The 108,524-nt window shown below is 46.5% G+C and overlaps 2 protein-coding genes across 3 annotated transcripts; one reads left to right on the top strand and one right to left on the bottom strand.

Moving 5' to 3' along the window:
• The first annotated feature begins 3,635 nt into the window (after positions 1 to 3,635).
• On the top strand, positions 3,636 to 23,770 carry LOC121271104 (myelin-associated glycoprotein-like). 2 transcript variants are annotated; one of them, XM_041176857.1, is made up of 8 exons: positions 3,636 to 3,907; positions 4,281 to 4,637; positions 6,440 to 6,760; positions 10,225 to 10,512; positions 13,832 to 14,119; positions 18,096 to 18,174; positions 20,592 to 20,679; positions 23,306 to 23,770. In XM_041176857.1, exons 1-8 carry the CDS (start codon positions 3,862 to 3,864, stop codon positions 23,468 to 23,470), a joined length of 1,632 nt encoding a protein of 543 aa, XP_041032791.1. In that variant the 5' UTR covers positions 3,636 to 3,861; the 3' UTR covers positions 23,471 to 23,770. The 2 variants fall into 2 exon arrangements, with proteins under 2 accessions (XP_041032791.1, XP_041032792.1); XM_041176858.1 differs by lacking the exon at positions 4,281 to 4,637.
• A 21,871-nt stretch (positions 23,771 to 45,641) lies between these two features.
• LOC121271015 lies at positions 45,642 to 61,304 on the bottom strand. Its single transcript, XM_041176699.1, has 8 exons — positions 61,213 to 61,304; positions 60,734 to 61,051; positions 59,556 to 59,870; positions 58,401 to 58,715; positions 56,224 to 56,352; positions 54,937 to 55,065; positions 50,131 to 50,189; positions 45,642 to 46,283 (listed from the first exon to the last, which is right to left on the bottom strand). Exons 1-7 carry the CDS (start codon positions 61,262 to 61,264, stop codon positions 50,167 to 50,169), a joined length of 1,281 nt encoding a protein of 426 aa, XP_041032633.1. The 5' UTR covers positions 61,265 to 61,304; the 3' UTR covers positions 45,642 to 46,283; positions 50,131 to 50,166.
• Positions 61,305 to 108,524: the final 47,220 nt, after the last annotated feature.

The following is a 108,524-nucleotide window of genomic DNA, read 5'->3' as shown; positions in this document are numbered from 1 at the left end:
TTCACAACAACATACATAAGGTGTGCGCCTGGCAGACTGCACTTCACTCGGGGCCTCGAGGTTTGTTTGCCTACCTTGCTTCAGGCAGCACTCTCAGTCATCAGCGCCAGGCTTCATAGGCAGCACCACATCACTTTTAGGGAGGCTCGGGGTAGGTCTCTACCTAGCAGATCAGCCACATGTGGGTGGCTTTTCAATGACTACAGGGCTGTGGGTTTCCTTGGGGAAGGGGGAGAAGTGGCCTCAGGCAAGGGAGGAGGCTGCAGGACGAGGGCTTTACTGGGGAAGGAGGGTATCCAACGGTGCATGTGTGGGGGGCACATGTTGATCTGTGCGAGTGGCCTCAAGATGGTGAGGGCTGAGGGGGCAGCCTCCAGAGGAGATGAAGCCAGGTGGAGATGTGAGGGTATGTGTGTGAGAGAATGAGTGGTGATGTCCCTTGAGCTGGCAGTGAGTGAAATGCCAGTGAATGTGAGATGAGCTTGTGAGTGTGTGAGGTTAGAGCGATGAGATGGTTGGCAACCACCCTCACGCCTTCTCCTCCCTCCCAGAAACATGATAGGGTCCCCCTTGTCCTCACTTATCACCCCACCAGCCTCCGCATTCAAAGGATCATCCTCTGCCATTTCCGCCAACTCCAGCATGATGCCACCACCAAACACACCTTCCCTTCACCCCCCCTGTCGGCATTCCGTAGGGATCATTCCCTCCGGGACACCCTGGTCCACTCCTCCATCACCCCCTATTCCTCAGCCCCCTCCAATGGCACCATCCCATGCCCACGCAAAAGGTGTAATACCTGCCCCTTCACTTCCTCTCTCCTCACCGTTCAAGGGCCCAAACACTCCTTTCAAGTGAAGCAGCGTTTCACTTGCATTTCCCCCAACTTAGTCTACTGCATTCGTTGCTCCCTACGTGGTCTCCTCTACATTGGAGAGACCAAACGTAAACTGGGCGACCACTTTGCAGAACACCTGCGGTCTGTCCGCAAGAATGACCCAAACCTCCCTGTCACTTGCCATTTTAACACTCCACCCTGCTCTCTTGCCCACATGTCTGTCCTTGGCTTGCTGCATTGTTCCAGTGAAGCCCAACGCAAACTGGAGGAACAACACCTCATCTTCCGACTAGGCACTTTACAGCCTTCTGGACTGAATATTGAATTCAACAACTTTAGGTCTTGACCTCCCTCCTCCATCCCCACCCCCTTTCTGTTTCTTCCCCCTTATTTTTGTTTTTTCCAATAAATTATATAGATTTTTCTTTTCCCACCCATTTCTATTATTTTTAAATATTTTTAAATCTTTTTTGCTCCCCCCTACCCCCACTAGAGCTATACCTTGAGTGCCCTACCATCCATTCTTAATTAGCACATTCGTTTAGATAACATCACCAACTTCGACACCTATGTGTTCTTTTGTTCTGTTGTCTGTGACGTCTTTTGATGATCTGCTTCTATCACTGCTTGTTTGTCCCTACAACCACACCACCCCCTCCACTTCTCTCCTTCCACCCAAACCCACCCCCCCCCCTCCCCACACACCTTAAACCAGCTTATATTTCACCCCTTCCTTGGATTCACCTAGTTCTGTCGAAGGGTCATGAGGACTCAAAACGTCAACTCTTTTCTTCTCCGCCAATGCTGCCAGACCTGCTGAGTTTTTCCAGGTAATTCTGTTTTTGTTGTAGATGGTTGTCATACCCTGGCTGCATGGATGAGATCATTCACCCTCTATCTTCATTGGATATCCAACCTCTCTTGTGCAGCACTGACACTGACCACCACTGGCATCGCCTACCAAGCTGGAGTGGTGATGTTGCTGCCCCTCCTGCGGCCAGAGTGGGGGTAGGGGAAATCACAGCGGGGCCTCCACAGTGTCCAAAAGGTGCTGGCGGTCTGCAGCCTTCTTGCCTTTTAGGCCCATGTCTTCTTTGCTACAGTCCTGGGCCTTGGAACTGAATATCTTGCTAGGCTAGGCCTCAAAGGGCAGTTAAGTAACAGCCACATTGCTGTGGGTCTGGAGTCACATGTGGGCCAGACCAGGCAGAGCTTCCCTAAAGGGGCATTAGTGAATCAGATGGGTTTTTAATGACACTCAGTAGTACTTATCATCATTATTGAGACTAGCCTTACAAATCCCAGGTTTATTCATTGAATTTAAATACCACCAATTGCCATGGTGGGGTCTGAGCCCATGTCCCTTCCCTCACCTTCCCTTCCCTCCCCTTCCCTTCCCTCCCCTTCCATTCCCATCTGTCCCCTTCCCTCCCCTCCCCTCCCCTCCCCCCGAGTTTTAGGCTGGGCAGGTTCAGCCTCTGCTTTACTGCTCCAGTGACATTACCACTACACCACCCCCCCCACCAACCCCCCCACCCCCATCATCTCAATAAATGGTGGAACAACCTTGAAGGGCTGAATGGCCTCCTCGTGTTCCTGTGCCCCCTGATGCTGGATTGGAAGCGATGGATGGTCACTCTGTAAGGCGCATCTCGTTTCGAAACGAAGCTCCTTTTATCTCACTTGGTCATTCCTGATTTTCCACTTTCACTTCTAATGGGAAAAACTCGGGAGGTGAGGGGGGTGGGGGGTTGGTGCGCTGGGTGGGAATCCTCGTTTAAAAAGTCCAAGAAGTAGGAATAGAACGTACAGGAATACGATAATACGAGAGAGCACCTGAAGAGGACGAAGTTTCCTCATGAAAATCAGGTATCAGGTTAAAACAATGTGAAACAGTTTGACAAACTGTGCTTTATTGTGATTCACAAGAAAAGGAATAGATGTATCACTAACACAAAAACAGAATTACCTGGAAAAACTCAGCAGGTCTGGCAGCATCGGCGGAGAAGAAAAGAGTTGACGTTTCGAGTCCTCATGACACTTCAACAGAACTCACTAACCCAGCTCCCCGGCAGCAGTGAGCACTGGCTTCCCACAGCCTAACGGGTTTCACTCATTTCAACTGTTGGCCTAATCCGAAATGCGCCCAGCTTGCAAGGTGCACAGTGCCTGAGTCAGACTCCCGGTTGAAATCAGGATTGGCTCACACTAATCATTTGGGAATGATTTGTTCCTGGGCACATGTTTCATGTAGCGCTGACATCGAGTATCCCCAAAGCGCCAGTCACTGCTCCCAGGTCTAACAATGGAACCCCAAAGACTCTTAAAAGGGCAGTCAGGATGCCAATGGGTTAATTTGACCCAACCTCATATCGTGAAAATGTGACTGTAAACACTTCAGGTCATATCGAAAAATAACAGCTTGACTACGTACAAGTATTTCCAGCAAACAATGCCTACGGCCCATTGACATTTAAGATAGACGTTTCAACTCGGACGATTGAAGGTGTGAAAGCCACATATCTGCAGACAGCGGTTACAGGAGTAACAGCGGTGACAGAACTAACCACTACATCAGATCAATGGCGCATTGACAGGCAAATAGAGATAGATGTGAGAGATAGCAAGCTGAAGCTTGCCTGGAAGGCTATTTTTGGCACTCGAGTCTGAAACGAGTAACTGTAACTATAGTTGATGACATTGAAGGGGAGTGGATTCTCCGTTGGAGAGTCTTTGTCACTTGTTTGGCACCACTAAGGACACACTGCGGCAGTTTCGTGCTGTAGCTGCTGGAGAGTGCGAGCTGGGATGCGCACGAACAGTGAATGCGTTTCACAAACTACTGGAGGTTAAAATGATTCCCAGTGACCATCGGGTGCCACGCAGCTGATCTCGCGACCCTCTGGTTCGATTATAATCGATAAGCAATCGATTCCCAGCCAGCGGAATCCAGAAGCAGGTTTAGACTTTAAACCGACCGAGATAATTATCTTTCCTTTCGAGATGGTGAGCGATCTGCAGTGATGGAAGCGGTGCAGACTGTTTCCCTCATGCTGCTGTTTAGCCAAGGTGCAATATTCTTTTATTAAGAGCCGATCGAGGCTTGTGGAAAAAAAGATATTCGTTATCTATAGAGATTGTTTGCTAATTCGAGATTTGTAAGTTCCTGAAGAGGCTGCAGTGCAGATCATACTGGAACATTCATTCTGTATTTTAAGGGATTTTACTGAATTCTGAATATGGATTTTAAGGTGGTTGATGAAATATTTACCGGGATTTGAAGAATTTCAATGGGGACTTGCTGAGTTTTTATTGTTATCGATGTACAATTGTGGATGTTTACAGAATAAATTAACAGAATTTAGCTGGAATTTTAGGGGATATTTTAATTGGTTTATTATTGGAGACCTCACTGGCTATGTCATCCATATTTCTCTGTCAGTTATCCAGAGTTCCCGGTGGTCTCTGAAGATTCCCTGGACTGTTTGGGCAGTGAGAGGTTCATGTGGAGAGATCCCGTGTATATTTGACCATCCTGCCAAAAGCAGCAACCCACAGATTCGGTTGTTAAAGGGGGATTCTGTTATCTACGATTCTGCACATCCAGGCGGTGCAGGCACTGAATTCGAAGGGAGAACTGAATTAAAAGGCAACTTGACCGAGGGACAATGCTGCTTATTAATAAAGAACATCAGCAGCAGGGATGAAGGGGAGTATCACATCAGGGTGAGGATCACCACTGAGGGGGGTTCTTCAGTGGAATACTCTCACCAAATTGCTGTCTCTCTCTGTATTCGAGGTAGGTTTTTCATTCATTTCTGACTAGTTTGTATTCTACCTTCTCGGTGACCAATGTAGCAATGTGTACTGTTACTGTTACTGAATCATTGCTGCAGCGACAGGGCTGGCGCAGTGGGTCATTATCCAGGCGTGTGTTAAGCATTGGCCTGAACACAGATAAATGACTGACATTGTAAACTGGCAGCAACTCCCTGAGCTGCTCTGTTACCAAGTGTCAATCTAGAAATGGTCTTTGAGCAGGTCCGATCAATCCTGACTGGGGGCTGAACGTCGTGCGAAGATTTACGCTCCTAATGGATAGGGAGGTGGACAAGGTCAGTGCATAGGGGGAATTTCGGCCCTAATAACCCATCGAGCCTCCGTTTAATAAAGCTGAAGAAATTCCCTGGATTTGTATAGCGCCTTTCTTGACCTCCGGACTTTCCAAACCGCTTCGTCACTGATGAAGTGTCACTGCCTTTATCTGCTCAATATCTCTGGAGTGGGATTTGAACCCACCTTTGAGTCAGAGATGACAGTCCTACAATCTGAGCCATAACATAAGAACATAAGAACTAGCAGCAGGAGTAGGCAATTCAGCCCCTCGAGCCTGCCCCACCATTCAATACGATCATGGCTGATCCCATTTTGGCCTCAACACCAATTTCCCGCCGTCTCCCCATAACCTTCCAACTCGTTACTAATTAAAAATCTTTCTATCTCCTCCTTAAATTTATTCAGCGACCCGGCATCCAATGCACTCTGAGCTAGTGAATTCCACAGATTCACGACCCTTTGAGAAAAGTAATTCCTCCTCATCTCTGATTTAAATCTACCAGCCTTTAGCCTAAAACTATGGCCTCTCATTCTAGAATGCCCCACAAGGGGAAACATCCACTCCACGTCTACTTTGTCCATCCCCTTTAGCATCTTATATACCTCAAGTAGATCTCCTCTCATCCTCCTAAAGCCGAACGCTTATAGGCCTAAACTGCTCGATCTCTCCTCACAACATCCTTCCTCAAGTAAGGGGACCAAAACTGTGCACAGTACTCCGGGTGCGGTCTCACCGATGCCTTGTACAGTTGCAACAATCTGTCTTTCAGACTTGTTACATTCGTGATCTAATTGACTGTTAATGTCTGCGATACAGATGTAGAAAGCGTTACCATTCAGTGCAAAATGAAACATTAATTTAAAATATCAACATTTGATGGCATAACTTTGTTTTAAAGACTCGTTACCCAAGAGATCCTATTTATTGTTAATGTCTGGGAGACCAACCTGGAAAATGTCATTATCTAAAGCAAAGTGAAGAATAAATTGAAAATATCAAAAGCTCCCTCAGAAGGTATAATTCAAGTTTAATATTGTGCTTCCAGAGGAAGATTAGCAAGCTGAGTGAGGGAGAAAACAGCTCGCAGGCAGGGGAAGCAGTCTGGTGTACAACAAATTATATCCAAAGGAGGAATTGACCTACCTCCTTCCACATTTTTGGCCGGTTAATTGTCAAACTTTGCTAGTCAGGAAAAGAGCATCAATACCCAATCCTGGCTACTAAACCAAATAATTCATTGGCCGATAGTGTGAATAATTCAACAGTAAAAAAAGGGAAGATTTTTAACAGACCAACACAGACATGTTGATTCTGATTGATTCGGTTACTCTGGGAAACGTAGGGACTTTAGTCTGGAGGAGAGAACAGAGAGAATAATAAGGGAATTCATTCATGAATGTGATTTTCTTCTCACACTTTCTTCTTCTCTGATTAATTTGTAAACTGAAATGTTGTCTAATGCAAATCCCCTTTGCACCCGACAGAGAAATTGTGGACCTCAGCACCTGGGCGACTTATCGTCGGAAAACCAGCCCGTCTGACCTGCTCGCTCAAGTTGTTCAGCCTGAATTGTTCAGCTTCCAATCTGAAACTGAATTGGGCTCAAGACGCGGGTTCGCCTCCGATTCTGTCAGACGCTAAACCTACGCAAAAAATCAGGAAAAACTTCATGGGTTCCTGGACGGTTTCATCAACTTTCACCCTCACCCCGTCACTGGATCACCACGAGAAAACGCTGACCTGTGAATTTATTGGTGCTGATGGCTGGAGAATAGCTCAGGAAGCTGTTCGACTGGAGGTTCAGGGTAGGTATCTGCTCTAGGCTTTATTTAAACCCCCCTGTCAGCAAATAGACTCAGAATCAGCCTGTGCGTTCGCCTGGAAATTTAAACACTTGAGATTGAGAGATTTCATTTTTAAATAAGGGATTGAAGGATTATGATGACCTGATTAGATCCAGAATTGGCTGAGTGGCAGGAAGCAGAGGGTGTGATGGTCGAGGGGTGATTTTGTGTCTGTGTCCAGTGGAGTTCCACAGGGATCGATGTTGGGTCCCTTGCAGTTTGTGTTATATATAAACGATTTACACCTGAAAGTAGGAGAGTTGATCATTAAGTTCCTGAATGACACGAAAATTGGTGGGGTGGTAAGTAGTGAAGAAGATAGCCTTAGATTACAGGAGGATATAGACGGGCTGGTCAGATGGGCTGATCAGTGGCAAATGGAATTTAATCTGGATAAGTGTGAGGTGATGCACTTAGGCAGGACAAACAAGGCATGGGAATACACAATGAATGATAGCACCCTGGGAAGCACTGAGGATCAGAGGGACATTGGTGTGCATGTAGCGGGACAGGTAGATAAGGTGGTTAAGAAGGTATTTAGGATACTTGATTCCATTAGCCGAGGCATAGTATATAAGAGCATCGATGTTATGCTGGAACTGTATAAAATGTTGGTAAGGTCACAGATGGAGTATTGTGTGTAGTTTTGTAATCCGCATTATAGGAAGGATGAGATTGCACTAGAGAGAGTGCAGAGGAGATTTACCAGGATGTTGCCTGGGCTGGAGAGTTTTAGTTATGAGGAGAGATTGGATAGAATGGGGTTATTTTCCTTGGAGCAGAGGAGGTTGAGGGGGGACGTGATTGAGGTGTATAAAATTATGAGGGGCATAGATAGGGTAGACAGGAAGGAACTTTTCCCCTTGGCGGAGGGATCAATAACCAGGGGGCATAGATTTAAGGTAAGAGGCAGGAAGTTTAGAGGAGATGTGAAGAAGATTTTTTTTTCACCCAGTGATGGGAATCTGGAACTCTCTGCCTGAAAGTGTGGTAAAGGCAGAAACCCTCATAACAGTTAAAAAGTATTTGGATGTGCATTTGAAATGCTATAGCATACAAGGCCTTGGGCCTAGTGCTGGAAAATGGGATTAGAATAGTTAGGTACTTGTTTGACCTGTGCAGACTCGATGGGCCGAACGGCCTTTTTCTGTGATGTAGACCTCTAAGACTCCATGACGGATCTGGTTAAAATACTGATCATCCATGATCTGTTTCACTCGCGGGAGAGACTCTAAGGGTTGTCTCCCTTCTGCCCATAATCAATAAACCAGCTATTTCTTGTCAATTCTATTATTTAACAATGACGCTGGCCCATGAAATGGAGTTGGTGGCTCCGTGAGTCGGGAGAGAGAGCTGACATTGGCTCCTGACCTAATTGTGTGTTCACACTGGAGAACATAACACCGATTTCAGTTCCTGTCACTGGGGTTGTTGAAGTACCCCCGTGTGTATCTGTTCCGTTTACATTGCACAGAACTGTGTGTGGAACTCTCGGCGGTGCCCAGACTATTTCCAGCCAATATTATCTACCGAATATTATCCCACTGGCTACTCACCCATGAGATGGTGTAAATCAGAGAGTAATTTGATATTGTGTCTGTGTGGAGCTAGCTGGGATGTTCGCCTTGAAACTGCAACTGAGCTCAACACCACTGTGCGAATGATGGGAAATGTAACACTCTTGATCTGGGAAGGATGGGGTCTTGATTGGTGGATGAATTGAGTAGAAGTTTGGCAAGACAGATAGACAACTCTTTGACCCCAAGAAGAGAAATATGCCGAGTTATGTTAGAGTTTAAAATATGCTCAAGCGATTGGACACCAGGAACCACGAACTATTTATTTTTTCAGACCAGTTAACAAAATAAGCCGCCTATTTAGAAAATATTCTCCTTTTCTTGTTATCCGAATTGTGCTTTTTTTTAAACTCTTCACATTCTCATAGCACCAACGACCTCGTGTGTTTCAGGTACGTTCGGGAACCCAGTCCCCAATTCTTCTATAGTAACAGTGGAAGGAAGTTCATTCTTACAGTGTTGCACGGCTTCGGGGACCTCACAGGTCAATTTAACATTGAGCCGACAGGGGGCAGCGATCAGCAGTTCTTGGACCGGGGAACTGAAGCGGTTCATTCATCACGTTCGTTCCGAAGATGAGGGGGAATATTGGTGTGTGGCACCGCAGGGAATTCCACACCCATTTCTGTGCAATGTAAACGAAACAGATACACACGGGGAGGGGGACTCCAACAACCCCAGTGACAGGAACTGAAATCAGTGTTATGTTCTCCAGTGGGAACACACAATTAGGTCAGGGGCTAATGTCAGCTCTCTCCCCAGAAAGGTCAGTAAAACTGGAGAAGGATTGGCCCAATCGAGGAAATAAACCAAGCAGAGAAGGCCGAGCCCCGGGGAATGGATTTCAGCTTGGTGTTAACCAAATGGCGGGATGGGATGGGATGGGATGGAATGGGTGGCAAGTGAAGAAGCAACAATTTATTCTGTAGGACGGGGAGTGGCGAGTGATCCTGGTGCTGATTGTGGAGGGATTTGGATGGAATCAGCCAATCCCTCCATTCAATACACGACGCTCTTCGAGTTGCTGGCTGAGCCCTGACAAGGTATTTTCCAATGAGAAATGATCCATTTTACGACGTGAAACAGGGAACACACTGATGGGATGTCAGTGAGGTGTTCATCAGATCTGACAGATTCCCTGAGAGATTGTTCAGAATTTGTATCTGAGGGATAGGCCATAACCTCTAGGACAGTTTAACTGGCTGCTCATTGGCTCGATGTAAACTGGGGTTAGTGCTTTACTAGAAATTGGGGAAATGGTCACTGATGAACGATCAACCGAACGTAATATGACTGATTCACTTGGAACACATGCGGCTCCCGGTCCAGCGATGGCCCGATTTTATATTTAAAAAGGTGTCTCGAATTCCAATCTCTCCATGTTACCTCCCCTCCTTATCCCTTTAACTCTCCCACGGCCCCAGAAGCGTCCGAAATCTCTGCCCCCCATGAATTCTGGGCCTCTTGCCCATCCCAGATTTCAAAGACTGAATCATTGGTGGTCATGCCTTCAGTCACCTGGAGCAAAATGTTTAAAATTCCCATGCTCAAATTCTCTCGAGCTACTCTCCTCCTTTGAGACGCTGCTTAAAATCAGGCCCCCACCGAGCATTGTGGCTTTCCATAATATATCTACTTATGTGATTGGTCTCAAATTCTGTTTGCTAGCACGTCTCTGGAGCGATTTGGGAGGTGTAATTATTTCAATCTCATCAAATAAATTGTTGTTAGTGACAAGCCTTTCGCTAGCTCCTCCAGTTGGCCAAATAGCACAGGGTTTGGTTTGATTTACGCACGATAACTACATGAGTCAAAGGATCTTAAGTGTAACCCTCTTTTTTTTTTCAGAAAAGACCACAATAGTATCAGGTCCGACCTGCACCAGTTTCAAGAATGGGGTTGTTTGTACCTGCAGTGTCAGAGCCAATCCCCCAGCAAACATCACATGGAACCTCAGCGGGAGAAACATCACTGGGAACAGTTCAGAGGTTGGAGTCCACTCCTGGACGGTGGATGGTGGCTTGGTGAATAGTTCCCTCGTACTGATTCACCCAACTGGATCTGAAAAGCTGATATCGTGCATTACAGAGAACGAACACGGTGTCAGTGTGAGCAAATACTGGCTCCACATACCAGGTACATCCTTAAATATCCTGCCCTTTAATTACTGTCCTCAGTTTGCCCCCTGCCTTGGTATTGGCAAATAGCTGCTCCTCTGTGGCAGAGATGCCAACAATAATCTGTAACATTATGCCGGATCCATTGTTCATTTCAGGGGTGCCTGCGTCCAGTTTCTGACTGGTCACCAACTCACTGAAATTACAGATGGTCATCATGTATGTTTAATGTATTCTCTGCATTTACCTGTGTTTATTATTACTTTTATTCATCAAAATTGCAACGAATCAGTAGAATAAAGCAATAGAAACACCTTTCAACCTTTAATGCAACTGAATTTTCTGGATTAATCACACCCAGTATGAAGTCAGGCTATCTGCCACTGATAGAGGAGAGGTTTTGTTGAATGTTATTGAATTGCTGCATCCTCAGTGCTCCCAGTTCCATAGCGGTGAAGGGAGATGAGTTTCAGATTGTTGTTTCCCTGGTGATATTCAGAACAGCATGAGGAATAGAGAGAGGAGTGGGCCATTTGAAGAATGAGAGGCGACACTACTGAAACATATAAGATTCTTAGGGGGTTTGACAGGGTAGATGCTGAGAGGTTGTTTCCCCTTCTGGGACAGTCTAGGACCAGAGGTCATAATCTGTGAGTATGAGGGTGCCCATTTAAAACAGAGATGAGGAGGAATTTCTTCTCTCAGCGGGTAGTGAACCTATGGAATTCTTTACCACAGAGGCTGTAGAGGCTGGGTCGCTAAGTATATTGAAGGCGGAGAAAGACAGATTTGTACTCAGTAAGGGAATCAACGGTTATGGGGAAAAGGCAGGAATTGAGGATTATCGGATCAGCCATGATCTCATTGAATGATGGAGCAGACTCGATGCGCCAAATAGTCTACTCCTGCTCCCATGTCTTATGGTCTTATGGTCTTATTTGGCCGCTAGAGATTTTTCTGTCATTCACTAGGATCATGGCTGCTCTTTGAGTTGAATTACACAGTCTCGCCCGATTCTCCATTTCCCTTGACTCCCCCCTTAATTCCAAAAATCTATCAATCTCTGTCTTGAAAACTCTCACTGACTGAGCCTCTACAACTCTGGGGGCTAGAGAACCCCAAACTTCAGCACCCTGTGGGTGAAGAAATTTCTCATCTCAGGCCTAACTGCTCAACCTCCTGTCCTGAGACTGTGTCTCCTAGTCCTAGGCTCTTTGGGAACACCGAGAAACAAGTTAATCCTAAAAATAGAACTGGATTATCAGGGATATTGAAAAAGTTGGTTCAGAAATGGGATTGCCATAAAGAGTAGGAAGCAAATCATCGTGAATATAATATAGATGTCTACTTGATGTGTGGGTTATACCTGGAGATATAATCCACATTAGATTGCAAATCCCATGCTGTGGTGTTAGATATCACCCCAGTGAAAGACGCTCTTTGGTCTGCCCGAGACTTGCTGGTCTTCCAGTACAAAGAGTTGTCCCTGACCAAGTGTTGCAGACTGGCACATTCCAAGGTCCAGGACTATGTGTTGAGGGACGCACTAAAACTTGGGGCAGCCACTGCACAGGCACAATGGGGGAAGGTCGCTGTCTAAGACCTTCCTGCCATAGTGCACTGAGGGGTTGGGAATTGTACAGACCCCTCGGGCTGGATAACTCACATTGAATGTGTGTAATTAATATGCAATATATCATAATTGTATTGAAGCACCTCAGAGTGCAACATGATTTATGTTGATAACTTGAATCCCATTGCACTGTTGGACTGTAATGACCATATTGAAATGTTTGTAATATTCACTCATTGTATTGGAGCACTTCATGATCTATGTGGAAAACTGCAATCTGATTGCACTTTTTGTGATGGCCATTTTGAAATCTTTTGTAATGATTTTTCAGATATTTGTTTATGAATAAAGAATATTTTTCAAAATAAAAAATCACCCCGGTAGTGTAAACAGTGCAGTGTAGGGACTGCCCTGGGTAGTTGTGTGAGGATCAGGTGTTACTGTTCTGCAAAGCAGTTCAGTTGCACTGAAAGGCTGCAAACTGTTACTGAGACTGAGACTGAGAGGTGCAGATAATATTGTGTCCGTCCATTTCATTAGTTTAAATATCAGTTGAGATTATCGTAAGTGAAACCAAACTTAAAATATTTGTTGTAGCTTCACACAGGACACAAAACAATGCCGAAAATACACAGGTGACACCCAGTTTCAGTTCTCAGCAAGATGATTGAGTTCAAATGCTGACCTGTCCTTGTTCAGTGAAGATTCCTCAATTAAACCACATCAGGGATTAGTATAGAGATACATGCAAACGTCCATATGAGTTAGGAGTGGGAGGAGGCCACTCGGCCCCTCGATTCTGCTCCGCCATTCAATAAAATCATGGCTGAGCTCATTGTAACCTCAACCCCACATTCCTGCCTACCCCTGATAACTTTTCACCCCCTTGTTGATCAAGAATCTATCTCTCTCTGTCTTAAAATGATGCAAAGACTCTGTTTCCACCTCCTTTTGATAAAGAGAGTTCCAAAGACTCAGGACCCTCTGAAAGAAAAAAAATCTCATTTGCGTCTTAAATGAGTGACCCCTTAGTTTTTAACAGTGACCCCTAGTTCTTGATTCTCCCACAAGAAGAAACATCATCTCCACATCCACCCTGTCACGACCCCTCAGAATCATAAAGGTGCTCATTGGCTCGATGTAAACTGGGGTTAGTGCTTTACTAGAAATTGGGAAAATGGTCACTGACATAAGATCAACTGAATGTAATATGACTGATTCACATTGAATACATGAAGCCCCCAGCAATGGCCCAATTTTATATTTAAAAATATGTCTTGATTTCAAATCCCTACATGTTACCTCCCCTCCTTATCCCTGTAACTCTCCTTCAGCCCCAGAAACCTCCAAAATCTCTGACCCCCTCAACCTCTGGGCCTCTTGCCCATCCCAGATTTCAAAGGCTGAATCATTGGTGGTCATGCCTTCAGCCGACTGGACCAAAATGTTTAAAATTCCCATGCTCAAACATTCTCTCGAGCTACTCTCCTCCTTTCAGACACTGCTTAAAATCAGGCCTCTACCGAGCTTTGTGCCTTTCTATAAAACATCTACTTACATGGCTGGTCTCAAATTCTGTTTGCTAACTTGCCTCCAGAGTGATTTGGGAGGTGTAATTATTTCAATGTCATCATATAAATTGTTGTTAGTGACAGGCCTTTCACTAGCTCCTCCAGTTGGCCAAATAGCACATGGTTTGGTTTGATTTACACACAATAACTACATGAGTCAAAGGATCTTAAGTGTAACCCTCTGTTTTTTTCAGAAAAGCCCACAATAGTATCAGGTCCGACCTGCACCAGTTTCAAGAATGGGGTTGTTTGTACCTGCAGTGTCAGAGCCAATCCCCCAGCAAACATCACATGGAACCTCAGCGGGAGAAACATCACTGGGAACAGTTCAGAGGTTGGGCTCAACTCCTGGATGGTGGATGGTGGCTTGGTGAATAGTTCCCTTGTACTGTTTCACCCAACTGGATCTGAAAAGCTGATATCGTGCATTACAGAGAACGAACATGGTGTCAGTGTGAGCGAACACTGGCTCCATTTACCAGGTACATCCTTAAATATCCTGCCCTTTAATTACTGTCCTCAGTTTGCCCCCTGCCTTGGTATTGGCAAATAGCTGCTCCTCTGTGGCAGAGATGCGAACAATAATCTGTAACATTATGCCGGATCCATTGTTCATTTCAGGGGTGCCTGTGTCCAGTTTCTGACTGGTCACCAACTCACTGAAATTTGAGATGGACATCAGTATGGTTAATGTATTCTCTGCATTTACCTGTGTTTATTATCACTTTTATTCATCAAAATTGCAACGAATCAGTAGAATAAAACAATAGATACACCTTGCGACCTTTAATTCAACAGAAGTTTCTAGATTAATCACACCCAGTATGAAGTCAGGCCATCTGCCACTGATAGAGGAGAGGTTTTCCTGAATGTTATTGAGTTGCTGCATCCTCAGTGCTCCCAGTTCCATAGCGGTGTAGGGAGAGCTGTTTCAGATTGTGGTTTCCCTGGTGATATTCAGAACAGCATGAGGAATAGAGAGAGGAGTGGGCCATTTGAAGAATGAGAGGTGACATTACTGAAACATATAAGATTTTTAGGGGACTTGACAGGATTGATGCTGAGAGGTTGTTTCCCCTTGTGGGAGAGTCTAGGACCAGAGGGCATAACCTCAGAGTAAGGGGTCACCCATTTAAAACAGAGATGAGGAGGAATTTCTTCTCTCAGCGGGTAGTTAATCTGTGGAATTCTTTACTGCAGAGGCTGTAGAGGCTGGGTCGTTAAGTATATTGAAGGCTGCGATAGACAGATTTTTAATCAGGATGGGGATCAATGGTTATGGGGAAAAGGCAGGAAAGTGGAGTTGAGGATTATCAGATCAGCCATGATCTCATTGAATGGCGGAGCAGACTCGAAGGGCCGAATAGCCTACTTCTGCTCCCAAGTCTTATGGTTTTATCATCTTATTTGGCCGCTAGAGCCTCTTCTGCCATTCACTAGGATCATGGCTGGTCTTTGAGTTCAGTCTCCCCTGATTTTCCGTATCCCTTGACCCCCCTTAAATTCAAAAATCTATCATTCTCCATCTTGAACACACTCACTGACTGAGCCTCTATAACTCTGGGGGCAAGGGAACCCCAAACATTCAGCACCCTCTGAGTAAAGAAATTTCTCACCTGAGCCCTAACTGCTCAACCTCCTGTCCTGAGACTGTGCCTCCTATTTCTAGGCTCCTTGGGAACACCGAGAAGCAAATTAATCCTGAGAATAGAACTGGATTATCAGGGTTATTGAAAAAGTTGGTTCAGGAATGGATTGCCATAAAGAGTAGGAAGCAAATCACCATGAGTATAATGTGGATGTGTACTTGCTGTGTGGGTTGTACCTGGAGATATTAACCCAATTGGATTGCAAATCCCATGCTGTGGTGTTAGATATCACCCCGGTGGTCACTCGGTGAATGACGCCCTTTGGTCTGCCCGAAACTTGTTGGTCTTCCAGCGCAAAGAGTTGTCCCCGACCGAGTATTTTTAAGGCAGAGAGAGATAGATTCTTGATCAACAAGGGGGTGGAAGGTTATTGGGGGTAGGCAGGAATGTGGGGTTGAGGTTCCAATTCGATCAGCCATGATTTTATTGAATGGTGGAGCAGGCTTGAGGGGCCGAGTAGCCTCCTCCTGCTCCTAACTCGTATGTACGTTTGCATGTATCTCTATACTAATCCCTGATGTGGTTTAATTGAGGAATCTTCACTGAACAAGAACAGTTCAGCACTTGAACTCAATCATCTTGCTGAGAACTGAAACTGGGTGTCACCTGTGTATTTTTAGCGTTGTTTTGCATCCTGTGTGAAGCTACAACAAAAATTTTAAGTTTGGTTTCACTTACAATAATCTCAACTGATATTTGAACCAATGAAATGGACGGACACAATATTATCTGCACCTCTCAGTCTCACTGACAGGTTACAGCCTCTCAGTGCAACTGAACTGCTTTGCAGAACAGTAACACCTGATCCTCACACAACAGCCCAGGACAGACTGGCACAATCCAAGGTCCAGGACTATGTGCTGAGGGACGCACTAAAGCTTGGGGCAGCAGCTGCAAAGGCTCAATGAGGAAAGGTCTCTGTCTAAGGCCTTTCAGCCATAGTGCACCAAGGGGCTGGGAATTGTATAGACCCTTCGGGCTGTACGACTCACATTGAATGTATGTAGTGAATGTTAAATATATCATAATTGTATTGAAGCATCTAAGAGTGCAACATGATTGATGTCGCTAACTTGAGTATCATTGCACTGTCTGACTGTCTGTAATAACCATGTTGAAATGTCTGTAATGTTCATTGATTGTATTGGAGCATCTCATGATCTATGTGGAAAACTGGAATCTGATTGCACTTTTTGTGATGGCCATTTTGAAATCTTTTGCAATGTTCTTTCAGATATTTGTTTATGAATTAAGTATATTTATCAACAAAAAAAAAATCACCCCGGTAGTGTAAACAGTGCAGTGTAGGGACTGCCCTGGGTAGTTGTGTGAGGATCAGGTGTTACTGTTCTGCAAAGCAGTTCAGCTGCACTGAGAGGCTGTAACCTGTCACTGAGACTGAGAGGTGCAGATAATATTGTGTCCGTCCATTTCATTAGTTTAAATATCAGTTGAGATTATTGTAAGTGAAACCAAACTTAAAATTTTTGTTGTAGCTTCACACAGGACGCAAAACAACGCCAAAAATACACAGGTGAAATGCAGTTTCAGTTCTTAGCAAGATGATTGAGTTCAAATGCTGACCTGTCCTTGTTCAGTGAAGACTCCTCAGTTAAACCACATCAGGGATTAGTACAGAGATACATGCAAACGTACATACGAGTTAGGAGCAGGAGGAGGCCACTCGGCCCCTCAAGCCTGCTCTGCCATTCAATAAAATCATGGCTGATCGAATTGGAACCTCAACCCCACATTCCTGCCTACCCCCAATAACCTTCCACCCCCTTGTTAATCAAGAATCTATCTCTCTCTGTCTTAAAAATATGCAAAGACTCTGTTTCCACCTCCTTTTGATAAAGAGAGTTCCAAAGACTCACTACCTTCAGAGAGAAATAAATTTCTCCTTCTCTCTGTCTTAAATGAGCGACCCCTTATTTTTAAAGTGACCCCTAGCTCCAGATTCTCCTACAAGAGGAAATATCCTCTCTACATCCACCCTGTCACAACCCCTCAATCAACTCGCCTCTTACTCTTCTAAATATTAGTGGTTACAGGCCTAACCTGTCCGGCCTTACCTCATAAGACACCCCGGCCATTCCAGGTATTAGTCTAGTCAACCCTCTCTGAACTGTTTCTAACACATTTACATTTTTCTTTAAATAAGGAGACCAGTACTGTACACAAAACTCCAGATGTGGTCTCACCAATGCTCTGTAGAACTGAAGCATACCCTCCCTACTTTTGTATTCAATTCCCCTCACAATCAATGCTAACATTCTATCAGTTTTCCTAATTACCTGCTGTACCTGCAAACTAATCTTTTGTGATTCATGCACTAGGACACCCAGATCCCTCTGAATCTCAGAGCTCTGCAATCTCTCACCATTTAGATAATAAGCTTCTTTTTTATTCTTCTTGCCAAAATGGGCAATTTCACATTTGCCCACATCATACTCCATTTGCCAGATGTTTGCCTACTCACCTAACCTATCCATGTCACCTTGTATCCTCCACGTGTCCTTTCCTACCCATCTTTGTGTCATCAGCAAATTTAGTGACCGTCCGTTCAGCCCCTTCACCCAAGTCATTTATATGAACTGTACAAAGCTGAGGCCCCAGCACCGATCCCTGCGGCAGACTAGATTAAAGTCCCGAGTTTGAGGAAAGGGTGGGATAATTCAGATTCATGCTTTTTTTTAATGTCAATATAGAGGAAAGTGCCAACATTACATGCAGGTATATTTTATCTTATTATCACTTAGTAACCTTGGAGCAATAATGGAGCAAGATCATGTTTTGAATATTTTAGGGACCTTCCCCTGGATGATTGTCATTCTAGTTGGAGCAGCCGCTGCAGTTATCATCCTGATCACAGTGAAGGTACAAAGGTATGTGTGCAGTTGGTAAATACTGAAACTCATAGCTTAACCATATGGGGTATCATAAAGGGTATTTGAAGCATCAGGATTTCTGCATATATGGAGCTATTGCTTAAAACGATTTACCCTGAGAATCCTAATCCTGAAAATGAGCTAAGAGTTGTGAAGGGGAGAGTTAATGGAGGCCAGGTTTCTTATGTGGGAAAATAGGGGAATGGACACTGGTCATTCTGTCACTCATCCATGTCTGGTCTATCGCTGGCAACAGATCGGAATAATCATGTTCTAGGCTTCATGTTGTAAAATTGCAGGTTCTTATTTGTTTTTTTAATTAAGCCAGCACTTGTTGCCCATACTAATTTGCCCTTGAACTGAGTGGCTTGCTCCACCATTTCAGGTGGTTAAGAGTCAACTACATTGCCATGGGTCTGGAGTCACATGTAGGCCAGACTGAGTAAGTACAGCAGATTTCCTTACTTGAAGGGGTATCAGTGAACCAAAGATGTTTTTGTGACAATCAATGATAGCTTCATGGTTGCCATCACTGAGATGAGTGCTTAATTCCCGGTTATATTTATTGAATTTAAATCCTACCAGCTACCATGGGTGGGATTTGAGCCCATGACCCCCACCCAGAGAATTCACCTAGGTGTCTGGATTACTAGTCGAGCTTTATTGGCACTACACCACTACACCCCACATCTTCCTGGACCTTCAAGTCCTGGGGTGGGACTTGAACCTGGATCCCTTGGTTCAGAAGCAGAGACACTACATGCCATGCCAGAAGACCACCACTTGGGGCCAATGGAGAAATCTATTTTAAAAAGCATTTACCTGACTCACTGTAGCAGGAATGTTCTTATTAATATGACTGAGTCTGTTGTCGAAAATCATTATAGGAAGACTTGCATAATGTTTTTTCTGTTTTTTTTCTCCCTTGCTGTAGTTGTTTCGTTTCACTATGTTTCTGTGAAGAATATTATCTGATTATCTAAAGTGAAAAAAAGTAGGCTGGCAAAATTTTCAAAAAAAATTAACTTGGACCAATTGAATTGGATTAACTCCAGAATTCTGACCAAGCTGTAAATTCACGGATACTTTATTAAATCACAGGAGATGTTTGCGTTTGAAAAGAAAGACTTAGCTCTACCTGCAGCCACATGCCTGGTATCAATCACAGACACGACAACCAGTGTATGTTTTATTTATTCATTCACTAGGATGTGCTGGGCCCAGCACTTATTGCCCATCCCTAATTGCCCCTTGAGAAGGTGGCGGTGAGCTGCCTCCTTGAGCCGCTGCAGTCCCTGTGGTGTAGGTACACCCACCGTGCTGTTAGGGAGGGAGTTCCAGGATTTTGACCCAGCGACAGTGAAGGAACAGCCGATATGTTTCCAAGTCAGGATGGTGTGTGACTTGGAGGAGAACTTCCAGGTGGTGGTGTCCCCATGTATCTGCTGCCCTTGTCCTTCTAGGACAACCCCCAGTTGTGGGTTTGGAAGGTGCTGTCTAAGGAGCCTTGGTGAATTCCTGCAGTGCATCTTGTAGATGGTACACACTGCTGCTACTGTGCGTCAGTGATGGAGGGAGTGAACGTTTGTGGATGTGGTGCCAATCAAGTGGGGCTGCTTTGTCCTGGACAGTGTTGAGCTTCTTGAGTGTTGTGGGAGCTGCACTCAACCAAGAAAGTGGAGACTATTCCATCACAATCTGGATTTGTGTCTTGTAGATGGTGGACAGGGTTTGGGGAGACAGTAGGTGAGTATCTGAATGATTTCTAACATGTTTGTGTGAATGAAACAATTTGTTGTCTCCAATTCACCAGAATAGATTGGAGAAACAGTAAACGAGTTCAATTTGGCAAAGAGATGTAGGAATATAAGAAAACATAATGCAGAGAAGGCTGGCTGTGGGGTGAATGGGAGGACAAAGAGGAAGGTGCAGTTGGGAGGTAGAGGGAAGGTAGATTTTGCCATGATCATTCCTTTGATAGGTCACCTGATCCTTTCTTGCTTGTCATAGTCATTCACTGCTACCTGCTGCAATTTTAAATGTTTTTTTTAAAGGTTTTACTTTAATGTCTCCCAGCTTTTAAAAAAAAATCAATTCATGAGATATGGACGTCGCTGGCTAGGCCAACATTTATTGCCCATCCCTAACTGCCCTTGAGAAGGTGGTGGTGAGCTGCTCTGTAGGTGAAGTGTTAAGACAATGTCTGAAAATCCTGCCTATTAACAAAATGTGAACCTGCTGCATGCAACACTTGTTTGTTCCTTAATGCATTGTTAAGGCTCTGAAGGAAACTCCTGCCTGCCGCTCATGCCTAGTGTTATCAATCTGTAACGCTCCCTGATATTTATTAACAGTGCACGCACTTTTTCTTAAAGATAAAGTATTTGCTATTTGAATGTTTTTTACACAATCAGGAAGAAGACAAGTCACATCACTTGTGTCCCCACAGCCAATGCTGATTCGGCGACTTACGCTGTGGTGCAGCACCCACTGGACGCCCAGGTAAGTGAGGAAATGGAAACTGACCAACCCCCAAAGGAGAAATCTACCCAATTTATTTACTCTAGTCAATACGGCTTTTTCACTCCCAAAATAAGTTTTATTTGTAAAATTTGCAGAGTTACATTACAAACACATTCGGGCTTGAAAATTACAGAAGGTGCAATAAAATACAACCTGTCTCCATGCACTAATGTGAAGCACAGCAAACGGATGATCCCACCATTTTAACAGGTGCCGTGGAAGCTTGTTTGATTTAGTTTTAAAATGATGGACAGGGCAGCTCAGGTCACTGACTGGAGTTGATCCATTGGGAAATGTGTCAGGAACATTTCCTGCCTGGGGGAATCTCCATGGAAACCAGAGTTGGCATCAAGAACAGGCTCCACCCACTCCTACACACGGTGGCAGTGTGGTAGTGGCAGTGGGTTAGTATTCGAGACATCCAGGGTAATGCTCTGGGGCGCCTGGTTCCAATCTCACTGCTGTAGATTGTGAAATTTGAATTCAATCAAAAATTTGGAGCCTGGCAATGACCACGAGTGTCCTTTAGGGAAGGAAATCTGCCATCCTTACCTGGTCTGGCCCACATGTGACCCACAGCAATGGGGTCGACTCTTAACTGCCCTCTGAACAAGTGGATATAAATGCTGGCCTAAATCCTAGCCACATCCCATCAAATGAATAAAAAAATGTCAAAAAGTACACTTTAATCATTAAATATGTTAACATCCTACATCACATCAATGCAATCTGATTCAATTGATTTTTCATATATCCTGAGGTACTTCATATACACTTACAGACAGGTTGGATTTACAATGTACATGGCAAGTCAAACATTCTCTGGTGATTTTTTTTGGGGGAAAATATTGTGTAAAATATTGTGACATCGGGCAGTCACAGCTTGGGCTGATTGACTTTGGGGGGCCTCACTCATGTGCACAGATACAGTATCCTCCACTCCCCCCTCACTCACTGTGCGAACCAGTTGCTGCTGTAAAAAAGAGCCCTGGTGATACCGGGCAGTCAGAGCCTGGGCTGATTGACTTTGGGGAGCCTCACTCACCTGTACAGGTACGTTATCCTGCACTCCCCCTTCACTCACTGTATGAACCGGTTGCTGCTATCTCTAAGAGCCCTGGTGATACCGGGTAGTCACAGCCTGGGCTGATCGACTTTGGGGGACCTCACTCAGGTGCACAGGTACAGTATCCTATACTCCCCCCTCACTCATTATGTGAACCTGTTGCTGCTGTTTCTAAGGGCACTGGTAATACCGGGCAGTCGCAGCCTGGGCAGATCAACTTTGGGGAGCCTCACTCATCAGTACAGGTGTATTATCCTGCACACCCCCGCCACCGCATCCCCCCCCCCCCCCCCACCCCCCCCCCCCACCCCCATCTCACTCACCCTGTGAAATGGCTGCTGCTGTCAACATGAACCTTCAAGATGAAATTGCATAAAATACTGAAAAGGGAAGGATAATGACTGGGAGAAAAAAAGGAAAAGGTCATTTCAAGAGCTGGTTTCACAGTGGGAGTGAAAATCCTAAAGTCATTTCAGAAGCAGCTGACTGCTGCAATGTCAGGTCTTCTGTTTTTGGGTGAATGAATGAATTCAAAAGGGTCAAAGCCTCTCTTCCTCAACAAAAATAAAAATACCTGGAAAAGCTCAGCAGGTCTGGCAGCATCTGCGGAGAGGAACACAGTTAACGTTTCTCTGCAGATGCAGCCAGGCCTGCTGAGTTTTTCCAGGTATTTTTATTTTTGTTTTGGATTTCCAACATCCGCAGTTTTTTGCTTTTATCCCTCTTCCTCAAACTTGTTGCTCTCTCTTGTGATTAAAGTGATACATCGCCACCCTCTGCTGGTGGATGGACGCTACTACATAAAGTGGGGACTAATCAGGGGCTCAGTAAGAGGACAGCAGCGACTACGCCCCGTTATTTGCTCACTCGGATCAAGCTGCTTCTTCCACCGCGTTTTTTGCTTGGCCTAAATAGCCAAGTGGTTATGGTACTGGGTTTGTAACCCCAAGATCCAGAGTTCAAATCTCACAATGGCAAACTATGAAACAATGTAAAAGGTCACAGATCTGAAACATCACACTGTCAAAAATGAGAGAAAAATAACAAGGCCAAACACCTCCCAGTTACATTGCATCCAGTTTGGATTCTCAATAAGGTCAAGTGGTGTGAAGGAGTTTGTGCTGGTAGCAGTTCAGAGAAGGCTTACCAGACTAAAATCTGGAATGGGCAGGTTGTCTCATGAGGAAAGGTTGGAGAGGCTGGGCTTGTATCTGCTGGAGCTTAGAAGAGTGAGAGGTGGTTTGATTGAACCATATGAGATCCTGAGGGCACTTGGCAGAGTGGATATGGAAGAGGATGTTTCCTTTTGTGGGAGAATCTAGAACTAGGGGTCACTGTTTAAAAATAAGTGGTCGCCCATTTAAAACGGAGATGATATACAAGATATTTTAGTGTATTAGAATTTAAAGTGCTGCTTCTAATTGGTTATGAACAGTAGATTGGTATCAGAGATAGAGTGAAAGAGATTATTCTATTACAGATATGACAATCCCATCTATTCCACTCGCTCCATATCTAACACACAGCTTTCTGTTATAGAGTTATGGCCCGGGCAGTAATGCTGATGTTCGAGAGACTACATCCAAATCAGCTGCAAGTGAGGAGATTCTGTACGCCGCACTCAGTTTCTCAAACTTTCACAAACCTGGCATTCATCTGCAGATTCAGGAGTCCAGTGAATACGCTGCTGTTAACTGTAAATGAGATGCAGGTGGATTCACCCCATTCTCACAAATGGAGCTCATCAATAGCTGAACACAACTTGTTCAATGACTTAGAACAGGAAGTTCATATTGTAGAAAGTGTTTTGAGAATGGTGATCTATTAGAAATTAATTGCTAACCTGTTAAATTCTCACCGTGGGGAGATTTGATCTACAGTCCCAAATCTGTTTCCATTCCCAACACACGGCTGAATGGGGCAGGGATGGCTCTCTATAGGCTAATGGGACTTGTTAGACTGTTTGAGCTACTTTAAATAAAACAATTATTTTCATAATTCCAACGTGGTTTCATTATTCTTTTGCCAAGGACTTCAACACAATCAAATCTTCCCACTCTGTGAAAAAAAGCTACATAAAACTGCCCTTGTGTAAAAACAGGCCAAAGTGTGCCTGTGTTTGTGTGTGTGCGTGTCTTTCTGTGTGCCTGCCCAAGTGTATGTGTATATGTGTATGTGTGTGTGTGTTTGTATATAAGTGTCTGTGTGTGTGTGTCTGTTTGTGTGTGTGTGTCTGTATGTGTGTGTGTGTGTGTGTGTATGTGTGTGTCTGGCTGTGTGTGTCTGTCTGTGTGGCTGCCCAAGTGTGTGTGCTTGTGTGTGTGTGTGTGTGTATGTGTGTGTGTCCGTGTGTGTGTGTGTGTGTGTGTTTGTGTATAAGTGTCTGTTTGTGTGTGTCTGTTTGTGTGTGTCTGTATGTGTGTGTGTGTGCATACATGTCTGTGTATGTGCGTGTCTGGCTGTGTGTGTCTGTCTGTGTGGCTGCCCATGTGTGTGCTTGTGTGTGTGTGTCTGTGTGTGTGTGTCTGTGTGTGTGTGTGTGTCTGTGTGTGTGTGTATGTGTGTGTATGTGTGTGTGTGTCTGTCTGTCTGTATGTCTGTTTGTGTGCGAGACTGTGTGTACATCTGTATTACTGGAGGTTTCATCACATGACCTGCCCCACACTCCAGCCATGAATCAGCTAACACATCTGCCCTGATGTATTGCCCTCCTACACCAACCAGAAAGCAGAAAGACTCATCACCCAGTTGGGCGGCACTTGACTGCCAGCCAAACAGCCTTTTTTTCTCCCCTATTTTCAATATTTTTATATCTGGTAAAGAGAAATGTTCAAGGAAAATGACTTCAATGCCCCGGAGATTGATCTTCAATTCCCGGGGATTCCAGACCACTCCTGGCAGCATGGCAAGCTCGTCTGCTATGCCAGTTTTTCAGTAGATTGTGCAATGTACAAACAGGCCATTCAGCCCAGCTAGCGGTGTGCTAGCCTTTCACAGCAAGGGCAGAGAGCAGCTGATGGGCAGAATGTTGCCCCTGTCGGGAGGGATGGGGTCCGGGCTGCAGTTTCATGGCTGGCAGACTCTGGCACGTGCCCGCTGACTGGAATATCGGGCGAGGGCGCATCACCATCTGAACGCTCGCCTGACATCATCGCGCGTCATTTTGCGCTCGAGCGGGTCAGGCATGTGCCCGCTCAGTGTAAAACCCTGCCCTCTGCCTTTACAGTGCCTTAATAAATCATCCACAGTTACTTAACAGGAGCATTATAAAGGAAGACACGTGAGGAGATATCAGAGCCCAAGACCTAAGACTGTTTTTAAGCGGCGTCTTCAAGCGGGGAGAGCGAGGTAGAGAGACGGAGAGGTGAAGCCAGGAAATTCCACAGCTCCGGGCCCAGGAAACTGAAGGGACAGTCACCAATGGAGCTATAAGTGGGGGAAGCGCTGAGGTCAGGATTTGTTAAGTGTAGAGGTGTCAGAGGCTTGTGGGGCCAGAGGGGATGACAGAGATGGGTGTTTAAGATCTGCCCCTATGTTCCCAGCTCCTGATAATATTGCTTGCTCCAGGCCGGGATAGGCAACCGACCACCTGCTGTTCAAGTTCCTGGCGAGTGGGAGATAGGAGCAGGAGGAGGCCATTCAGCCCCTCGAGCCTGCTCTGCTTCAACTGGGTCAAGGCCGATACTCTACCTCGACTCCGTACTATCCCCGTATCCCTCGACGTCTTTAATATCCAGAAATCTATCGACCTCAGTCTTGGACATAGCGCTTGAGCATCCACAGGCCTCTGGGTTCCTCAGGGGCAGTGGGTTCCGAAGATTCGCCACCCTCTGAGTGAAGAAATTCCTCCTCGTCTCAGTCCTAAATGACTCTTGTTCTGAGACTGTGTCCCCGGGTTCTAGACCACCCCCCCCAAGACAGGGGGGAAACATCCTTTCTGGGTCTGACCCTGTGAGAATGTTCCATGTTTGAATGAGGTCACTTCTCATTCTCCTAAGCTCCAGGGAGAGCAAGGCCAAGGCTCCTCATTCTCTCCTGGTAAGACAACCTCGCTATCCTGGGGGTCAGTCTGGTGTGCTCCCTCTAGTGGCAAATTTCTGCTTCCTTAGGTAAGGAGGCCAAAACTGAACACAACGTTTCCAGGCCCAGCTTCACCAAAACTCTACACAACTACAGGAAGACATCTTTACTCCTGTACTCAAATCCTCTTGCAATAAAGGCCAACATGACCATTTGCCTTCCTAATTGCCTGCTGGACCTGCAGCTTAGCTTTCAGTGCCTTTTTTATTCATTCACAGGATATGGGCTTCGTTGGCTGGGCCCAGAATTTATTGCCCATCCCTAATTATCCCCTTGAGAAGGTGGGAGTGAGCTGCCTTCTTGAACCGCTGCCAGTCCCAGTGGTGTAGGTACACCCACAGCGCTGTTAAGGAGGGAGTTCCAGGATTTTGAGCCAGCGACAGTGAAGGAATGGCCGATATATTTCCAAGTCAGGATGGTGAGTGGTTTGGAGGGGGACTTCCAGGTGGTGGTGTTCCCCATGTGTCTGCTGCCCTCGTCCTGGGTTTGGAAGGTGCTGTCGAAGGAGACTTGGTGAGTTCCTGCAGTGTGTGACTCATGAACAAGGACACCCAGGTCCCTTTGAACATCAACACTTTCCAACCTCTCACCATTTAAGAAATACTCTGCATTTCTATTTTTCCTACCAATTTTTCCACATTATATTCCACCTGCCATGTTCTTGCCCACTTACTTAGCCTGTCTAAATCCCCTTGAAGCCCTTTTCAGTTTTGAACGTCCTCCCTCACCACCCCAGACAAGCTAGTTCAAACCCCCCCTCCCCCACCAGCAGCAGTAGCAAAGCTCCCTGTGAGGATATTGGTCTCTGTCCTGTTAATGTGGGAGCTGTTCAGGGAGAACCAGTCCCGGTGTCTCAAATCCACAGCAGCCCCTCCTGCGCCATCTCGCCAGCGACTCATTCATGGGCTCCGTCCCTCCTACTTTCTGTACTTGCTAGCCGGTGGGAGTAATCCTGAGATTACTACCTTAGGAGTCCCGATTATTAAATTTCTCCCCTGGGTCTCTCAAATCTTCTTTCAGGGCCTCACCCCTCTTCCCACCGACGCCTTTGGCACCAACCTGGAGCCCTGACCTCTGGCTGTTCACCCTCCCCCAGAAGAATGCCCTGCGGCTGCTCAGTGCCACTCCTGACCCTGGCACCAGGGAGGCGATGCACCACCCTGGAGTGACATCTACGGCTGCATAAATGGCCTGTCTGTTCCTTTAACTATTGGATCCCCGCTCATTAAAGCTCCCCTTCCTCCTCCCCAACTGTCCTCCCCCCCACCATGCAGCTGAGCCACTTGCGATGCCCTGGACTTGCCCCCCCGCCCCCCACCCCACCCACTGGCTGCACTCCCCTGAGGAACCATTGCCCTCACCAGCACCCAAATGGCAAGAGCCAGTAAGCGAGAGAGGGAGAGTGTTGGGGCTGCCTGGCTCTCACCCATCGCCTCTCCTCCTATGGCCCTTTTAACCCGGCGGTGGGACCACCTTACCAAAACGCACAATCCACATGCAGCCCTCAGCCTGGCGAGTGTGCCCCAGTGACTCCAGCCCTCCCCTTGAAAACACACAGGCATGGGAGGTGGTGCGGACCCGGTATTGTCACTGGGCTAGTACTCCAGGGGCCCAGCGCGATGCATTGGGGTTGGAAGCGGAATCTGCAGATGCTGGAACTCTACAAAACTCAGTGGGTCAGGCAGTGCATGGGGAGAGAGAAACGGAATCAATGTTTCAAAGCCGAATGGCCTCCTGTGCTCTAACAGTCTCGAAAATGTGTTCACGGGATGTGGGCTTCGCTGGCTGGGCCCAGCATTTATTACCCATCCCTAACTGCCCCTTGAGAAGGTGGGAGTGAGCTGCCTTCTTGAGCCGCTGCAGTCCATGTGGTGTAGGTACACCCACAGTGCTGTTAGGGAGGGAGTTCCAGGATTTTGACCCAGCAACAGCGAAGGAACGGCCGATATATTTCCAAGTCAGGATGGTGAGTGGGTTGGAGGGGAACTTCCAGGTGGTGGTGTTCCCCATGTGTCTGCTGCCCTTGTCCTTTAGATGGTAGTGGTCGTGGGTTTGGAAGGTGCTGTCTAAGGAGACTTGGTGAGTTCTTGCAGTGCATCTTTTGGATGGTACACACACTGCGGCCACTGTGCGTTGGTGGTGGAGGGAGTGAATGTTTGTAGATGTGGTGCCAATCAAGCGGAGCTGCTTTGTCCTGGATGGTGTCGAGTTTCTTGAGTGTTGTGGGAGCTGCAGCTATCCAGGCAAGTGGAGAGTATTCCATCACACTCCTGACTTGTGCCTTGTAGATGGTGGACAGGCTTTGGGGGGTCAGGAGGTGAGTTACTCTCCAGATCCTGGGCTGTCCTTTGTTCTGAAATTCCTGTGAAGCGCCTTTGGGCATTTCTTTCCATGAAAGGTGTCACATAAAGATAAGTTGTTTTTGTAATCCGACGGAGGTAGTTGACAGGGTCCGTCCTGTGGCAAAGCTGGGTCCTGAGGGCAACTCCTGGGGTAGATGGAGCGAGCCGAAACTCGACCAGGGCCCTGGAGGGAACTCCCTTCTCTTCTTCCGATGGGGGTGGGTCTCTTGTGCCCACCTGAGGGGGCAGCCGCAGCGCCAGGTTTAACGTCACTCCCGCAAGATGGCACCTCTGACCGTGTGGCACTCCCTTCAGCGCTGCGCTGAGACACCAGCTCGGGCCCCGTGCTCTGGGTTGCGATGCGAGCCTCGGACTGTCTGGCTCGGAGACGAGGGTGTGCCCCACCCCCCCCCCACCCCAGCGGGGCGAACTTCACCGCGTGGCAGGCTCCGGATAAACCGGCGGGGAGAGGGTTAAACACACTGAGTTGGAACCAGTAAGCGTGGCTGGGCTGGGCCAAGGGGACTGGCTGTTCTTGAAGTTGCTCCCAGAGGAAATGAGTGGGGGAGGAAATGGCGATAGTGAAGGTGGGGGGAGAAAAACCACTAAGTCATCAGTACAGTAAGCGAGCGGAAGGTTCTCTCTTTCCGATAAACATCAACTCGTTAATTCCGGCCGAACAATAGCCTTTCTGCTGAAAGCATCTCAAAGCCTTGGCCCTGGTTTGCAGTGTGCACTCAGCCACCCAGGTCTGGCCTCCTCCCCTGCTTGCCCTGAAGACGGGCACTCCGCCGAGGAGCCAGCCGGGTGATGCCCAGCGCCTCACTCAGGTGCCCATGCATCATTTGTGATCCTAGCCGGTTATGTGGAAGACCTTGGCAGTGAGTGTCAGTCAGTCAAAGGACATTGACAGTTAGTGTCAGTCAGACAGAGGGCCATGACAGTGAGGGTCAGTCATTCGGAGGACCTTAGCAGAGTGTCAGTTGGTCAGAGGACTTTGGCAGTGAGTGTCAGTCAGTTGGAGCATATTAACAGTGAGTGTCAGTCAGAGGACACTGGTAGTGAGTGTCAGTCGGTCAAAGGACACTGGCAGTGAGCGTCAGTTGGTTGGTCAGAGGACCTTGGCAGTGTCACTCAGTTGGAGGATCTTGGCAGTGAGTGTCAGTCAGTCAGAGGACCTTAGCAGTGAGTGTCAGTCGGTCAGAGGATCTTGGCAGTGAGTGTCAGTCAGTCAAAGGACCTTGGCAGTGAGTGCCAGTCAGTCAAAGGACACTGGCAGAGTGTCAGTCAGTCAGAGGGCCATGACAGTGAGGGTCAGTCATTCAGAGGACCTTAGCAGAGAGTGTTGGTCGGTCAGAGAACACTGGCAGTGAGTGTCAGTTGGTCAGAGGACACTGGCAGTGAGTGTCAGTCAGTTGGAGCATATTAACAGTGAGTGTCAGTCAGAGGACACTGGTAGTGAGTGTCAGTCGGTCAGAGGACACTGGCAGTGAGTGCCAGTTGATCAGAGGACCTTAGCAGTGAGTGTCAGCCAGTCAGAGGACCTTGACAGTGAGTGCCAGTCGGTCAGAGGATCTTGGCAGTGAGTGTCAGTCAGTCAGAGGACCTTGGCAGTGAGTGCCAGTTGATCAGAGGACCTTAGCAGTGTCAGTCAGTCAGAGGACCTTAGCAGTGAGTGCCAGTCAGTCAGAGGACCTTGACAGTGAGTGCCAGTCGGTCAGAGGATCTTGGCAGTGAGTGTCAGTCAGTCAGAGGACACTGGCAGTGAGTGTCTGTCAGTTGCAAGACCTCACAGCCAATCCTGTCTTCCCCTGATGGGTAAACATGGGTACCTGTCAGAGGCCACTGCTACACCAATATTTACCCCACACTGCCCACACCCCCCCCCCCCATTCACCCCCCACTTCACCTCCCCAATAGTCTATGGACACAGAGACCACTTTTAACGTAATGACTCTCCCAGGCTGAAAACCAGGGGGACTGAACAGCACAGAACCACCAGGGTCCGATGTATATTGTGAGCACCACCTCAGCATCTGTCTAATAATATGGTCAGGGCAGAGGATGTGCATTCAGGCCAGACGAGGGCAGATATATAGGTGGGTGAAGCATAAGGAGCTTTAATCGATTCCTATTCCGCTCGCTGAAAACACGGGATATTCCCTGTGAATAACTCCGGGAGAGGTAGAGGACACACGCCGGGGAAGTCTCCGTACCCGTTCTCTGCAGCCTGAACCCAAGATCTCTGAAGGAAATAGCAAAATACTGCAGATGCCGAAAACCTGAAACAAAAACAAAAATAGCTGGAAAAGCTCGGCAGGTCTGACAGCATCTGTGGAGATAAAGACAGAGTTAACGTTTCGAGTTCCACCAAGCCTCCGGCTGATCCAATATTACTTAATTAAGAATTTCCCTTTTCCTTTGGAAAAAATCTACTTTATTCATAAAATAGCTGAAAGGACATTACGAAACATTTCAAAATGGTCATCACAAAAAGTGCAATCATATTCCAGTTTTCCACATGGATCACGAGGTGCTTCAGTATAACCAATAAACATTATAGGCATTTCAATGTGGTCATTACAAACAGTCATTACGGGCATTTCAATACAGGCATTTCAGTACAGTCATTACAGGCATTTCAATCAATGAATATTACAGGCATTTCAATATGGCCACTACAAACAGTCGTTACAGGCATTCCAATACAGGCATTTCAATCAATGAACATTACAGGCATTTCAATGTGGTCATTACAAACAGTCTGTTACAGGCGTTTCAATACAGGCATTTCAATCAATGAACATTACAGGCATTTCAATATGGTCTTAAAACAGTCATCACAGGCTTTTCAACATGGTTGTTACAGACAGCCAGACAGTGTAATGGGATTGGAGTTATCGACATAGATCATGTTGCACTCTAAGGTGCTTCAGTATAATTGTGACACGTGTAGTTACATGAAAGATGGCAGATGGTCAAAATCTATCTTTTCAACTTATAATCAGAGGATTGCGCGAACGCAACCCCTTCCCCCCCTCACCACCGCAAATTTTACAGTCGAGTACCCCGCAACCGGGGACCCCCAGTAAAGGTGTGGCCAGGTCATGGGGCCAGCCACAGGTTGTCTGGAGACAGTCCTCCTCCTCTGCTGTTTTCGGAGCTCAGAGAGGCTTCAGGAACCCGGTTATGCGAGGTGTTTTTGTTTTAAAGGCTCGGAGGACTGCCGGATGTAAGATAATCGCTTAAATGCTGGTGTCAGCACTTCAAAAACCAAGCTGAGCTCATCATAACGAAGGGGCGGTGGAAACCGCCCGCAATTCCAACGTGGGTGCTCCTGCTGTGGGATCAGAATGAATATCAGGGAACCGCCTTATCAACGAGAAGCTAGCGAGACTCTCAGAAGATGAAGGCCGAGGGGCAAGGGGATAGAGAATGAGAGCAGGTCAGAAGGTGTGACAGGTAGAGTGTGGCACTATTGGCCCTCAGATACTGGGCTTCAGGGAGACAGTATGAGATTGAATGTCCGGCCTGGGGTGGTGGGGTTTAGTTTAGGGCTGATCCTAAGTGAGGAGTGATGGGGCGGCGTTAGAAATATGTCCAGCAGTTTATTAAACGTTTTGACTCTTAGGATAAAGTATTCAGCCCTGCTCCATCACCAGTCGCAAGGACCAACGCTGTACACCACAAGGCCCAGACACGGAACGTCCAAGGGACAGAGATTGTAAACCCCAGGGACAGACATTATAAACCCCAGGGAAAGACATTATAAACCCCAGGTACAGACAATGTAAAACCCAGCGAGAGACAATGTAAACCCCAGGGACAGGAAATGTAAAGCCCAGTGACAGACAATATAAACCCCAGAGACAGACAATGTAAACCGCAGCGACTGACAATGTAAACCCCAGGGACAGGCAATATAAACCCGAGTGACAGACAATATAAAGCCGAAGGATATGAAATATAAACCCCAGCGACAGACGATATAAACCCCAGGATCAGGCAATATAAACCCCAGAGACAAACAATATAAACCCCAGCGACAGACAATATAAACCCTAGGAACAGACAATATAAACCCCAGGGACAGACAATGTAAACTCCAGGGACAGGCAATATAAACCCCAGGAACAGACAATATAAACCCCAGCAATAGACAATATAAACTCGAGGGACAGGCAATATAAACCCCAGCGACAGAAAATAAAAAAACCCCAGGGACAGGCAACATAAACCCCAGCGACAGACAATATAAAATCCAGGGAGAGGCAATATAAACTCCAGCGACAGACGATATAAACCCCAGGGACAGGCAATATAAAACCCAGTGACAGACAGGATAAACCCCAGTTACAGACAATATAAACCCCGAGGATCAGGCAATATAAGCCCCAGTGACAGACAATATAAACCCCAGTGACAGACAATATAAACCCCAGGGACAGACAATGTAAAGCCGAAGGATAGGCAATATAAACCCCAGCGACAGACGATATAAACCCCAGGGACAGGCAATATAAACCCCAGTGACAGACAGTATAAACCCAAGTGACAGACAATATAAACCCCAGGGATAGGCAATATAAACCCCAGTGACAGACGATATAAACCCCAGGGACAGTCAATATAAACCCCAGAGACAGACAATATAAACACCAGTGACAGACGATATAAACACCAGGGACAGACAATATAAACCGCAGGAACAGACAATATAAACCCCAGCAATAGACAATATAAACTCCGGGGACAGACAATATAAACCCCAGTGACAGACAATTTAAAACCCCAGCGACAGGCAACATAAACCCCAGCGATGGACAATATAAAGCCCAGGGAGAGGCAATATAAACCCCAGCGACAGATGATATAAACCCCAGGGACAGACAATGTAAACCCCAGGGACAGACAATATAAACCCCAGGGACAGACAATGTCCACCCCAGCGACAGACAATGTAAACCCCAGGGACAGACAATGTAAACCCCAGCGACAGGCAATATAAATCCCAGTGACAGACAATATAAAGCCCAGCGACAGGCAATGTAAACCCCAGCGACAGACAATATAAACCCCAGGGATAGACAATATTAGCCCCAGCACAAGACAATGTCCACCCAAACACCAGACAATATAAACCCCAGGGACAGACAATGGAAACCCCAGTGACAGACAATATAAACCCCAGGGACAGACAATGTACACCCCAGCGACAGACAATATAAACCCAGTGACAGACAATATAAACCCCAGGGACAGAAAATATAAATCCCAGGGACAGACAATGTAAACCCCAGCGACAGGCAATATAAACGCCAGCGACAGACAATATAAACCCCAGCGACAGGCAATGTAAACCCCAGCGACAGACAATATAAACCCCAGGGATAGACAATATTAGCCCCAGTGACGAGACAATGTCCACCCAAGCACCAGACAATATAAACCCCAGGGACAGACAATGTAAACCCCAGTGACAGACAATATAAACCCCAGTGACAGAAAATATAAAACCCAGGGACAGAAAATATAAACACCAGCGACAGACAATGTAAACCCCAGGGACAGACAATGTAAACACCAGGGGCAGACAATGTAAACCCCAGGGAAAGACAATATAAACCCCAGGGACAGATGATGTACACCCCAGCGACAGACAATATAAACCCCAGGGACATACAATATAAACCCCAGCGACAGACAATATAAACCCCAGCGACAGACAATGGAAACCCCAGGGACAGACAATGTAAACAACAGGGACAGACAATATAAACCCCAGGGACAGATGATGTACACCCCAGCGACAGACAATATAAACCCCAGGGACATACAATATAAACCCCAGCGACAGACAATATAAACCCCAGCGACAGGCAATATAAACCCCAGGGACAGACGATGTATACCCCAGCGACAGATGATGTAGTCCCCAGGGACAGACAAGGTAAACCCCAGGAACAGACAATATAAACCCCAGGGAAAGATGATGTAAACCACAGCGACAGACGATGTAGTCCCCAGGGACAGACAATATAAACCCCAGGGACAGACAATATAAACCCCAGCGACAGACAATGTAAACCCCAGGGACAGATAATATAAAGCCCAGAGACAGGCAATATAAACCTCAGGGACAGACACTGTCCACCCCAGCGACAGACAATATAAACCCCAGGGACAGACAATATAAACCCCAAGGACAGAAAATGTCCACCCCAGCGACAGACAATATAAACCTCAGCGACAGTCAATGTACACCCCAGTGACAGATAATATAATCCCCAGGGACAGACAATGTAAACCCTAGGGACAGGCAATGTAAACCCCAGGGACAGACAATATAAACCCCAGCGACAGACAATGTAAACCCCAGCGACAGACAATATAAATCCCAGGGACAGAAGATGTAAACTCCAGTGACAGACAATATAAACCCCAGGGACAGACGATGTGGTCCCCAGGAGCAGACAATGTAAACCCCAGGGACAGGCAATATAAACCCCAGGGACAGACGATGTAAACCCCATGGACAGATAATATAAACCCCAGGGACAGACAATGTAAACCCCAGGGACAGACAATGTAAACACCATGGACAGACAATATAAACCCCAGGCACAGATGATGTACACCCCAGCGACAGACAATATAAACCCCAGGGACATACAATATAAACCCCAGCGACAGACAATATAAACCCCAGTGACAGACAATATAAACCCCAGGGACAGACGATGTAAACTCCAGCGACAGACAATATAAACCCCAGGGACAGACAATATAAACCCCAGCACCAGACAATGTACACCCGAGTGACAGACAATATAAACCCTAGCGACAGATAATGTAAACCCCAGGGACAGACGATGTACACCCCAGCCACAGACAATATAAAACCCAGGGACAGACAATGTAAACCCCAGCGACAGACAATATAAACCCCAGGGACAGACAATGTAAACCCCAGGGACAGACAATATCAAGCCCAGGGACAGACAATGCAAACCCCAGCGACAGACAATGTAAAGCCCAGGGACAGACAATATAGACCCCAGCGACAGACAATGTAAACCCCAGGGACAGACAATGTAAACACCAGCGACAGACAATGTAAAACCCAGGGACAGGCAATATAAACCCCAGCGACAGACAATGTAAACCCCAGGGACAGACAATGTAAACCCCAGGGACAGACAATGTAAACACCAGGGGCAGACAATGTAAACCCCAGGGACAGACAATATAAACCCCAGGGACAGATGATGTAAACCCCAGCGACAGACGATGTAGTCCCCAGGGACAGACAATATAAATCCCAGGGACAGACAATATAAACCCCAGGGAACGAGGATGTAAACCACAGCGACAGACGATGTAGTCCCCAGGGACAGACAATATAAATCCCAGGGACAGACAATATAAACCCCAGCAACAGACAATATAAACCCCAGGGACAGATAATATAAACCCCAGGGACAGATAATATAAACCCCAGGGACAGACACTCTCCACCCCAGCGACAGACAATATAAACCCCAGCAACAGACGATGTAAACCCCAGGGATAGACAATATAAGCCCCAGGGACAGACAATGTAAACCCCAGAGACAGACAATTTAAACACCAGCGACAGCCAATATAAACCCCAGCGACAGACGACGTACACGCCAGGGACAGACAATGTAAACCCCAAGGACAGGCAATGTAAACCCCAGGAACAGACAATATAAACCCCAACAATAGACAATATAAACTCCAGGGACAGGCAATATAAACCCCAGTGACAGACAATAAAAATCCCCAGGGACAGGCAACATAAACCCCAGCGATGCACAATATAAAGCCCAGGGAGAGGCAATATAAACCCCAGCGACAGACAATATAAAGCCCAGCGACAGGCAATGTAAACCCCAGCAACAGACAATATAAACCCCAGGGATAGACAATATTAGCCCCAGCACGAGACAATGTCCACCCAAGCACCAGACAATGTAAAGCCCAGTGACAGACAATATAAACCCCAGGGACAGGTAATGTAAACCCCAGGGACAGACAATGTACACCCCAGCGACAGACAATATAAACCCAGTGACAGACAATATAAACCCCAGGGACAGAAAATATAAACCCCAGGGACAGACAATATAAACCCCAGCGACAGACAATATAAACCCCAGCGACAGGCAATGTAAACCCCAGCGTCAGACAATATAACCGCCAGGGATAGACAATATTAGCCCCAGCACGAGACAATGTCCACTCCAGCACCAGACAATATAAACCCCAGGGACAGGTAATGTAAACCCCAGGGACAGACGATGTACACCCCAGGGACATACAATATAAGCCCCAGCGACAGACAATATAAACCCCAGCGACAGACAATGTAAACCCCAGGGACGGACAATGTAAACACCAGGGGCAGACAATGTAAACCCCAGGGACAGGCAATAGAAATCCCAGGGACAGACGATGTAAACCCCAGCGACAGACCATATAAACCCCAGGGAAAGATGATGTAAACCACAGCGACAGATGATGTAGTCCCCAGGGACAGACAATATAAACCCCAGCGACAGACAATGTAAACCCCAGGGACAGATAATATAAAGCCCAGAGACAGGCAATATAAACCCCAGGGACAGACACTGTCCACCCCAGCAGCAGACAATATAAACCCCAGGGACAGACAATATAAACCCCAAGGACAGAAAATGTCCACCCCAGCGACAGACAATATAAACCCCAACGACAGTCAATGTACACCCCAGTGACAGATAATATAAACCCCAGGGACAGACAATGTAAACCCCAGCGATAGACAATGTAAAGCCCAGGGACAGACAATATAAACCCCAGGGACAGACAATATAAACCCCAGGGACAGACAATGTAAACCCCAGCGATAGACAATGTAAACCGTAGGGGCAGACAATATAAACCCCATCGACAGACAATGTAAACTCCAGGGACAGATGATGTAAACCCCAGCGACAGGCGATGTAGTCCCCAGGGGCAGACAATGTAAACCCCAGGGACAGGCAATATAAACCCCAGGGACAGATGATGTAAACCCCAGGGACAGATAATATAAACCCCAGGGACAGACAATGTAAACTCCAGGGACAGACAATATAAAACCTAGGGACAGACAATGTAAACCCCAGCGACAGACAATGTAAACCCCAGGGACAGACGATGTACACCCCAGGGACAGACAATATAAACCCCAAGGACAGACAATGTAAACCCCAGCGACAGACAATATAAACCCCAGGGACAGACAATATAAACCCCAGCACCAGACAATGTACACCCCAGTGACAGACAATATAAACGCCAGGGACAGATAATGTAAACCCCAGGGACAGACGATGTCCACCCCAGCCACAGACAATATAAAACCCAGGGACAGACAATGTAAACCCCAGCGACAGACAATATAAACCCCAGGGACAGACAATGTAAACCCCAGCGACAGACAATATAAACCCCAGGGACAGGCAATGTACACCCCAGTGACAGCCAATATAAACCGCAGGGACAGACAATATAAACCCCAGGGACAGATAATATCCACCCCAGGGACAGACAATATAAACCCCAGGGACAGACAATGTAAACCCCAGCGACAGACAATGCAAACCCCAGGGACAGACAATATAAACCCCAGGGACAGACAATGTAAACCCTATGGACAGACAATGTAAACCCCAGCAACAGAAAATATAAACCCCAGCGACAGACAATGTAAACCCCAGGGACAGACAATGTAAACCCTAGCGACAGACAATGTAAACCCCAAGGACAGACAATATAAACCCCAGCGACAGAAAATGTAAACCTCAGGGACAGACAATATAAACCCCACGGACAGATGATGTAAACCCCAGCGACAGATGATGTAGTCCCCAGGCACAGACAATACAAACCCCAGGGACAGACAATATAAACCCAGAGACAGACAATGTAAACCCCAGCAACAGACAATATAAACCCCAGGGACAGACAATGTAAACCCCAGCAACAGACAATGTAAACCCCAGAGACAGACAATGTAAACCCCAGAGACAGACAATTTAAACCCCAGGGACAGACAATGTAAACCCCAGGGACAGGCAATATAAACCCCAGGGACAGGCAATATAAACCCCAGGGACAGACAATGTAAACCCCAGCAACAGACGGTGTAGTCCCCAGGGACAGACAATATAAACCCCAGAGACAGACAGTATACACCCCAGGGACAGACAATGTAAACCCCAGGGATAGACAATATAAACTCCAGCAACAGATGATGTAAACCCCAGGGACACACAAAGTAAACCTCAGGGGCAGACAATATAAACCCCAGGGACAGATAATATAAACCCCAGCAACAGACAATATAAACCCCGGCGACAGACAATGTAACTCCTAGCGACAATGTAAACCCTAGCGACAGACAATATAAACCCCAGGGACAGACAATATAAATCCCAGGGACAGACAATATAAACCCCAATGACAGACAATATAAACCCCAGCAACAGACAATATAAACCCCGGCGACAGACAATGTAACCCCTAGTGATAGACAATATAAATCCCAGCGACAGACAATGTAAACATTAGTGACAGACAATATAAACCCCAGCGACAGACAATATAAACTCCAGGGACAAACAATATAAACCCCAGGGACAGACAATATAATTCCCAGGGACGGACAATATAAATCCCAGGGACAGACAATATAAACCCCAATGACAGACAATATAAACCCCAGCAACAGACAATATGAACCCCGGCGACAGACAATGTAACCCCCAGTGATAGACAATATAAACCCCAGCGACAGACAATGTAAACCGTAACGACAGACAATATAAACCCCAGCAACAGACAATATAAACCCCAATGACAGACAATATAAACCCCAATGACAGACAATATAAACCCCAGCGACAGACAATATAAACTCCAGGGACAAACAATATAAACCCCAGGGACAGACAATATAAATCCCAGGGACAGACAATATAAATCCCAGGGACAGACAATATAAACCCCAATGACAGACAATATAAACCCCAGCAACAGACAATATAAACCCCGGCGACAGACAATGTAACCCCTAGTGATAGACAATATAAACCCCAGCGACAGACAATGTAAACACTAGCGACAGACAATATAAACCCCAGCGACAGACAATGTAAACCCCAGGGACAAACAATATAAACCCCAGCGACAGACAATATAAACCCCAGGGACAAACAATATAAACCCCAGGGACAGACAATATAAATCCCAGGGACAGACAATATAAACCCCAATGACAGACAATATAAACCCCAGGGACAGACAATGTAAACCCTAGGGACAGACAATGTAAGCTCCAGCAACAGAAAATATAAACCCCAGGGACAGACAATATAAACCCCAGCGACAGATGATGTAAACCCCAGGGACAGGCAATATAAACCCCAGCGACAAACAATATAAACCCCAGCGACAGATGATGTAAACCCCAGTGACAAACTAGATAAACTGCAGGGACAGATGATGTAAACCTCAGGGTCAGATGATGTAGACCTTTGGCTGCCGCAGCTCTGCTATTCCATGCTAAGAGCCCTGAATGTTTCAGCAGCTGGTTTTCCAGAGGTGAGCATAGCGAGAGGCTGTCTGGCTCACAGGGTCCCCCAGACAGCCCATTGTCGCAGACCCATTTCCACAGAGGCTCTCCAACATCAGCACTGCCTTCCGAGGTTATGGCTTGTTAAAATTCACCCTTGTGTGGTTGACTCTTAAATGTCCTGAGGAAAAGCTAGGATTGGGTAATAAATGCTGCTACATGAGTGGCACTCACACTGTAAAAACAAACGTTAATGAACTCCCTCACAGGTGTCACCTCTCAACCAGAGATTGTGACATTTTCATTTCTCAAAGGACAGGAGAATTGAAGAAGGGAGCAGGAGAGGTCTTTATACACAGCAAAAGACATTTGATAAGGTGCCACACAAGAGGTTAATACACAAGATAAGGACTCAGAGTGTTGGGGGTAATATATGAGCAAGGATCAGTGCCATTGGCCTCTCAATGTTAATGACTTGGATGAAGAGCCAGAGGGTAACGTTTCTACGTTTGCCGACAGTACAAAGCTAGGTGGAAAGGTAAGCTGTGTGGAGGACACAAAGAGATCTAGGCAGGGTAAGTGAGTGGGCAACTAGGTGGGGTTTATTGTGGGGAGGTGTGAGATTATTCACTTTGGTCATAAGAATGAGAAAAGCAGAATGTTTTTTATAGCACGCAAAATGTATAAATGTTGTTGCTCAGAGTGAAATGGGAGTACTTGCATACGGGTCTCCGAAAGTTACCAAGCAGGTACAGGAAGCAATTAAGGAGGCGAATGGCATTTTGGCCTTTATTGCAAGAGGGTTGGAATACAGGAATTAAGAAGTCTTGCTACAGTTGTACAGGAGGGGAGGTGGTATTGTCACTGGACTGGTAATGCAGAGGCCCAGGGTAATGCCCTGCGGACCTGGGTTCAAATCCCTCCAAGGCAGATGTCGGAATTTGAATTAAAAAAAATAATAATCTGGAGTTCAAAGTCCGATGATGACCATGAAACCCATCTGGTTCACGAGTCCCCTTTAGGGAAGGAAATCTGCTCTCCTTACCTGGCCTGGGGTTTATATTGCCACACAGCTGTGACTCCAGACCTACAGTAAAGTGGTTGACTCTTAAATGCCCTCTAAATTAGGGATGGGCAATAGATGCTGGCCTAGCCAGCAATGCCCACATCCCATGAGCGAATGTGAGACTACATCTGGAGTGCCGTGTGCAGTTTTGGTCCCAACATTTAAGATAAGATATACTTGCATTGGAGGCGGTGCAGTGCAGGTTCACTAGATTGGGCGGAGGTGCCTGGTCGGATGAGATTTGTCCTATGATGAGAGGCTGAGTAAATTAGGCTTTTCATGTCTGGAGTTTGGAAGAATGAGAGGCGATCTCATCGAAACATAGGGTAGACACTGGAAAGGCTGTTTCTGCCAACTGGGGAGTCGAGAACACAAGGGAGCTGTCTCAGGATAAGGGGCCGGTCATTTCGGACTGAGATGAGGAGAAATTGCTTCACTCAAAGGACTGTGAATCTTTGGAATGGGTTGTGGATGATCCATCTTTGGATGTATTTAAGGATGGGGTAGACAGGTTTTTGGTCTCTCAGGGAATCAAGGTGGTAGGTGGAAAAGTGGAGTTGAGATAGAGGATCAGCCATGATCGTATTGAATGGGGGAGCAAGCTCGATGGGCCGAATGGTCTCCTGCTTCTATTCCTTTCTATGCAAGTTCCGATGATCTGGAACGCTCTGCCTTAAAGGATGCTGGAAACAGATTCAATGGTAAATAGGGAATTGACTAAATACTTGATGGAAAATTTTTGCAGGATTGTGGGGAAAGAGCTAGGAACGAGACGAATTGGATCGTTCTTTCAAAGCGATGGGCTGGACCACTCCTTCAGTGATGTATGGTTTTAGAAATCAACATTTTTTTAAAAATTCATTTTACAGGATATGGGCTTTGCTGGCTGGGCCAGTATTTTATTTCCCATCCCTAATTGCCCCTCGAGAGGGTGGTGGTGAGCTGCCTTCTTGAACCACTGCGGTGTAGGTACTCCCACAGCGCTGTTAGGGACAGAGTTCCAGGATTTTGACCCAGCGACAGTGAAGGAGTGTCTGATATATTTCTAAGTCAGGATGGTGAGTGATTGTGAAATGGTTCAGAGATTCTTGAACACAAACTTAGGCCTTAGGAAACCTTTTCATTTATACCGAACCATTGGCGTGCAGGGTTTTGCTTTATAATAATTCCATGAACTTCTCGAGACAAATGCGTTAAAATGTCCAAATCCAGGCTCAAGGTTAGAAGCTTCTGCCTGGCCAGGGGAATATCGCGTAACACGCCGTTCTTCACTGAATGCCGCTCTCACAAGGTATTGAGTGACGACAAGAAAATAAGGGAGATCTGGATGTTACCAAGTCTTCGACCACTCCCCCACCAGCCACCCCTCTGAGCCAGACGAGTCGCTCGGACGATCTCTGCTAATTGAATGAGGCAATGACCTGCCTCGGTGAGCGTCAGAAGCTTTGTTATTTTGCCACCCGTCCCCCCCCGACTTCCGACTTATCCAAGATACAGCAGTTGTGCATCAAGAGGTGCCCCTTGGGTTACAGCGACACTCACCTTGACAGCTTGGCCATGGATATATGTTTTTTAAATTTATTCATTCAATGGGACGCGGGCTTCACTGGCCAGGCCGACATTTAGTGTCCATCCCTAACTGCCCTTGTTCAGAGGGCATTTAAAAGTCAGCCACATTGCTGTGGGCCTGGAGTCACATGTAGCCCAGACCAGGTAAGGAGAGCAGATTTCCCTCCCTAAAGGGACATTAGTGAACCAGATGGGTTTTTACGGCAATGGTCAGCATTAGACTTTTAATTCCAGATTTTGCATTGGATTTCATTTTCACCAGCTGCTGTGGTGGGATTTGAACCTGTGTCCTCAGTGCATTACCCTGGTCTCGGGAATACTAGCCCTGTGACGATACCACTCTGTCACCACCTCCACCCCAATTGTATTAAAAACAATCTCAGTTGTGTCACAATTTTCCCTAATAAGCACTCAATTGCAATGAACTGGGTTGGGTCTCAGTTGTAATACAATAAAGCTTTAATATGGACTTAGTCCCCGCAAATTGTGAAAATACCAAATTACCCTTGAACGTGTTCGCTGCGGTTGATTACTATCACAGTATAGGGTATGTGTTTGTGTATTTTTCATCTGCTCTTATATGCACCCTGCTTTGCCTGGATTGTGGGGCTCAGTAAAGTTCATTTCATCCACCTCTTTCTGAATGTACAATGGAAATAAGATAGGCATTGGTCTTCTTGGCATCTTATGTACAGTGCTGCTTTGAAATGACTTCTACCTCCTGTTGTGCACTTTCAAACCACGAACAAAGATAGCTATCAAAAAAAATTCAACAAAAAAATTATGCAAGAGCCTCGTGGAATGTTACCTCGAGGGAGATTAGAAGTGTGGGAGAAATGATACCTCGCTTCTGTTGAGCTTGATCAGGCACTCCCTAGAGTGTGACACTCGACCTAGAGCACTGTCCCTTAAGGAGGAATATATTGGCCTTGGGAAGGGGCACAACACGGGTTCATGACAATGATACCTGGAGCTTAAGGAGATGAAACGTGAAAGCACATTGCAGATACGTGAATTGATAGGATTTATGCAGGGAAGTTATATCCAGTGGAGACGGGATTCAAGAACGTGGGGACACCATCTTAAAAAGTGACAGCCTGACTATTCCCGGTCAGGTGAGGCTGCCTGAGGGCACTGCGGCTAGGGTTCAGAGGGGCTGGCCGCCTGTCAGAACTTGGAAGGAATGTGTCGCCAAAAACTGGGCAGGTGAGTGCCTCTCCATTGCCAGTCAGAGCCTGGTCATCAGGTGCAAGGTGTTCAAGATGTTTCTGCACATGGTGCAGATCTGGCCCAATTCCCACCCCCCACACTCTGGCGATCGAAAGTGGACCAAACCCGCAGGGGCACGGCGGACAAGTGGTCACCCTTGTGTGTGTGTGGCTGTGCCGAGGACCTATCTGGCATCACCGACTATGAGTCTGGCCGCATTGCTGCAGGACGCTCCATTCAGATGGGCCGGGGAACGCCACCTATCGCTTGCGGAGAGGCTCATGCAGCTTTGGCCACAGGTCCATCAGGCAGGGATCTGCATGCAACGTCCTGGAGGCCCTGCGGGATGATGAGATGGTGCATCCTGTCAGATCGTTCCCTGAGCAGGCCGTCAAAGTCATCCCTCAGAAGGTCTCGCCACCAGTGCTTTCAAACAAGGCATAGCTTGGCTGGTGGTGAGAAAGGCCCTTCTACCGGCCATGGAGTCTAACACCCCCCCTCCGCTGCCCTTGATGGGGGCTGCAGTGGGGAAAGAGACCATCACACGGCTCCTCCGGGAACACTCCTTTCCAAAGCAAGTTGGGAAAGAAAGGTGCAACGGTTTTTTTGCTGAGATTCATCCCGAGCAGCTGGACTCCGGGCTCCACGAACAGTTCCCAAGGATGTGCACTGGCACAAATGTCAACTGCTGCTGTTGGAGGATCATGAACTCAGTGAAAGGCACACTTTGTCCTTTTCGAAAATTGCTGGTCTCCCAGTGGAAAGAGCTGTCGGCAACCAAGGCACATTCCAAGGACTAAGTGCTGAGAGAAACACATTAAAGCTTGGGGCAGCCACCACAAAGGCTCAATGAGAAAAGACCACAGTCTAAGGCCCTCCTGCCATAGTACACAGAGGCGGCGGGGTTGGGGGGTGGTGGGGGAGGGGGCGTGGAATCATGCAAAACATTTTGGGCTTAATGTTTGACATGAAATGTATATTGCAAATATAAGCTGTCATTGTAAGTGTAATGAGGCATCTGTTAGGAGCAGTGTACAATTTTTAGGTTGAATATATATATATACATATTTGTGTGTTAAGAAAGGCAAAATGGCTCCAATTTTATTTAGGTTTTGCGTGTGAACCTTGGTGCCAGGAAGTCTGGATGTACGCCTGACTAAAAGGTCAGGTCTTCCGGGTTTGTTTGGATATATGCATTTTTTTATGAGGTTTTACAACTCCTGAAGTTAAGGAAATGGGTTAAAAAGGGGCTGGAAATTTAGTGATTCTGAATTAAAAACACAAAGCACAGAAAAACTGTACCATTGCCTAGCGACAGTGGTCAAGTGACACAGGCACGGTAAGAAGAAGAGAAAGAGTTCAGTATGTGTCAGACGGAGAAGACAGGAATTGTAAGCTCTCTGATATATAAAAAAAACTTTAAGGCTATTAAGAACAGCAGTTACTTAAATAATCGGGTATAGAGCTCAGTAAAATGATCAGCTTAGCAGGGTTGCTAGTGGGAAACTGACTTTGGGGAACTCATGTTTTTGCTCTGAAGTTGAAGCAATAGTAAGTTCAGAGTGCTGGTTTAGGTGCCTGAGAGAGAGATACGAATTGACTGAACAGTATCAAATGAATGCTCAGGAATTTACCGGAAGAAAACCATTTGCAGCAGTGCCAGTCCCAAGTGAGAAGCCTATGTGTCAAGCTGGTGGTAACTCATCACTAGCTTACGTGTCTGTACAGATATTTGTTACGGACAGGAGGGGGGTTCATTTAAACAGTACTAATTTCTCCTCTCACCACCCGTTCATAAACAGAAAGGCATTTTGATTTGTTTCACTTTTTAGAAGGGGTGGCATACTTCCCAACCTGTCGGTTTTGGTGCAACCCAATTTTCTACTAATAACTTCACTGCAAACTCGAGATAGGATGAACTCAAAGGGTTAGTTTATTTGCACACACTCAATATGCGAAAAGAGGGTTTGCAAAGTCACCCTCAGATACAGATGGTCAAGCGAGGGATAGAGAAAAGAAAGGTTTGCAGTTCCGAGACCACAGAGAAAAATATTGTTTCACATGAATTCCAGAGTTCAGAATCAAAGTCCGATGAGGTTAGTGGGTTGAAAATCAATGCTGTATAATTCACTTTTCCAGTGGTGTTGACTTCACGTGATGGGATATGCACCCAGAGATGAATCAGCCTTGTAAGTGAAGCAGAAGCAGTGCAGATGGGGTTAGGTGTTCCACCTGGGCAGAGCTCCTTGCCTGTGAGACTGTGAGTTAGATGGTAAACAGCAGACTGAGCTTTTCAGTTCATCAAGGTAATATTACTTGTTGCACAATCCAGAGGCCCATGTCACATGAGTCCCACCTCTCCGCCATCTTTGACAAAAGATCTGGAATTTGGCTTGGTCTTCAGGACTTCCATTATGTTAAATGGGTTATGGGCTGAAAAGGATATTTGATAGGTCATTGTTTTAGTAGATGTTCTGTCTCTGCTGGCAAGCCTAGTTTATCAAATACAAAAGGCCTTTGATGTATCTCCCTTTGAAGTTGGGCTGTGCATTCCCCAAGTGATCATTAGTACCTCCTCAGAGATAACGAAGTGTGAGGTTTCCAAAACTGCAAAGTGCTTCTTTTGTTCTGGGGTCACAGAAAGACACAGATTCAGCCATATTAAGCATATTAGATCAGTTTTTTTAAATTTTATAAATAGCCATGAGGATATCTTCATATATTTTATAAATATATACAGTGTGAGGCCTTAGCCTCTCACATATTGCTGGGGTAAAGGAATAGTGTGAATTTGAAGCAGCTTTTTGTGTTTGTATTGAGATCTTTCCCACCTTTTTGCCGAGTGTAATATAATTCATTTTTCTTGGTTAATAACACTTCATTGCTGAAAAAAATAGACATGTTGAAGCTTTTTGTCTTGCACTCATCAGGACACTTTGGAAGAACACCAGTAAGGGGAAAACAACCATTTATGCTGTATGTGAAAAGAGTGGTTGGCAAGTGGACTCTGAGTGGTAGAGCTGCTGATATTGAGAATGCACAGTGATGGTGACTGGCAATTAACTGCCAAGCATTGTTTGAAATTTAAATCGGGCAGCCTGACCCTGACTGGTCAAGACATTGCCCTGAGGATTGAGTCAGTGAATGACTGTCACTTATTTTGCTTAGCTGAAAAAGGCATAATGTGTGTACACGTTCCTTCTGCTGGCAAAGAACAGGGCCCTGTGTATTAAGATATGTAGCTTCCAGTACACTCAAATGTGCCACATTGCAAGCCAGACTGACAATCTTAAATAGGCTGTCAGCATAATTCTTAGCATGCTGATAGTGGATGAAACCTTTGCTATATTTATATGTGCAGTTGCATGTAATAATTTCCTTACATGTCTTAATGGTGTCATGAAAGTATAATAATTCTCATAATATCATTGTGATTTATTGTAAAAGTAGGTTAATAGTGGGGCTGGGATAGCTTCTGTGCATGTGTGCATGTGTGTGTGTGTGTGTGTGTGATTTAATTGAATTAGAGACAGCTGGTCTAGAGGGTTTGATTCATCAAAAGAAGCTAGGTTTGAAATGCTAAATACATAAACATGACTGAAGGCTTAGAACGTGAGGTGAGGAGAATTTGCATTTTTAGATAAATCAGGGCAGTTTGAATTTCAAAGAGATGGTAGGATGTTTACACCTGGCCAGAGAAGCTAGGCCAAGCCGTGTGTTTATTTTTCCCAAAGGTTACAGACAATATTAGCAGCATGGAAAGATTTGTATTATGAGAAAGATAAGGTTCCAAAGGTATGTGGGATAATGGAATTTATATTAAAAGGGAGATACATGTCTTAAGCAGTATGAGGCTATCTGTCAGGGGTGGCATTGTAAGATCTAACAGAAGTGTGAGAAGGCTCCAGTTTTTGTACATTAAGCTGCTGCCTACAGAAACCGAAGCTGGGAGAAGCCACTTTGAATTCTACTGTCCAGGGTATTGTGTTGACTTGCCTTGATCTGTTTAAAATTTTTTTTACTGTTGTCTTAATGGGGGTATAACTGGAAGCCAGATTAATTAGGGGTTTTAGGAATTATTATAGTAGTAATTTGTAGACTTATGTATGTGCTTGAAATCTTTTCTTTTGTTAATAAATGTTCAGTTTAGTTTTCTAAAAAATAACCTCAAGTCTTGGTGGACTTATTACTTCTGAATTCAGGGCACGCATCTCAAAATAAATACAAATTGCAAAGCCATTGTGACCGTGTGATCAAGTTTCCCTCGTGGATTTGATCCACCCAGCACACATCATCTGCCACATCATAACAGTGGGCTCCACCCTGCACTCAAATTCACCTTTGAAATGGAGCAGGCAAATGAACACCCCCCTCCCCCCTCCTTGACATACTAGTTGAGGAATCACCCAGGGGTTTCTCCACTACAGTCTACCGCAAACCTACCTGCACTGGTCAATAAGCGCGTTGGGATTGTTACAGCTCAACACTCTATAAGATTGGTCTTACCGACAACCTTATAACTAGGGCCTGAGCCATTTGCTCACCATGCAAGCTTGATGCTGAAATAGGGGCCTCAAAGGCATCCTGCAGGATAATAGCTGCCCTGATCAGATCATTTCACGCTGTCAATCACAAAACTCAAAAATGGGCCTAAGGCTGTCACTTTTGGCCCTGAAAAGCATTCAATCTACTTCAGATCATCCTGGAAGGGCAAGGTATCTCAAAAATTTGAGCAACCGCTGAAGCTAGCTGTTTAATGCTGTTACTATGCAGTGACAGCATGAGTGGTATTCGCCACTAACAGGATGCTGCTGTCAAGCCAAAAAGATGTTCTGCCTATCAATCAAATGAGGAATGTGGTGTATGAGTTTCAATGCCAGTGTGATGCTAGGCTGCATGTCCCAAAGAATGGCAGATCATATCAAACAGCATGTCCCAGCCACTGTTCACAGCAGGCAAAATATCCAACCAGCCCGCGCTTGCAAAACTCAAAGTACAGTGTCCAACATTAGATGTGATTCTGAGAATGGACAATATTTGCTAAATAACCCTTTGTGTGCTAAGAATTACCCTGACAACCAATTTAAGATTGTCAGTTGGGCTTGTAGTGTGGCACATTTGTGTGCATTGGAAGCTAATTTTTTTATTCATACACAGGGCCCTGTTCTTTGCAGGCAGAAAGAACATGTACACACATTGTGCCTGTTTCAGCTAAACAAATTGAGTGGCAGCCATTCGCTGACTCATTCCTCAGGGTGATGCCTTGACCAATCAGGGTCAGGCTGCCTGGCTTAAGTTTCAAAGAATGCTTGACAGTTAACTGTCAGTTACCATCAATGGTACATTCTCCATAGCAATGCCTCTACCAATCAGAGTGCACTTGCCAACCAATCAGCAGTCTCTTCACATACAGTATAAATGATTGTTTTCCCCTTATATTGGTATTCTTGCAAAGTGCCCTGATGAGTGCAAGATGAAAAGCCATGACATGTCTCTTTTTTCAGCAATACTCAAGTTCTGTACCACCAAACAATTATAAGTATTTTATTCTTTGTGTTAAAAGTTGATCAGCAGACTCCTGTGAATGTGTTCAGTAACTTTCTTCCATGGTTTCTAAAAAAAAAATTCAGATCTCTCAAGTCAGCTTTCACTCTGGGATGTGACTTGTCCAGGAATAATATCAGCTGGAATTGCAACCTTATGGTGCCACATGATGTACTGAAAGAAAATCGTGTTTTGCACTTTATGTAATGTCAACTTCGAAGCGTCAATTAAATTTTATGTCACTTGGCAGCACAGCACTTGAGCATTGCTGAAAAAAGAGACATGCTGCCAAAGCTTTTTGTCTTGAACTCATCAGGACAGGTGCAAGAATACCAAATTTCAAAGGGTGGAACAATTTATACTGCAGGGGCTGACTCATTGACAAGTGGACTCTGATTGGTCAAGGCGATGCCATGGGGAATGCACCAAGGAAGAGTTGCCCGCCGCCCCCATCCTTTCATTTCATTGAAAAAGGCGCAATGCCTGGGCGAGCTTTCTGTTTGCAGAGGTCAGGGCCTATCGTATGAATATATGTACATCTTTTTTCAACAATAAAGCATACATTCTTGGAAAAGAAGAAGCTCATCCATGCAGAGCGATTTGTCATTTGAACACAGTTAACCTGGCAACAGTTTAATAAAGCAACAGCTTCAAATCCCAGCAATTTGACACTTGAAAGAATTCAGTTAATTAACACTCATCGCTTGCTTCACTAATATTCAAACTGAAGGTAACACTCATTGTCCAGACTCCCTTCTGCTTATGCAGTGGCCCTTTGCCAAAAGGCAATATTTGTTTTAATGGGACCTATTCCAATGATGATTGCACTACGCTATTAGATTGCGCTTGATTTAAAGCTGTGCCTTGATGGACAGAGACCTGTTGTGTCTCTTGCAATGAAGCCTACCTTGTGTTCTGTGCAAAGACTCACCTGTCAACTGCCACATGTTGAAGCCTATGGACAGGCTTAGTTTGCGAAAAAATCAAGAGCTGCAACAATAGAGAGAGGGGAAAAAGGAACTCAGTCTTGTTATAGAAACATAGAAACATAGAAACTAGGAGCAGGAGTAGGCCATTTGGCCCTTCGAGCCTGCTCCGCCATTCATTCTGATCATCCAACTCCATAGCCTGTTCCCGCTTTCTCCCCACACCCTTTGATCCCTTTCACCCCAAAAACTATATCTAACTCCTTCTTGAAAACATACAATGTTTTGGTCTCAGCTACTTTCTGTGGTAACGAATTCCACAGGCTCACCACTCTCTGGGTGAAGAAATTTCTCCTCATCTCAGTCCTAAATGGTCTACCCTATATCTTCAGACTGTTGACCCCTGGTTCTGGACTCCCCCATCATCGGGAATATCCTTCCTGAATCTACCCTGTCTAGTCCTGTTAGAATTTTACAAGTTTCTATGAGATCCCCCCTCATTCTTCTGAATTCCAGTGAATATAACCCTAGCCAACTCAATCTCTCCTCAAATGTCAGTTATATTTGACAAAGTTTTGCATCTTTGCTTTGAGCAATTGCAAACACACACAGTCATGACTCCAATAATGAAAGTCACGTTCACCTATCTGAACATATTTCAAAACATATGCCCTTGCATGCTTAGAGTCTGAAAATCATTACTTTCTGTTCCTTCCTTGCATGTTTGAGTGAGCCTTTTTTCCTATAATAAATTCCGATGTCTACGCTTGGAGTGGTATCTGTCTACGGGAACAATTTGTACAGTAATTACACCCGCACACAGGACCAGGAGGAGACCATTCACATCCCTCAAGCCTGCGCCACCATTTGAGGAGATCGAGGCGGATCTGAATTCTGCTTCCATTCACCCATCTGGGCTGCATAATCCCTGAATACCACTTGACCAGTGCAATCCTTTCCATCCCAGATCTGAAATTGCCAATGGGGCTGCGCCAGGATCTGACATTGGTCAGGTGGGTGGGTATGTGGGTGGGGGTGGGCATGTGCCAGACCCGAACGCACGCGAAACTGTGTGAAACGACGGTGGGCAAGTGCGGGAGTCGGGGCCATGCCCACCGGCGATTGAATGGTCAATGAAGTCCACAGAAAACCTTATTTCGCATGTGATTTCCCTCTCGTCACACAGGCAAAGCAGGCAGCCCATTTTTTAACAAAACCTCATCCAAGGGCGGGATGAAATGTCCTGGGTGATGTGGGTGAAACGTTATAAAAAATGATATCCAGGGACTGGTGGGTTTTTTTTGGGTCCGGCTGTCAGGTGCGTGAACGGGCACAGTTTGCCGCAATTTTTTTTTTCTTTCCATTGGACCTGCCCGGGCCTGCAGCTCTCCCTGAGGCAGCTCTGCAGCAGCTTGTCTGCCTTCAGGGACCTCGCAAGGAGCGCCCGCCTGCACCCTCACTTTTGTCAGCGCTCGCCCTCTTCATCCCGTAATCACCTGTATCCCAGAGAACGCAAGCCTTGGTTAGGTAACCTGTCCTCGTCTGTCACCCTTGGAGCCCTGGTAACCTTCGGGTGAATCTGCAGGGCACTCCACCCACATACTGAATGATGTGCGGTGACCAGACTGTATGCAGCCTGGCAGATGTGGCCCTTACCAAGGCTTTGCACAGCAAGCAAAACCTTTATAGCCCTTTTTATATTCTAGCCCTCCAGTTATAAAGGTTATCACTCCAAACCTTTATAGCCCTTTTTATATTCTAGCCCTCCAGTTATAAAGGTTATCACTCCAAACCTTTATAGCCCTTTTTATATTCTAGCCCTCCGGTTATCACTCCAAACCTTTATAGCCCTTTTTATATTCTAGCCCTCCAGTTATAAAGGTTATCACTCCATTAGCTGTTTTACTTTTATTTTCCAGTACCTGTCCATGATATTTTGGTGATCTATGTACATCGTGTCCTCAATTATCTTTGGCCGTACCCTCTTCCCTAGCTTCCCTCCACTAGCGGCTTGGTCAAGCCTCAGTTTTGCATCTCCCAGTCCCTCAGGTTAACATACAGAGAACTCAGTTGGAGCCAACTCAGTTTCCCAAATCTTAAATAACGGTGTCAAATATGCAAACGAGGGCACCAGGTTTGATCCCAAAATGTGACGAAATTATATCTATTTAAATTAACCCTCGGCCCAGTGGCCCTGCCTCACCTGCAGGTTGCCCTGTTCTGAGCTTTAGTCCCACCCTCCGTTGAAAATGCCACAGCGGCTTTAACTTTTAAAGGAAACTGGGCCGTGGCTTCCTCAGAGTGGCCATCAATGTAGGATAGCTACTCCCTGCTCCATTGCTAAGGTGAAGTTTCCTTCCGGGCCTGTCCCACCCGGCCTTCTGACTCAGGCAGGCCAGGCGAGATCCAGGCAGTGCAGCTCGTTTCCCCCCCTAGACCCCAGCGCCCAAGTCCAGCTCTGTCAAGCCGCAGGGGGAGATGTCCCCCTCTTTAACGGTGCTGTCCGCAAACCAGGTAGGCTTAAAGGCCTCAGGAAATTTAAAGGCCCTTGACAGGCCAGGGAGACGGTGAGTGGTGGGGGAGTTTGGGGGAGGAGGATTGGAGGTCGGGGATGGGGTGGAACGTTGGGCCTTGTGGGGGAGGGGCAGGGTCGGGGCCTTGGATGGAGGTGTCGGGCCTTGGTTCTGGGGGTGAGGTCGGACCTTGAGGGTGGGGGTTAGTCCATAGCTGGGGAGGGTTGGGGGTGGTGGGTCAGACTGTGGAGGCAGAGGGCTGGGTGAGAGGGGGATGGGACCTCAGCTTAACATATGAGGAACGTTTGAGGAGTCTGGGTTATACTCGATGGAGTTTAGAAGGATGAGGAGGGATCTGATTGAAACTTACAGAATACTGAAAGGCCTGGATAGAGTGGACGTGGGGATGTTTCCATTAGTAGGAGAGACTAGGACCCGAGGGCACAGCCTCAGAGTAAAGGGAACAGCTTTTAGAACAGAGATGAAGAGAAACTTCTTTAGCCAGAGAGTGGTGAATCTATGCAATTCATTGCCACAGAAGGCTGTGGAGGCCAGGTCACTGAGTGTATTTAAGACCGAGATAGATAGGTTCTTGCTTGGTAAGGGGATTAAAGGTTACGGGGAGAAGGCGGGAGAATGGGGTTGAGAAACTTATCAGCCATGATTGAATGGCAGAGCAGACTCGATGGGCTGAATGGCCTAATTTCTGCTCCTATGTCTTATGGTCTTATGGGAGGGGTTGGTGGGGCGGTTAGGCTTTGGTGGGGGGAGTGGGGTTGGCTCAGGTTAGACCTCGGGGAGGGGGGTGTTGGGTGTTCAGTCCTCTGCTTGGTGGAGGCGGGGGCGGTATTCGGACTTCGACGGGGGAGGGGGTTCGAACCTTGGAGGCTGTTGGGGGAGGGGGTTCAGTACTCGGTAGGAGGTTGTTGTCGGCGTGGACCTCGGAGGTGGTTGGGCCTTGAGGAGGAGGGGGAGGCCATGTTGCACCTTGGTGGGGGGGTAGGGTCAGACTTGGTGAGGGGGGGTGGAGAGGTGTAGGGGCAGAGCTTGGGGTGAGGTCAGATCTCAGGGAGGGCGGGTGTCGGGCCTCAGGGGCTGTGGAGGGGGTTCAGTCATTGGTGATCAGAGGGTGGGGGTGGGTGGGAGGGCTGGTAGGGTGGACCTCAGAGGGGATTGGACCTCAGTTGGTGGGCGTGGTTCAGGCTGAAGGTTGGGTTAGACGGGCCTGTGGTGAGTGGGGTGGGGTCGGGGGTTGGGGTTCAGTCTGAGTCGTGACAGGGGTGGGGGCGATGGGCTTTAGGCGGGTGTGAGAGTGATAGTTGGGGATGGGGTGGGTTGGGGGAGGGAGAGGAGTGGTCTGTGTACTGTGTGGGTGGGAGGGATCCCAGTGGGGCGAGGGGGGGGGGGGTCAGTGTGGTTGGGGAATACTGTGGGGGGATGTGGTTAGTGGGGTGGGGGGAGGTGTGGGGTACAGTGGGAGGCAAGTGTCGGGTCCGGGTCTGCACAATAGTTCTCCAGAAGATAGAAGAGGTTTTAATTCTCTTCACTTTTTGCTTAGTAACTACTGTAACCAGCCAGAACCATCTGAAATTTGTGATTTAAATCTGGCTTTTGGGCAGTTCCTAGCGCAGGGCAATAGCCCAGGGGAAGCTTGCATGTTTGGACAATTGTCCTGCAATCCCTTAGCTTTGAACTTCTGAAAGGAGTCCAGCAGAAAATAATCGTGGTCCCCACCCCACCACCATTCCCCATGTCGGAAGTTTCGGCCCATATAAGGTGACAACGATTTGAATGATTCAGTGTCGTGAGGAACAAATTTGGGGCTTATGTCAACTTTGACCGGTCATGTACTTTATGAATAAAGTGTATTTTGGGAAATATTGAAAACAAAAACCAGACCTGAACGAGGCTTCAGTTGACCGCTGGAACTGTAGGTCATTGATGGTTGGTTCAAGTGACCCACTGAAATTTCAGGTGCAATGGGATGAATGCTCCTGAACAGGCCCATTCATTGGAAACTACCCATTCAAACCTGGGGGCCTGTCCAGTTTTGTTGGCTTGGGACAAATCTGAAACCAGCAGAAAAAGTAATGGAAACCTGTTGCATAAGTGTGGGCTCGGAGCTCACTTAGGTTTGAAATCCTCTGGTCTTGGGCACTCTCTCTCTCAATCCCAGGCAGACTGCAGTACCTGGAGTGGGGTGCAAACTGCAGGCCTCAATACGTTGTCTGGTGTGTCTTTGGGGGGAAGGGAGGATTGAAACATTCTCGCGTGACAATGTTGAACAAGTGATCTTACCGGGCTGATGTCCTTGGATGCACCAATGCTTGTTTATGAGGATGGCAAAGATAATGGTAAAATTGAGAGCTGCCATCATGGTGAGCGTTACGCACACCCGGTATCCTTTACAGAATACAGTCAGGAGATCTGGAAAACAGAGGTCAGATGGATGCAGAATGAAAAGCAAAATGGCCTCTTTTGAGACCCAGGTCTATTCAGGCTCAACCTGAATCACGACAGATTACCACTGCCCGCCCCATCACTCTCTGCACCGTATGTGGATTACTGACTCCTCTCGACTCCATCCTCTCACCTCAGTCCCTGCTATTAATGAATCCTCACCCTCCTGAGCTCTCTGCCCGAAGATAAGTCTGAGCCGCAATGCGATCTTCACCAACAGTGAGGCAGGACACCAATCCGCCCCAGCCAGGATGGAGATTGAATCCCAAACTGTTAGCACCAATCCAATCCACAATGGCCACCCAGCCAACCTCTCCCGTTCTTACTGCCAGCCATTGGCCTGTGAAGGGTTTACAAGTTGATACTCCACCCATTTTTGACACATCATGAATGCTCCTTCCTTGTCCATCAAGTCGGAGGATGACTTGAACCCAGAGTTTCTGACTCGCAAGCAGGGACACTATCGCTGCATCACCAGAACTCCCCTCTCAATTTCACCTCCTGTTAAAGTTCTTACTGCAGCATCAGCAACTTCCTCACTCTATCCCATCCCTTCATCTCACCTCCAAACCTTATGGTCTAGTATTATTACCTCATTTTACCCATCCTCTCGATGCACCTTCACACCTTCAAAACCTCATGGATATTGGCCGCACCCCACCCTCCCCATTCTTCGACCCACTGCATAATCGAGCAGCAATGAACCCCTCCCACTCGTCCCACCCTCCTTTCTGCCCTCAGATACCCGCATGCCTAAACCAGTGTGCAAATACATCTCGATGTGTAAGCTGAATTCCGTTAGGCTCTCTGTAATTTTCAATTTGGATCATTTTGGCCTCAGGCTGTACACTTGACATGGAATGCATATCACAAGTATCGAGAGTATTAACAATTGTATGGAGATACCTCAGGGTGGAACACGCTGTTCGGAGAAAAGCTGAATGTTATTGCACTTTCCGTAATATTCAATTTGAAATGTTTTGTTGTGCCGTTTCGCAAGTTGTATGAACAAAGTATATTTTTGAAAAGGACGCGTCAAGAGGTACAAGTTTGGATGTTTACATTTTAACAGATGACAACTGTTGGTACTCTGGACCTTGGTGATGCCCGGTATCTATTGCTTACCATGGGTTTCGTACCAGTCTCTCTGACGCTTCCTGCGGAGGTGATTAGCAATGACAAGAATGCAAATCAAAGTCAGAAGAGTTGAAATGGCCAAACCAACACTGTAAACTGCACACGAGTGGGAGGGTTCTGTAAGAAATAGTAGTTAGGAGTCATTTTTACATATGAAAAGTGTGAAGTTATCCATTTCGGTCAGAAAAAAACAGAATGGAAGAGTATTATTTAAATGGTGATAAATTGGGAAATGTTGATGTACAAAGGGACCTGGGTGTCCTTGTACACCAGTCGCTGAAAGCAAGCAGTTAAGAAGGCAAATGGTACATTGGCCTTCATTGCGAGAGGACTTGAGTACAGGAGCAAGGATGTTATGCTGCAGCTGTACAGGGCCTTGATGAGACCAAACCTGGAGTATTGTGTGCAGTTTTGGTCTCCTTACCTGAGAAAGGATATACTTGCCATAGAGGGAGTGCAGTGAAGGTTCACCAGACTGATTCCTGGGATGGCAGGAGTGTTGTATGGGGAGAGATTGAGCCAACTAGGTCTGTATTCACTGGAATTTAGAAGAATGAGAAGGGTCTCATTGAAAGGTATAAAATTCTGACAGGGCTGGACAGACTGGATGCAGGAATGATGTTTCCTCTGGCTGGGGGGTCTAGAACAAGGAGTCATAGTCTCAGGATACAGGGTAGGCCATTTAGAACTGAGATTATGAGAAAAGTATTCACTCAGAGGGCGGTGAACCTATGGAATTCTCTATCACAGAGGCTGTGGAGGCCAAGTCACTGAATATATTTAAGAAGGAAATAGATAGATTTCTAGACTCTAAAGGGGTCTAAGGGTCTGCATAGGGAGTGGGAGTGTGGCATTGAGATAGAGGGTCAGCCATGATCATATTGAATAGCAGAGCAGGCTCGAAGGGCTGAATGGCCTACTTCTGCTTCTATTTTTCTATGTCTCTACAACCCAGCATTCTGAGGGCTTGGCTTATTGCTGCCCTATGCTGTTTGGCGAGGAAGGGAGAGTGACCCTACAGCCAATGTCTTGATTGTCATTCAAGCCCCTGTCTCAGCCAGTCCCACCCCGAATCCCTGGAGTATATTTTCAGTACTTTGCATTTCTCAGTCCAGGCGCTAGCCTGGCCAATTTCTGTGTCCAAGATTTTAAGCTGCAAGCTGTGAATTTATCATTCCACTGTTAAGGCTGATCTTGCCTTTCATTCATGCAGAGAATTGAGTTTCCCCATTCTACTGGACATTGAAACCATAAGCAAATGGTACTAACACCATAAAAAGTCATGGGCACCAAGCTGAGAGGCCCTCAAGGGAGGGTGCAGGGCAGATGTATCAGAAGGGTACCGGGGAAGGGGGGGAGATATTGGGGTATATTGAGATATTTGGGATATTTGTTTTTGTTCTAGATTTCCAGTGTTTAATTGACTGCCACCTCTTTTCAAGGAATGCCTACCTTGAAGAAGTATTGCTCTTCTCTCTGACAGGATTTCTGCCTCTCTCTTTTGCCCTGTTCACCATCATTGCTTTCCATTTCTCTCCTGGTGTTTGACAAGGTGTTTCCCCCTGTTGAGCTCTACTTGTCCCCACCCCCCCCGCCCCCCCACCACCACCCCCCCCCCCCCCCCCCACTCTACCAGCTTATATTTCATCTCATTTCTATATGTCTTAGTTCTGTTGAAGGGTCACACCAACTCGAAACGTCCAACTGTATCCCTCTCTGCAGATGCTGTCAGGCCTGCTGAGTTTTTCCAGGTAATTTTGTTTTTGTTTTGAGATATTGGGGGAAGCTGGGGCAGTTTGGAGTTTTAAGTAGCTACCTCTGTTTACAAAGTCAATCATCTGCCTTTCACTGTCCCGACGATAGCAGATCAGTCGCAGGCTTTACACCCTCTCTGATATTCCTTCTATCGAATTTGACAGCAGTGGGTGGGGGGAGGGGTGGGGGGAGCGGTTTGGGTTAAAATTGGGCCAGTTTGCCCACCCTACATTGAGAGTGAAATTCACCCCAACGCCTTGATAACTTGGGAAATTCGAAAGGGGGGGGGGGTGGGCGGTGGTTGGGGGCACACGCAGATGCCATCCCTCTTTTATATCACAGGCAGTTAGTTACATTAGTGATCGAATGTGTCCAAATAATTCTGTAAACAGGTTGTGACGGATACTCACTGAACACTTCCAGGGTGATGCTTGCTGCTGTTCTGTTACCAGAAGGAGACTCCAGGGTGATGGTAAACTCCTTGAAGCCAAACTCGTGCACGTAAAGCAGGAGGAGCGAAGCATTCGGCAAGAGGTCTATTGAATATTCACGATGCTCGGTTATGTTTCGTATCAAGCTGTTCCATTGAAAAAGCAACTTGCCCTTAGTGCTCCAGCTGCCATTCTTCACTTCACCGGATATAGTCACTGCTAGGAGAACAGTGGCTCCCACTTCTGCTTTAATCTGGCTGAGCACTGGGGAGACGGAGACGTGCTGGGGCATGGCTGCAGGGGTGTTGGGGGGGTGGGGGGGGAGAACAACAGGTCAATGAACAATATTAAACTTTGTTCCATTTTAAATACACTAAAAACTTGTTCCATCTGGAGAAAAAACTCAGCAGGCCTGACAGCATCGCAGAGAGGAATACAGTTAACGTTTCCAGTCCGTATGACTCTTCACCAGAGTGTGACGGAGAGAAGAGCAGTACTTCTTCAAAGGCTCTGATAAAGAGTCATTCGGACTCGAAACGTTAACTGTGTTCTTCTCCGCAGATGCTATCAGGCCTGCTGAGTTTTTCCAACTATTTTTGTTTTTGTGAGAGAGAAACAGAGTTCACATTTCGAGTCCCGTAAGACTATTCTTCACAGCTAAAAGTCTGTTCAAACAGGCTATACACGATCAACTTACCGCTTCACATGCGGCTCCCAGAGACTGACCCAGGCTTCACGATTACCCTCATCATTTTACATTTACAATGGTGGTGATAATGGAGCCACTCACCACCCTGACTTGGAAATATATCGGCCGTTCCTTCACTGTCGCTGGGTCAAAATCCTGGAACTCCCTCCCTAACAGCGCATTCATTAGTACCCTAACACCACATGGACCATGGACTGCTGCGGTTCAAGAAGGCAGCTCATCACCACCTTCTCAAGGAGGAAATTAGGGATGGGCAATAAATGCTGGGCCCAGCCAGCGAAGCCCACATCTCGTGAACGAATAAAAAAAATGTGCGTATAAGATTTGGTTTCGTGGTTAGTTTAGCGAATAAAATTCACGTCCTGGTGAATTTTCAAAGGCGTTTTCTGGATCTTTGTTTTTTTTTGGAAATAGGATAAACTTACTGAGCACGTTCAGGTAGATCTTTTCTGACCTTGTGACGCCAGAGGCTGTACTCATGGTGACGCTGTACTCGCCGGTGTCTGAGGCAGCCACTGACTTCAGCTGCAGCGAGGTCTCGGCCAGCACTGCAGCCCGTCCGCTGTAATCAGCGTTCACCTCTGAAAGTGTGTCTCTCCACCACACAACATCCTTCCCGCCGAATCTCCAGCTCCCATTCTTCACCTCTTGTGAAGGGCTCGCTGACAGGATAACGGTGTTCCCGGCTGTCGTCTTAATCTCCTTTTGCTTGATGGCGATGGTAAAAGGTGCAGGCTTTGCTGGGAGAGAGAGAGAGAAAGAGTGAGAGAGAGAAAAACAGTGCTGGAGTTCAGTGAATTGAACAGGTGGTGCTGGAGATGCTGTAGGTGTAATGACAGCGAAACTGACAGCGATTGAGGTCGTTACAACCCTGAAACTGCTCGGATCTTCTGGCGTTCATTCATGCACCATTCAGCATGGAACTCCTTAATTATTTAGTTCTATTAATAGGTAATTAGTTACTAACATTAACTGCGGCTGGAGGGCCATCAACTCGGTGAAAGACGCTTTTCCTTCTGCCCGAGACTTGCTGGTCTTCCAGCGCAAAGAGTTGTCCCCGATTGAGTGTTGCAGACTAGGCACATTCCAAGGTCCAGGACTACGTGCTGAGGGACGTACTAAAGTTTGGGGCAGCCGCCACAGAGGGTCAATGGGGGCAATGTCCCTCTCTAAGGCCATAGTACACCCAGGGGCTGTCGAACGCCTTGGGTTGTCGGCCTGACATGGAACACATATTGTTCCACAATATGTGGAACACATATCCAGGGCCCTCAAAGCGCACTGAGGCACCTTAGAATACGACACACTGAGTGGAGAGAAGTTGAGTTTTATTGCACTCTGCGTGCTATTAAGTTTGAAATGTTTTGTCATGTACTTCTACAAATTTTATGAATGAAGTATATTTTGGGGGGAAACAGGAGTTACTAACACCGTAAAGTGAAGGTTCAGTCTCCCAGCACGTAGATCTTGGCTGCCTGTCAGAGGTGCGCTTCTGCATTACACACCGTTAAGTCCCAGCACCATCTGAAGCCGGTCTAGTGCGAGTCCAGCAAGCCGCCCGCCCACATCTCCCGTTGCTGATCCCATCCGTCGATGAACTTACGGAAGACGTTGAGGGTGACCTTGGCTGTAGCTTCTTCACCCCTGGGCGAATCCATGGTCACCCAGTACTCTCCACTGTCCGCGAGGGACACGGAGCCCATCAGGAGGGAGGTGTTGTCCAGCAGGAGCACGTTGCGTTTGGTGTAGGCGACGTTGAGGAAGGGGTGCTCCACCGTCCAAATGACGATTGACTGGGCGCCAAACCTCCAGAAGCCGCTCGAGATGGGGGAGGAAGGTTTCACTGACAGAGTGACAGCGTCGCCCACCGTCGCATTCACCTCTCCCTTCCTCACCAGCACGCTGAATGGTCTCGTCTCAGCTGTGAAAATAATCCCCAGGAGGGTCATTTATTCATTCTGTAAGGAGCCAGCCCAGGGAAGCAACGCGCACCCCACTCAGACGGGCGTCCCCCTGCTCTACGCGTCTCTACCCGTTCTCTTTTACTGATTCCAACTGCAGGTGTTAGAAAGAGATTCTCACCAGGGAGCATCAACGAACAAGCCACCAGCGTGATGAGTCTGGCTCCCTCCATCCCGACACAACCCCCTCCCCTGCTTCGATTGTCACTGGATTCTTATTCCTGGCTTATGCCACACCAGCATTTTTAAGGAGAGTATAAAACAGCTGACCGCTGAGCTGTTGGTCACGTCTCTCCCCCCACCCCCCTGTAAACAAACATTTCAGTCAGGGCCCAGAAAGCAGAATGCAATCTCTGCCGCTTCTATTGTTCCCTCATTTCCTCAGGATCCACTTTCTCCTCAATGTTGAGCAGCTTGTTCCTTTGACACCACCCACCCGCTCACTCCGCGTTAAAGGGGCTGGCCCTGGGTCCCACATGTGGAGCCCAGTGTTCCCGACCTGTTCTTGGGATAGAGGGAACGTCCCTTGTCCCAGTCTGACTCTAGTCCCATCCCTGACCTCTTCTCCCCAGCACATTGACGCTTATGTTGGTGCGTAAACAGAGAGGCAGAATAGAAGAGAAAGGCAGAGGCAGAGAGAGAGAGAAAAGGAGGGGAGGGAGGTAAGCAGAGAGAGAGAGAAAGGGAAAAGCAGAGAGAGAGAGGAAGGCAGGGAAAGAGAGACGAGGAAGACAGAGAGAGAGAAAAGGGAAAAGCAGAGAGAGGGAAAGGCAGGGAGGGAGAGAGAGAGAAGGAAGGCAGAGGGAGAGAAAGGGAAAAGCAGAGAGAGAGGGAAAGGGAAAGGTAGGGACAGAGAGAAGGGTGGGGGAGGGTAAGCAGAGAGAGAAAGGCAGAGAGAGGAGGGGGGTAAGCAGAGAGAGAGAGAGAAAGGGAAAAGCAGAGAGAGAGAGGGAAAGGTGGGGAGGGAGAGGGAGAGAGAGAGTGTGGAAAGGCAGAGAGAGGGAGAGAAGGGCAAAGAGAGAGAGGAGAAAGGCAGAGAGAGAGAGAAATTCAGAAGAGAATGAGAGAACAGTGAGAGAGAGATGAGAATAGAGAAATGAGTTGCTGTGAAGGGATAAAGAAGTGTCTCCTGCTCAAAACAAAAACAAAATTACCTGGAAAAGCTCAGCAGGTCTGGCAGCATCTGTGGAGAGGAACACAGTTAACGTTTCCAGTCCATATGACTCTTCAACAGAACTAAGGAAAAATAGAAAAGGGGTGAAATATTAGCTGGTTTAAGGTGGGTTGGGGGGGGGGGGGGGGCGCGGGGACAGGTAGAGCTGGGTAGAGTGCCAGTGACTTCTCTCTCTCTGTCCTTCTCTCTCCCTGCTTTCCCCCCTCTCTCTGCTTTTCCCCTTTCTCTCCCTCTGCCTTGCCCCTCTCTCTCTGCCCTTCTCTCTCTCTCTGCCTTCCCCCCCTCTCTCTCCCCCTCCCTGCCTTTCCCTCTCTGCCTTCGCTCTCTCTCTCCCCCTCCCTGCCTTTCCCTCTCTCTCTGTTTTCCCCTTTCTCTCTCTGCTTTTCCTTTTCACTCTCTTTCTCTCTGCCTTTCCACCTCCCCCCCCCCACCTTAAACCAGTTCATATTTCACCTCTTTTCTATTTTTCCCTAGTTCTGCTGAAGAGTCATACGGACTCGAACCGTTAACTGTGTTCCTCTCCGCAGATGCTATCAGACTTGCTGAGTTTTTCCAGGTATTTTTGTTTTGGATTTCCAGCATCCGCAGTTTTTTGCTTTTGTTTCCTGCTCAAACCTGTTTCCCTATCTTGTGATTAAGGTAATATTACACCACCCTCTGCTGGTGGATGGCACAACTTGTCAGGGGATTCAATCAAGGGCAGCATCACATTGCATCAATCAAAAAGGACAGGAGCATCAACACAGACACCGGTTCAACATGGAGCTTGAGAGGTGGGTAATGTTTAACACAACTCGGAGAAAAAAAACTTGCAAAGACTCTGATCAAGTTTGAAGTCTTAAAACGTGTATAAACATGGAAATATCTGGCAAAGTGCATTGGGTGGTCAGTAAAAAGCTGAAGAAAGTCAAACAAATATTTTACAAAAGGTGTGCAAAGTAACAATTTACTTACAAAAAGCCAACCACTCCACAATGAGGCGGAGGTGAACTAACAAATTAGATAGCCAGCGATAAAAGCAAAATACTGAGGATGCTGGAAGTCTGAAATAAAAACAGAAAATGCTGGAAAAACTCATGCAGGTCTGGCAGCATCTGTGGAGAGAGAAACAGAGTTAACTGGAGGAACAGCACCTCATCTTCTGATTAGGCACTTTACAGCTTTCCAGACTTAACATTGAGTTCAGCAACTTCAGATCATGAACTCTCTCCTCTATCTTCACCCCTTTTATAATCCCCCTTTTCCCTAAATTTAATTTTAAACAAATTTTTATTTTTTATCCACTTATTTTCACTTTAATTCATTTATTTGTCATTTTATCTCCTTTTTATCCCCTCTTTTACCTCTATCTCCATCCTCTTTGCCCCAGACCTCCCACCGCACTGCCGCCAAGAGGGCTGCCTGTTACTTGTTCCATGTGTCTGTTCCAGTGATGCCACTTTACAAAACGATGCTTCTGACATGTCTTCCTTCTTCTTTAACCAAGGTTTCCCCCCACTGCGGTTGACAGGGCCCTCAACCGTGTCCGGCCCATCTCCCACGTCTCTGCCCTTACAACTTCCTCTCTCTCCCAGAACCATGATAGGGTCCCCTTTATCCTCACTTTTCACCCCACCAGCCTCCATATTCAAAGGATCATCCTCCGCCATTTCCGCCAACTCCAGCATGATGCCACCACCAAACACATCTTCCCCTCACCCACTCTGTTGGCATTCCGCAGGGACCATTCCCTCTGGGTCACCCTGGTCCACTCCTCCCTCACCCTCCCCCATGGCACCTTCCCATGCAATCACTGAAGGTGCAACACCTGGCCCTTTACCTCCTCCTTCCTCACCATCCAAGGGCCTAAACAGTCCTTTCAAGTGAAGCAGCGTTTCACTTGCACCTGCTTCAATTTAGTCTACTGCATTCCCCGCCCACAATGCAGTCTCCTCTACATTGGAGAGACCAAACGCAGACTGGGTCACCGCTTTCCGGAATACCTTCGGTCTGTCTGCAAGCATGGCCCAGACCTCCCTGTCGCTTGCTAGTTCAACACTCCACCCTGCTCTCATTGCCTGCTGCAATGTTCCAGTGAAGCTCAATGCAAACTGGAGGAACAGCACCTCATCTTCTGACCAGGCGCTTTACAGCCTTCCAGAATTAACATTGAGTTCAACATCTTCAGATCATGAACTCTCTCTTCTATCTTTACTCCTTTTTTAATCCCCTTGTTAAAAAAATACTTTATTTTTATTTGTTATCCTCTTTTCATTTTTATTCATTTATTCATTGTTTTAACCCCCTTTTTAATCCATTTTGCCATCCTTTTCCCCATCACTGTCCCCTACCCTTACCCCACCCCTACAAGGGCCATCTCTTACTTGTTCATGTTGTTCTTTCACAGAGTGTTTACTCTTGTCCTGCTATTATCACATTCTACTTTCTTACCTTTATGCCACTATTAACACCTCCTTTAGACATTGCCGCTACCATTAACACTCCCTTTGTCTTTTTGTCCATGACATCTTTGTCAATCTCTCCTTTTCCCCCACCTATCGCTGGCCTTCTATCCAGCGTCACCTGCTCCACCCTCCTTAAACAGAATAAATTTCATCACATTTCTACCTCTCTTTAGCTCTGAAGAAGGGTCATACAGACTCAAAACGTTAACTCTGTTTCTCTCTCCACATATTCTGTCAGACCTGCTGAGTTTTCCAGCATTTTCTGTTTTTATTTTAGGTAGTCAGTACGTTGACCTGAGAGCTGGTTTCAAAGGCTGTAGGTGTTAGCAGCACCTTCTGTTCACATTTTCCACATTTTCCCATATCCCTCAATGTTTTGCCCACTCATTTAACCTATCTATATCCTCTTGCAGACTCGTTGTATCCTCCTCAAAACTTACTCTCCCACCTACCTTTGTGTCACCAGAAAATTTGGCTACAATACAAATTTGGCTCCCTTCATCCAAGTCATTAATGGAGCTCATAAATAGTTGAGACCCCAGCACTATCCCCGTGCCACTCCACTGCTTACATTTTGCCAACCTAAAAGTGACCCATTTCTACTGACTCTCTGATTCCTGCTTACATCAGGCAAGATAACGGTGTTTTACACTGGGAGCAGTGACTGCATGGCGTGGAGGAATGATTGACAGCTGCCCCTTGGCAGGATCCCTGCAGCGCCACCCAGAGTCTGGGCAGAGTGGAGCAATGATTGAAAGCTGCCCCTGGGAGGGTCCCGACAGCGCCACTCAGAGCCTGGGCAGAGTGGAGGAATGATTGACAGGTGCCCCTGCGAAGATTGCTGCAGCGCCACCAAGAGTCTGGGCAGAGTGCAGGAATGATTACCCCCGTTGGAAGTAAGAGATTTGCCCTCTTAAATTGTTGTAAACTATTGTATGGACAGACAAAACAATGGAACTGTGCTAGGATTGCAGAGAAAAGCAAAATACGGCTGGAAATCTGAAGTAAGAACAGAAAACGCTTGAAGTACTGATCAGGTCAGGCAGGGTCTGTGGAGAGAGAAACAGTTAAAGTTTATGGTCTATGACCTTTCATCCGAGCTGGTGCAACACTCTCTGCTGTAAGGATCAGTCCTGGTGCTTGGCTGATCAGCTGCTCCCTCCGGGAGTTCTTTCCTGCTTTGATAACTAGGAGTTTATTCCTTCTCTCTACACCATCTCCTTAAATCCTTCTATTGCTTCTTCCGGCTGAACAGCCCATGCACTTATTAGTCACTGTGTGCGGCCATCCTCACTGATGCTTGCCATACTAGTCCCAGTTATGCTGTGTCCTAGCCCTGAAACTGTGCCTCTCTCCAGTTTTTCTCCCATTTTCCTTCATGCCCTCTCCACGAAGCCTTCCAACTGCTCATGGTCCTGATGGCTCAACCTCCCTTCCTGACATCATTGTTAATTACTTCCCCTGGGGGTACCATCACCCTCCTTACTGCAAGAACTGCTGGCATTTCCAAAGTGCTGTTAACACAGTGAACCATCCCGAAGCCTCCTCGAAAGAATATCCTTGGCCGTTCTGCTGTGAAAACTATCACCCCATGCCCAATTTCTCTTTCGGCTCCGAGCCCCTTGACTTCTAGGTCCATGTGCAACTTTTCTGCAACTTCACCTTCTTTCTCTTCGGTTAGCTATCTAGCCCTGTCACTGCATTGAAACTGCACTAATCAATAAGTCACTAAAAGTGGCACAGTAAAGATTCACTAGGTTGGCTCATGAGATGAGAGAGCTGTCTTATGCTGAGAGCCTGAGCAAATTGGACCTCATATTTCTGGAATTTAGATGAGAAACGATCTCATTGAAACGTGTCAATTATTCCTCCAATCTGTCCTGACTCTGGGTGGCGCTGCAGGGATCCTCCGAATGTGGCTGTCAATCATTCCTCTACTCTTCCCAGACTCCGGGTGGCGCTGCAGGGATCCTCCAGGGGGCAGCTGTCAATCATTCCTCCACTCTGCCAAGACTCTGGGTGGCGCTGCAGGGACACTCCAAGGGGGCACTCCACTCCGCCCAGACCCTGGGTGGCACTGCAGGAATGCTTTTGGTGCAGCTGTCAATCATTCCTCATCTCTGCCCAGACTTTGAGTGGCACTGCAAGGGCAGCTGTCAATCTTTCCTCCACGCCGTGCAGGCACTGTTGCCATGCTCCAAGTGCAAGGATGCAACCTTGCCTAATGTAAGCTGGAACCAGAGAGTCGATGGAACTGGGTCTTTGAAGCGTACAGGGGCTTGATAGGGTGGACACTGAGAGATTGTTCCTGCAGGCCGGGGGGTATAAAACATGGCACAATCTCAGGATAAGGGGCCGATCACCTAGGACTGAGATGTGGATAAATGATATCACTGAAACGGTTGTGAATGTTTAGAATTCCCTACCCCAGAGGGGTTGTGGATGCTCCATCGTTGTGTACATTTAAGGCCGAGATCGACTAACTCTTGGTCTCTCGGGGAATCAAGAGATACGGGGAGTGGGCAGGGAATGGAGTTGAGACAGATGGTAACCGTGATCGTATTGAATGATGGAGCAGACTCAAAGGGGCAAATGCTCTACCCCTGCTCTTGTTCCTTATGTTGAAACAAGATGATGGCAGTGCCAGAGGGGCGGACAATGGAGATGAGCTGCAGGAGTCAAGCAGGGTTAGTGCACGACCGTCACAGTGGACCTCCAGAATTTGCTTCTCTGGTTCTTCTGCCTTAAGCTTCAATGCCATGCCGGTGTCATTGATTGAATTCTCCCTCCCCAGCCACTGCCTGGGAGTGAACCAGACGCTTTGTCACTTTGACATGAACACATCTTCACCATCGCAAGGGCTGCCTGCATCCACCTCTGTGCCCAAGGTCCATCCCCGACTGTGTTTCACCTCAGTCGCTCCTGAAACCCTCGTCCGTTTTTGTTCCCGCTTTGAGGCTCAATTATTGTAATGTTTGCGTGGCCGCTGCAGCCGCCCCCCAACACCACCCCCCCCCCCCCAACATCTGGCGTGCTACCTAAACTGGACCTTGAAAACCTGCAACCTGTAACCCTATTCCGCATCCAGTCCCAGCTCCTCCGCCACCCTTGACCTTGCCGACCTGCACTGCCGCACGGTGCCCTAACATTTGAATTCTCAGGCGAACGGGCGACATAGCGGCAGAAGTAGGCCATTCGGCCCCTCGAACCTGCTCCGCCACTGAATGAGACCGTGCCTGACCTGCTTGCGTTTCGAGTTCCACATTCCCATCTAACCACCACCACCCCCAACCCCCACCCCAATAACCACCGATTCCCTCAATTCTCGCTCTCATGTGTCAACCCCGCCATGACCATTGCCCTCCCCATCTCTTTGACCTGCTGCAACACCCACACCCGCCGCCCCCACACCCCCACCTTCTCTCGCCCCACCAACCCGTTCCCCAGATCCCGGCTCGAGTGGCTGCAGCGCCCACCCTCCATTCTCTGGAATCCCTCCCCTGTGCTGTCTCCACCTATTCCTCCTCCCTTGGGCTCCCTGTCCCTATTTGTGTTAATGACTCTGCTCCTGGGAGCAGCTGGAGTCATTCCCCTCTGGTAAACCCGCTCTGTAAATGTGAGTCGTCGTTCTCTGGACAGAGTGTCCCGATTGAGGGAAGGGAAACATTGATAGCGGAACCGTTTAAAATGGGGACAGTGATGGTTTCAAAAGAAACATGGTGGAACTGTTGTTTTCTTTTATTTATATATATATATATATAGCTGCCTGGGAAGGCTGGAGCCACACTTGTAACACTTTTTCCTCCCTTCCCCCCCTCTCATCGCTTGCTCCTATCTGTGTCTGCAGGGTAATTGAACAGCCCGCTATAAAGTGGCTGGTATCTTGAATAACATTTCCTGTTTACTGAAGGAAAGCGTCTGAGAACACCAAGCATCGGAATTCACCATCGACCCGATGATTCATCAGGCCTCACCCCCACCCCACCTCCCGTGACAGATGACAGCTTGCTCGCTGCCAGGCTTAAAAGGCTCACTCGCACACACGCTTAAACGCTGACCGGCCGCAGAAGTGGATGGAGCAGGGTTTTGAAGTGTGTGTGGGGGTGGGGCATGGGGGTGGGGGAGTTGGTGAAAGCAAAGCGCTGCGGGTGCCAGGAATCTGAGATTAACAACAGAAAATGCTGCTAAAGCTCAGCAGGTCTGGCCGCGTCTCTGGAGAGGAGAAATAGGGTTAACGTTTCGAGTCCGTATGACTCTTCCTCGGAAGCCGAGTCCGTCCGACTCTTCTGCAGACTCATACGCACTCGAAGCATGAACTCTGTTTCTGTGGCTCTTTGTCAGACTCTCCTCCAGTCTGAAGAAGAGTCATATGGACTCGGCTCTGAGGAAGAGTCATACGGACTCGAAACATTAACTCTGTTTCTATGACTTCTTCAGACTCTTCTTCAGCTCTGAGGAAGAGTCATACAGACTCGAAGTGTTAACTCTGTTCCTCCCTCCGCACATTCTGCCAGACCCGCTGAGTCTTTCCAGCACTTTCTGCTTTTGGTTAAAATTGGGACTTTAGTTATGGAATACTTCTACTTCTGCTCCTCTGTCTTTTGGCCTTACCTGAGATGGACAGATATTTAATCAGGAAGGGAATCAAGAGTTGTGGGGGAAAAGGCAGGAAAGTAGAGTTGAGGATTATCGGATCAGCCATGATCTCATTGAATGGCAGAGCAGACTCGATGGGCCGAGTGGCCTACTTCTGCTCCTATGTCTTATGGTCTTATACTTCCATTACAGGCTTGTCAAATCCTTTTTATTGGTGAACGCATTAAAAAATAACAAGAATAAGGACCAGGAAACAATTGAGCACACTGGCTAGAACGAACAGCATGATTAAGTTCCTTGTTCCTCATGCCTGCAACACTTAGCTAGTCTTTGGTTTCAAAGTACATTCCTCAGTTTGCAAGATTTATGCTGGAGAATGTCCAGCTGCTCTTACACTTGTCCTAGAATTGAGATGGGGTGGTTTCAGTGTGCATCAAACCTCCATTTACAATGTAAGTAGGGCAAGGCTGTAGATTTACACTGCACCAACCCCATACCCATAGTGTAACTGGGCTAAATCTCCAGTTTTACACTGCACCCTTGTAAGTGTAACTAAGCTGTCACTCCAGATTTATACCACCCATGTTACAGTTGAGATAGAAAGGCTGCCTAAGCATGAAGCATCAGGCAGAATTGAATGAACAGAGTGGCAGATTCCAATGCTTTAACTCAGAATTTGTTTTCCTGACCAGAGCTCAGAATGTCTTTTGTCCTCTTCAGTGCAGTGGCAGGGACTGACAAGCTGAAACCGAGCAGTGAGCAGGTCAGGGACCTTCCCAGATCAGAACCTCACCCCAATCTGAAACTCCTGCAAACGTGGCCTTTGGGCTTCTTGGCTTCTGCACAATGTAAACAAATTGAGATTCTATCTTTAATGAAACAAAGAACTGACACTTATGTGTTTACTTCATCGCAATTTTTTTCTAAGGAACCTTGTTTTCTGAAAGCAGCATTGGAGATTGATTGCAGATTGGCAGGGTTCCAGGGATTTTTCAGCAAACTGCATCCAAGGGAGGGTGAGAGGTTCTTTTTGTACATCAGGATGCAGTCAGTTCAGCGTTATTGTTATGCCAATAAAATGTGAAGGAAATCAGAACTGCGTATGTCAAACTTCTGTTTTGATATTTTTAAAATGGGCTTTCTGCAGAACCCAACAAGATGGCTGCTACAAGTCACATGATCACAGGATGGGAACTGTGTCCTGGAAGCTACCAAGAGCAAAAAAAAAAATCCCTCCTCTCATCAGTGGGGAGTCTCACACCCGATTTTAAGGACATTATAATTATGAACCAAGGGGGCTCACAGGTCAAAACTTGTTATTCCTGAAGAGTTGTCAACAGACCCATCTCACACCTGGGACTGTCCAGGTCCATTTCAAAATGGGGCCATTGAGGGGACAATGGACATTATTTGCTTAGCTGGTTAGTGGAGTCAGAAGGTCTGTGCAGACATTGGCTTCCTGACACATGTCATGACCATGGATCATAGCCCTGAATTATAGGACATACAAGCAAAAGCTGTCTGAGGCTGTAAAGTAACCACTTGCTGGAAAATTACGATGTGGGTTGCACTTGACCAACTAGCCCAGAGAGAACTGAATGTCACACCTAAAAAGGTGACAAGGCCTACTTCAGACAGAGACACTTCAAAGGAAAAGACACAATGAATAAACCAAACTGTGGTTGCAGAGGTAATGGAGGGTGATTACCATCTCAAAAGAAACCATATATCCCAGGCTGTGGATCATGATGTGAGTTGAAAGAAGGCAGTTTCTGGGTGAATGACATGTTTGTTTTTTCCCTTCCAGGAATACACAAGAAAAGGAGGTAAAAGCCAACTGCAACCTGGTGCTAGTTTTGGTGTTCCAAGCCTAGTGTGCGAGGGTGTGCTGGGAAGGTCACCGCTGAATAGCATCAACTAGGCATCCCTGCACTTGCAGGTAGAAAAGTCTTCTCTCTCTCTGATTGCTGGAAGCAAGTCACAAGTCAGAAAAGCCAGGCAACTCCTTTCAGCTAACCTGCAGAACCAAGAACTTCCAAACCAACTGTTCAACTGCCCAAAGTCAGTTCTACCGGAATCATCCAACTTAACGGCCATTACAGTTTATCATCTCTTCCTCATGGACAAGCCAAAGACTGATTTGTCTATCTTTTAAACTTTTATTTTTGGACTCATCTCTCATTTCTAATCAATGTGTATGTGTGTTGCAATTTTTTCTTATTTTTTTCTCACGTCTTAGTAACTGATAAACTCATTCCTTGATTCAAGGAAGCCTGGTTAAATTGTTTTTAATTCATTCCTGGGATGTGGGCTTCGCTGGCTGGGCCAGCATTTATTGCCCATCCCTAGTTACCCTTGAGAAGGTGGTGGTGAGCTGCCTTCTTTAACAACTGCGGTCCATATGTTGTAGGTGCATCCACAGAGCTGTTAGGAAGGGAGTTCCAGGATTTTGACCCAGTGACAGTGAAGGAACAGCGATATATTTCCAAGTCAGGATGGTGAGTCACTTGGAGGGGAACTTCCAGGTGATGGTGTTCCCAACCATCTGATGCCCTTGACCTTCTAGATGGTAGCAGTCATAGGTTTGGAAGGTACTATCGAAGGAGCCTTGGTGAATTGCTGCAGTGCATCTTGTAGATGGTACACACTGCTGCTACCATGCATCGGTGGTGCAGGGAGTGAATGTTAGTGGATGTGGTGCCAATGAAGTGGGCTGCTTTGTTCTGGATGGTATCGAGCTTTCTTGAGTGTTATGGTAGCTGCACTCAACCAGGTAAGTGGGGAGTATTCCATCACACTCCTGACTTGTAGATGGTGGACAGGCTTTGGGGAGTCAGGAGATGAGTTACTCGCTGCAGGATGCCAAGCCTCTGACCTGCTCTTGTAGGCACAGTATTTATATGGCTAGCCCAGTTCAGTTTCTGGTCAATGGTAAGCCCCAGGATGTTGATAGTGGGGGGGGGGGTTCAGTGATGGTAATGCCATTGAACATTAGGGAGCGATGATTGGGTTCTCTGTTGTTAGAGATGGTCATTGCCTGACACTTTTGTGGTGCAAATGTTACTGGCCACTTGTCAACCCAATCCTGGATATTGTCCAGCTCTTGCTGCATTTGGACATGGACTGCTTCAGTATCTGAGGAGTCACAAATGGTGCTGAACATTGTGCAATTATCAGTGAGCATCCCCACTTCTGATTTTATGATGAAAAGAAGGTCATTGATGAAGCAGCTGAAGATGGTTGGGCTGAGGACACTACCCTGAGGAACTCCTGCAGTGAAATCCTGGTGCTGAGATGACTGATCTTCAACAACCACAACTACCATCCTTTGTGCTCAGTATGACTCCATCCAATGGAGAGTTTTCCCCCTGATTCCCATTGACTCCAGTTTTGTTTTGGCTCCTTGATGCCATACTCTGTCAAATGCGACCTTGATGTCAAGGGCAGTCACTCTCACCTCACCTCGGAAGCTCACTTCTTTTGTCCAATTTTGAACCAAGGCTGTAATGAGGTCAGGAGCTGAGTGGCCCTGGCGGAACCCTAACTGGGCATCAGTGAGTAGGTTATTGTTAAGCAAGTGCCACTTGATAGCACTGCTGATGACCCCTTCCATTACTTTACTGATGATGGAGAGTAGACTGATGGGGCGGTAATTGGCTGGGTTGCATTTGTCTTGCTTTTTGTGTACAGGACATATCTGGGCAATTTCCACATAGCCAGGTAGATGACAGTTTTGTAGCTGTACTGGAACAGCTTGGCTAGGGGCGTGGCAAGCTCTAGAGCACAAGTCTTCAGTACTATTGCCGGAATATTGTCAGGGCCCATAGCTTTTGCAGTATCCAGTGCCTTCAGCCATTTCTTGATATCACGTGTAGTGAATCGAATTGGCTGGAGACTGGCATCTGTGATGCTGGGAACCTCTGGAGCAGGCTGAGATTGATCATCCACTCGACACTTCTGGCTGAAGATTGCAGCAAATGCTTCAGCCTTATCTTTTGCACTGATGTGTTGGACTCGCCCATCATTGAGGATGGGAATATTTGTGGACCCTCCTCCTCCAGTGAGTAGTTTAATTGTCCACCACCATTCACTGCTGGTTGTGGCAGGACTTCAGCACTTAGATCTGATCCATTGGTTGTGGGATTGCTTAGATCTGTCTATCACTTGCTGCTTATGCTGTTTGGCATGCAAGTAGTCCCATTTTGTAGCTTCACCAGGTTGACACCTCATTTTTCCATATGCCTGGTGCTGCTCCAGGCATGGCCTTCTGCAGATTGATCCCCTGACTTGATGCTAATGGTAGAGTGGGGGATATGATGGGCCATGAGGATACAGACTGTGTTTGAGTACAATTCTGCTGCTGCTGATGGCCCACAGTGCCTCATGGATGCGCAGTCTTGAGTTGCTAGATCCGTTCAAAATATATCCCATTTAGCACAGTGGTAGTGCCACACAACATGATGGAGGGTATCTTCAATGTGAAGGCAGGACTTCGTCTCCACAATGACTATGTGGTGGTCACTCCTGCCGATACCATCATGGGCAGATGCATCGGTGGCTCCTTTTAAAATAATTGGCTCCTTTTAAGAAATAGATATACTTGGATTGGGAAAAGCTATCCACGAGGGAAGTGGTCATTTTTAAATTAACTTTGTTGCAACCAGTTTTGGTTGTTGAGATCAGTTTTGATTCTGGAACTTTCCTCTATCCAGTCATGCTTGTGACTACAATAATTTCTTAGTCCAGGATGTAACTTGATGCCGGCAATATGGAATCCTACAACCAAATCCACATCCACTACCATCCTGAAGGATAAAGGCAGCAGACACGTGGGAACACCACCACCTGGAAGTTCCCATCCAAGCCACTCACCGTACTGACTTGGAAATATATCGGCCGTTCCTTCACTGTCGCTGGGTCAAAATCCTGGAACTCACTACATAACAACACTGTAGGTGTACCTACACCACATGGACTGCAGTGGTTCAAGAAGGCAGCTCACCACCACCTTCTCAAGGGGCAATTAGGGATGGGCAATAAATGCTGGCCCAGCCGACGAAGCCTACATCCCATGAATAAATATTTAAAAAAAATCCTGGGTAAAATTTAAAAGGTGGCAAGATAATGGCTGCCATTCTGACAATACAGCGGTGATTAGAATTCAAATACTTCACAGAATCACAGAATGTTAACGGCACAGAAGGAGGCCATTCAGCCCACGGTGTCTGCACCGGCTCTCCAAATGAGCATCATGACCTAGTGCCATTGCCCTGCCTTTTCCCCATACCCCTGCACATTGTTTCTATTCAAGTAATCATCTAATGCCTTCTTGAATGCCTCTATCGAATCTGCCTCCACCACACTTCCAGGCAGTGCATTCCAGACCCGAGCCACTCGCTGTGTGAAAAGGTTTTTTCTCATGTCACATTTGCTTCTTTTGCAAATCACTTTAAATCTGTGTCTTCTTGTTCTTGATCCTTTTACGAGCAGGAGTAGCTTCTGCCCATCTACTCAGTTCAGCCCCCTCATGATTTTTTGCATCTCTATCAAATCTCCTCTTAGACTTCATGTCTGTAAGGAGAACAGTCCCAACATCTCCAATCTATCCTCACAGCCGAAGTTTCTCATCCCTGGAACCATTCTTGTAAGCCTAGTTGGTTGTGAAGCACTTTTAGATGGGGAGGCGATGGTGTAGTGGTATTATCGCTGGACTAGTAATCCAAAGACCCAGGGTAATTCCCTGGGTTTGAATCCTGCTATGGCAGATGGTGGAATTTGAATTCAATGTTAAAGTCTGATGAGAACAAAATAACTGTTGTAAAAACAAAAACCCATCTGGTTCACTAATGCCCTTCAGGGAAGGAAATCAGCCATCCTTGCCCGGCCTACATGTGACTCCAGACCCACAGCAATGTGGTTGGCTCTTAAAATGCCCTCTGAGCAAGGGCAATTAGGGATGGGCAACAAATGTTGGCCTAGTCAGTGACATCCACATCCCATGAATGAGTTAAAAAAATGTCCTGTGGTGTTGCATATATATGCAAAGCCTGCTTTTCTTCATTGTTGACACTTGATGCCCTTGGAATAAGGATGGGCATTAAATATTGCATTGCCAGTGTTATCTGTATCAGAGAAAACAAATGAGAGTGACAAAAATGGCCTTCCAGTATTACTTGAGTAAATAGCTGAATTGCTGTCAGCCGTTCCATCACATTTACCATTACACTTCAATGTCTAATCCCATTTTGGGTCATATTTCAGAATATACTGTGTGTCTCTTGCAGACTATACACAAGGAGAAGCCATGGAAATCACACTGGAAGACAGCAATGCAATAAGGTTCCCTTATCCTTCACCATCACAGTGTGTCAAAGGTTTCAATTCATATAGGATTAGTTCAGACATTCCTAGTTTCTGAGTCAGCTATAATCTCTGGCATGAATACAGCATAAACTGAAAGTCCGATATAAAAAAAAGTGCTGTTTCTTTTCCTTATTAATGTGGAGGCCATGAGGTGTATTATGAGTTTCTCTCATAAGGATGAAGACACAGCTTCCGGTTGTGGTTTTGAGCAGCTGCCAGGAACTATTTCTGTACACTGGAACTGGAATGAGTGAAGGGAATGCATTATTCCACCCATGCTGCTTGGGAAAGCCCCAGTTGGTTCCTTGCTTTACTGGTAAGAATCCAACATAAAGGATATTGCTGAAAAATATTGCTAGGCCAAGCAGGGTTGAGCTGCCTGGTTTAAATTTCAAACGACGCTTGGCAGTTAACTGCCAGTCACCATCACTGGTGCACTTTCCATGGCAACGCCTCAACCGATCAGAGTCCACCTGGCAACCAATCAGCACTCTCTTCACATGCAGTATAAATTGTTGTTTTCCCCCTTGCTATTGTTGCTAAGTGTCCTGATGTGTGCAAGAGGAAAAGCTTCGACAAATCTCTTTTTTCAGCAACACTCAAGTTCTGTCCAACCAAACAACTGTAAAGAATATTCATCGGGAAGGAGGGAACCCCGAGTGGGAGACATCTTCAGAACTGGAGCCAGGATAGGCGCAGATCTTTGTTTCACTCTCCATTCTTCCTCTTATTGTTTACTTTCCTCCCCCCCCCCCAAAAAAAAAGTCATTCGCAACCATTAAAAAAAAATCGCAACAAAAAAAAACAGGACGAACTTGGGTTTATATTGTAAAAAAAAATCTCCGAAATATCATTGAGCTGAATAATCAATCGGTTTGGATGAATAAATTTCGGGCAGGACATTTCCCGCGCCGACCCACCCACCGCCATTTGATCTTTTACACCCACCCGAACAAGCAACTGGGGGGGGGCTGCTGTTTAACTTCCCATCTCAGCCTCTCGCCACCGACAATGCAGCACGCTCTCAGTGCCCGCCTGTCAGCACGGATTAAGCGTTCGATTCCCGGAGCCGGGTTTGGACTCCGCTACCTTCTGGCTTCTGAGTGAGAGGACTGCCAACTGGACCAGGTTGGCACCCGGTGGGCGAGTTGGCCATGTCAGAGCCGTCAACTTGTGTCCACGGGCCGATGTCACCAGCTTGTTCTACGACCTTCATAACTTTACACAGTGTCAAAGTTCAGTGTAGCTCGGTATTTCCAGCACTTCTTACTAGTTTGAAACTGGGCCGTTGACTGTAAGCCAAGACTGGTTATTCATTTATCAGCTGTTGTTAAGGCATCCCATCACTATGTTTCTTGAATATAGTATCAATTTTGGACAGGCGGATGCACCCAATACTCCCCACTCTAGTTCATGAGTGACTGGGGATAATGTTCAGTAGATGGGCTAGCTTCACTTCATCCCTTGAGCAGAAAGAGGAGCCGAAGCAGTGAAAGAGGGTCCGTGCAGAGCGGCGGAGCAAGGATTCCGCTTTGGTATGCATCAATATTTGTATCAAACGGGTTCAGTTCAAGCAGATGATTAACCTTTTAGCGGGACAAAAGGAATGCAAATGGGTCCTCCATTGACCCGGATCCAAAGGCACAATCCATTTGCTGCCTGTTCCCATTATTTTTCCAAGTAAGCATTTTATGTCTTGTTTTTGGCAAGATTATTCTCAATTCTTCCTCCACCACCCCCACCGCCCCCCCCCCCCTACCCCCTTGGTTATTTCTTCATCCAGATGATCAACCTCACTTGGCGAGTTACTGTGTGGTCTCAACCGCACTTTTATTTCAACACCAGGACATGAGCACAAAATATTTAGGATGTCACCCTTCATCCATGAGCTCCCTTTATTTCCTACCCCCGCCCCCCCCACCCCTCCACCCCCAACCAATATTAGGTTTATATCCCTAAACTATTCCCCCTCTGGTGAGATTTTTTTTTAAAATGATTTGTTCATGGGATGTGGGCATCGCTGGCAAGACCAGCATTTGTTGCCCATCCCTAATTGCTCTTGCTCAGCCACTTCAGAGGGCACTTAAGAGTCGACCACATTGCCGTGGGTCTGGAGTCACATGTAGGCCGGGCCAGGTAACGACAGTAGATTTCTGTCCCTAAAGGGGCATCTAAAGGACATTAATGGGTTTTTATGGCAATTGGCAATGATTTTGTGGTTACTGTCGGACTTTTAATGAATTCCAATTTCACCATCTGGTGTGGTAGGAATCTAGCCCAGGTCTACAGAGCATTACCCTGGGTCTCTGGAATACTCGGTCAATGACAATACCACTATACCACAACCTCCTCCTAAAAGTTCAAGTATGCAGGGGTACAGATGTGCCAATGACTGTTGAACGTGAACAGCTGGTGGGAGCAACTATGACTGTCTTTGATCTGGCTAATAGCCCCCAGCAGCAAGGGAAGCATGGGCGGAAATATCTTCATACCACTTGTTGTGATTAAGTTTGGCAGCCGGGTTACAGGCTACAGCAATGCCTCCTCCGTTATTTCAAAAACATGTGGCATTGAGGTTCTGTTACTATAGTTGTGAGGATTTTCATTGTCCTATGCCACAGTGAGTCCCAGTGAGTTCCTAGGAGGCCCTGCTGAGTATGGTACCTCATGATGGCATAGATACATAGATACATAGTGTTGTTGAAGGTGACTGGCCGAGAATATACTTAAGCCCTGGATACTCAAGCACTAAGCTCAACTTGACTCTACTGGTTGCAGATAAGCGATTGAGCACACGGAGTTGGGTGTACAAGGAGATACGCACCGACTGTAGGACTTCCAGGGGCAAGTGCCCCCAAACACAGGTCGACAGTCAAGAGGAAAGAGAATAAACAGCCCAGCAGCCTGCGAAAGGTGATGCCAAGGATGGAAGTCAGTGTCCCATCCCAATCCATGGGGGTCAACTGGAGAGGATTCACTGGTGGCAACAACGAGGATTTGGGTCGCAGGGCACAGAGAGACTTTTCCAGATATGGCAACACAAGGCTCCTCCCCAGTGGGTTGGCTGAGGGTTTACAGCGGTGTGCCAGATTGTGGTTACTGGATATGGCATTTGGTGTTGCACTGTAACATTTTTTGCTCTTGCTGTCCTCAAGGCTGTGGTGCAGTGGTATTAGGAGGTAAGCCAGAGACCCAGGATAATGCCTTGGGGACCTGGGTCCGAATCCCACCATGGTGAATGGTAAAATTTGAATTAAATTGGAAGCCTAATGCTGAACATGAAACCATTGTCAATTGTTGTATCTGGTTCACTCATGTCCTTCAGGGAAGGAAATCTGCTGTCCTTACCCGGTCTGGCCTACATGTGACCGCAGACCCATCTGGTTCAATAACATCCTTTAGGGAAGGAAATCTGCTGTTCTTGCCTGGTCTGGTCTGGTCTGGCCTACAAGTGACTCCAGACCCACAGCAATGTGGCTGACTCACAAGTGGCCCATTTGGTTGTTAAGGGGCAATTAGGGATGGCAATAAATGCTGGCCTAGCCGGTGATGCTCCCATCCCACGAATGAATAATAGAACAAATGCACTGATGTACATTTTACTTCATAACCGACACATCAAATGAACATTCATGAGTAAAACTGTCCAGAATTTTCAGACAGCCAAGCTGACCCGGCTCTGTTGTTTGCGCTGTGAATCTCTTTGCTTGACTGATCCTGTGGAATTTAGTCGTATTGTACAACACCTTGCCCTGGCCCTCCGCATCGTTGCTCACAGTTGCGATCACTCCTGGAGGCAGTAGCAACATCGACCTGTGACATAAGGATTTGGATAAGGCGCTGGGCTGTAAGTGCTTTCCAACAGCTGCAACAAAGGAAGTCACATGAAGCCATCTGTTAACCAGTTTACCTTTAGTGATTCACAGTGCACACAGCTTTAAAACAGTTTACAGTGGTTGATGTTTCGTCTGCTTGGTCTTGGGTTTCCCTTCTCTCGGTGAAGCTTCTGCAGCTCAGATGCCAAGCGTGCCATGATGTCATTTTTTTGTGTTGTTTCTGTCTCCTGAGATGCAGGTAAAAGTTAGGAGGGGGTCCAATCATCTGCCATTGCTAGGCGTTAGCAACAGCCGATTGGCGCGTGTCACTCAACTTCCTTCGAACTTAAAGCAAGCCCATCCCTTCACCCACACCCTGTCCTTCCAGCCCGCTGGTTCCAGACTATGTCACGTATAGAATGAATGTCCAAACTTTCTCAAAGTCTTGCTTCTGACAGACATTCTTGCCCATCCCACTGATGTCGAGTGACAGCAAACTTTGATCAAGGATTGCTGACAGTTACTCATTTTGTTCTTACCTGTTGCTTTTGGGCTTTTAGGAACATAGAAGCCGGAGTAGGCCATTCAGCCCACTGAGGCTGCTTTGCCGTTTAATAGGCTGATTATCCACTTCAATGCCATTTTTCCACAATAGGAACATAGGAATATAGAGGGAATTTTACTCTGTATCTAACCCCGTGCTGTACTTCCCTGGGAGTGTTTGATGGGGACAGTGTAGAGGGTGCTTTACTCTGTATCTAACCCCGTGCTGTACCTGTCCTGGGAGTGTTTGATGGGGACAGTGTAGAGGGAGCTTTACTCTGTATCTAACCCCGTGCTGTACCTGTCCTGGGAGTGTTTGATGGGGACAGTGTAGAGGGAGCTTTACTCTGTATCTAACCCTGTGCTGTACCTGCCCTGGGAGTGATTGATGGGGACAGTGTAGAGGGAGCTTTACTCTGTATATAATGCTGTGCTGTACCTGTCCTGGGAGTGTTTGATGGGGACAGTGTTGTAGCAATCTCTGCTTGGGCTGTCTTTTCGTTTTATGAAATTACAATGTCCAAATGATTTGAAATGTACAATGTCCTGGGCATCAATGTGAACCCTTTTTAGCTGTATTAATGTCAGTTGCATTGGGTTAACTGGGTTAACATAAAAGTTACCAACTGGGTTAATAACCTCACAGTTGAAATCCAGTTCATTTGCATAGGTCTTTGAAGGCAGTGGTCATGTTGAAACAGTAATTAGCAATGGACATTGGACCTTGGGCTTCATAAATAGAGGTATTGAGTACAAAAGCAGGGAAGTTATGCTGAACTTTTAGAAACCTCTGGTTAGACCACAACTAGAGTATTGCATCCAACTCTGGTGCCAGCTTGATGAAGCTATAATACAGAACCACATGGATTCTACACAGTGAAAGCAGCCTGCTGTAGAAAGAGCAAAGCAATCGCACAACCAACAGATCAGATTGAAGCTGTGTCATCCTGCCACCCACCCAGTCATGAATGGTGATGGGTAATCAAACAACTAAAAGGAAGCAGAGGTTCCACAAACATTCCCATCCTCAATAATGATGGAGTCCAGCATAGCAATGCAAAAGGCTGGGGCTGAAGCATTTGCACCCATCTTCAGCTGAAAGTGTCAAGTGGCTGGTCCATCTTGACTGCCTCCTGAGGTCTCCACCAACACAGTTGCCAGCCTTCAGCCAAATTGATTCACTCCAAGTGATATTAAGAAATGAAGGAGCACACTGACGACAGAAAGGACCATGAGCCCTGACAATATCCTGACTGTATTGCAAAAGACTTTGTGGCTCCAGAACCAACAGCGCCTATAGGCAGATGTTCCAGTACAGCTACCCAACAATGTGGAAAATTACCAGGGTAGGTCCTGTCCACAAAAAGCAAGCCAAACCCAATCCCGCAATGACCACCCCATCAGTCTATTCTGCATCATCAATAAAGCAAAGATGTCATCAACAGTGCTATCAAAGGGTATTTACTCACTAATAACTTAATGGGCGATGCTCGGTTCGGGATCCACCAGGATGACTCAACTCCAGACCTTACTATACCCTTGGTCCAAACTTGGTCAAAGAGTTGAACCTCAGGGGTGAGATGAGAGTGACTGCCCTTGACATCAAGGCCGCATTTGACTGACTGTGGCATCAACGAGCCCCAGCAAAATAGGAGTAATTGGGAATCGGGGGGGGCTGGCGGGGGGAACTCTCCACTGGACGGAGTCATATCTAGCACAAAAAAGATGGTTGTGGTTGTTGACTAATCATTTTGGCCCAGGACATGGCTGCAGCTCTTCCTCATGGAAGTGTCCTGGGCCCAACCACCTTTACCTGCTTCATCAATGACTTTGCTCCCACCTTCCTTCCATCATATGGTCAGAAGTGGGTGTTGTAGGGTGTTGGTTACAGCTCAGTAAATCTGAAGAAGTCTTTGAAGTCTTAAACAATGAATAAAATTACCTGGAAAAACTCAGCAGGTCTGACAGCATCTGCGGAGAGGAACAAAGTTAACGTTTCGAGTCCGTATGACTCTTCAACAGATCTAAGTAAAAATAGAAAAGAGATGAAAGATAAGCTGGTTTAAGGGAGGGTGGGACAGGTAGAGCTGGATAGAGGGCCAGTGATAGGTGGAGATAGCCAAAAGATATCATGGATAAAAGGACAAAGGGGTGTTGAAGGTGGTCTCTTTGTCCTTTTGCCTGTGATATCTTTTGACTATCTCTACCTATCACTGGCCCTCTACCCAGCTCTACCTGTCACCCCCACCGCCTCCCCCCACCCCCCACCTCCCACCCCCCCCTTAAAGCAGCTTATATTTCACCCCTTTTCTATTTTTCCTTAGTTCTGTTGAAGAGTCATACGAACTGTGTTCCTCTCCGCAGATGCTGTCAGACCTGCTGAGTTTTTCCAGGTATTTTTGTTTTTGTTTTGGATTTCCAGCATCCGCAGTTTTTTTGCTTTTATCTTTGTAGTCTTACATAGGTTAACTGTAAGTATTTATTGGCTCTTAGAATTATTCAAAAATATACAGTAAAGGGAACAAGCTATGAGCTGTCTCCATGCTTGCTGGTATACACAGCTCCATCCAACACCTGAGTGACCCTGTGTCTGGGTCATGTGCTCTCTTACATCACTGCGTGGGCATCACTCAACTCAGTCCCACATTAACCGTATGTGCACCAGACCCTTACACTTCAGTGGGGATGTTTATTGATGATGCACAGTGCCTAGTTCCATTCTCGACTCTTCAGATAATGAAGCACTCCATGCCAGAATGCAGCAAGGCCTTGACAACATTCACATTTGAGCTGATAAGTAGCAAGTAGCATTTGTGCTGCACAAGTGCCCGGTAATAATCATCTCCAACAAGAAAGAGTTAAATCAACTTGGCATCAATGGCATTTCCATCACTGAGACCCCACTATTAACAACCCGGGGTTACCATTGACCAACAACTGAACTTGACTAGCCATATAAACACTGTGGCTACAAGAGCACACTGGGAATTCTGCAGAGAGTAACTCACCACCTGTCTCCCCAAAGCCTGTCCACCATCGACAAGGCACAAGTCAGGAGTGTGATGGAATACTCTCCAGTTGCCTGGATGAGTGCAGCTCCCACAACACTCAAAAAGCTTGATACCACCCAGGACAAAGCAGCCCCGCTTGATTGGCACCACATCCACCACTTTAAACATTCATTACCACCACCATCTTGGCTGTATGGCATGGCACCTACAAAATGCACGACAGCAACTCTCCAAGGCTTTTTTGACAGATGTTTCCAAACCTGTGACCTCTACCATCTAGAAGGATAAGGGCAGTAGACACATGGGAACACCATCACCTGGAAGTTCCCCTCCAAGCCACTCACCATCCTGACTTGGAAATATATTGGCCGTTCCTTCATTGTCGCTGGGTCAAAATCCTGGAACTCCCTCCCTAACAGCACTGTGGGTGTACCTACACCACATGGACTGGCAGCAATTCAAGAAGGCAGCTCACCACCATCATGGGGACACTGGGTTAGAATACGACCAGGTTAAGTTTGGTGCCCCTTTACTAGTGCCGGCTGGTAGCGCTGATACATGGACAGTGGGTGGGGAGACTGTCAGGCTTGTTGAAGTGTCCCTTACCAGAATTAAGTGGACGACATGAAAACTGGCCACATGGGTCAACTGGTGCAGGAGGCTGATCTCTCCGGTATTGTAACAGGAGTCAGCGCCTCTAGCATGGGAGTAGCCAAGGGCTAAAACTGGGGGAGGGGTGGTGATTGTCCCTCCACTGAATATTCATTCTGCAGCATTAGCTGAATAAATGATCGTTGAAAATCCCACAACCGTCCAGCTACCAGTGTGATCGATTGATCGAGGCATCCACAATATTCAATTCTTTAGCAAAATAAACGACAGAGAGACAATGGAAAGTCAACTAAGGCTCCTTCCCCGCGGCCTGCCTCACTGAGCTGGGCAATCCCTTTCAGTGAGGTCACTCTACCCATGTTTGATTCGGTTAATACCTAACCTGGTTCATTGACCAGGGATTTCTGGCTGGTTTCTCTCTAGAACGGGAGCAGCATTGCTCTGTCAGGATGGAGAGAGTCCGGCTCACTGCCCTGGCTGTTTGGACATTTCTACTTGCTGGTGAGAGTGAATTTCTCATGTCGGTATCGGAGATTAAACAGGGAGGGAGGATAAGTTAAATACAGGATAAAGTAAACACAGAAAGTGCTGGGAAAACTCAGCGGGTCTGGCAGCAACTGTGGAGAGAGAAACAGAGTTAACGTTTCGAGGCCAATATGACTCCTTCAGAGCTAAAAAGAAGTACTGTTTAAGAGGGGGGTGGGTGAAGCAAGAAGAAGGTCCGGGCTAGGAGGGAGCTAAGGAGAAATTTGACAAAGATGCCATGGATACAGTTCACGTTCAATCCAACTTCACTAATATTACTGATTTCACAGTCTGCACCATCCTGTCTCCATCTGGTTTTCATTTAAATAAACGTATTAACACAGGTTTCTTAACTTTCCTCCCCTTGTAGTTGAATCTCAAACTCTGACCATCTCGGTGAGCGAGGGTCCTGTGCACGCAGCAGCGGGAGACCCTGTGCTCCTCACAGCCAGACCGTCCGTGGAGGTGAGGAGTGGGAGCTGGAGACACGATGGGAGGGATGTCCTAATCTGGATCGGGTCGACTGTAGACATAGCAGGTCATTACGCAGGACAGGCAGAGTTAGTCCATAACGTCTCTCTCTTGCTCAAGTCAGTGACTGTTTCACACAGTGGAGAGTACATTGTCAGCATGACCACATTCTCTAACACAGCAGCAAGTGCGAGAATCAATCTTCTTGTGTTCGGTAAGTAACAACCCTTTGTCCAAATCATAATGATATAATGAACCACGAGCTTCATGTTCACAGGTTGCGCGGAACAAGCGAACAGACTTGGTGAGTTGAGATTAAATCTGAGGGGGGTCGAATGCGGGCGGTGGAGCGACGGAACCACGCGTTTGTTGGTCAGTCTGAGCCGGCGGGGGTTTTAACTGGTCAGCTCGGGGAGGAAGGCCCTCTTACAGGGTTGGTCCCGGGGCCTTGGAGAGCTTCTCCTGCCTGCAAGGTCTTGGCGACACCTTCCTTGCCCCAGCCCTTGGTTTCAAATACAACTAGGATCCCATTGACCCAACAGGGTAATGCCCTGGGGACACGGGTTCGAACCCCACCCCAGCAGATGGTGACATTTGGATTCAATATGGTTTTTAAAAAAATCTGGAGTTAGACGTCCAATGATGATCATGAAACCATTGTTGGTTGTCGTCAAAACCCATCTGGTTCCCTAATGTCCTTTAGGGAAGGAAATCTGCCGTCCTTCGCCGGGCTGGCCTACATGTGACTCCAGACCCACAACAATGTGGTTGACTCTGAGATGCCCTCTGAGGTGGCCTAGCAAGCCACTCAGTTCCCAAGGGCAATTAGGCATGGGCAATAAATGTTAGCCCAGCCAGCGACGCCCCCATTCCCACGAACGAATTTTAAAAAGCACCGTGATCTCCTAACTTTGGCAGTCCACAGTAGCAATGCAGGGTTTGAAATTCTCTCCCCCCCCAAAAAAAAAGCTGTAGATGTCAATTCAGAATTTTAAGGCCAAGATCATTAACAGTTATGAACAAGGGTATCAAGAAATATACATAAATATTTGAAGGTGGAAGGGACAAGTTGGTAAGGCTATTGGAAAAAATCATGCAAGATCCTTGTCTTTCTAAACAGAACCAGAGAGGATAAAAGCAATGAAGATAATGCTAAACCTTTAAAGCCCACTGGAGCTACAGCAATGTGTTCAATTCTGAGCCTCACTCTTTAGAAGAGTACAGGGCAGGGTTACTACAATGGTACCAGAGATGAGGAACTTCAGTTATGAGGTGGGGCTAATGAAGCTGGATTGTTCTTCTTAGAGCAGTGGGGCTTATGGCGAGATTTAATAGAGGTGTTCAAAGTTATGATGTGTTTCCAAAAGAGAAAATAAGGTGCTTCCACTGACTGGAGGGTTGTGCTGCTGAAGAGCTGGCACAAGCATGATGGGCCAAATAGACCCCTTCCTTTCTGTGGTGTAAGATTCTGTGTGGTACTGTGAAGTTGAAACTACTGCGTAAAGATATTAAACATGTAGTATCATTGTCCTCTAATACAAGGAAGTGAAAACTCCCTTGATGGCCTCAATGGACTGAGCAAATTGAATTTGTGACTTGGTTCAATGGAATCTGTACTTCTGAGAAAGGGGACCAGCAGCCTGTTAACAACCACCACTGTAGTCTTACCTGGCAGGATAATGTCATTGATCAATGGGACAAATCTGAGATTTACCAACATAAAGCAAGCTCAGAAGGTGATAGTCAAGATAGCTTTGGAAGATGCAAAACCTACTTCACCAACCTCCTTGACTCTTTTTTTGAGAAATGGTCATGCCAAGTAGCCATGGAGGGTTAAGCGCTAAGTTGCAACCAGGCTGGTTGAAAGCTTTTGAAAAAGCTCCATGCGAAATTCTATGACATGCAGGGTCTCAGTGGTACAACTTGGAAGCTGGCTTTGCATTTGGCTGAAGCAGCAGTGTGAGGTGATGCACTGGGGCAGGACAAACAAGGCACGGGAATGCACGATAAATGGTAGGACCCTGGGAAGTACCGAGGATCAGAGGGACCTTGGTGTACATACCCACTGGCCCCTTAAGGTAGTGGGACAGGTACATAAGGTGGTTAAGAAGGCATATGGGATACTTGCCTTTATTAGCCGAGAATGTAAGAGCAGAGAGGTTATGCTGGAACTGTATAAAACGTTGGTTAGGTCACAGCTAGAGTATAGCGTGCAGTTCTGGAATCCACATTATAGGAAGGATGTAATTGCACTAGAGAGAGTGCAGAGGAGATTTACCAGGATGTTGCCTGGGCTGGAGAGTTTTAGTTATGAGGAGAGATTGGATAGACTGGGGTTATTTTTCCTGGAGCAGAGGAGGTTGAGGGGGGGCATGAATGAGGTGCAAAAAATTATGAGGGGCATAGACAGGAAGGTGCTTTTCCATTTGGTGAAGGGATCAATAGCCAGGGGGTATAGATTTAAGGTAAGGGGCAGGAGGTTTAGAGGGGATGTGAGGAAGAATTTTTTCACCCAGAGGGTGGTGGGAATCTGGAACTCTCTGCCTGAAAGGGTGGTAGAGGCAGAACCCTCAGAACATTTAAGAAGTATTTGGATGTGCATTTGTGATGCCATGGCATACAAGGCTGTGGGCCTAGTGCTTGAAAATGGGATTAGAATGGTTAGATGCTTGTTTGGCCGGCGCAGACTCGATGGGCTGAAGGGCCTTTTTCTATGCTGTAGACCTCTATGACTCTAGTTTGGGAGTTATGCTGGATTTGAGAAGAGCAGAGGAATACCCCAAGGAATTTTGTTGGAGGTCCTATTGTTTCTTATTACATAAATGTCCTTGATTCAGAAAACAGAACTTTTATTTCATTCATTCTTGGGATGTGAGTGTCATTGGCCAAGCCAGCATTCATTCCCCATCCCCAATTGCCTTGAGAAGGTGGTGACCGGTTGCCTTCTCAAACCGTTGCATTCCAGGTTCCTGGTTACACCCACAGCGTGGTTAGGGAGCAAGTTCCAGGATTTTGACTGAGCGACAGTGAAGGAGCAGTGATATATTTCCAAGTCAGGATGATGTGTGGCTTGGAGGGGAACTTGCAGGTGGTGGTGTTCCCATGTGTCTGCTATCCTTGTCCTTCTAGGTCATAGAGGACGTGGGTTTGGAAGGTGCTTTTAGAGGAGCCTTGGCGAGTTGCTGCAGTGCATGTTATATCTGGTTATATGCTTTAGCCACTGTGCACCAATGGTGAGGGGATTGAATGGAAGATTGTGGAGTGTAATGATGCAACACAGGAATCACAAGTAATGTTAAGATGTCCCTGTCCACCTTTGGCCTCTGGGTTGCAATGGGGTGGAAATGAGACAAGTATGTGTCCCCACACATGCCCATCCAGTTTCACATACCCCCCTCCATATAGGGTAAGCATTAGCAATACCTTTCAAATAACAGATGTGTGTCGGCTAACGTATTTTCCACCATTTGGCACATGGCAACACTGGATGAAGTTTATTGATTGCAGGGCCCATGCTTCAGATTTTGAAAATTTTATTTTATTTTATTGCTGTCACTGGTATCTCCTGAGGTCACCAGCAACATCACATTCTCTTCTGCTAAAGAGTCTATTTCCTCTGGCTGCAATGAGACTGAGAGGCTAGAGGACAAAGTTCCTCTTATTCTGAAGGTTCACCTTCATTTTCAGGACAGGGAGATCTGGGTTGATGATTTCAAATGGACAGAATTGTGGCTAATGCAATGATGTAAGGCCTTACCCATTGTCATCAACTATCTTTGAGGTGTGCTAGGGAAGGAGTAGGGAATAGTGAAAGTTCCAGTATGCAGAGATGGGCTTGTTAAGGACAGAATTTCCTAATGCGGAACAGAACAGCAACATGTTTAAGACCAAACTACCTTCATTACAAATTTAATAAAGCATCACAATATACTCCTCAAAATGCTGAGGGTTCTGAGCACAGGAAGTTTGGGAAAACACATGGGGCACGAATTTCAATATATTACCCACCTGTGAAAATGGCACCTGCCCATTACAGAAAATACCCCATGTCCCTTTCGCACTTGTTCAAATGGAGAATGAAAATCTATAACAGGCAGTTGATGCACAATGCCAGGTTTTACACCAGCTGCCAAGTTGAAAATCTACCCCATGACATCTCTGAATAAGAGGGGAATTTAAAAGCATATTAAGCAGTACTAGTCCAATGTGTTTTATTAAATGTTGTGCCTGAGTGATGTTGTGAGGCTGCACATGGATGGAGCTAGTTTATTGCCTTTAAAATAGAATAATTTATTTCAATATTCTGTCCAAGGTTGATGATTAATTCTTCATTTCCAATTGTATTGACAGAACCAATCTCCTCAGTATATATTACATCCAATCTCTCAAATCCAGTGAGAGAGAACGGCTCAGTTTGTCTGACCTGTAATGTCGTTGGATTTTGCACTGGAGTAACTTGGTCTTTCAATGGGAGCGTTGTCGCCAGCAACGAGAGGATAATACTTTCTTCAGAAAATGTCACGTTGACGATCATTGGCATTGAAGTATACCATATCGGTGAATACCAATGCACTGCGCACAGCCCTGTTGATGCAAAATCGAGTGAGCCCTACTTTTTGCAAATTGCTAGTGAGTACAGTGAATTCACATTATTCCTATTGAAAAATACATGTTAAATGTTGTCCGATGACAGTCAGTGAACTCCTTGGGACATTCCGACTGTGTTAAAAGCACTATATAAATGCAACTTGCTGTTGTATATTTTAATGGAACTAATCCTACTGCAGCAGGGTTACCTTGTAACATGCAATATTAGTTACATTTCTTTCCTGTGCCCTTCAACTCAAATTCTTGTACCTTGTAACTCGCTGGGTAGCACAAGCTGATGTATGTGTGGTGAGGCCAACAGAGTATTTGGGGGCCTTAGTCAATGTTGGAAACAAAATTATATCCCCTCACCAAATGAGATGTTAGGATTCAGAGAGAAACCCGGGGGGGGGGGGCGGGGGGGGTGGTGCAGAACTTTGGCCCTTGGCACGCGGGATTGGCAGGGGTGGTTGGGAGGCTGCCCACCGCCCGCGATGGGCAGTGCACCACGATTTTACGTGCGCGGGCCAATGAGGACGCTGCTGTGGAATGAGCATGAAGGGGCGGGCAGGGGGCGGTTGCTCGATGCCCGCCAGGTACCAGAGGCGGATTCGAATGCGCCTTTGGCAGCCCTTGGAACGCTGCCAGCGGAGGACGCGGAAGCCGTGACAGGGAGCGTAGCGGGTGGACACGGCATGGGGTGGGAGGGCATTCAGCCCCATGCTTCTCCGATGGGTGCCTGGTTGCTCTCCTGGAGGAGGTGACAGCGAGGAGGGAAACCCTTGTCGCCAGGGAGGAGGAAGCCCCCCCCCCCCCCCACCAGTGCTACCTCACGAAAAAGGCTTGGGAGGAGGTGGCATCCAGGGTCAGCAGCCACGTTGTGGTGAGGCGCCCGTGGGCGCAGTGCCAGAATCGCTCCAATGATCCCCTGTGATCGGGAAGGGTGGGTACCATGTTGCCGCGGGTCACCTTGCAGAGCAGTTCAGAGCTGCCCATCCCCTCCCCACTGTGGACCTCAGAGGTGTTAGCGCGTAAGGTGAAACGATTCCGGCACTGCACCCATGTGTGCCTCACCGCATCGTGGCTGCTGACCCTGGATGCCACGTCCTCCCAGGCCTATTTGGCACACAGGCTGCCTGTCATCTCTACGGGCTCCTCTCAGGGGGCTATGGATGAGGGTAGAGGCTCTTCTGCCCCTCTGCCGGTGCCCGTGGCCTCCGGTGAGTCTGCGGCGACTGGGGAGGTGCCAGCCGTGGCACAGGCCGCTCCCTCCCAGGCAGGGCCATCACAGGCTCCATGGGCCAGAGGACGCCTGCCCAAGTCCTTAAGGCCAACAGCACACCAGGGATGAGCAGGCTGTCTCCAATGCTGGTGCCAGTGAGGGTAGGGCACCTAGACGTAGCACCCACATGTGAAAACTTAAAGCACCTTAATCACAACATCCCCTGATCACGGGCAATATTTGTTGCCCACGTTTGTCCGCTCAGTGTTTACTGGTGTGATGGAAAACACCCGTCAATGCTAATTTGCAGAATGTTTGCCAGGCACCAGTTAATCAAATGTGTTTTTGTGCAACTGGCCTAAGGGTGCATCATTTGTTCTGTAGATGCAGGGTAAGCTATGATGTTATGATGGACGTGCTTCTCTTTAAACTTTATTGAAATGGCACATAGTGTATGTTGTTGACCAAGTAACTGGTCCTGTCAGGGATCGAGTATGGAGCCTGCAGCCCTGGCATGTGCTGGTGGCTCTTATTTGGTAGGCTAGCTGAAGGAGCATTAGATCAAAGCTTCCCTGAGTGTCCCTGCCTCCCTGGAGGTTGCCCAGATCAGTATCTATCCCCTCAATGTTCTCCTGACTGTGCTCGTCCTTGGACTCACTACTGGACATATCATCTGTTTCCTGTGCAGCTGAGTCAAGATCTTCTTTGTCCACTGCGTCCCCCACTTTCCAGTGTCAGATTGTGGAGAGTGCAGAATGCAACCACTAACAGTAACACACGATCTGGGGGTTCTGCAGTGCACCCCCTGAATGGTCCAGGCATCGGAAGCGCATCAATGGTCCTATGTACCACTGCCCTTGTGGAGGCGTGGCTCCTATTGTACTGCTGTTCAGCTTCTGTTCTTGGATGATGGAGAGGCGTCATGAGCCACCTTCTGAGGGGATAGCCCTTGTCACCCAGCAGCTATCCATCCAGCCAGGCTGGAGCACTGAAGAGCCTCAGCACATGGGAGTGTCCGAGGATTTAAGCATCATGGGAGCTGCCTGGGTACCTTGCACAGACTTGTAGAATCAGCACCCTGTGGTCACACACTATCTGCACGTTCATGGAGTGGAAGCCCTTCCTGTTGATGAAGGCACCGGGCTCACCTACTGGGGCCTTGATGCCCACATGTGTGCAGCCTATTGCTCCCTGGATGTGGGGAAAGCCAGGAAATGCTGCAAAGCCTCTGGCTTGCTCTGTATGGCTGGCCTTGCCTGTACGGTAGTGAATGAAAGTCAATATACGCCTGAACAAAGCGTCCGTTACCAGCTAGACACAACTGTGCCAGCTGATTGGGAGACTCCACACAGATCACTCACTGATCCCTGGAAGGAGCCGGAGGCATAGAAATTGAGGGCCACCGTGATCTTCAGAGCCACTGGAATGGGGTGTCCACCCACACAGTTGGAGCTGATCTCAGGGCTGATCCTCTGACAAATGGAGGTCACTGTCTCCCTTGAGAGGTGGAGCCTCCTTCGACATTGCACCTCAGACTTATTGAGATAGCTGCTTCGCCACCTGTAAACCCTGGCAGCAGGACAGTGGCATCTTCTGTGGCCCCTGCTGCCTTGGACTTCCTGTTGGCCCTGTGTCCCTTGTGCCTGTGCCTCTCCTCCCACAGGTCGCTCCCCTGGAGGCTGAATAGGGGCACCTGGCCTCCTCCTCCTTCTGCCCCTCTCTTCCACCTCAGAGGAGGTGCATCCAGCAGAGATGACAATCCCCATTCCCAGGGTAAGGGAACGCTGCCTGATACCTGAAAGGCCCCAAGTGGTATGAATCCTCCAGGGGCCTGGAAAACAACACTGAGCCCTGAACTGAAGCCTCTTATTTCTGTCAATGCAGCTCTGAAGTGAAATGAAGAAGCCCTGTTCACACAAGCAGCCAGCAGCAAGTTATATCCTAAACTACAAACTACTCGCATTTACAATCCCACTGACCCCTCTTATCCTGCCCGTGGGTGAGGATTTTGAAATTGTGGCCTTCCCGCCTGCCCATTTAGCCCGTGCGATGACTTGAAAATCGCATGGACCACCTACAGTCAGAGACAATTGGTGTCTCAAGGGCCTTAACTGGCAACTTAATTTATGGTGGGCATGCCTCCATCTTCATCGCACACCCACCTAGCGAAATGCTGCAAGAGTGCGTGTTGACATTGGCACGCTCAACCAACGTCAAAGCACTTCATTTTACACTCGGGCTTGTCAGGCGTGTGCCCATGTGCCAAGGTAAAAGTTCTAGCCCAGGGGTATGGCAGAGAACAAGAGCGAGTTGGAGGCAAATCAGAAACAGAGAGAAATAAGTGAGGGAAGTGTTATGGCACAGCTGATGGCAAATGCTGAGTTGTTCAAATCCCAAAGGGAAACTCAAAACAACTGCCACAACTTGTTTTGCGATTTGTATCAGTTTCGAGATACATGCCCTGAATTCAATAGTAATAAGACCATCGAGTCTTATAGGTTTTTACAAAACTAGATTAAACATTTATTAATAAGAGAAATTATTTTAAATGCATACATAGATCTACAAATTACTACTGTGAAAACTTCTAAATCCCCTAATCAATCTAACTCACAGTTAGACTTTTGTTAAGGCAACAGTAAGACACACAGATTTTAAAAGACCACGGCAAAGAAACACGATACCTGAACAAGTCAAATTCAAAGTGAGTTTTTTTTTAAACTTCAGTTTGTTGTAGACAGCAGCTTGAGGCATAGATACTGAAGGCTTTTCACACTTGTTTGATCGTAAAAATGCCTACTCTTACACACAGCCTTCACTCCTTCATACATATTTTGCCCTTTGGATACAAATTTCCATTTTTCACTATGTCTTTGAACTTTACCTCCCTGATCATAAAAACTGAGCATAGTACCCATTTTACCAGTAATCTTTGGGAAAAATAAACACACTGTTCCTGAACTTCACCTGGCTAGATGACACATTTCATCCCTCCTTTGAAAACAATATAGGCTAGACTGGTTCATTTAAAAATGCAAATGTCCTTTTACACCTTACATTCTAAACTTCCCCCATGTTTACATCAAAACCTTCAGACCAGCTGCCTCTAATCCAATTAAGTCTCTCTCACACACACACACACACACACACACACACACACACACACACACACACACACACACACACACACACATATAGACACAGGTACCACTATTTTATAATAAATTCCAATAATATTATTAGAATTGTTATATCTTCCGGAAAGACGAAAGATCCAGTTGAGTGAGAGAGGGAAAAAAAAGACAAATAAAGCAATTAACACATTTTAAAATGTGTCTTTTTAAAATCTGTACAATTTTACCACCTGATGGAATGAGATTCAACAGGCACAGTTGTTCTGTTTTTGGTCCAGAGGTCGATTGGCACTGAATTAACAATTTAAAAAAAAATGTGTCCATGGGATATGGGCATCCCTGGCTAGGCCAGCATTTATTGCCCATCCCTAATTTTTCAGAATCAACCACATTGTCCGGGGTCATATGAAGGCCAGACCAGGTAAGGATGGCAGATTCCCTTCGCTAAAAGGCACTCGTGAACCAGATGGGTTCACCTTGTTACGAAGGCTACTTAGCCCTCTTAATCACAAGACTTAACTTTCTGTGGTGACTTTAATTGGCGATTAAGGTACAAATCTTGCATGGACTTCAAAACAATAGGGAGTAAAAGGGCAAGGTGCTATCTGTGCAAAGCAAACAGTTTGGTGGAGTGAATTGTTGACCAGTGAGTTCTGGGAATTTGCAAGTATTGCTTAATCACTGAATTTGCTGACTGAATGATGCATTAATAATGGTGCGTGTCAACACGCTGCCATTTTTCCTGCAAGGGTTGACCCATTATTTTGCAATAATGATAAATTGGCCCTGAGAAATACCCATGGTTAATTTTTGTTTAGCTATGTGTGATGGTGACAGAACTTAATGGGCCACTTCAGAAAGTTATTCCATAGCACTGTGTATTGCCCAAAATCCATGGCCAGATCATTGTTTACATTCAAGATTTCCATTTGACCGACTGCATTGCTCAATGTTGGCATCAAACTGTGATGGCCTCATGGTTGACTTAAAGCTACGTCCAAAAGTAGCAGAAGTTTGAACAGGAAGCACAAACAAGCACCAGCTAGTCACTGATATGACTCTGTACATATGTACCAAACAACATCAAGTGACTCCATCTGAAATAATATAAATGTGTTGGAAACTGTTGAATTTCCTTGTTTAACTGCAATCAGCCTGACCTCCGATGGTACAAGGAAATAATTTCCTAGATCATTGCATACCAATTCATTGAGGAATAGGTACTTATCTACCATTTCAAACCCGACCATCATTAAATGAGCAAGGTTTCCACCAACAGCAACAACACTCATGACCAGATAATCTGTTTCAGAGATGGAGGGATAAATGTTAGTTCATAAGGATACTAGGAATACCACCCTGCTATTCTTCGAATAGTGCCATGGGATCTTTTGCATCCACCTGAGAGGGCAGGCAGGACCTGAGTTTTATGTCCTTTTGTTTTGGAACTTAGCGTTTCTGACAAGGCAGCGCTCCTTCGGTACCACACTGATGTGGCATTACGTGCTCAGTTTGTTGGAATGGAATTTGATTCTGTGACTTTCTGACTCAGAAAGCAGCCTGTTATCAGCTTCTCTAAAAGTGCACATTATCCTCTTGACCGTGCGGTTGGTGAAGGTGAAAATGTTATTTGTGAGGGAAGAGTTCTCTTAGCTATGAAAGAACCATTTGAGATGAACTAATTTATTATCCGACCAGAGAGTTAAACACATCTCTCCTTATTTAAGGAAAGGTATAAATGCATTAGAAGCAGCTCATTAGACTAATTTATTAGACTAATACCTAAAATGGGTGGGTTGTCTTATGAGGAACGGTTGGACAGGTTAGGCTTGTATCCACTGGAGTTTAGAAGAGTAAGAGGCGACTTGATTGAAACATAAAAGATCCTGGGGGGTCTTTAATAGGGTCAATGTGGAGAGGATGTTTCCTTTAGTGGGAGGATGTAGTAAGATGGGCCACTGTTTAAAAATAAACGGTAGCCCGTTTAGGACAGGGAACATTTTTAAGGCAGAGGTAGGCAGATTCTCAATTAACAAGGGGGTGAAAGGTTATCGGGGGCAAGCGGGAATGTGGAGCTGAGGTTACAATCAGATCAGCTGTGATCTCATTGAATGGAACAGGCTCGAAGGGCTGAGTGGCCTACTCCTGCCCCTAATTCATATGCTCGTGCATTTATGTTATTATTAAAAAGAGCTCTTGTGAGTCCACTAGGAGAATCATAATACGTGAACTTCTTTTACAGGTACTTCTGATCAGATCTATACCAGGGTTAGCATGGTAAAATTGGTCATAATTCTGGCTATACTCGTACCATTTCTGCTGACGTAAGTAACCCTAGTGTGCATCACTTTACCCTGCCCGATTTAACCGTGCTATCCACTTAAAGAAAAGTGAGCAGCGATTTCAAATAAATGCATCATGCTTGTGCATAATTATTTTCAACAAAATAAGTGACAGCCATTCGCGGACTCATTCGTCAGGACAATGTCTTGACCAATCAGGGTCAAGTTGCCTGGCTTAAATTTCAAACAATGCTTGGCAGTTAACTGTCAGGCACCATCTGTGGTGCATTCTCCATGGCAACGCAACTTGTCAACCAATCATCACTATCTTCACATGCAGTATAAATTGTTGTTTTCCCCCTTATATTGGTGCGCTTGTGAGTGTCCTGATGAGTGCAAGACGAAAATCTTCGACATGTCTCTTTTTTCAGCAGTGCTTATGTTCAACCTTTTAAAGTAGGAAAGATAGTTAAGCTGCATTACTCTGTTCTTTTTTCAGATGCTGTGTAACCCTTGCCAGGATCAGGATACACTGTTGTGATCATCAATGTTCCTGCTACTTCCTCAGCAGGCAAGACTCAAGCTTTTTTTCCAGAATATGGCTGTAGATTTTCAAACCTGTCACCTGAGTGTGGGCACTGTGGGTCGACTGCAAGTTGGAGAGACAACACCATTTTTCATTAGAATTTCCTGAACTGGTGATTGTCCCCAAAGGAGCGTGATTTTATGTTTCTGGGTCGTACTGAATTGACTTGAGTTTTTTTTCCCCTTCTATTGACTTTTGACGTGAGGGACACTTGGAAGGGTTGTATAATGGGTGGTTAATTCTACACCGTCCAAATTAGTCCCAGTGAGTTTCTTTCCCTTGGGACAAGCTGACAACCTACTAAGCTTTTCCATCACAGGTTTGGTGCAATGAAATGTCACCATCAGCCAAATTTAAGTTACACCCCTGTAAACATATTGGGCAGAATTTTGCCGTCGGTGAGCAGGAGGTGGGGCCCGCTCGCCGACGTGTAAAATAACATGGGATGATGTCAGGCGGAACCCCCGACCTCACCCTGCCCCTTTTAAATTTTCAGGAAGGCGGGGGCTCAGCAAAATCAGCTACGGACCCGCCGACCTGTCAATGGCCACATGAGGGGACATGTAAGGGATTTTTCTTTTCTCTATTTTTAATAGTTTTAGACGATCTCCCTGAGGCTGCACTTAGCCTCAGGGAGATGTGCGCTCTTTTGTGCGCAGGAGCGAAAGAGCACACTCTCGATTTTAGGGACTCCTCCCCCCCGCCCGCACAGGGAGCGCATAGCGCCTCCTGGCGGACGTCACACTGGGAGGGCTTTAATTGGCCCGCCCACATAAAATGGCGGTGCGGCCCCGATCGCTGGCGGCAATTGGCTCTGTGCCCACTAGGGTCAGGCCCGCCCGCCTGACAGGCAGAAAATTCAGCCCATAGATAATTTAGCTGCACCTCGCACACAAAGCTGTCATAAAGATTGGGATCACAATCCAGCAGGTAATTTGGAAAGCTAAAAGAATGTTATTGTTTATTGCGAAGGGAGTTGAATACAAAAGTAGGGAGGTTACGCTTCAGTTGGTACAGGGCATTGTTGAGACCACATCTGGAGTAAAGTGTACAGCTTTGGTCTCCTTATTTAAGGAAGAATGTAAATGTGTTGGAGGCAGTTCAGAGAAGAGTTACTAGATTAATATCTGGCTCGGGCGCATTGTCTTATGAGGGAAGGTTGGACAGGCTAGGCCTGTGTCCACAGGAGTTCAGAAGACTAAGAGGTGACTTGTTTGAAACACATAATATCCTGAGGGGTCTTGACAGGTTAGATGTGAAGAGGATGTTTCTGCTTGTGGAAGAATCCAGAACGAGGCGGTCACAGCTTAAAAATAAGGGGTCGCTCATTTAGGGCAGAGTTGAGGAGAACGTTTTTTTCTCTCAAAGGGTCGTGAGTCTTTGGAACTCTCTTCCTGAAAAGATGGTGGGAGCAGAGTCTTTGAATATTCTTAAGTCAGAGGTCGATAGATTCTTAATAAATAAGGGGTGAAAGGTTATCGGGGGTAGGCGAGAATGTGGGGTTAAGGTTATAAACAGATCAGCCATGATCTTATTGAACAGCAGAGCAGGCTTGAGGGGCCAAGTGGCCTCCTCCTGCTCCTAATGTGTATGTTTGTATGTATGTTCATTGCCCAGAGCTCACACAGATTACAGGTTTCCATAAATTAGCAACAAAAGGATGTCACTCTGAATGTTAAGTGCTGGGCCTAAGATATCTGAAAAACTAATTTGCATTGAATGTAAAGCACAGAAATGGACCATTCGGCCCGACTAGCCCATGCCAGTATTTATGTTCCACAGTACCTTCCTCACAATCTTTTACATCTCAGCCGAACATCACAATCTCCTGTACTTATCTAAAATCCTCTTAAAGACATTCTCCTGCCCAAGTTGATCCTAAACTATCCTGTCATGTCTTCCTCCCTGTTCCATCAGTGATTTTGATTTATGGAATTGTGGTGAAACATTTTGCAAGTTTCCCTTTTTTTTTGCTCCACCCCCAGACTCTTCTCGACTGTCACGTTGATGAATCTTTGGTGAAACACACTTGGGGTCCTGTGTGCACTTCTGGCCTCCACATTACAAGTGGGACATAGGGGCAAGGGAGAAAATACAAAAATAATTCACAAGGATTATACAAGAACTGGAGACGATGAGGGGACTTTTATGGTCATGTCACGGAGGGGGTTGTGGGGGGGTGCAGGGCTGTGAAATGCAGCGAGCGGTCCAAAAGCCCATTGACTTTGGTGGGACCGGAAAATCCCGCTGGTGGGAGGGGCCATAAAATTCTGACTTATCTCCATCATGGAAGACTAAACAACTGGGGCTCTTTACTCTGGAAAAGAGAAGCCCCTTGTAATGGCAGCCCTAAAATTATTAAGGGGTTTGGAGTTTCTGCTCGTGGAGGAGTCCAGTGATAGGGATCAAAAATATGATGTAATCAAGAAGTAGGGAACTCAAGAGGAATTCCTTCATCCAGGGAATGGTGGGAATGTGGAACTCAGTGCCGCTTGAGGAGCAGCCAAGGCGAATAAGGGCAAGTTAAATAAGGTATTTGAGGCAGAACGTAATGGAAAGTTATGCCAATGGGTTTGATGACAGAGGGCTGGAGAGGACTCGTGTGGACCGTGAACACTGGCACAGAGCAATTGGGCCGAGTGGTCTTTTTCTGTACTGATAATTCTATGCAATATGCAAACATAAAATTGCTAACATCGAGTTAACCCTGAATTTCCCTGGTTTCCCCTGGTCCCCTGAATTTCCCCAGCATCTTAGTAATCTGATTCCTTGTCAAAACATGGACTGATCCTAAATTAGATAGATTTTTTTTATTGTGGGCTGTTCCAGAACTACTTGTAGGGGTCAGGGAAAACAGTTCTTCTGGACGTCACATTGACGTCAACTACCTCTGACTAAATACAACAACCCCTCCTCCCCTCCGCCTCTAAGATATGACTCCCTCCCTCATTGGCTGTTGGGCAACCAAGATTGTCTACTTCAGTGTAAACACCTTTAGAAATGGGTATTTACATGGTCCAATACTACGCCAGAATAGAACAATAATTCCTGTGCTGTTAAACTTTGTCATCAAATTTGATTAGTAGACAATTCGTTTTTAATGTATATGATCTGTACTAACAAAACAAGAGGTGTTGTGAAATTTATATTGCTGCCCCAACAGGTACATCTTCTATTACTGGGTGTCATGCTGCAATAGAGATGCTTTGGAGAACATCTGCGACAACCAGGAGACTGGGTAAGAGGTGCCTCCCGTACGAAACAAGGGCATTCCACCTTTGAAAATAGAGCTGGTTCATAGTGCCAGTTTAAAATGCTAGCAAAGAGATTATTCTGTCCACATCAGTGTGACACTAGCAAGGGAACTCTTGAGGTATGGCATGAGCTGACCCCACCCCCTGAGCAAGCACAGTGAGATTTCCTGGAGGGCTGAATATCTTTTCTTTTAATAGTTTTGCTTATTTTCATATGGCCTGGTGCTGCGTATCTCATTTCCCATATTTTAGGCTGCTCAGGATGGACCTTTGCTACAGAGGCAGCCAGCTCGAATCGGCAAGTTTTCCAACTCACTGATTAAAGGCCTGCAGATACCGTGACCTTCCCTCCCAGGAGGAGGGTGTGGGATAGAGTCAGGTCTGATGACCCCTGAAACAGAGCGTAGGTGGCCCCAGGGGTGGCGTGGGCTTGTTAGAAGGCCCATCTCAGCTCTCTAAGTTGTGTTGTAAGATTTAAGGCCCTCTAGCCATCACCTTGAATCCCTTCACCCCCCAATCCACTCCCCATAGTCCCGTACACCCTCCATTCCAACTCATGCTCCTCCATCCATCCACCATGGCCCCTTATACCCTCCATGCCAAAACAATGCCAACTCACCCAGTATTCACCATGGGCAGACCTCAGGAGCCATGTGGAGATTAAATCAAGTAACGTTCTAAAACTCATTATACAGACTTGAGATATTAAAACATACCATTCATGAAAGCCCATTCAAAGCTTTTAAATCTCAAGTGTCTAATCTCTGAGAGAAACAAACACACTTCTGTTCATACACCACATCAAAAGCAGCTACTGGATTCATTTAATAAGCTGTCAATCAAACTATGAAGTCAGAACCTCCTACTGACATAATTGTAGCTTTTGAAAGTCAGCCAGCAGTTCATAAAGATCTATTAGGAAAATGTCAACAAACAACTATTGGAACTGCTCAAACAGATGCTACACCACCTGGTCTAACAATCAAAGCAGCCTAGCAGATGATTTTTTTTTTACTAACTGACAGCTGTAACCAGTTTTTTTTACAGTTGGGGCATTTGATAAACTTCAGATCATGACAGTTAAACAGACCTGATCCACCCTATAAACTATAAGAGCTAACGTCTACTCTATAAATTCGTGACTCTCACATTGCAGGTTAGGGGCATTGCAACAGCCAAGATGGGGTCTGTTTGTACTCAGCATTGAGTTCACGTGGCCCTGCTGTGTTTGGGTTTCCCTCCTGTGCGAATCACGGCCCACCCCTCTCCCCTACCTGCAAAGATGGGATCTGTCAGGAATGGGGGCGAGACTTGCGCATCCAGATCCCGCCCACCATTTCTAAAGGTCTGTGGAATCACTCCAATCCATGATAATATGGCCCCTTATCTGTTAGACCCCCTCTGTCTCCCTCCACCACCATACTTCTTTTTTGATCCTGATACCCCTGCGAATTTGCCCTCATTATCACATCACTCTTCTCACTATTTCTGCAGTTGCAGTTTGGTCATGAGTGCAATCTTCGACATCTGCCCATATCCACCCCGGTTACTCCATTCCTCCCTTTGAAACTTCCTCTTTAAATCCTCCTCCAGTTCTTCAATTGTCTTTCATTCTGCACTTCAAAATTTTAATTAAACCAAGTGTCATGTTTATTTGTTTACTCCTGTCTGTATCACAGATGCATAATTTCAAAGTAAGGAAATTGCCTGGGATACAAGGGGAGGCAACAGCCAGTATGAAATGAATTTTTGATCATCACGCAATATTAACTTGTTGCTTTTAGCAGGAATTATAGAAAGACTAGCGGCACAGAATGCAACTGGTCAACCCATTGTGTCCATGCCTTCCTGTTCAACTTGTCAAAATTCCCGTATGCAGAATGTCAGGTTGTTTGTTTCTCTTATTTTGCAGCAACCTTGCAGGCACATGGATAGCATGCTGCTCCAGCAGATCGAAGAAAGAGTGTGACTCACCGTGCCTGGAGGAACCCAGGTAACAGCCTCATCACAGAGAAAATCATTACAATGTGAAGGGAAGGGAGAATTGCATGTGTGTATGAGTGTGTGTGTGTGTGTGTGTGTGTGCGCGTGTGTGTGTGCATGTGTGTGTGTGCATGTGTGTGCGTGTGTGTGTGTGTGCATGTGTGTGCGTGTGTGTATGCATGTGTGTCTGCATGTGCATGTATGCATGCGCATGTGTATGTGTGCATGCATGCATGCACGTCTGTGTGTGTGTGTCTGTGTGTGCGTGTGTGTGCATGTGTGTGTGCATGTGTGTGCGTATGCATGTGTGTGTGTATGTGCTTGTGCATGTCTGCTTGTATACATGCGCATGTGTATGTGTGCATGCATGTGTGTGTGTGTGTGTGTGTGTGTGTGTGCATTTGTATGTGTCTGCAGAGATTCTGTATTCTGAATATTCCCATCCTACATTCTATTTTACCACTCTTCAATGTTTTCGCCCATCCATATAAATTTATTTATATGATAGAAGCAAAATATGCAGGTGCTGGAGACCTGAACTAAGAGAATAAAAAGCTGGAAGCACTCAACAGGATGTGCAGCATCTGTGGACTAACGTCGCACAGTTAACAAATGAGAGTTCCAACGAATGGGCATCAACTTAAAGCATTAACTCTGGGGTTGGAGGGGAGGTTTCCGGCCCCAACTCCAGTGGGCATTGTCGTGGGCAGGATGGGAAAATTTGCAGAGCAGTTAAAAGTCCCACCCGGGACGAGGCACGTCAGTGTCGTGGCCAGAAAAATCCTGCCCTCTGTCCCTCTTTCCACAGCTGCTGCGCGACAAGCTGAGAGTTCCCAGCATTTTTTGTTTCTGTTTCATTTTACATCATGCATTTTCGCATTTCATGCCCACTTGATGCCCTCACAGGTGTCACTCGCCATGTGCGAACTGCAAATTATGCTGACGGTAGTTTTTGATCATCGGGAGAGGTTTATCCAACTATTCTTTGATAAATTTATTGCTTAATTGATATTTTTCCCTTGGGGCCTAATCCACACTCTCACTATTCGATTTCTTTCCAAGATTGGAATGGCTGCTTTCAATTCGCAGGGGATGGAACCCATCACTTGATTCATGTTGTTAATAGCCTTGCGTTCACTGGATTGTGTCTGTGAATGATCAGCAGTCAATCCAGATCCTGTCCCAGCCTTGTTCCTGGGCGTGTCCTTTTACTCAGGTGGATTTGCCGTCTCTTGTTCGCACATGAGTGAGCTGGATAATTTACATTTTCAAATGATTCGCTTAATTAGTCTGGATATTTTTGCATGCTGTTTGTCTCCTTCACGTCTGTCCTATGGCCACATTCTGGAGCGCATGTTGTAATATTGCAAGCGTTCTACTTCATACACATTATGTTCGCGGTTAGAGGACTGGTACTGTGCACTGACCCATCCATTCATACGCAGGAGCCTGAGTGGCCTTTCGGTATCATGCTGCAGTGGTGTGTTACGAAGCAAGAGCAAACTGCAGGATGAAACGAAACCAGAGTAAGTCCTAACTTTGGAGCAGAAATGTGGAATTTGATTTAGTTTGAATTGCAAGAAGCACAACTGAACCCAAAGCCCGTGCAGTAGACTCGCCCGCAGGAAGTGACTTTCCTGTCCATACGCCTTCTTTTGTTGCATGTTCAAGTGAGAAAGGGTGTTTGCACATAAGGTCTGAGCCAGTGTGTCTAGTCCACATGAAATTCATGCCCGGTTGGTTGTTTTGCCAATTATTATAAAATGTGTCCTCCCCTTGCCAACCTTCCTGCCACTAGAAACACTATCAAAACTCTTCATCATTTCAAACATCATGGTTAAATCTCCCCTTAACCTATCTCTGCTCTAAGGAGAAGAACCCCAGCTCCTCCAGTCTCTCCACATGACTAAAGCCTCTCATCCCTGGTACCACGCTAATAAAATCTCATCTGCACCATCTCCAAGGCCTTGGACACCCTCTTAAAGTGTGGCAATCTGAATTTGACACAATACTCTAGCTGAGGTCTAATCAATGGTGTGTAAAGAGCTTTAACGGCTTCCTTGATTGTGTATTGTATGATCCTAATTATAAAGCCAGGGGACCTGTACGCATTTCTCACAGCCTTATTGATTTCTCTTACCGCCTTCAAAAATTTCTTTGCGTGTACATCCAGGCCTCGCTTTTTCCAGCTTCCCCCTTAAGTCTGTACCATTTAGCCTGTTGTGCCTCTGCCCACTTTAGTTCCTTATCAATTGAATCACTTCACACTACCCTGTGTTAAAATTGAACCTGTTAAGTGTCTTCCCCTTTCACTAGTCTCTCCATGTCCTGCCAAGGTTTCCTACTGTCCTTCTCAATGTTTCCTACATTTCTAAGTTTCACCTGGAAACCTTGAAACTATCCCTCCTATTCCAAGTCCAGGCTATTAATTCACATCAAAAGAGATGTGATCCTAATACTGACAGCTGGGGCACACCAGTGTATACTTCCCCTCATATGCTTTGATAAAAGTCTTTTGAGAATCCACATACACAAATTCAATTCTACTATCTCATCAACCCTCTTTATTACTTAGTTTAAGAGCCCGATCAAGTTTGTCAGGCACAATTAACCAACACCAATTTGTTAAAGGCAGTCTTAATCAACTCATTTTCTTACAAGTGGCCATCAACTTTGTTCCACATCATGATCTGTTGTAGCTCCCAGCCACTGACCTTGGGCTGACCAGCATGTAATAAAAAAAGTTGCATTTATATAGCACCTTTCACAATTTCAAGAAGTCCCAAAGCATTTTACAGCCAATGAAGTACATTTTGTTATGGTCCCAGCTGATGTTACTACTGAACAAGCCTGATCCCAGGATGGAATCCAGCTTGATAGATCCTAACTTTTATTTTTTGTTTAGATATGTGGAGAGGGGCTACTGAACAGAGTCACAGGAGTCAGCTGATGAACCTTTAAAAAAAATAAACATTTATTGGACAAGAAAAGATGAACTATGTTACAATACTCCTTCACCCACAACTATACCTTTACAAATAAAGATAGATTTGTAAGGATAACACGAGTTACAAAAGCTATCTTATACTTTAATGTTCACAGTAACTACACAGTCCATGTAACCCAATAAGCGACCTGTGGTCAGACACACCACACTCTGAAACCAAGTGACAGATGCCACTCCAAAGAGATGTTTTGATGCTATGAATCTCTCACCAATTTCTCCGAGACACTTGTCACACTGTGAGTCAAAACCAGTCTCACCAAACTCCGTCTTTCAGATGAAGGTTTCCAATCTCCGCTCTCCAAGAATTGCTTTGGAATTTTCTCCCAAACCAATGCTTTCTCTCAGGCACCTTCTGCAAGGGTCCACCTCCAGGAATTCAAACTCATCTTCTGATATCCCTCTCCCCTGGGTCACCACATGCATTCAAGCTTTGCTCCACTCTCTCTCACTGATTCAACCATCAACAGTACATCACTCCTTCACATGCCAATACCACAGAGTTACAGACATTCAGCCATCTCTTTGGACCTTCTGGCCTCTCACTTTAAATCTGCTTCCTGCAGCTTTTCTTCCTTTTGTCTTGAAGCTTGGAGACTTCCTTTGCTCCTCACTCTTAACTTCCCTTAACAGGACCGTTTCTGGGTTCCTGTCCTTCCTTTGATGAGAAGGTCTTCTTGGGGCTTTCTCCTGTTCCACTCTCCTGGATTTTGCGGACTTTCTCCTTTAGTTTGGAATCTGCTATCTATCCCTTTTCATGTCCTGCTTGTCCTGGCACCTTCCTCCAACTGCACTCAAAATGCTGTGTGTGTGTATATGTTCTGTGTGTGTGTGTATGTGTGTTCTGTGTTCGTGTTCTGTGTCTGTGTGTTATGTGTATGTGTGTTCTTTGCTTGTGTCTGTGTGTGTGTTCTGTGTGTGTTTGTGGGTTCTGTGTGTGTGTGTGTGGGTTCTGTGTGTGTGTGTGGGTTCTGTGTGTGTGGGGGTTCTGTGTGTGTGGGTTCTGTGTGTGTGTGTGTGTGTGTGTGTGTGTGTTTGTGCCTAGACCCCTGTTGCTAGGCAACAGCACAGTTTTTTCTACTCTTGTGTTTGTTTTAACTTCTCTTCAAGAGTTGTAAACCTCACTAGAAATGCAGGTTATGCAAACAGAGCTTTCAACCTGCTGTCTCCAATCAAAAATCAAACTAGGTCCCAGGTTTCACCTTTTAACCCACAAATAGAAAAAAAATATAAACTAAACTTAAACTTAAAGACATACCTTATTCCTAACACCCGAATACACATATAATTTACTTAAACTATCTCTATTTCCTAACAATTGGAAGTGTTGGGTGGGATTTTCTGCACCCACCTGCCCACCGCTGGGACCTTCCGGTCCCACCGCAAGTCAATGGATTTCTGGCTGGGGTGTTGCCTCACCCGCGGTGGGTCTCGCCCGGGACAGAGCCAGAAAATCCCGGCCGCTGTCACAGTTACACTATCGGAGACATCACAGCCAATTTGACCACAGCAAGGCCCCACCAACAGTAATGAGATAATGATCAAATAATCTGTTTCAGCTACGTTGGTTTGAGGGTGCGTAGTGATTCTTCTTTTGGTACCTTTCTCCCGTCTCTGTGTAATCTGCAAGGATGATGTCGGAACTGTGTAGCTATCAGGAAAGGCTGAACAAGCCGAGTGTTTTCTGTAGCAAAGAGAAGGCGGAGGAGTGACCTGATAGAGATATTTATTAATTACCAAGAGGTTTGATAAGGTGGACGTAGAGAAGATGCTTCCGTCTGTGGAGAAAATCAAGACTAGTGGGTTATAAATATTAGCGAGTCACTGATAAATCCATGAAGGAATTCAGGAGAAATTTCTTTACCCAAAGTGGTGAGACTGCAGAACCTGTTGAGGGCAACAGCTTAAATGCATTTCAGAGGAAGCTAGATAAGTACGTGAGAGATAAAGGGATAGAAGGATGGTGTGGGATGAAGAAGGGTGGGAGGAAGCTCCTCTGGATCAGCATAGACCAGATGGGCCGAATGGCCTGTTTCTATGCTGTAAGTTCTATGCAATTCTATGTATGTTTACTTTCTCCCACCTTCCTATTTTGAAAAGGGGCGTAACATTTGCAGCCTCTGGCTCCATTCCCATCTCCATGAGAGTTAACAGATTGCGGGCACCTTTAGTTGAGTTTCCTAGGATGCATACGAGCCAGGTGGGGGTGTCATTTTTACATTCAGTGCTGCCAGCCTTAGGAAGGACGTTATTGCCAAAGAAGGGAGCGCAATGACGGTTCACCAGACTCGTTCCCGGGATGGTGGGATTGTCTTATGAAGAGAGATTGGGGGAATTGGGCCTGTATTCTCTAGAGTTTTGAAGAATGAGAGGTGATCTCATTGACACCTACAAAATGCTTAGAGGGATCGACAGGATAGATGCAGGTAAGGTGTTCCCCCTGGCTGGGGAGCCTAGAACCAGGGGACACAATTTCAAAATAAGGAGGAAGCCACTTAGGACCGAGGTGAGGAGAAATTTTGTTTCCTCAGAGGGTTGTGAATCCTTGGCATTCTCTACCCCAGAGCCCCATGGAAGCTCAGTCATCAGGTGTGTTTAAAGCAGAGATTGACAGATCTCTAAATTCCAATGACATAAAGGGATATGGGAATAGTGTGGGGACAAAAGGCATTGAAGTGGATGATCAGCTATGATTGCAATGAATGGTGGAGCAGGTTTGATGGGCTGAATGGCCAACTGCTCCTATGTCCCTATGTTCCTAACCTTCATACCTACTCTTTATTTATTTTTATCCTATCCAATTGCCCTGCTACTTCCTACTTCCTCTTTTTTAAGGCAGAGGCTAAGTACTCATTTAGAACCTCAGCCATACCCCTCTGTCCCAAAAGAAGATTAGCTTTTGCCCCTATTTGGTGGCACCTTCCTTTGACTCTCCTTTTACTCATTATCTGTTTTACGTGTACATAAAAGAGTTCAGTGTTCCGTTTTATGTTACCTGTTAACCTTTCCTCTTATCCTTCCCGAACTCTTCCCATTCCGGTTTTCAGTTCTTCCTCTGCTTGACTCTCTGCTGTGTCCCAAACCTTGACATTTGCCATAAGCCTCCTTTCATCCTGAAATGACCAGCTGGTGGCTTTTATCTTCCAGGGCCCATGGTGGCATCTTGCTCTCCTGCTGTGGCGGCCGGTCACCGGCTGAATCGGAGAGGAAAAGGTAAAGGTTAAGATTCTGCGGGAATGGAGGCCTGTTTGCTCATTTCTGTGCAACTTCTCAGTTCTTGTGCTGGACAGGCTGGCTAACGGCAGCTGGAGAACTTGCACCATCAAGTCCGCTCTTCCCTCTGGCATCTGTGTGGGTGCCATGTACCAAAACAGTCCATTCCTTGGGACTAGATTTTCACTTTGTGATTCTGCGGTATTTTCTCTAGGTACATTTTGGCTGGGGCACAAAATGGGCAGTAACGGCTGGGTAACCCATGATACCATTGACCCAAATTTTCGATGAAGAAATTGAAATGAAAATGGGCAGGGCGTGTGATGGGCAGCTGATCCACTGCCCACTTGTTCTACGTTTCATACGATCATACGAAATAGAAGCAGAAGTAGGCCATTCGGCCCCTCCACCATTCATTAAGATCGTGGCTGATCTGTTTGGGTTTCGAATCCCACATTCCCATCTACACCCCCTGATAACCTTTGATCCCCTTGCTTAACAAGAATCTGTCCACCTCCACCTTAAAATACTCATTGGCCCCTCCTCCACCTCCTTCTGAGGGAGAGAGTCCCAAATTCACACAACCCTCTGAGAGAAAAAAATTTAGCCTCATC

Source organism: Carcharodon carcharias, chromosome 29, assembly GCF_017639515.1.
Source record: "Carcharodon carcharias isolate sCarCar2 chromosome 29, sCarCar2.pri, whole genome shotgun sequence".
Taxonomy (NCBI): domain Eukaryota; kingdom Metazoa; phylum Chordata; class Chondrichthyes; order Lamniformes; family Lamnidae; genus Carcharodon; species Carcharodon carcharias.
This window is presented reverse-complemented; position numbering and strand designations above follow the sequence as displayed.

What these genes read in the sequence shown, in the direction of transcription:
- LOC121271104 (XM_041176857.1), top strand. Translation starts at nt 3,862, where the DNA reads ATGGAAGCGGTGCAGACTGTTTCCCTCATGCTGCTGTTTAGCCAAG. An exon ending in CATGCTGCTGTTTAGCCAAG is followed by an intron (nt 3,908 to 4,280) that starts GTGCAATATTCT and finishes TTTCTCTGTCAG; the next exon opens with TTATCCAGAGTTCCCGGTGG. An exon ending in ACACTGGCTCCATTTACCAG is followed by an intron (nt 14,120 to 18,095) that starts GTACATCCTTAA and finishes TGAATATTTTAG; the next exon opens with GGACCTTCCCCTGGATGATT.
- LOC121271015 (XM_041176699.1), bottom strand. Translation starts at nt 61,264, where the DNA reads ATGGAGGGAGCCAGACTCATCACGCTGGTGGCTTGTTCGTTGATGCTC. An exon ending in GATCTACCTGAACGTGCTCA is followed by an intron (nt 58,716 to 59,555) that starts GTAAGTTTATCC and finishes ACACCCCTGCAG; the next exon opens with CCATGCCCCAGCACGTCTCC. An exon ending in CATCCAAGGACATCAGCCCG is followed by an intron (nt 50,190 to 54,936) that starts GTAAGATCACTT and finishes CTATTGTTGCAG; the next exon opens with CTCTTGATTTTTTCGCAAAC.